This window comes from Lissotriton helveticus, unplaced genomic scaffold (assembly GCF_964261635.1).
Source record: "Lissotriton helveticus unplaced genomic scaffold, aLisHel1.1 SCAFFOLD_698, whole genome shotgun sequence".
Classification (NCBI taxonomy): domain Eukaryota; kingdom Metazoa; phylum Chordata; class Amphibia; order Caudata; family Salamandridae; genus Lissotriton; species Lissotriton helveticus.
In genome coordinates, this window is record NW_027611898.1 from 230,986 (window position 1) to 375,164 (window position 144,179).

At 46.7% G+C, this 144,179-nt stretch overlaps 1 protein-coding gene and 1 pseudogene across 1 annotated transcript; both read left to right on the top strand.

Moving 5' to 3' along the window:
• Window positions 1-36,031: 36,031 nt before the first annotated feature.
• LOC144807232 (uncharacterized) lies at window positions 36,032-113,844 on the top strand. Its single transcript, XM_078673086.1, has 3 exons — window positions 36,032-36,089; window positions 59,338-59,407; window positions 108,582-113,844. Exon 3 carries the CDS (start codon window positions 109,501-109,503, stop codon window positions 110,905-110,907), a length of 1,407 nt encoding a protein of 468 aa, XP_078529212.1. The 5' UTR covers window positions 36,032-36,089; window positions 59,338-59,407; window positions 108,582-109,500; the 3' UTR covers window positions 110,908-113,844.
• A 14,311-nt stretch (window positions 113,845-128,155) lies between these two features.
• On the top strand, window positions 128,156-128,221 carry LOC144807237 (U4 spliceosomal RNA; annotated as a pseudogene).
• The last annotated feature ends 15,958 nt before the right edge of the window (window positions 128,222-144,179 follow it).

A 144,179-nucleotide genomic window follows, 5' to 3' on the forward strand; every position in this document is an offset into this window, starting at 1 on the left:
GCTCAGCCCCAGGGGCCCCCCGGATAGAAGAGCCCAGCTCAGCCCCAGTTGCCCCCCGGATAGAAGAGCCCAGCTCAGCCCCAGGACCCCCGGATAGAAGAGCCCAGCTCAGCCCCAGGGGCCCCGGGATAGAAAAGCCTAGCTCAGCCCCAGGGGCCCCCGGATAGAAGAGCCCAGCTCAGCCCCAGGGCCCCCTGATAGAAGAGTCCAGCTCAGGCCCCGGGGCCTCCGAATAGAAGGGCCCAGATCAGCCCCAGGGGCCCCCGGATAGAAAAGCCCAGCTCAGCTCAGCCCCAGGGCCCCCAGATAGAAGAGTCCAGCTCAGCCCCAGGGGCCTCCGGATAGAAGGGCCCAGATCAGCCCCAGGGGGCCCCGGTTAGAAAAGCCCAGCTCAGCTCAGCCCCAGGGCCCCCCCGGATAGAAGAGCCCAGCTCAGCCCCCGGATAAAAGAGCCCAGCTCAGCCCCAGGGGCCCCCGGATAGAAGGGGCCCTGCTCAGCCCCAGGGGCCCCGGATAGAAGAGCCCAGCTCAGCCCCAGGAGCCCCCCAGATAGAAGAGCCCAGCTCAGCCCCAGGGCCCCCAGATAGAAGAACCGAGCTCAGCCCCAGGGGCCCACGGGTAGAAGAGTCTAGCTCAGCCCCAGGGGCCCCGAGATAGAAGAGCTCAGCTCCGCCCCAGGGCCCCAGATAAAAGAGCGCAGCTCAGCCCCAAGGCCCCCGGATAGAAGAACCCAGCTCAGCCCCAGGGGCCCCCAGATAGAAGAGCCCAGCTCAGCCCCAGGGGCCTCGGGATAGAAGAGCCAAGCTCAGCCCCAGGGGCCCCTGGATTCAAGAGCCCAGCTCAACCCCAGGGGCCCCGGATAGAAGAGCCCAGCTCCACCTCAGGGACCTGGATAGAAGAGCCCAGCTCAGCCCCAGGGGCTCCGGATAGAAGAGCCCAGCTCATCCCCAGGGCCCCGGATAGAAGAGCCTAGCTCAGCCCCAGAGGCGTCCGGATAGACGAGCCCATCTCAGCCCCAGGGGCCCCCGGATAGAAGAGCCCAGCTCAGCCCCAGGACCCCCGGATAGAAGAGCCCAGCTCAGCCCCAGGGCCCCCGGATAGAAGAGCCCAGCTCAGCCCACCAGGGCCCCTGGATAGAGGAGCCCAGCACAGCCCCAGAGGCCCCCAGATAGATAAGCCCAGCTCAACCCCAGGGGCCACGGATAGAAGAGCCCACCTCAGCCCCGGGGTCCCCAGATATAAGAGCTGAGCTCAGCCCCAGGGCCCCCAGATAGAAGAGCCCAGCTCCGCCCCTGGGGCCCCCGGATAGAAGAGCCCAGCTCAGCCCCAGGGCCCCCGGATAGAAGAGCCCAGCTCAGCCCCAGGGCCCCCCTGGATAGAAGAGCCCAGCTCAGCCCCAGGGGCCCCCGGATAGAAGAGCCCAGCTCAGCCCCAGAGGCCCCGGATAGAAAAGCCCAGCTGAGCCCCGGGGCCCTGGATAGAAGAGCCCAGCTCAGCCCAAGGGCCCCCGGATAGAAGAGCCCAGCTCAGCCCCAGGGCCCCCCTGGATAGAAGAGCCCAGCTCAGCCCCAGGGGCCCCCGGATAGAAGAGCCCAGCTCAGCCCCAGGGGCCCCCGGATAAAAGAGCCTAGCTCAGCCCCAGGGGCCCCCCGGATAGAAGAGCCCAGCTCAGCCCCAGGCCCCCGGATAGAAGAGCCCAGGTCAGCCCCAGGGGCCCCAGATAGAGGGGCCCAGCTCAGCCCCAGGGTCCCCGGATGGAAGAGCCCAGCTCAGCCCAGCTCAGCCCCCATGGCCCCCAGATAGAAGAGCCCAGCTCAGCCCCAGGGGCCCCGGATAGAAGAGCCCAGCTCAGCCCCAGGACCCCCAGATAGAAGAGTCCAACTCAGCCCGGCTCCTGCAGAGATTCCCTCCAGGATTATTCAGTCTATTTCTACAAACACAGCAGAAGGTGCTGACAATCTCCTACCTGAGCAGAGACCTGTGCAGACATGTCCAGGCTCTCTCCTCCTCCTAAATGTAAAATGTAAATGTATACTTGTAAAGCGCACTGTTACTCCATCTCGGAGTGTCCTGGCGCTGTATACCACTGGGGAACCCGTCCTGGCTTTCCCAGTGAGATGGTCCCTCCTGGGCACCTCCAAGGTGAAGCCAGGCATCCCCGGTGCTGATGGGGCCGTTGTGGAGATTAAGCAAGCTATTGCCCAGAGTTGCAGAGTGGGACCCATGGTTAGCTTAGGCACCTAGGCGAGAATTATCGAGTCCACGGACATTGACCCAAGACCCGCCGAGGCGGGGAATTGAACCCTGGTCCCGGGCTAGACCTCTGCTTCAGGGTCTGCTGCTTCTAACCAGTGAGCCACACTTCTCCACTGGGGGCCGTGGGGGGGGGGAGGGGCAGATCTGGGGTCTGAGGAGGGCAGATCTGGGGTCTGAGGGGGGATCTGCAGATGAAGGTATCTGCTCACCAGACAGGGCTCCTTCCTCCTCTGCAGCAGGCTGAACACACAAAGAGAGGTAGGAAGTGATGTCAGCATTTGCTGCTGGTGCTGTCTCTGCCGGCGCTGACCCGGAAAAGGAAACCCTTCTCCTTTCATCCCATGTGCAGCTCAGTGGATTCATCAGCGGGCCCTCTGGTGGCCGCTGACGGAACCGCCGCCTCCAGCAGGGAAACAAGCATTGGCGCCTGTAAACACACAGACATGGGTGTTATGGGAAACAAGCATTGGCTCCTGTAAAGACACAGACATGGGTGTTATGGGAAACAAGCATTGGCTCCTGTAAAGACACAGACATGGGTGTTATGGGAAACAAGCATTGGCTCCTGTAAACACACAGACATGGATGTTATGGGAAACAAGCATTGCCGCCTGTAAACACACAAACATGGGTGTTATGGGAAGCAAGCATTGGCACCTGTAAATACACAGACATGGGTGTTATGGGAAACAAGCATTGCCGCCTGTAAACACACAAACATGGGTGTTATTGGAAACAAGCATTGGCGCCGGCAAACACAAAGACATGGGTGTTATGGGAAACAAGCATTGGCTCCTATAACCACACAGACATGGGTACTATGGGAAACAAGCATTGGCGCCTGCAAAGACACAGACATGGGTGTTTGAGTCCATGACAGGGTTTCGTATGAGAAACAAGCATTGGCGCTGGCAAAGACACAGACGTGGGTGCTAAGACACTCACAGTCGGAACACTTCTACTTCCTGGTTTCTTAAGCAAACACCAAACAGGGTCCATCTTCGACTACTTTTGAGAAATGTCTCTCGAGGGGATTTAATTCAGTGTAATCTCACGCATCCTTAGCTCTTTAAAATTTTAGTTTTTGTTTCTGTTTTGTTTCTTGTGCATTGAGGTCTGTGCATGAGACTGGCTTCTCTGAGCCAAAGCAGGGACCAGAGCTGCACACCTGTGTGTGTGTGTGTCTCTGTGTGTGTGTCTGTGTATGTCTGCGTGGGTTTGTGTTACTATACTTGTGGGGACTTGGGTGTGATAACACACTCACGCTGTGGGGACTTGATTGCACTGTGGGGACCTGAACCCAGGTCCCCACAAGGCAATGCCCTTTAAGTAACAAAAAATGACTTCAGGAACATCTGTGTCAGTTTTTACAACTTTAAAAGCAATTGCCTTGTGGGGACCTGTGTTTCATGAAGTGTGTTTATTTTTTTGCTCGCTCTGCCCCTGTAGAAAGGAGAAGGTACTGCAGGCTTAAACACACTTTGCATTTAAACACACTTTCTTCACCAGGAACACATGCTAGCAGCAGAAAGCACAGACATTTGAAGGGAAAAGCTGCATAACAATATTTTTCCTGCAAAGTAACCTTTTCCCTCTTTATTAAAGTAAACCTTTATTTACATGAAGCTTTTGAATTCAGACCATTTGTGTCTAAAATTGTTAGTTGTTTTATAAACATTTCTAAAAGCAATTTGGGTCAGTTTCGAGTTAAGAACCTGTGAAAGTGCCTTGATACCGCTTCAGGATAGTCAGTGCTATATAGATTGACTTACAATATAATATGATCAACACAGAGCTGAAAATGACAAATTACGCAGTGGTAATTAATATTGTTAAATAGATAAATATGTTATGAATTCAGTGTAGCACATAATTGTAATAATTTGGACAGCTGACGTAGCAGAATAACTACTTTTATCCTGTCTGAACTTTCTTTGATTGTACACAACCAAAATTAATGATACAAGCCACTTTTGTTAGTTTGAGTAATGTTGATGACCTATTTTGGTGAAAAGCCCTTTTACAATAGTAAGTGATTCATAAATATTAAACGTAAAGACTTCACAAATACTTAATTTAATAATAACTACATCCTGTTTAAACTATCTTGAACACACTTGAGGAACTGCTGATGTCAGTTTAGACACAATTTATTATAGCAGAGTAATACAGCACATTTTGTAAGTATTAAGTGTTCACATTCGTTATTTACATACATAGTGTAAATAAACATAAGCACGTTGCCATTCTTAAGTGACTTCTGAGTGTGTAGATGCGAGAATTGTCAACTTGATTGGTTTACTGCAAAAAGGTCAAACTTTGCGCAGTGCGAGCGCACACAGGGCTCTCTTTGGGATCCTCTGCTCTGTGTCTCTTTACATTACAGAGTTTGAGAGCAGGCAGCTGAGGTGTGGCTGTGGCAGGAGGAAGCGCTGATCCATAAAAGCGGCCGCCTACACACACCTCGGAAAAAGGGTTCATTAGCATATCTATAGCAGGTGGGCAGACGTCCCATCCCCCAGAGCAGCCCCTGTGCTTTCAGCATTCTCCCCAGAAAAGCTTCAAGAACCGGTTTTCAGCCTCAGAGTTCCCAGTCGTGGGAAGTAAACGGTGGAAACACAGAGAGGACTCACAGGTGAGCAGTCACCAAGAAGTCTTAACACTGTTTAGAAATAAAATATATTTATAAAAGAACTGAAAAGTTAAGTTAAATTGCTCCTTTATTATTCTCTGCATGACAGGGTGCTTTTCGTCCTTCAGTTTCCTACTTCCTATTTTTTTAAATGGACAGAAATATTACTATGAAATGATGACTTTTATTTGGTAAGGTAGTTTACCCGACTGCATGTTAGGTTAATCAATTGTGCACTTAGCAATTCAAAGAGGGCACTGAAGGTTGTTAGTAACCCCAGCAGTAGGCAACAGTCTGACATGTGAGCACATTTTAGTTTTTTGTGATCATACACAGGCTCTTTGCATCACATCACATTACCATCAGCCTTGAGTTGAAACAGAATGATGGAACACAATTTAAGAAAATAGCTCTTAAGTGACCATCGTTCTATGGGTCGAGCCAGGATTTCACACAAATGCCCTCATTAACGACTTATTTTATAATCTTCCATAATATAAATGTACAGCAATACCCTCTCTGTGTAAACTCTATTTTTTATTTATTTTACTTCTCAGAATGATCAACAGACGCAATCCAGCTGCATGAGGTGTTTATATACTCTATAATCGCACCATCTGACACAGTAGTGTAACCTGAAAGATAGCTCCACTGTCTGTCTATATGCCCTGTATTTTACAGTTTATCTGAGCCCTGCAGTTGTAAGCCGAGGCTGTGTGATGTACGTTATCGAAGAGGAAAGTATTGCAAGTGCAGAGTGTCAGAACTGTATTTGAAGGGATAGCTCTGCTGTAATATATCTGGATTTTGCACCTTTAGGATCCTTCATGGGTCACTGATTATTGTAATCAGTAGACTAGGCTTAGACCATGGGTACTCACAAACATTTTCCCAGGGCCTGCAAAGTTTGGTCGTTTGTGTGACCGAGGGCCGCAATGATGCCAGCAGGGGGCGTAAACTCAGTGTAGGGGAAGCAAAGCATGTATATTCAGTGGCTGAACAAAACTGCTCAATGTGAAACCGGAATACCTAAGATGAATCCTGACTTCTCCACTTGACCAAATTGTGTGACCCTGGGCAATTGTTTTTTTTTATTTCCCTTCGTTTTCTTTATTATCATATAAGAGGAACTTGAAATACATGACCTAAGGATGCATGCTATTCAAAACCATCTCCTGTGCTTGGATGTAGTCACTAATGGCAATGAAATACTTCTGAATGCACTGCTATACTTTGATTTAATAAGGTGCAAAATAGTTCTACAGGTGAATTAAATACACTTTTAGAATTTTGAAAAGACTATCGTATTTTTACACATGTACTGTCTTTAAAAATGAAGGTGTTCCTAAAGTTAAGGGCCTTGTTACTGCCTTTCCCTAACTGCAGTTAACCTTTAAATGTGTTCTTGCTATATATTTAAAAATTTTCTTCATGTTAGTGCTGAGTCGAGTAAACAGCAGCCCAGTGCTGCTGCCCAAGGGCTGCATGCAAAGGTCAGGAGGGCCGGTATTGCACACCAGGCACCGGCACTTTCCAGGGAACTACATCCCCCAACAGGCCCAGCGGCAGGCACCGCCAACGCACACCAGCAGTGCCAGGAGGCACATAAAGGCAGCTCAGGGCACCTGCGGCATGGGAGCCCGTCATTGCACACCAGGCACTAGCAGTTTTCAGGGGACTACATCCCCCAACAGGCCCAGCGGCAGGCACCGCCAACGTTTCCCCACAGCGCCACGAGGCACATAAAGGCAGCTCGGGGCACCTGTGGCGCAGGAGCCCGTCATTGCACACCAGGTACCGGCACTTTCCAGGGGACTACATCCCCCAACAGGCCCAGCGGCAGGCACCACCAACGTTTCCCCACAGCACCAGGAGGCGCATAAAGGCAGCTCGGGCTCCTGTGACTCCTGCGGCACGAGATGCGCGCTGGCCAAGGGCGGGCCCATATACGCCTGTCAAAGTCCGGAGGAGGCTGGGCGGGGACACCCCTCTTACCCCAGTATTTCAGGTCGTCTGGAGCCTGCATCAAGCTGGGTATGAAAGATCCAACCCTGAATTCTTGTCTAACTATCTCTATTATTGACTCATTTTTATCCAAAGCTACTAATGCCATATCTAAAGAGATAGCCCTTACGGAGCGCAGACTCTCTCTGGGGGACGGTGCCCACGGCTCCAATGATGGGCTTACAGTACTCTTTACCAGTACATCTGCTTGGATGTATGACATTACAACGCATGCTTTTACCACGCATGCCTTTACATCGCAGTTTTTATAACGCATGCTGTTACAACGCATAGCGCTTAGAGGTGCTGGATCGTGAATAGTTTAATTTACTATTCCAACTCCAGTCCCCGTGGATAGTAGGGAAGGTGTTGGATAGTAAATTAAACCTCTTCCCTATCCTAGAGCGCCCCCCAGCGCAATGCGTTGTAATGACATGCGTTGTAATAGTTGTGTCGTAAAGGCACTGCGTGGTAAAAGTTGCGTTGTAAAGGATGTTTCCCCACCTGCTTCCTCAGAACTCAGTATAGGGCCCAAGTCACGGCTTAACATTCAGCGGGCTGCCGAACATTGTGACCTTCCATCAAATATCACTGCACCTGTTATTGACATTCCTCCCTCCCGCACTCACTAACCTCACTGTCCCCAAGCCCCCTCCCTTTCTGACTACGAACGGTTAGAGGAAGAAAGGTCCCACTAAAGAATCTCCCTCAACCCGAGCAAAGAAACTCAGGAAATCATCTCTTCAACAACCAAGATCTAAGACAGGTTCTGATGTTTATGAACTCCCACGGTCGCTGGTCCCATTGGAAGACTCTCTCTATTAATTAGCCTGATATTATCACAATTGGATAATATTGAACAAAAAATTGAGGAGTTACTAGGCCCCAGTAAAGTTCCAACACAGCCACCCCCTACACAATAACCAACTATTGCACCCTATGCACACAACAAATAATCCTGTTTGTACCCTTTGATCTCAGTCAGGATGATCATTAGTCGTGGTCAATCAAGGGTGTGTCCCGCAAGTAGGGACACTACAAAGAGGGGGCACTCAGTTATTGTCAAGGGAACCTATCAACACTCCCTTCCCACTATCTGTAACACCCACCTCTTAGAAACCTGTGATCAGATTGGTTATCTCTAACCCTCCTGAGGGCTCTGGAAAAACCATTCAAAGATATGTCAAGTAGCCATCATTTGATCTCACGCAGAAATATTCTAAACGTCAATACCTTGATCTCCCACCCACAGCTCGCCCATCTATATTAGTTTTATTGAATGTTCCTGCTCTTAATTTCTCACAAAGTGAATCTATCACCCAGCTCATGGCCGAAGCACGCCACTGATTAAACATTCACATGAGGCCAGGACCTCTGATACGGAACCATCTCTTAATGGCGTGAAGAACCTCTTGGGTGGGCCCTTCTCCAAAATCTTATGAAGGCGATTGTGTTGTTTTAAACTTTGACGGTCCCCATTTGGTAAGAGATTTACTCTCACAACCCATAGCTGATCCGAACCTATTTACTATGATCGTCTCCTCACCTCTGGATTTCTTGTATAAACTACAAACCCTGCATCTGGGAGGGGTACAGCATACAGTTTCAGATCGCCATCCACATGTGAACAGGATTCCAATGATTAATCCTGTACATTATTCCACCTCCAATAGATTTGCCCCTTTATCAGGTCTAGATTCTTCTGATTGACATACGGGTGAAAACCAGTTGTCTAACAGAATACAGCTTGAAGGGGTGAAGCAAATGGATGTTTGCCAGCTCTTACCGGAGGGAAAGGAACATCAGAGTTGTGCTGTCTCACACATATCAGCTCCCGACCAATGCACTAATTTATCTCTTATTAGGGACACACAGACCTAACATAACTCTTTTGCATCCTGGAACATAGCTGGATACAGCAGCAAGCGTAACAATGAGGAATGGCTTTCTGTTCTGTCCCAATTACCAGATTATCCTTATCCAAGAAACCTGGGAGACAGACCCAATATACATCGATGGATATAGGTATTTTCAAACTTTGGTCTTACCATCTACAGGGATTAGGCCCAGGGGTGTCTTATTAACACTGATTTCCAACGTGGTGGCACTTAAAGTCCGGACATATATAAATAATTCTCCAAATTTTCATTTTCTGGTTATTAAAGGCACTGACACCTGGGATCTATTATTGGTAAACTATTATAATAACAACTTTTTGGACCCAGTGGTGGTACCCCAATCTCTGGATAATTTGTTAGAGGATTTAGTGGAGTTTCATCTCAAACCCCTATATGTAATTTGGTTGAGAGATTTTAATTTGAAAACTTGCTCTCGAAATTCTGCAGAGCTATGCGGAATTTTGGATCACAAAAATGCCTGTATCCCCCATTTTCATCACGACACTCAGGGGAACGGCCTCAATACCATACTAGTGAAATGGTAACTTTTGATCCATAACGCTATAGATACACACACGGGGACTTTCGTTCCAACTTTTCATAGAGGTGAATATCTATCTACTCTAGATTATATCATCTAATCTGAGATCCTAAATTCAAGGCTTACAAAACCAAAAACTAACTTCACTGAATTTAGTGATCATACCACACTGTCCAGTGGTCTGTTATGGCTGGTGTCTTAGTCCCAAAATGGCCCCAAATTTCCCAAACCAATTATAAGTAGATCCAATGGCATCACTTTGAAATGGGAGAAGGTCGATGTGGTCACTCTTTTCATGACTTTTGTTTTGGCTAACCCGGAGGGCATAAAAATCTGTCAGGATCCATCACTAGACCAGATCTGTATAGCTGAGGCGTTTAACAAGTTACTTATGTATCTAAAATCATAATTGATACGCCTGCCCTCTACTAGAGATTCCATATATATCTTTGTTAAGAATTGCACGATTTCTTCCTCAAATCTGCGCTAGGCACTCCAGTCATCACCTAGGAATGCAGATCAGATACACGTGCTGAGGAAAACCTATAACCTAGCCAGGACAAACAGGCTGAGTCAGCTGAAACTAGAGCAATGGGACAATCTAAAGAAATCTTCTTCCCTTCGAGTTAGCATGGCCTTCTGATAAGTTATCAATACTCCCTTCCTGAATGACAATAATGGTCCATCCTTAGATACCAATATTGAAGAAGATTCTTGGGCAAAACGCTTTCAGGGTATTTTTCATGGGATAGAGGAATCTACAGGCGCAAATGTTAGCCTTACTATTGATTCCCCTATGCGCCTCTTATTTGACTTTGATGAAATCATACTTGCCCTGACCCAATCTCCTTCTGGCAAAGCACAGGGGCCCGGTGGGGTACCTATGCATGTTTTTCTAGCCAATATCCCTTTTTGGTCTCCTCTATTAACTGTGGCTTTTAACGCCATAGCTGAGAGTGGTCCTCCCCCCCTCCTGGAAAAAATCAGTAATCATCCCGATACACAAAAAAGGGGATGCTTCGGTCACTGCAATTATCGTCACATTTATTTTCTCGAAAGCTCAGCCAAACTAATGGGTCAGTTATCTATACTATAATAAAGGAAGAACTTTCAGCCTTTAAGGCGGGTAAACTCGGGAACCACAGCGCCAGTCCACACACCAGATACACCGTTGGAATCGTCAGGGTGTGTAGATGGTTATAGGCTATATAATTTTTTTTTTAAACGTTATTTAAAAAATTTAAAGGAAAAAAAAAGTAGTCCCTCCGAAGTAGCGCCGGCCGCAACATGCATGCTCACGTCAGGAGTGCGGGGAGGAGCGGCGTCCAGGAGCGCGACGAGGAGCGGTGGACATGGCGTGGGGGAGGAGCGGTGACGTGAGGAGCAGCGGACAGGCCAGCGGCGGTGCGAGCAGCAGACAGGCAGGAGGAGCGGCGGCTCAGGTAAGGGGACCCATGTCGGGGCAGGTGGGGGTTGGGGCAGGCGGGGGTCGGGGCAGGTGGGGGACAGGCCGGGCGGGGGCCCGGGCTGCTGCACAATGTCGGGGCGGGCGGGGGTCGGGGAAGCCTGTTGCACCCGGACAAGGTCGGGACGGGCTGCTAGATGTTAAATAAACTAGAAATATGGGCAGAGGAAAGGGACATCCTCACAGAAGTTCAGTATGGGTTTAGGCAGGGTAAGGGAACACTGGACCAATATCTCAACTTGACTCACAATTGGTAAATACACGAGAGCAAAAAATGCCCAAATTTATATGGCATTCATGGATTTATGCAAGGCCTTCGACTACTGTGTGGTTCACAGCAAGCTATGGGAAATGTTAAAGGAGATGGGAGTGGAGGAAGCTAATATTAAATTTATTAGGGGGCTATATCTGGATGCTACCGCTGTGGTACGATACAGGAAAACGGTGAATGCACCAAACCATTTAAAATTGAAAGGGGTGTCAGGCAAGGCTGTATCCTGGCCCCCTTTCTGTTTGCTCTCTATAAAAATAAACAAAATGACGTCCTGATCAAGAGTGCAAAAGATACCCAGCTAGTTTCATCTTCTGCTCTTCCTATCCTCCTCTATGCAGACGATGCTGTCCTGCTGGCAAGGACACCCATGGCATTACAAAAACTAATCACAGACTAAACAGATTTTATGCATAACCTAGATCTGCACGTTAATAAAACTAAATCCTACGTCATGGCAATAGGCAGTGACAAAAAGAAGAAAATGAGATATAAATTAAATGGGGAAATAATAAAGCAGGAACATTGTTTTAATTATTTAGGGGTTGTTTTTGATAACAAAAAAACCTTTGGAAGGAGATGATGCAAAATCAAGTTAATTTAATGATTCAAAGTATCGAAGCCTTATTTGATTTTCCAAAAAACTAGGCCATAAGCCGATACTTGAAATGTCTACTATCTGTATGGCAAAAACACTCCCAATGGCCATGTTCAGAGCAGCAATATGGGGTATCACTGACGTAATACCACTCCAAGTACAAGAAGATAAATTCATAAAAAGACTGTTGTGAATTTCACAATCAAGCAATATTGTTATAAACCATAAAGAAGCTGGTATGCCTTTTATGACAGATGCAATAATATTAGCACCACTTTTTCTCTGGCTATCAGTTTGGAAAAGGGAATCGGTGGGTTTTAACCACAAATTCTTCAAAGATGTCCTGAATTTGGACTATGCCCACAGAATCCCCTGGATATCATATGTCAGAAAAACCCTTATTTCTTTGGATCTTGGGTTTTTGTATGATACCTACATCTTTGCAAACATTTCCCCAAATCAATACTAAAGGTGATCTTTCCAAATCAAGTCACACAGGATAGGTGGAATACCCACAAAGGGAAACAAACCGTAAAGTTGTATGCATCTAAACCGCAGATATTAAATCATTCGCACTCATACCTGCGGATAGTTCAGAATAACCTGCATCGATTCATTCTGACTAGATTCAGACTGAACCATATTGCATTAATGCTTGGTTTTCCAAATAATCAATTGGTTCTTAAGAACTTACTGCCTTGTCCTTGTGACAAAAAGACAGCCCAATCGACTTTACACCTCCTCCTTGCCTGCCCATTATATCTAAAAGAGAGGAAGGTTTTTATTGTCCCGCTTTTAAGAAAACTATCAACGTGAACTGTAGCCTCAGCTCTCTTTTTATTTTAATCATTAGATGCCCCATTGCTCTGTTTTGCACTAGCCTCCTTTTTACTGGCTGCTTTAGGAACTCACAAGGCCTTTAGCACTACTCTTATAGCACCATAAAATGAATACTCTTACCATCATATTCGGCCTTTTTATATCGTGTGAATGTACTTTTAGATCTAACCTATTTTAAGTGAAGGATATTATTGTGGGCTCAGTATTGTTTTTAAATTTCGAATATATTGCATATCTAATTTTAATGTATTCTATGATGTCTTTTTATATGTGAACTTTCACGCATTTTAATGAAGTGCGAAATAAAGTTGAATGGTGAGGAGTATCACTGGCTTAGACTATAGAAACATTACTCAAAGAGCACTGTTAGTGAACTCTTCTACGGCAACAGATGTTTGAATGTTTTTCATTAAGATTTTAATACATTTTTTTTTTAAGTTTGAAAGCTTTATTGAAAATAAATAGTCAATACAGCAAGGTGACATCAGCACAATAAAGGAAGAGGAGGAGATATGAGGAGATAAACATAAGAAGGCTAATGTCACCAGTAAAGAACAAAGCATTTTAAGTTTTTGTGGAGGGGGGAAGGGAGGGGGAATAAGAAAAACCAATGTATAAGGCAAAAATGTAAAATTGCAATAATGATAAACAGCAAGCACAGTACAGTACAGTAAAAGCACCAAGAACGGCAAATACACGGTCTAAAGGCAGTAAATAACTTAAGCATAAAGCTAATAAAACAGCAGAAGTGAAATATTAAGGAATGTATGTGTGAGCAGGAGTACAAATATTCAAGGGGGTTTAAAGTTGGCAGATGAGAACGTAGAGGGTTTCTTCTTGGCAGCTTGATCCAGATGGAGAGTAAGAGGTAACCAGTATAAATCAACGTTACGAGAGGGTTTGCATGAGGTTGCAAAGGCAACGTCGAGCCTATGGGAGTGACAAAGCAAGTTCCACCAACAAATTATGGAAAGTTTGTTCAGAGACTTCCAATTAGAAGAAATGTGTTGGAGGGCAAGGGCAAGCATGAGATCTAGAAGACCTCGTGAGTGTGAAGGGAGGTCAAGGGATTCAGACAGACTCCCCAGAAATACTAAAGAGGCCGAGAAAGGGATAGAGAAATGAAAGACATGAGAAATACGAGTCCACACCTGTAACCAGAAAAGACGAACGGAAGGACAGAGAAAGAAAAGATGAAAGGAATCCGCATTGGTAGCATTGCAGGTCCAGCAATTAGCAGTAGAAGAGGAGAGAAAGCGAGACAGGGAGAGTGGAGAAAAGTAGAGTTTATGATAGAAGAAAAAGAGCGATTGAGTAAGAGAGGCATTGCGGGAAGTCTTCAGAGACTTAGCCCAGATTTTATCCCACAGACAAATCGGCCATATAGCATTTAGATCTTTTTCCCAAGAGATTTCCAGTTTGGATTTGGGGCGAGCAGGGTCAGGGGCAGAGAAATATCTATAGATAAGAGAAGCCTTAGGAACATTGGATAGAAGTGTAAGTAGAGAGGAGGATGACGAGGGTGGGACGCCCGAATCCAAAGAGTAGTATCGGTCAAGAACCATTTCCATTAGAATGAAGTATTTCTTTGCAAAGGAGGCAGGGCAACGGAAAATGGATTGAAATTGAGGAAAGGAGCGAGGAGATAGACCATCGAAAAGATGATGGACCCAGATAATACCCCTCGATCTCCAAGTAGGCCAGACAATAGGTCTGTTGCGTATGAGAATGAGGGAATTATACCATATGGGTAAGAACAGAAAGGATTCACGAGAGATAGGGGCAGTTGAAGTCAAGGGTCGTAAAAGGGAGGAAGTGTGTCTAAATAAAGGGGGGATAAGACACGGAGCTTTAGCGGTAAAGTGGAGAGCTTCCTGAAACGTATATGGAAGTAAGAGGTCACGTTCAACAGAGAGCCAAAGAGGTGAAAAAAGGGAAATGTCCTGTGACAACCAGCGAGAAGCTTGACGAAGAGAAAAGGATTTATGGTAAAGACGGAAATCCGGAAAATTAATGCCACCATTAAGTTTGGGTTTACGAAGGGAGGAGAGTGATAATCGTGCTTTTTTCTGTTTCCAGAGGAACTTGGACAAGATGGAGTCAATACGGCGAAAATAAAGAGCCGGAATACGGATCGGAAGCATGGAAAGTAAATAAATGAGAATAGGGGCAATCATCATTTTAATGGAGTCAAGACGCCCCCACCAAGAGAGGAAAAGGGGATTCCAAGAGGAAAGTAGGGCATCTATCCTAGATAGAACTGCATTCATATTAAGTCGAACCGAAGATGAAACGGAATTGGAAAAAAGAACACCAAGATATTTTATGTGTTTACTATTCCAAGTGAAACCAGTGGAAGAAAAGAAATGTGGGAGGCAGAATTTATTCAAGGGAAGAATCTCCGTCTTATCTGAATTTATTTTATATCCAGAGACCAAAGAGAAGGACTCAAATTCGGCTAGTAAGGAAGGGACGGAGGTAGTAGGGTCAGAAATAAATAAAAGTATGTCATCAGCATATGCAGATAATTTAAGTTGGTGAGGTCCATACGGAAATCCAGAAATGGAAGGATTATTACGAATGGAGGACAAAAAGGGTTCAAGAGCTAGGATGAACAAAAGAGGGGAAAGAGGACAACCCTGGCGGACACCGCGTTGAAGCGTAAAGGGGGAAATAAGTTGACCATTGACTAGAACAGATGCTTTGGGCATGGAATAGAGTAAGGAAACATAGGAAATGAATTTCGGGCCAAAACCATGCCACTTCAATGAAGCAAGCAAAAAGGACCAGTCAACTCGGTCGAAAGCCTTTTCAGCATCAACTGAAATGGCCGCTAGAGGAATAGATAGGGAGGAAGCTTTACTAAGGACATTGAGGAAAAGTCTAGAATTGTCTGAAGTGAGGCGACCTTTAACAAAGCTCTTTCCCTATGAGGTGTGGCAGAAGGGGATCAAGGCGGAGAGCGAGAAGTTTAGCAAACAGTTTATAGTCTACATTGACTAAAGATATTGGTCGGTAGTTTTTGCAAAATTTGGGGTCTCGACCGTCCTTAGGGATGAGGCATATAGTAGCGTCTTGGAAGGAACCTTGAGCTAGGCCAGCGGAATAAAAGGATTGAAAAAGAAGGAGAAGATGAGGTAAAAGAATGTCGGAAAAATGCAGATAAAATTCAACCGGGAAACCATCGGGGCCGGGGGTCTTACCTTTGGTGAGGGATAGCAACGCAGTGGATAACTCAGAGAGACTAAGGTCAGAATCTAGAGCAGAAAAATCGAGCTGGGAGGTATCAGGTGTAGGTAGACGATCAAAATAGGACTGAAGAAGATCCGGAGTAGGAGGATGCTCAGGCGTATATAAAGATTCGTAGAAAGAGTGAAATTGCTCCAAAATGTCTTTATCAGTATGTAGAAGAGAGTTAGAAGGCGAATAAATAGAGTCAATAAGAGTACGTTCTTTTCGTGATTTAAGATAGTTAGCAAGGAGTTTACCTGACTTGTTACGTCCGCCATAGTAACGAGCACTACTTCGGAGAAGATAGGAAGAGGCCGAATCCGTAGTGAGTTTGTTAAAGGCAATTTTAGAACGAAGAAGTTCAGGAGACATCTGATGTGAAGAGGAGGTATAAAATTGGTGTTCCAGTGACTTTATGTGTGTAAGGGCGACCTTGCGTTTTTGAAGAAATGTTTTCTTTTTTTTGGAGAGAAAAGTCGATGATGAAACCGCGGGCCGTGGCTTTAAAAGAATCCCAAAGGAGATGCAGAGGGGTGTCGGGGGTAGAGTTGATCTGGAAAATTCTGAGGTGAAAGAACGAAAGGAGGAAGAAAAGAGAGGGTCAGTAAGAAGAGAAGAGTTAAAACGCCAGCGAGAGGATTTAGGAGCAGAAGGAAGAAGATCAAAGACAGTAATAATAGGGGCATGATCAGAAATAACAATAGGTTCAATAGAAGAGGAAAGAAGGTTTTGAGACAAGGAGGAAGAGAGGAAGATATAATCTAGGCGGGAGAATGAAGCATGTGGAGGAGAGAAAAAGGAAAAATCCATGGTGTCGGGATGTGTGAGTCTCCAGGAGTCTATGAGATGAACTTGAGAGATGGTATCAAGGAACTGTTTGTGGGGTTTATGAGGTGTGAAACGAACAGAGGACTTACGGTCTAAAAAGGGGTCAACAATCTGGTTACAGTCTCCACCTAATAAAAAGGAATTATCTTTATATTGGATACATTTTGCTGTGATCAAGGGCCAAAAGGAAGAGTCAAAGCATGTAGGACCATAAACATTCAATAAAGTGATCGGGATAGCATTGATAAGTAACTTAACCAAAACCCAACGACCTTCTTCATCTCTCTCCTCAAGGAGTACCTTACATTTGAGACGTTTGTGAACTAGGATAGCAACACCATTCTTTTTATGAGAAGCAGGTGAAAAGAAAACATTTCCCACCCAAAGTCTTTTAAGTTTCACAGATTCAGCTTCAGAAAGGTGGGTTTCTTGGATAAGGACAATATCAGGATTGTAAGAGGAGAGGGGGAAAGTACTCTCTGCCGCTTAAAAGATTTTAATACATTAACAACTTAAACAACCAGGCAGCACTAAGTACTCTCAGTATTTCAATCATGAATTATTTGTGACAGATGCAGTGTAAAATAATATAAAAGTAATCAGATCTAAGGACTACAGGGTTGGGGGACACAAGACAAAATGATGGCAAGTAAGAGTTTACACAGACATTACTCATCAGGGTGGCTCCACCATTGGACCCACGTTTCTGTGGTGCGCCTTGGGGTTTGTAAAGCAGTTCCTCTGATTTTGCACAAAAATCCATGTCTCTGGTCCATTTACACAGTTCAGAGGCCTCTACACATCATCAGTGATGGGCCACATCTCTCTTGGTGACCTGCAGGTCAATTGCAACGAAGGCATGGATATGGTGAGGACCGCCACCTGGGCCCAGATTTCCTAACATTTAATGCAATTCAGAAAGACAACTTGCTGTGCTGCGTCAAATGGAGAGAGCAGGAATGCACCATATTTACAAAGACATGGCGCTGTCCTGCTCTCTTTCTGCGCTTGCGCACTGAGTGCTGCCTAGCTCCAACTCAGGCACTACTTGTGCCATGTTGCAAGGGTGCCTGCATTACAGGCAACATTGTTTTTGTGCAAGAAGTGACATCTTCCTGCAAAAAAAAAATTCCTCAGAGGCATTTTCTTCTTTCTCTGGGTGCTGCAAAATAAAGCATACATAGATAGAAGAAATAACGAGGATAAATAAACATATTTCTCCTTGTTACACCTCTGTTCAGATGACAGAATTTTTTTGACGCATTGCCAGGTTTACTACCCTTAGTAAATCTGGGAATACACTAAAATCCATGGGTGGATGCTTGGGAACGCCCACACTCCACCCATTGAATGCCTTCCCAACACAGCGTAATCAAGGGGACGATTTGTGCTGCCTTGAGTTACTCCGCATTTACTAAGTCACGCAAGATGGTTTTAAATGGCTTAGTAAATATCACTTCAACCCTCGCGTTGCTTGGCATCACCTTGTGTGATGCAATGGCAATGCAAGAGCTTAGTAAATTTGAAACCAGGTGTCTATCGGCCCCAATAGGATCATTTTTGGGCGAGTTATATTTTTCGCCCAATGGTGGACACAAAGTTAAAGAGTACAGTGTTCCAGTATCTGACCTCAAAAGGGCTCAACCAAACCATATGAAGCCAGCCCCTGCTTGGTAATATCTGATTTCCCCATGTGCCACAGTCTAGCAGGTGTGTAATAAAAACAATGGAGATATTTGAACTGGATTAAGTGCAGGCACGAGGACATGGCAGTCTGGGAAGTCATCCATCTCACCCAGGTCGGCTTCCCATATCCTCCTTAGTGTCATCAATGGGTCTGGGGCATTATTCACTAACACTCTATGCTGATTAGAATTAGCTTTCTGCTCTAGTACACCTTAGGTCACTTTAGCTTTGATGAAATGAAACTCTCCCGGGTTGCGACGCCTGATGAGTTAAAGCAGGTCTTACCTGAAGATAGTAAAGAATGGCACAGAAAAGTGTTTAGTAACCTTTTCATAAGATTTAATGTGATTGTTATACTATATATCTATGATGGTAGACATTCGAGTGAGGTTCTTCTTGATAAACGCAAATATGCTGCATTACCTGGGGAATCCATGAGCCATGCCAAACTGGGGTGGCTGCGGTGGAAATGGCATCCAATTTGTAAGACCTCAATGCATCATGATAATAGACTAATGGCGGTTGGGCGGTAGTAGTGGGAATCAGCCATTACAACGTGGCTGTAACCACGCAGTACCTTTACCAAACATGCATTACAGGTCATGCACTGTTACCACACATAGCCTATACCACACTTTTTTTACAGCGCATATGCCTTTACCACACATGCCCTTACAAACAAATTAACGTTGTAAAGGTATGAATGGTAATGGCATGTATTTTGCACTGGTGGTAAGGGCATATGTTGGTAATGGTGGTAAAGGCACCTGCGTGGTCAAGGCTATCGGCTTCGTTAGAGGAAATGGAGAGCCACTTCTGCTTCCTCTTGACAACCTCTGCTGCACCTCGCCTCAGAAGAACTGCCTTGTCATCCTGTGGAGGTAAAGGGGAGTGGGCCTGGGGCAGGGGGGTACGGATTAGGGATTTAGACTGGTGCTGATTTTTTTTTTATCCTGGAGGGTGTGGAGTCTGGTTTTATGGCTCAGGGCAGGGTTCGAGTAATTTAAAAAAAGGCTTAGGACCTGGGAGGGGTCATGCTGGGGTCCAGTTTTAGGGCTTAGGGCCGGAGTCTTGTAATTTAAAAAAATGGATGGGGGCCATAGGGGTCGCGTTGGGGTCAAGTTTTAGTTCTCAGGGCAGTGGTCAGATATATCTAAAAGAGTTTGGGGGTGTGTTTGGGGTATACTTTTGGGGCCCTGGGCCCAGGGATTGGGGATTTTAACAAGGGGCTGGGGGTTTGTGCTAGGGCCGGTTTGAGGGCAGGGGTCAGGAATAACCTGTACCATGCATAGGCCTTTAACATGCATGCCTTTATAACGAAATTTGTTGTAAAGGCACGTGTGGTAAAGGCATAATCATTATAAAAAAAGTGTGGTAATGGTTATGTGTGATAAAGGCATTTGCGTTGTAACACATGCACGGTAAAGGCATACGTTGCAACGGAATACATTGTTCCATCATAAATTCAGTAGTAGAAGGTAGTAGTAAAACGCATTCTGAAAAATGGTCTGTAAAAGTCTAGTTCTTTAGGTCTTCGCTTTCTTGGTCACTAAGTAGTGGTAAAAGTATTAAATAGCACAAGAAATTGTGATATTCTTCCCTGAATTTGACTGTTTTTCATTAGTTTTTCCAAATCCCTGATACATGTGAGGGCCAAAACCATATGCTTCCCACTACTCGCACAGTAGACACTTGTATGATGTCAGCATCCAAACTCAGGGCCGAACTGGCCGTAGCGGGCACCGGGCAATCCCACAGTGCGCCACACGTGTGGGGGGCCAGTTTGTGGGCTCTGGGGGCCGTTTTTGCAGCATAGCTGCAAGATCGGCCCAGTAACAAAATCGGCCAAAAACCAGCCCTGGCAAAGAGCTCGGCGGCACCTCCAACAGGAGGGGAGGGGGCAGCCGGCTGAGCACTATGCCAGGCCGTTTTTGGTTCCCAGTCCGGCCCTGTCCAAACTCGAGCAGTTCTCTTCCAGTTCAGACTGCAGCCCTGCACACTTTTACTGTTTGTTCAGGAAGCAAAATTCAATTGTAAGCATATGTATAAAAAATTGTGTAAATTAATTCCTGGGTGTGCCAGGACTAGTCTCGTTTCTTTAGTGAAAGCGAGATGTGTGATGCATAAGCCCTGCGTACAAAAAAGTAACCAGAGCTAACCGTCCTGCTCTATCTGATCCAGGATAACACAGGAGCATACAACGTGATATGTGAAAACTGGCTTAATCCCAGGTATCTGCGGTTGATTTGAGCAAATACAGGAGCACATTTTCTATGTGTTTTTTGGAATACTAGATTGAGAATCACTTAATTAACCCATCAAGCACTTTCATTTTCATAGATCAAGTTAACAATATTAGCCTCTCATCCCTTCCGGTTTTTTTCTTTGCATTTTATGGCTTGCAATCCTGCATTTGTAATAGCAAAAGAAATCTGTAATTTGCAGAATTCAAAGAAAAACACTTTTGCTACTACATGATTTAAAGAAGATATTATTCAAAGAAAACATTTACAGAGAATAAAAACATTTTACGTTTCATGCGCACTTAATAATTTTCCTAAAAGCGGATTACAATTGCTAGTTGATTTGTACTACGGGGCAGATTTATGAAGGCCTTGCGGAGCCGGTGCGTCACTTTATTTGACGCTACGGTGGCGCAAACAATGCGCCCTATTTACAACGTGACGCATCTAGGAGATGCATCACGTTGTAAAGCCCTGCGCCATAAGGAGGCGTTCCTGCGCAGGGGGGGCGTTCCGGTGTAGGAGCGCCTCCTAAAAGTGGCTGAGTGAAATATATGAGATTTCACTCAGTCACTTTCAGGACAATGCTGCGTCAAAACCCTGCGCCTGCTTGAAGCAGGCGTAGGTCTTGACGCAGCATTGTGAAGATGGGGCACCCCCGAGCCTTGCTGGAGCTGCGTCGCGCTTGCGACGCAGTGATCCAGCGGCCTATAGAAAATATATCATAGACAACGCTACCCAACTTCATAACCTATAAACAAATTCTACACTAACTTATGGACCCATTTATAAACATGACATATTTGGGCCTACTGAATCAGGTGGTCAGATCAAATCTATATACACCCTATTTACAAACTATATACAAATTTATACATTTGCGGAAGGAATATTGTCATTATAACAAATTCTAACTATTTAAACGACCACCATTGGCGATGTGATCTAGCTAATAGTAACCTACACTTCTAAATAATCAAGACCAGCTTGTTTGTCAAAAGTAAGATTTTATTTACTAAATTATGGTATTTTAAATGTAGTTTTATAAACGAAATTTTATTATCATTAAAGTAAGCATGTTTGTAAAGAATCATGAGAAAAATACAATTTAAACAAGTGAATCAAAGTTTAAGTAAGTATTTAAAAGTTTAGCATTTCTAAAACCTAAGTCCCTAGCTAAGCTAAATAAATGGAAAATAAAGTAAAGTTCTTTGAGGATTCTTACGTGCTCCACGCAAAGTCCGACAGCACTTCACCCTCATCGGAAAGTCAGAAAGCAGCAGCCAGCCCATCCTAAGGGCATGACTTTTTATACCTTTCTATGCTAGCTAATCTAAGCGAAGGAAAGTTTTCATAAATCCACGATGTCCCATTGGTTGGGAGTGACAAGTGACATGTCACCCACATTTCAAAACTTCCATTAGGTCACATTTCTTAAGGACCATTGTCTTTTCCGAATGCAACCAGGAGCTTCCTTGGTTTGCAACATTTGTAAATTAATGTTCTCGCAGCGTCCATTTCACTTCCGCGGGTGCCAAGTTAGAGCTGACAAAATTGTCCTTTATCACTTGTGTCCGACCTTGGCCACGTCCGACAAAATGATGACAGCACATCAGATTTTGCTTAGTGAATGCAGCTTTGACGAACACTTTTTCAGAATGGGCATCTCGTGACTTTTGCAGAAGTAAATTTCAGCTTTAGCAAACTCGAGCAAACTAGGCCCAAAAGCAGGCAACTTATGCTTTCTAGTAATAAACAAACACAAGAAAAGTATTAATGTAAGAAATAATGTTGATTATGTATCCACCCTAGGTTTACTAATTAATTAACCCTCCCAATTAGTCTAATGTTACCTAGCAAATGCAAACAAATAAAGCAGCATTTATATCTACCAGTCTTCATGAATCCATGAAACTTATGTGCACCTAGAATAGTAGAATTGACATCACATAGACAAGGAAAAGCAAAATAAGCACATGCTTCTTTTAGGTTTGCTGCAGTTAGTAATGACAAAAACGAAAACAACAAATTATTTTATTATTTTGCACGAACGAAAAGATGCAACACTTATGCACGTTTATGAGCGCACATGTTAGTCCCCCCATGTGTAAAGTTTAATCTAAATTATATTAGCACAACACATCACAAATCATTAATTTTATTATTCATGTTATGGAAATGTGACTTCGCGAGTTTAAACAAAACTTTGTTTTCTATCTCGCTCCATCAACTCCCTCATCTGGTGATTAACAATTCACCACACCACCACCCAAAATTTGGTAATTTAAACTTCCGAGAAAGTGATTCAAATTCATTTGTGTCAGTAATCCTAAAAACCTGTGTCTGCATAATCCTCGGAATTTGCATAACGTTCTCTATGTAACTCCTGTAACTCAATCTCCCTTTCTTCTTCTTTTCTAAGTTTATAGATCCTTTTCTTTTCTTTCAACTGCTTCTTTCTTTTATGCAACAAACAACCTATTTTGGTCAAAATAAAAATGAATACTATTATAATCAAAGGTGCCAAAATCTTGCCAAGAATTGAACTTCCAATGTCATAAAACCATTTTCTAATTGCTTGGAATCTTTTTGAAAGTTTTTCTGTAAAATCATCTTCTTCTAAAGGAATTATCTCGGAATGCATCTGTGTAATGTTCTTAATGTACATCTCAATATTCTTACTTTCATCAGGTATATATGTGCAACAATGTTGTACATGTAAAATGCCACAGACTCCTCCCTCTTTTGCTAGGAGTATGTCTAAAGCAAGGCGATCTTGAATTACCATGGATCTAATTGCAATTACTTCAACATTCACTAATTGGAATCCATCAGCTGTGTCTGTTGACAATCTATCAACAATTGTGGACAATTTTCTGATTCTCCCTGCATTTAGGGTTATACCAACAAAAGGTATTACAGCTTGAAAAATATCTCCCAGAACTTCTGTGAAAGTTTCTCTTTTGACTCTGTTTACATTATTATGAATTTTAAACAATCCTTCTGAATCTCTGTCAACATGAAACACTTTAGGAAAAACAATTCCCACATAACAAGTTCCATACCAGTGGTCTGGAAGGTTGTAGTAGGCCTTGTCACCACAAACAAAATAAATTCCAGGAAAGATTGGATCCTTTCCACCTTTGAATCCCCAACCTCCCAGAATCTGATAAGTATCTTCACAGTTACTTGCACCTACGAAATAATTATCAAAAAGTGTATTATCTCTTCTAATGCAAAGCTTCCCACTAACTGGTTTGTCTATATGAATTGCAACATTTTCAAGCATTTTGCCATTTAACTTCTCATCCTCTTTCTGCCAAAATCTTGACTTAGTCTGCTTGACTAATTCATTCCTTTTGTAAATTGCTCTCCTCTCCTCAACCATATTCAAAAATTTCTTTCCCTCAGCACTTAATTTGCAAGTTAGATTATTCTTGTAAGCATACTCATAAGTGAGTTCATTAGTAACAAGGAAAAATTCCCTCATTTGTTTAGCTTTCTTATGTTTATTTAAAGCATTCTCAATCTTTACATTTGCAAAAATCTCGTCAAAATCTGAATAATAATATTCTAAGCGTCCAGTTTGATAAAATAAGCTAGTTAACACACTACATGTTACACCATATGTAAGAGGAAGCATATTGTATGTTACTCCCTCAGAAACAGAAGCTGGTAACTTGACGCAGACGTAGCAGTCTTTTGCATCCATTACCTTAACATATTCACTCAAAAGCTTTGTGAATGTATTGCTTGAAAAATCACTAATAGATTTATCTTGATGAATGTTAGGCTGATGATCAACAACTTTTGCAGATGTACTATGTTTAGTTTGACTAACCAAAGCTTTGCTTGTCATGTTAACTTTGTGTAATTCTCTGTTCATTTCTAAAGGGATAATCACAGCTAAAACTAACCAGAGCAGAATTAAAATGAGCAGACACACCAGAGTCATCTTACAGCATCTCTTAAAAACAGAACACCTTGAAGTGCTCTCCTTAACATAAGGCATTTTTGGTTAGTTTTGCCTAAAAATTAAAACAAAAATGTTTTAAAATCTTTAAAATCTAAAATTATATTTACACACCCCTTTTAAAATATATATTTTTTTTTTTTTAAAACCCTAAACAAGATTTCTTCGACCTTATGTCATACATAAGTTTTCTTCAACTAAACAGTTTTTCTTCGACCTTGTGTCAACTAACAAAGTTTCTTCAGCCTTTTGCCAAATTAAATTTTCTGTACTTCAATCATTGTCACTAATTTCCTCTATTTCGTCTTCTTCTTCACTACTACCATAAATATCAATAACAGGTGGAATTACTAAATAAGTCCACTCAGGAGACTTGTATTTCTGGTTTGGTCTTACTATTCTTTTTCCTTTTCTCGACACCACTTAAATTTTCCTTCCAACTCCAACTTCTTTTTCAGGACTCTTTTGACTACTGATTTCTTCAACTTGCTCTTTAGGTTTCTTGATCAACCTGACTCTCAATCTTCCACCAGGCCAGTAGTCTGCTTTTCTCACGTATTTCTTTTTTGGTTCAGAAGCATTTGATTCTGACTTCCAAGTCCTTTTCTTTCTGTTTTCACTTTCACCATCCACGTCACTTTCTTCAGTTTCGTAGTCTGAAATTTCAATTGACTCAGGAACTTCTCTATTCGGCAGTTTTACTCCTTCAGGAACACCACTTTGTTTTCCAACACTGGTACTTGGTAATTCGTCTTCTTCCTCTTCTTCAATTACCTCCAACTTCCCAGATTTGGGATTTTTGTTCCTTACTCCAGAGCTTGTTTTCTGCTTTTCGATACTCTCCTGGTCTGAAACTTCTTTTTGTTCTGCTTCTCTGTCTTCAACAGAAACAACCGAATCCTCAGTTATCTTTCCTTTTAACAGATTCTCTTCACCTTCAGAATCTATTTCAATAATTTCCAAGTCATTTCTTGTCAAATTTCCATTCACGGGCACAGGTTCCAGATGTCGACTTCCTTGTCGATCTTCAGAATCTGGATTTATTTCGCCTTCTGCTTCAGAATCAGAATCATCTGTAGTATCAGCCACTTGTGCTGAACGAACTCCTTCAAGACATGATGCTTCTTCAACATCTGCAACTGTACAGACCGAATATGAGGCTTTCAAGACACCTCCTTCGGATCTTAAACATGAGCCATCTACAAAGTAGACGAAATCCGATTCAGACAAAGGTCTATCTTTGATGTCTTTTCTTGGTTTAGTGCAGAATTCCATGACATCTAAACACTCATGTTCTATTTCAATGTCATCAATGATTTCAGAATCAGGCAGTAATGTAGAAGGATTCAGATTTAAACATCTTGAAATCGAAACATTATCTGCTCCTAGTATGATTTTCTCATACTTTGTCAATCTGCTACTTGTCAAATGCTGAGTTTTACCTCTTGTCAGCAATATTTCAACTGAATGAGGCACAAAAACTTTCACAGGAAATCCCATAATGATTCCCTCACTTTGTTCAAGACTGACACTTGTAGCTGCAACTGCTTTCAAGCAACCTGGTAATGCTTTTGCAATGGGATCAAGAACTGCAGAGAAGTATGCAATAGGTTTCTTTAGATTTCCATGTCTCTGAATCAACACAGATAATGCACATCCTTCTCTCTCACTACAATACAGCTCAAAATCTTTCTCATAATTCGGCATACCCAAAGCAGGAGCTTGGCATAAGCTCTTTTTCAGGTTCTCAAAAGATTCCATCTCAGCATCATTGAGAATAATTGGATCTTTTACATCAGACTTTGTCAGTCTCTGTAGTGGTTTTGCAATTACTGAAAATCCACTTATCCATTGTCGACAGTAACCAACCATTCCCAAGAACATTCTGACCTGCCTCTGTGTCCTTGGAGGTAGCATCGCTTGAATCATTTTTATTCTCTCAACTGTCACCTGCCTTTTTCCCTTTGCAATTCTGTGACCAAGATATTTTACTTCTTGCTTGCAAAACTGTAATTTTGCTGGAGACACTTTATGTCCCTCATCTGCAAGATGATTCAACAGTATTATTGTGTCTGTCACACAATTTTCTCTTGTCTTTGCAGCTATCAACAAGTCGTCAATATACTGCACCAACGTAGACCTACCAGGTAAGTCTAGGTTTTCCAAAGATCTTTTCAACAATTCATTAAAGATTGAAGGACTCTCTGTATAGCCCTGTGGGATTCTACACCATCCGAGGGTCCTACCTTGGAATCTGAAAGCGAATATTTCATGACTATCTGGATGTAAAGGAACTGTAAAGAATGCATTGCAAAGATCAATGACAGTGTACCATTCAGCATCATGTGGAATCTGGTACAAAATTACTGCTGGATTTGGAACTACAGGACAACATGGAACGACAATTTGATTAACCTTTCTCAAATCTTGTACGATTCTAAATGTTCCATTTGACTTTTTAACTCCCATAATTGGTGAATTACAAGGACTACTCTCCATTTCTTTTAATACACCTTGTTTGATGAATTTTTCAATTATAGGCATAACACCTTCAATTGTTTCTGCTTTCATTTTATACTGTGGAATGTTAGGGAATTCTATTCCCTGTTTCAATGTAATTTTTACTGGATCTACGTTTTTCATCAGACCCATCTCATTCCCAGTAAAATCCCATATTTCAGATTTCACTGTTTCTTTAAGCTCTTCAGGCAAATCTTTCTTTTCCAATGCAGGAAACAATTTTGTTTCTTCTGCTTCCATCATCATCATTGTCATCCTGTACAAACCATCTTCCTCCATGGTTTGTAACTCAACTCCATCAGGAGAACAATATATTCTGCAATTCATTTTACATAGAATGTCTCTGCCTAATAAATTTACTGGACTACTATTACAAACCACAAATCTGTGTTTGTCTCTGTAATTTCCAATTTCAACTGGAACTGGATCAGTTAAATCAGTTTTAATTTGCTGATTACTTACTCCAACAACTTGGATGGTATCCCCAGAGAGAGGTAGGTTTTCAATTTCCACTGATCTAACAGTAGAACGGGTAGCACCAGTGTCCACTAGAAAAGTGATGTCTACATCATTTACTTTCCCGTTTACAAATGGACCAGACTGGTCAACCTCAAGAGTGGCTCCAACAACACACTCTTCCTCCTCTCCCGGGCACCGTCAGCAATAATCATCAGAATCACTGTCTTGACTTTCTGTTAACAAAAATTGTTGTGAAGCATTTTGCATTTGCACTCTTTGCTGCTTTTGCTGTTTTTGTGGTTTTATTACCTGTTCATTTCCCTGAAATCCCACGTTTGGATTATATTTTTGAACTCCCCCACAATTCGGAAAAGGTGGTTGTGGCACTTGATCCTGACGATTATTCACTTGTTGCTGCAACTGTCGCTGAATGTTTAACTCGTTTAACCCCTGTTGCATCTGTAGCTGTTGCTGCAGGTCACCAGGGGTTAAACCATTCTGCATCTGTGGATTCAATAAGGGATTCTTTACATTTTTAGGAGGTTTAGGACACTCGTCTCTCCAATGTCCAAATTCTCCACAATTAAAACAAGGTAATCTTTGTTTCATCTCCTCAATCTTTGGGCTAAATTTCCTCGGAAAAATATTACCTTTAAGCTTTCCTTGAATCTGGTTAGTATTTCCAGTTTGAACAAAATTTGTGTTCTTATTTCCCATGCTGGCAATCTGTTGCTCAGCCACTTTTACCTGAGCCCACATGGCTTTTTCTTTGAGCTTCTTTTGTCTCACTTCCAATTCATCACTGCAATATTTAACTTTTCTCAGAATATCATCTACAGAAAGTGATTGCCATCCCACAATGCTATTCCTGATCATGTCTGCAATTTCAGGTTTTAGTCCATAAACAAATCTATAGACAAAATGACTCATATCCTTTTCATCTAGCTTTTCATAGCCACTGTATTGTTTAAAAATTAACAGTAACCTCTCATAAAAAGAATGAACTGATTCTTTTGTTTCCTGATTTGTTCTTTCTATTTTAACCCAATCAACTTCTTTGGGTGGAATTTTGTTTTTCATCCAAATAATCACTTTTTCGTAAAAATCTATTACAAGAGGATTTGGAGCACCTGTTTCTTTGATTCGCTCAGGTTCTGTTTTTGGCCAACTTATTGATATTTTACATTCTGTCCAAAGATCTGATGGAACGACAATGTCGAAAAATCCATCTAAATCAATCCACAGAACTTTTGAGACTTTGATAAACCTATCCACTTGTCTATACCACTCTACTGGTTTCTCCCTCAATTTCGGGAAGTCATTTGTAAACAACAGTATGTCCTGTCTCGACCAAGGGACATGAACATATCCTCCACCTGCAATCTCTCTCATTGGAAATTGTTTTGACAATTTTTCCAATCTTTCATCTTCCTTCTTTTTCGTCCATTTCACTCTCCACTTATTGAGTTCTCCCAGCTTTTTGATGTAAACAATCAAATCTTTTATATGTAGTATTCTTCCCATTGAGTTCAAACTCTCAATGTCACTTTCTGAAAAGTCTAGTCTGTAATGCTTTGCAAAATTCTTTTGTTTACTCACATCAATTTCTAGTTCTGCTGCTAGATCCTCTAATTGATCATATTTATTCTTTGTTTTCCACTGAATACTTTTGCAAATGAATAGTAGTTCATCATCTCGATAATAATTTAAACTATCTGGACCAATTGTTCCAATTATTAATTCTTCAATATTTGCTTTTAATTTGGCCACATCAAGTTTTGGTGTGGTCACCCTGACTTCAGGACTCCCTACATCTGATATAGCACCCATTGGTGTTTTTGGAGATAAATCCTCATTAAAGGTTAAATCTGGCATTCTTGATCTTGAAGAGTTTATTTCAGATATATCTGAATAAAATTTTTCAGCAACCTTTTGAATTTCTGCATTTAAAGGAATAGTTAGTCCTGTCTTGCTTGATTCTCTTTGGTCAAATACAGGTTGAACAGGACCAATCGTTACTGGAACTGTCACAGCTTCCATGCCTTTTGTCATTCTTCTAATTAATTCTTCCTTATATCTTAAATATTCAGCAGAATCAACGGCTTCAACATTTCTTGCCTCTCTTGCATAATCTTTTGGAGCTTCCCTTGCTCTTGGAGTCATTGCAAAATGTCTACCTTCATTTCGAGCATTATCAAATTCTGGCCTTCTAGGAGTTTCAATAATTTCACAATTATTTGGATAAAGTTTAGGAGATTCATTAATTGGAGGTGCACTTGGTGAAGTTTCTGTAGAAACCACCGGAGTAGACCATGATCTAGGAGGTCTCAAAGGCTGATTCTTTCTAGCTGTAGTGTATATTTCTTCCATAACTGCATCTTCAGATTCACTTTCTATAGATTTTCCAGCAGGAGTACCCATAACCATTTCCTGAATTAAATACAATCCTTCACTCATGTTTCCCTGCCTCCACATTCGCAACCTATCTTCATGAGTATCTCTTCTCCAAGCTGGAGATTTAGAAGGTCTTTTAATTCCACTAGCTTCTCTTTGTAACTGATACATCTCATCTTCCCACTCAACTAAAGCTTCAAATTGAGTTGGTCTCGGTTTTGGAATAAGAGCATTCATTTTCTCTCTTAAATTTCTCAAGACTTTTACATTAAATGAACCATCATCAGGCCAAGTTAAAACGCCGTCGTTCTTGGTATATCGTTTCCAGCTATCAAACCATAAAACAGTATGATATCCGTATTCACCTTCCATGTACGCTGCAGGTGTTTTATACTTATGAAGTAATTTACCACCTCGCGTTTCGATTTTCTTGTCAGGCGAAAATAAATTTTTAAACTTCTGAAATAATGTTGGCTTTTTCTCAACATGTTTAAAATGATAACTCATTTTTAAGAGTTAAATCTAATTCACAAATTCGTTCGTAAAATATTTCCGGGATGTTCCGCAAAACAACCAATCCGTGCGCGAAACACACCAACAAGCCAATGACAGTTGAGCTACGTCACTTTTCTATTCAACCAATAAAATAGGAGTTTTTCTGAAGGACCAATCAGCTTATAGGTCGTTAGAGACTCAAGAGCCAATCAGAGTACAGTTTGTGACGTAAGTCACCCAATCCCAGCGCGGCTCTGTGACGTACACAGCAGCTGCGGTTTCTCGTTTCTCACTCCTGGCGCTTACCCCTCCTTCACAAAATCTTTTCACAGCGCCATTTTAAGAACACTTTTCAGTGTAAATTAATTCTTAACAATGACAATAAGGACTCATCTGTTTGTTTCACTATTTAGGATAGTTTCCATACATTCAAGTATCCACACTTCGGAATAGTCGGCGCTATTCACACTAAGGATAATTCTCAATTGTCAGTAGAGTAACTCTTACCCCACCCTTCTAACACGTAAAATTATGAACTCGTTTTCCTCTGAACGCACCGCGAAGTGACAGTTCTAAGAGTTCCACTTGAACATAAATTACAAATCAAACTCGCACTTTCACACGGAAAATTCCCTAATTTCAAACACACATGAAATCCGTACAGGACTCTCACCTGTTTATAGAAATCATGCACCGTTAGCAAAATAACGACGTTATCCGTACAGGGCTCTCACCTGTTTTTAGATATAAAACATGTACCCCTACAGGACTCTAACCTGTTTATAGATAATCATGCACCGACGCTACTCTACCCTTCACTCAAGCTCGGATATAACTAATACTCTTATCACAGTGAGTTTTATGGAAGGCGCTTTGTCCCTATTCTCATGCTGCTCTAATTTCTTAGAGAACCCTCACTATACAAGATTCACACCTAGCCCTAACACTGTGCTGCACGGCGACAACACTATGGTACACGGCGATACCACCTGTGATACTCGGCGATATCACTGCAAACAGAACAGATGACTTGCGTGACTAATTTCTCGCCACACAATCTATACCGGTATAGCTTCAGATAGCACGAAAAACAAACTTAACATGTGTTAAAACATCGATCCTATTTCCATACCATAACACCTTAGTAACCCTTAGCAACCAACATATTACCTTGGTTACCCTTAGCAACCATCAATTTCTGCTACCAGAGAATTGATCCAGCGGCCTATAGAAAATATATCATAGACAACGCTACCCAACTTCATAACCTATAAACAAATTCTACACTAACTTATGGACCCATTTATAAACATGACATATTTGGGCCTACTGAATCAGGTGGTCAGATCAAATCTATATACACCCTATTTACAAACTATATACAAATGTATACATTTGCGGAAGGAATATTGTCATTATAACAAATTCTAACTATTTAAACGACCACCATTGGCGATGTGATCTAGCTAATAGTAACCTACACTTCTAAATAATCAAGACCAGCTTGTTTGTCAAAAGTAAGATTTTATTTACTAAATTATGGTATTTTAAATGTAGTTTTATAAACGAAATTTTATTATCATTAAAGTAAGCATGTTTGTAAAGAATCATGAGAAAAATACAATTTAAACAAGTGAATCAAAGTTTAAGTAAGTATTTAAAAGTTTAGCATTTCTAAAACCTAAGTCCCTAGCTAAGCTAAATAAATGGAAAATAAAGTAAAGTTCTTTGAGGATTCTTACGTGCTCCACGCAAAGTCCGACAGCACTTCACCCTCATCGGAAAGTCAGAAAGCAGCAGCCAGCCCATCCCTAAGGGCATGAATTTTTATACCTTTCTATGCTAGCTAATCTAAGCAAAGGAAAGTTTTCATAAATCCACGATGTCCCATTGGTTGAGAGTGACAAGTGACATGTCACCCACATTTCAAAACTTCCATTAGGTCACATTTCTTAAGGACCATTGTCTTTTCCGAATGCAACCAGGAGCTTCCTTGGTTTGCAACATTTGTAAATTAATGTTCTCGCAGCGTCCATTTCACTTCCGCGGGTGCCAAGTTAGAGCTGACAAAATTGTCCTTTATCACTTGTTTCCGACCTTGGCCACGTCCGACAAAATGATGACAGCACATCAGATTTTGCTTAGTGAATGCAGCTTTGACGAACACTTTTTCAGAATGGGCATCTCGTGACTTTTGCAGAAGTAAATTTCAGCTTTAGCAAACTCGAGCAAACTAGGCCCAAAAGCAGGCAACTTATGCTTTCTAGTAATAAACAAACACAAGAAAAGTATTAATGTAAGAAATAATGTTGATTATGTATCCACCCTAGGTTTACTAATTAATTAACCCTCCCAATTAGTCTAATGTTACCTAGCAAATGCAAACAAATAAAGCAGCATTTATATCTACCAGTCTTCATGAATCCATGAAACTTATGTGCACCTAGAATAGTAGAATTGACATCACATAGACAAGGAAAAGCAAAATAAGCACATGCTTCTTTTAGGTTTGCTGCAGTTAGTAATGACAAAAACGAAAACAACAAATTATTTTATTATTTTGCACGATCGAAAAGATGCAACACTTATGCACGTTTATGAGCACACATGTTAGTCCCCCCATGTGTAAAGTTTAATCTAAATTATATTAGCACAACACATCACAAATCATTAATTTTATTATTCATGTTATGGAAATGTGACTTCGCGAGTTTAAACAAAACTTTGTTTTCTATCTCGCTCCATCAGCAGCTCCAGCAATGCGCCACCTTTACGGCACAGATGGGTCACGCATCTGTGCCGTTTTTGCCCCATTGTAAATGCGGCGCAGCATGGGTGGCGGAGCAGCGGCGCAGGATGACTGGCGCATCCCTGGGGATGCGCCAGTCATCATAAATCTGCCCCTACGTTTCCAACCCGACGCATAAAGGTGCCCAAATGCCCATTTACAAGCATTCCCTTCTCCTGTCTTTTGCTTAGCAGAGAACACTATTTAGTTCATGTACCTTTGCAAAAGCTTTTCCTTCTTAAAAAGGGAAGGCCCCTTTTAGTGCCCCATCTTCTGTACCAGCCCCCACCCCTTGCAATGGTGAGGTGAGAGTTTCTATTGTAGCGCCTGTGGCTGAAGAGCAGGTGTGAGTGGGCGCTGTCCCAGCTCTGCATAACTCTCTTCAGCTGCGGCCTACCCCAGCAACCCAGAGCCATGGCTTCATGAGGAGGGGGTGTAGCCGCCTATGCTGATCCCTGGCCCTTTCCCTCATAAGCATATTTTGTTTCATTTTGGTTTTTTTTGCAATCCCCCGAGACAGTGGTGGTAAGTAAATGTAACACCAAATGCTGTTCCTAGAAAAATAATCATTTTCAAAACTGTGTTTAGGCTGCACAAAATGTAGTATAGCCACTTCGTTTCACTTTAACTAGATAAAGCTCAGAAGCATTCCCAGAATAAATAAACAACATGATTTTTGTCCAAAGATTCGGGAGGAGGCATAGAGGCGTGAAAACGAGGTTTGGAACGCGCCACACTGACATGAAAGCGAGTCTTGGGATTCGCTACACTAACACGAAAGCGAGGCTTGGAACTCGCTCGCAGTGCGAAACACTTCTGGGTAAACCTAGGAAGCAGCTAAATGAATGCGAAATGCCGCGATAGGCAGAACTAAGGGGCACAGAGGAGGTGCACCGGAAGTTATTCAACGAAGGGCCACTGAGGGGGCAGAAGAATAGATGTAAATACAGAGGGTCAGGCTCCAGCATTGTGGCGGTTTGGAAAAGGACAGCACTCACGGTAAGGAGGGGAAGCGTCGTGGAAGGAGAGCAATATTAGTCAGATAATGCCAAGTGGAATTAAACGCCCTAACACCAGTATTTCCTCTTGTCTTCCTTCTCCTTAGAGCAACAGCACCCGGAGGGCAAGAGAGATAAATATCACTCAAAGGGCAGGGACTCCACGGCCGGCCCAGGCTTTGTGTACAGGTGAGGCATGGCTCCCCCTAGGGATTACCAACAAGTGTGGAGATGTGCAATAAACAGCAAACTGAAATGAGCCCCCTTTTTAACAGAAATAGCCTCGAGGTGGCAGTGAATCTGTCTGATAAAGGATTATCCCCGCGGTGCAAATTTAAAAGACTGAGAAGACATCACGCAAATGTGGCTTTAACCTGTTTCTTGCTTCGAACGTTCAGCGCCAGTGCCGTTGGACGCGCGCAGCACTATGGAGGTAGAGCTCCCAATGGCCGACGGCAGCACTGAAGGGGTTAACCGCTTCAGCGCGGCGTGAATTTTCACGCTGTGCTGAGCGTTCCATTGAGCCTATGGGCTCATGACGGAACGGTTCCGTCATGAGCACAGCTCAACCGACGCTCATGACGGAACCGTTCCGTCATGAGCACCGAAGGGGTTAAAGTAGGTATAGAGTTGATAACAATAGACAAAAGACACTCGGTCTATCTGGTAGTTTGTTAAGAATTAGCACCAAAACATCTATTTCTCTTTAGATGAGAGCCGGATTTTAAATGATTTTAATGGAGCGAACATATTAATAGTACTGTACTTAAAGAAGCGAATACATCAGAAACACATACACAAGGTGTCGTGAAAGCTAAGGTAATGATTTTCTGTCTGTTTAAAGAACAGCGTTTAGCCCACTTTAAAAAGGAAGGAAAGAATAATAATGAAGTATAACTTACCCTTCGGAAACCCGTAGGTCATGATCCCAAAATCCAAGACATTGTGGATATTGATGAGAGGAATGACTAACATGAGATAAGGTCACCCACATTTGTTTTACTGTAGTGCCTCCAAAGCATGTTTCCAGTATAAGTTGCAAGATTGTATCCAATGGTACAGGCAGGTCTTTTCGCCCCCATTACCAAACCCATTTTCCTGCTACCCTGGATCTAGTGAAAGAGCAGATATACGTAGAGGGGACCTTTGGGATGGAACAGCGGGTGACCAATAGATAAAAGGGATACAGCCCATTTATTAGAACGATCGAATCAAATATGGTTGTGACAATATTGTATAAATAAGGATAGGAGACAAGATCCCTTAAGAATGGTTTTCTAGCTAGTGAGGAATGTGTACCCAAGAAATGCGTAGTTGGAATATGTTCATACAACTATGTTTAACAAGCATTGGAAATGCAATAGGTCTCGCATTAGAAAAGGTGGAGCTATTGGTTTTGTAAATGACAATTTTTTTTTGGGGTTGGTCTTGAAAATAGCAAAATTAATATCTTTGTCATTTACAATGCCAATACTTTTAACTTTTTCAAATGCGACACCTATAGCATTTGTAATGCAACATGTTTTGTATGTACGTGACTTACATGTATTCATATAACAAATACAAATGGCTTTTAATTTTTTTAAATAATTAATACTTAAATAAAAGTTCTTGTAATTTATAATAGCAATAGCTTAAACTATTGTAAATAACTTTTGTGAAGAATATGTTCAGTGTATTTTATTATGACGAAAATGCAAGAACAGAGGTGAAATATTAATTGATTTTACAAATAACAATGGCTTTTAATTTTTTTTCTAATAATTAATACTTAAATGAAAGTAATTTGTAATTTATAAAGGCACTAGCTTAAAGTGAATAGGAAATGTATAGAATGGGACAATGTGAGATTGCCTTGTTTTCTAAAACAACTATTTAATTGTGTTTTTCTACAGGAATCAAACTAAAGTGGCAACCTACCAGTGCCTATCAGGGCTCGACAAATCCACACGACCGCTCGCATTTCGAGGTAAATTTTATGAGGTCGAGCTTTTTTTAGGTCCTACTAGCCTTTTCTGGCGAGTAGGAAAACATACTAGCTCTTGTTCTCCCTCTTTTAAAATGGAGCAAATGTGACAAGATAACAAGATTTAAAGGCCTTTTTATTGCTCACAAACCAAATGAGCAATAAAGATGCCTTTAAATCTTTTTATCTTGTCACGTTTGCTCTGCTTTCAGGGACGGAGGTGAAGTAGGTTACTGTTAGGTCAAGGGGACTTTTAAAGGTACTAGACCTGCAGGACTAGTACCATTGTTCAGATTTTTCGAGCCCTGCCTATAAAAAGAGAGACATATATAACTGTCTTGATAAAGATGGACTATCGTATATAAACCATCGACGCCTCATTGTACACAATCAATGGAAATAGCCTAACCTGTAGATATGAAATATTGAGCATATTTAGGAAAAGCTAGGAAGTATTGTTAACCCTGATGTGTGATTTCATGACAAAAAATAGTGTCTGTCTTTTGTCTCTCCCTGTGGTCTAGTGCCTATTAGTATTTAGCTTGGGCAATTTAGGTGTAGTATTGTTTAGGTTCAAACTTTTTTTAATGGAATAATATTTTTTGCTTGATTGATGAGATACTGTTGGATGTATATGTAATATTACTGCATATGTTTTTAATGGCAATGAATTTTTAGTACTGACTGTTATAATGTTTAGGATGTTGACTTTAACAAAAAATAAAGAAATTATAGTATTTACTTACCTTATAATCAATGGTGTTGGTATTAGGTGTAAATTCTAATACTTGGGTTGCAATCTGTGTGAAGAGCACACAGATTAGTTTAAGAAAGTTTTTGTCCACCAAGGGATTTTCCTTTTTCTACTGAGATGTAGGTAAGACACCCCTCTAGCAGGCCTTATAGTGCATGATGTTTTATGGATATCTCCTGAGAGGGCATATCTACATGAGCAGATATGCCCCAACAATATCCTTGTCGATTCCGGGATATGCCCCTACAATATCCTTGTCGATTCCTGGATATTGTAAGTGACCAGGGAAGCTCTATAGTAAGTACATTGGCTGGACACTCGTCATTACAAGTGCCACAGCTCCATGAAGGAAGCACTGAAATATGGGATATTTGGTACCAAACATCTCAGCATAATAAACCTGCACTGATGCAGTGTCCGATTTATTAAAAATTGCACACAGAGTGCACCTTAGAGGGGTCCCCTAAAATCTACCAATCCTTAGTGTGGTCACCAACTGGCCTGAGCCAGCCTGCTACCACCGGACAGTGTTCTGTCCTCATGGGGAGAGTGCCTGCGCACTTTGAGGTCGATAATGCCTTTGTTGGTTGGAGGTGTTCACACCTCCCCCTGGTCAGGAAGAGCCATCTGTGGCAGGTGGGTCAGGAGTGACAAAACTCTTTTGTGTCCTCTGACTTGTGAGGCCAATGAAAGTGAGGGACAAGCCTGTCCCAAGTCTTACTTTGGCCTATGTGTCCTGCTAAAGGGATGTCATGTGCCAGTGTCAGTAGGAAGCCCTTAAACTTCAGAGGTAGAAATGGCCAACCTCCTGGTGACACCAGGCTTGGGGTCTCTATCCTCTGAGTAAAGGAGTCCTTCATCCCAGTAGATCCTGTGGGACCCACTGGCACTCTCATCAGCCTCAGCAGCAACTTGCTGGCTGAGGGGTTCAAGAGAGGGGCAGGTTTGCTGCTCCTGGCTCAGATCTGACCTGAAGGGCCCCCTGTCCCCAAGAACTCAACCTGATCAGATATAAGTTCCTCTGAGACAGTACCTTCACAGGGACCGTGATCATCTCCCTCAGTAGACACTGGTCCTCCTTCTGAGCCTGGGGGGAAGACACAGCCTTACCCCTCCTGGTCCATTCTTCCAGGATCCAGGGTCTGTTCAGTGGATGTCTGTTTGGCCTGTGACCTAGTCGGCAGCAAACACATCTGCAGAGATGCCCAGCATTGCTGCATGAGTCCTTAGGTCTACTTCAGCCCATGCTGAAGATTCTAAATCATTGCCCAATAAGCATTCAAAAGGAAGGTCTGAACTAACCACAACTTTCTTAGGGCCTGTGAACCCTTCCCAGCTGAAATTAACAACTGGCAAGTAATGATCAGCCCTGACATTGTTAACTTTGATCACTTCCTACATCTCACCAAGTTTGATTTGATCAGGGTCCACCATAGTGACACTGGCACCTGTGTCCCTGTATGCTATGGCCTCCTTACCATTAATCAAAGGCTGCTGCCTGCATTTTCCGAAGTTACTTGGACTGACAAATAAGGTGACCATATTTATTTATATTTATTTATTTATTTATTTATTCATATATTTATAAAGCTCAACATTTATCCCAGGGTATGTCACGGCGCTAAGGGTTACGGTAGTGAGTAGGTGGGTGAGGGCCAGATATCAGTCTTTAGGGAATACGTGTGTTTTGAGTTTTCTCCTGAAGGCGTTGTACTGTTTAGTCAACTTAAGTTCGACTGGGAGCTCGTTCCAAGGCCGTGCTGCCAGATGTGAAAAGGTACGGCCTCCTGTTCTAGACTTATTTATCTTTTTTGTTTCGGCCAGAGCAAGGTGTTGCGATCTTAGTGGTCTAGTGGGAATATAAAAGTGTATTTTGTTCTGAAGGATCATGGGGCCTGTGTCATGGAGTGTCCTGTGAGCATGACCAAGGAGCTTGAAGCAGGCTCTTTGACGCATGGGCAGCCAGTGGAGTTGCTTTAGGCAGTCCTTTGCTTAACTGTGTTTGCCTTTGTTGCACACTAGTTTTTCTTCAGCATTCTGCACCACCTGTAAACGTTTAAATAGGTAGTCTGGCATGCCCACGAAAAGGACATTGCCATAGTCGAACCTGCTGACTAGCAGGGCCTGTGTGACTGTTTTCCTGCTTTCCAGGGGGATCCACAGGAATAACCTTTTTAGGAGTTTCAGGGTGGTGAAGCTTTTCCCAAATAGAGTTCGTACGTGGGCCTGCATAGATAGTGTGTCGTCAATAGTTACACATGGGTTTTTGGCACAGTGCTTGGGTGTGGGGGCGTCTCCTAAAGAGGAGGGCCATCAGGAAGAGTCCCAGATGTGTTTGGCTTCTCCGAGAAGCAGGATTTCGGTTTTGTCTGCATTTAGCTTTAGGCAGTGGTCTACCATCCAGTCAGCCATTTCGGTAAGGCAGCTAGTAAGTTTAGTTTTGGTATCTTCATGCCCCTTCCCTATGGTGATTGTAAGTTGTGTATCATCCGCATAGGAGCAAACCCCAAAGCCCAATTTTGTCCCAATTTGTGCCAGAGGTGAGACATAGGCGTTGAACAGCGTGGGGCTGAGGGATGCTCCCTGCGGGAGACCACATTTCAGTTGTTTCTGTTTAGATGAGAAGGCTCCTAGCTGGACCGTTTGGGTTCTGTTGCACAGAAAAGAACTGAGCCATTCAAGGGCTTTTCCATTTATCCCTTTTTCCAGTAGGGGTCCAGTAGGTTGTTGTATTCTAGGTATTTGGATAGCTGTCTATTAATCAGCTCCACCAACACTTTGGAGAGATACAGGAGTTGAGATATGGGTCTGTAGTTGACCGGGTTTGTCACATCTGTACCTGCTTTTTTTAGCAGCGGGGTCACAATCGCTTGTTTCCATGTTTCTGGGAGAGTTGCTGCTTCTAGGGAGTTGTTGAAAAGCTGCTTGATAGCTGGGGCGAGGGAGGGTATGATCTGTCTTAACCCTTTCTATGCTGATGACGGAACCGCTCCGTCATCAGCTGCGGTGGCGCTGTGCTGATGACGGAGCGGTTCCGTCATGGCCCGGCCGCCGCGCCTGCGCGGTGCGAATTCCGCGCCTGCGCTGGGCGTTCTATTGAGCAGGCGGGGCCATGACAGATCCGCTCCGTCATGAGCACAGCGCAACCGCGGCTGGTGACGGATTGGTTCCGTCACCAGCATGCGGTCTCCGCGCGGCCGCCCCGCCCCCTTAGCGCTGTGGCGGAATAGCTGCCGCAGCGATGCGGTTAAAATAAAATGTGGGCAGGATTCAAGGGGGGATCCAGATTTGATATCGTTCATGGTTCTGGCAACTTCTGCTTCTGAAATTGGGGTGAAGCTATTTAGTTGGGTGTGATTATTCAAGGGGGGGGTCTGATTTTCCCCTGCTAGTGGGGGCCACTGGGGTGTTTAGGTCCAATATTGAGTAGATTTTCTCTACTTTATCTGTGAAAAAATTACTCCTCATTTCACAGTTTTCTGTTGAACGGTGCAATGTTTGGGACATGCAGGCGGGTTTACACAGTTCTTTTACGGTTTTATATAGCTCTGTGGTTGAGTTGCTATTTTCGTTGATTCTTTGTGCATAGTGTGTCCTTTTTGCCTTTTTTGTATGGCATGATTGTAAGTTTTGAGAACAGTTTTGTAGATTAACTTTTCAGCATCTAGTCGGGACATTCTCCAGGTGGTGTTCCTTGACTGACTGACTGACTGACAGACTGAATTATTTTTAGAGCGCTCTTATGCCGAGGCGTCTTGGCGCTGTGGGACGGAGAGAGAGAAGTTGGAATTAGGGCAGCACAAAAAGCCAGGTCTTCAGTGCCTTTCTAAACTTAGCTATGCTCTTTTCGGAACGAAGCAAGTATGGTAAACTGTTCCAGAGCTTTGGGACTTGATGGGAGAAAGATCTGCCGCCCCAACGGACTCTCCTAGTCCTAGGAATGCACAGTAGATTTTGGGAACTGGATCTGAGTGAACGCTCAGGTATGTACGGGGAAAGGAGATTAGAGAGCTGTTTGGAGGTCTGCCCATAAAGGGATTTGTGGGCCAGGCACATGACCTTGAATTGAATTCTTCTCCTGACCGGAAGCCAATGTAGTTCACTAATTGCTTTAGAAGTGGGATGTCGTTTAGGGAGGTTAAGCAGTACTCTGGCCGCAGCATTTTGAATTGACTGGAGGCGGTTAAGTTGTTTTTCTCCGGCCCCTATGTACAGGGCGTTACAGTAATCTACCCTGGACATGATCAGAGCTGCCACCACTGTCTTCCTCAGGGGGAAAGGGATGTTGGGCAGGATTTTTCGAAGGACCTTAAGTGTAAAGAAACAGGCCGATGTGACCTGGTTTATTTGGGCTGTGCAGGAAAGGTCCTTATCCATTATGAAACCGAGGTTTCTGACCTTGTCGGCCGGAGTCGGGCAGGTGCCAGCTTCAGAGGGCCACCATAGATCGTTCCAAATGGAGGGTTTTTGGCCAAACTCGATGACCTCCGTTTTTCCAGTGTTAAGTTTGAGGAAGTGAGCGTTCATCCATAACTTAACATCCGATATACAGTTCCTGAAACTGGTGGCTGTGGCTTCTACTGTCTGCGCCAGTGAGACCACCAGTTGGGTGTCGTCGGCATAAGAGACTAAATGCAGGCCATGGGTTTTTATCAGTGCAGCTAGGGGAGTGACATAGAGATTAAAAAGGGTTGGTGACAAAGCCGAACCCTGAGGGACTCCACATGGTAGAAGGAACTCCTTAGAAAGGAGACCATCCCAGTGAATTTGATGAATGCGTGCCTCTAAAAAGGAATGAAGCAATTTTAGGGCGGTATATGTAATGCCCATCATTGTTAGTCTATTTACAAGGACGTCATGATTAACAGTGTCAAACGCCGCTGTCAGATCCAATAAGATCAGAGCGGCTCTGCCTCCCTTGTCCATGGTTTGACGAATGTCATCAGATGCTATAATCAGAGCAGTTTCCGTTGAGTGACAGGCCCTGAAACCATGTTGTGTGAGGTCTAATAGGTGGCTGTCTTCAAGGTGTTTGGTAAGTTCTTGATTCATTGCAGTTTCAAGAATTTTAGCAGGAAGGGGCAAACACGATATAGGACGGTAATGTTTAGCTTCCTTAAGATCCAGGGAATCCTTTTTAAGGATGGGCCTGATACACGCCTTCCTCCAACTGCTGGGAAATTGGCCGGAGTTAATTGCAGTGTTAAGGAGGGGAGTTAAGGCTAAGCTGATAGTTTCAGGGACCAAATGTAGGATGTGAGGGGGACATGGGTCTAGCGGTGAGCCAGATTTAGTCTGCAGGAGCAAGGTGGCAACCTGATCGTAGCTAAGCTGGGAGAATTTGGGGAATTCTGGAACTGATAGCTGTTGGTCTATTTCATGGGGGACCTCTTCACACGTGGGAAGCAAGCGAAGGTCATCATAGACTGTCTGGATTTTCTGCTGAAAGAATTTTGCTATAGTTTCCACAAAATCTCGGTGAGGCTTAAAAATGGTTTCTCTGCGGCTTTTAGCTAGGTGTGTGATGGTTTTAAATAATTCCTTTGAGGAGTTTGCGGACTCTTGGATTTTCTTTGTATAGAAAGCAGCCTTAGCTTGCTCTATAGCGAGCTTATAATCATGTAGAGTGGCCGTATACTCCTTTCTAGACTGGGAACTGTAGTCATTTCGCCACAGCCTCTCGGCCCTCCTGCATTTCAGTTTTATCAATTTAACCTCAGGGGTGTACCATTGTGAGGTTGCTGAACGAATCTTAGGTTTTTTGGATTCTTCCGGGGCTAGCTTGTCCATTGCCTGTGTGAGCCAGGTGTTAAATTTGCGGGCTCCATCGTTACTGTCCGTGCTAGCTAAAGTGGATAGATCCCTGCTGAGTGTATTTGCTAGGGATGTAGCTTCTAATTTTTTCCATGGACGGGATTTAGTCGGAAGTACAAGGTCCTTTCTCCTTGCATTTGTCAACGTAAATGCAAGGGTGAAGTTTATTACAGCGTGATCGGACCAGGGGAGAGGCGTAGTGGAGGTGATCTGGATGTGGTGGTTATTGGTAAAAATGGAATCTAGCGTATGACCAGCTGTGTGGGTTGGTCCAGCCCTTAGTTGGGTTAGTCCGTAGCTATGAAAGTTATCTATAAGGGTGGTGGTTTCATTGGAGTTATTGTCTTCGAGGTGAAAATTAAAATCTTCCAGAACAGTAAAGGTGGGATGGTCTGATGTGGACTCCAGGAAGGTTAGAAGGGCATTGGTAAATGGACCTCTGGGTCCTGGGGGTCGGTATATCAGAAGTCCGGTAAATATAAGTTGGTTGTTATATTTGACCGAAAAAGATATAGCCTCTGCTTCTAGTCCCGGCTGATGGAGAATGTGTAGTTTAAAGATAGACCGGTGAATGATGGCTACCCCTCTACCAGTGGTTCCCTGTCTGTCCACATGTGCCACAGAGTAATCTGTGGGTACTGCGATGTTCCAGTCTGGCCCAGATGAATCTGTTGCCCACGTTTCAGTCAGGAAGGCCAGATCGATCTCGTTGTTTGAGATGAGGTTTTCAATTTCATATTTGTGTTTTGGCATTGACCTGACATTTAGAAGTATGTTTTTTAAGGATTTGATATTCGGTTTAAAACGCCAGTGCGGGGGTGGAGCAGGGGGTAGAGAGAAGTTGCCCTGGGTATAGTATTGGGTTCGCTGGATGCGAGATAAGGTATTGTGTAGCCGCACAGTCCGCATTTGCGAGTGTACGGCATGCCTCTGTTAGAGGGTTTAGCCAGATGTTCAAAATCGTTGCGTCTTAGGTTAATAAGCGTTTCTTTGGAGTAGACATGTTTCATATGAGCTAGTGGGTTTTGGGCAGGGGCTAGGGCCCTGGGCGCTGGCCCGGCGCGGACGGGCGCAGACGGGCTTGCCTACTGCGCGCCTTTGGCGCGCTGCCGGCGCGCCCGCTGCACTTCCGTAAGAGCATAGGGCTAAATAGGCTCGTAGGGCTCGTGGGGCGGAAGTCGCGACAGCTAGATCGCGTCCTACTAGTCACGCCACACCTAAGATGGCAGCTAAGTGACAGATGGATTCTTGAGCAACCCTATTATCCCTCCGCTTCAAACGGGACTTCCCGCGGCGGACCAGGGATTAGGGTGTCAGGTAAGACAAACGTACAATTCTGCAATCAATTGTGCGCGTTCGGGTTACAATCAAAATAGTGACAACATGTGCGAGTTAAATTTTAAAACAATGTAAAACGTTGTAGTCACGATTTTACAATTAAAATATTCGCAGTGTTTAGAAAGGCGCTAGCCGCTCTGCTTACTCCGCCTTGATTTTGCATTTCTTTGTACGTGTTTTGATTTCTGGGGTATACCATTTTTCAGAGGTGGTTCTTTTTATGGATTTAGATTTGATTAAGGGGGCACATAAGTTCAAAGTGTGGGTGATCTCCGTGTCTAGATTCAGAGCACCTTTGTTGGTGAGGGGAGTACCTAGGTGTTCTAGGTTGGTGTTTGTTGGCCAGTGGAGTTTAAATGATTCTGGAGTTACCAGTTTCCAAGGTCTGTAAAAGTCGGGTGCAGGTAGAGAAGGTCTAGCGGATAACGCAGGCTGAGCAAATGAAAAGGAGACAAGGGAGTGGTCCGTCCATGTCACGGGTTGAATCTCCTCAATCAAGGTAGTTTCAATGTTGGAGAACAGTAGGTCCAATGTGTGGCCTGCATTATGAGTGGGACCTTGGATCCATTGTTTAAATTGGAGAATTTGCATGTCATTGTTTAGATGTGTGGCAGCTAAGCTGTCTGGTTTGTCGAAGTGAATGTTAAAATCTCCGATCCCCAGAAAGTTTTTGTATTTGAGACAGACAGGGAATAGTTGTGTGAGCAGCTTCGCGCTGAAGTCTGCATGATATCCGGGGGGATTATATATCACTGCTCCTCCTAACAGGGTGTGATTACCCTTAGCTACTTGGAATGCTAGTAATTCGTGCTCATCAAGCTGGGCTACTGTGAGTGGGAGGCAGTTGATGTTGTTCCTAAATATTATTGCAAGTCCCCCTCCTCTTTTCCCTTGCCTATCTTGACATATGATTTTATATTTCGGAGGGGGGAATGCGTTGGCTATATCAGGGCAGTTGTTCTCATCTAGCCAGGTTTCAGTTATAAACACTAAGTTGGGGTTCATTTCGTTAATAATGTCCCAGATCTCCTCGGAGTTTTTGTGGAGGGATCTGAACTATAGGCATTTGGTTCTTAGGCCGCTATTCACCGTTTTGGGTGTGGATTCTATGTGTGCTAGGCTGCACCATTTGCATTTTAAGCATGTGAATGGTCCTTTGATGTTTTCAGGAGAAGCTCTAAAGCATTCTTCGTGGTTGCTTGGGGCATGCCTGTTGAGGTCAGTGAGGAACATCTGTGGAATAGGTTTGCGAGTCTCGCAGGTCCGTGCTGCGAGTAGCAGGGGTCCTGGCCCCTGGCCCCGGTCAGGAGCGGATGGGCGCAGACGGGCTTGCCACCATCACAGACAAGTACAGCCCGTGCTGGAGTTCTGGCTAAGACAGAACCCACCTCGGAGCCCAAGGTTAACCCTACTATTGCCTTGTTCCCTGTACCACCACTTGTACCTGTGCTAGGTGGTGAAGTTACCTTAGGGGCAGTGGTAATAGGTGGAGTTGAATCCTTGGCTTTTGGACAATTGACATCTTTTGTCCAATGGGTCTTTTCTTTACATAAATAGCACCAAGGTTTATTTTTGCCTTTACCTTTGTTAGACTGTGATACCTCTCCCCCCTAGATTTAGGTTTATGGGGCCCCAATGAAGACTTCAGATCTTTACCTTTCTCCAAACCCCCATCCGGAGTCTTGGAATCTTGCTTCTTTTGGTCACCACCAGTGTTCTGGGTTTTCTGCTTCACCCTGGTTCTGACCAACTTATATGCCTTCTTTCCCAATTCTTGGGGAGAAGTCAAATCTGAGTCAACCAGGTACTGATGCAATAACGAACTTTGGCAATTATTAAGTATCTTCTCCCTCATAATTTATTATACAATCCTACAAAATCATGCTGCCAAGCAACCAGCCTTACAGAGCCTTAATAGCACTGTTCACAAAGTCCACCCAGGCCTGAGTCTGTGCCTTCTGGGTGTCTCTGAACTTAATCTTGTATTGCTCAGTGGTTAAGCCAAACCCATCAATGAGAGCACTCTTCAGAACTGAATAATTGTCAGCATCTTCTTGTCTAACAGTGAGGGGCTTATCTCTATTGTCAGCAAAGGAGAGCCGCGAGATAGCTGCCCACTGCTCTTGAGGGACCCTCTGTACTTTACATGCCCTCTCTAAAGCAGGTCTCCATTTGTGGATGTCATCCCCAACATGGTAGAGAGGGACAATCTTGCTCAGGTTCCTGTTGTCAAATTAATGTTTCTTAACTCTAGGGATAATTGTTGCTGCCACCATGGGACTCTAGTCCCAACTTTTTTTCTAGCTCTCTAGACTTCCAGGGACTTTTTGTCAAGTGCAGTTGCTCTTGCCTGGCTCTAAACCTAGCTTTCTCAAGCTCAAGTAACTGTTATTCTCTATCTAAAGAGTGATCCCTTTAGCTGGATACAGAGGTCCCTACTGAGTGCCATGAGCGATCTCATTCTGCAAATGGGGATCTAGATCTCCTTGGTAAACTCTGCTCTCTTCCGGGAGGGGTGAAGATTGGCTCCCCTGAGCCATCTCCCTGATCCTCTGGAATATCTGAATAGTCCAGGTGGGAACCTTCAGGTTCCTCCTGCCAGGGTTTGAGTCTAAGTCATAAAAGGTGTCACCTCCTGACATGTCCTCATTCCTTGACCCACCCACTCTCTCCATCTCATCTGACCCAGGGGTCTTCCTAAGGTCATTTATGAGTAACACCTCAGTCAGGCGTTGAGTGTTGGCTGCTCGCCCTGTCTTCAGCTTTCTAGAGGCACACAGGGCTTTCAATTCCTGGAATGAAAGCTCACGGTATCTAGAGGGCAGAGAGCCACTGGTTTCTCCTTTAGTAAACATACAAAGTGTGGTGTGGTGTGTGCACCTACCTAACCTAATGGGAAACTAAACTCTCTTAGGTTGGGGAAGGGTGTGCTAAACCCTTGACTACTCAACCCCAAGTTCAATAGAACTTACTTATCCAAGCTAGCATTATATGTACCTAGTACTTGCGGTTTTCCAGTTAATCAATACAAAGATGTATGTGGTAAAATAATGCAGGGGTGAATCCCAACGGCTGCACACCAATGTGAGAAGTTGGCCTGGTATATGCTGTCCACTAGTTAAAGTGGGCACCTTGCTCCAGTCCAAACAACCCTTATGGTAATTAGGTTAAAGATAACCTTGGAAAGTTTTCCAAGTGGTAGCTGTGGAGAGCACCCGTTCGGCTTAGTCTTGAAGGAATGTTAAGCAGCTTGTTTTACCAGATTGCAATCTTATAGTATTGGTTGAATGAAAGGTAAACCACACAGTAGTTATAAAAATATGTTATTAATATAACACTCTCTAGTATCCTCTATTTGAGGATATAACACACAGCATGCAATACTTTAGCAATCAAACAATCATAAGTAGCACAATACACAGTGGGCTCCAGGGGAAGACCAAACCATATACTAAAATAGTGGTATAAGAACCACGACTTGAGTCAAGGCAATGTCTAGGAGGTGTAGAATCGCACAACCCCAAGCAACCACCCAAGTTGAGTACGTAGTTACCCCACGGAGGACGCGTGCTCCGTACAACTCTATGGGAGAGTTGCGGTTGAAGTTTTAAAGATTAAGGACCCTTCCCAGTGGATTACGAAGAAGCCCTTTGGAACTTAGAATGTTGGAGAGACGTGGATACCGTAGTACCAGTGTTACCTATCCCAGGGAAGCTGGGTGCATAGGGCTGAAGTGGTGTCGGAAACCGGTGTCGTTCTCAATGGGAGACTTCAAGGAAATGCCTCTGCTGGAAGGAAGAAGAATGTCCAGTGGAATCCACAAGTGGATTCTTGATGGAAAGAACCTAAAAGCAGAGGGGACAGAGTTTGGGTCATTCAGGAGTGACCAGGGTCTCGGGAGACGAATGCCCACCGATGTCGGGTGTTTCTGGTGAGATAAGAGGGTTCTTGATTCTTCAGCTGCAGGGACCAGGAGACGTCGAGGACTACCAGGAGCCAGATGTGAGCTGGCCCAGATGTCGAGTGCTGAGGGGTCAGTGTCCGGCGTGAACACCAACAAGCCTTGGCAACGGCAACCCACGAAGAAGGTCAAGATTGGTTGGGGTCTGGCCCAACAAGGACCAGGAGACTCACCACAGCAATGAAAGTCAGGGCAAGCCTGGAGTAACCAGGGGTGCCCAAATAACGCAGTGTTGACCCTCAAGAGGACCCACATGCCGGAGGCACAGGAGTCACAAGGGGACCTCAGGCAGTTATACAAATCCTCAGTTCCCAGGGCACAGAGTGCGAGGAGGCCGAAGTCCTTGGTAGGAAATGTGCGCAGAGGTTTGGGCTGTCACCCCAATACACAAATTTGGGGAACGCCAACAAGCATATGCTCTTGCAAATGAACGCGGTGCACAGGGGTATGGGTTATGCGGGCCCCGCGAGGGATACTGGCCTCAAACTCGGTGAGAGGGCAGCTCGACCTCTGGAAACTTGGGAACCCACCTCCTGTGTTGTTGGAGCCTTCGGAGTCCACAGGAGCTCAGGGTCAGCAGACCGGTTAATTGTGTTACATGCCTGTGAATGCAGGGGAGTGACTCCTTCACTCCAAGAGAGATACTTCTGTAGTCTTTGATGCTCCACAGGGTCCTACACGGAACCTGTATGGTGCATGGGCACAGACGATGATTTGGACAGAGAGGGAGACAAAGTCAACCAATCAAGACATTTATAAAGCGCACTACTCACCCGTAGGGGTCTCAAGCCGCTGGAGGGGTGCTGCTACTGCTCGAAGAGCCAGGTCTTGAGTTGCTTCCTGAAGGAGAGGTGGTCTTGGGTCAGTCGTAGGTGGGTGGGGAGGGTGTTCCAAGTCTTAGCAGCCAGGTGGGAGAAGGATCTTCCTCCGGTGGTGGTTCTGCGAATCCGTGGGATGGTGGCGAGGGCGAGGCTGGCGGAGCGGAGTTGTCGGGTGGGTGTGTAGAACATGAGGCGGTTGTTGAGGTATTCGGGGCCAGTGTCGTGGAGAGCTTTGTGAGCGTGGGTGAGGAGCCTGAACGTGATCCTTTTGCTGACGGGGAGCCAGTGCAGGTCTCTCAAGTGGGCAGAGATGTGGCTGTGTCGGGGTATGTCCAGGATGAGTCGTGCAGAAGCGTTCTGTATGCGTTGGAGTCTTTTCTGTAGTTTGGCTGGGTTCCGGCGTAGAGGGTGTTCCCGTAGTCCAGTCGGCTGGTGACGAGGGCCTGGGTGACCGTCTTCCTGGTGTTGGTGGGGATCCACCGGACGATCTTTCGGAGCATGCGGAGGGTGTTGAAACATGGCGATGAGACGGCGTTGACTTGCTTGGTCATCGTGAGGGAGGAGTCCAGGATGAAGCCTAGGTTGCGTGCATGGTCCGTGGGCTTGGGGCGGTGCCCAGAGCAAGGGGCCACCAGGAGTCGTCCCAGGCAGAGGGGTATGGTCCCAGGACGAGGACTTCAGTTTTGTCTGAGTTCAGTTTCAGCCGGCTGAGCTTCATCCATTCTGCGACGGCTTTCATTCCTTACTGGAGGCTGGCTCTGGGGGTGGCGGGATCGTTGGTGAGGGAGAGGATCAGCTGGGTGTCGTCTGCGTAGGAGATGATGTTTAGGTTGTGTTGGCGTGCAATGGCTGCAAGGGGGGTTGAAGAGGGTGGGGCTGAGCGAGGAGCCTTGGGGTACGCCGCAGATGATATTGGTGGCCGCTGAGCGGAAGGGAGGGAGGCGTACTCGCTGAGTTCTGTCGGAGAGGAAGGAGGTGATCCATTCCTTGGATCCTGGCGTGGTGGAGGCGGCTTGTTAGGGTGCGGTGGCAGACTGTCGAATGCGGCCGATAGGTCGAGGAGGAAGAGGGCAGTAGTTTCCCCGTTGTCGAGCAGGGCCCTGATGTCGTCTGTGGCTGCGATGAGGGTGGTCTCGGTGCTGTGGTTTGCTCGGAATCCGGACTACGAAGGGTCGAGGTATCCGTTGGTCTGGAGGAAGGAGGTTAGCTGTTTGTTGATGGTCTTCTCGATGACTTTAGCGGGGAAAGGGAGGAGCGAGATGGGGCGGAAGTTCTTGAGGTCCGCGGGGTCTGCGGTGGGTTTCTTCAGGAAGGCGCTGATCTCCGCATGTTTCCAGCTCTCCGGAAAGGTGGTGGATGCGAAGGAGTTGTTAATGATGTTACGGAGTTGGGGTGCGATGATGGTGTCGGCTTTGTTGAAGATGTGGTGTGGGCAGGGGTCGGCAGGGGAGCCGGAGTGAATAGTGTTCATCACGAGGGTGGTGTCTTCAGTGCTGACAGGGGTCAAGGTGTAGAGGATGGTGGTGGGGGGCGTTGGTTCGGTGGTAGGGTGCGTGGTCTGGGTGCTGAAGCTGTTGTGTATGTTGGCGATCTTGTGGTGGAAGAACGAGGCGAGTGCGTCGCAGAGGTCTTGCGAGGGCTTGATGTCGTTGTTGCTGGCGCTGGGGTTGAAGAGCTCTTTAACGATGTTGAAGAGTTCCTTGCTGTTGTGGGTGTTGTTGTCCAGTCGTTCTCTGAATGCACTCCTTTTGGTGGTGCGGATCCGCTGGTGGTGTTTGCGGGTGGCGGCCTTGAGGGCTGTCATGTTTTCTGTTGACTGGTCGTGACGCCAGGCTTTCTCGAGGGTACCGCAGGATTGTTTGGAGTCTTTGAGGTCGCTTGTGAACCACGAGGTTTTCTTGCTGCCGGGTCTGCTGGGAGGATTCTTCAGCGGTGCAAGGGTATCGGCGCAGTTGGTGAGCCACTGTGTGAGGTTACGGGCTGCTTCGTTGGTGTTGCTCCAGCATCTTCGGGGAGCCTGTTGCGCGTGGTGGTGGGTCGTAGTTTTCCTGAAGTTGAAGTGGACGCAGCTATGGTCCGTCCAGTGTAGTCCGGTGGTGTGGCTGAAGGCGATGTGGTTGCTGGAGGAGAAGACTGGGTCAAGGATGTGGCCAGCGTAGTGGGTGGGGGTGTTCACTAGTTGCTTGAGTCCGAGGTTGTCTAGCAGGGTGGTGGTGTTGTTGTCGTTGTTGTTTTCCAGGTGGAAGTTGATGTCTCCCAGGAGGATGTAGTCTGAGGAGGTGAGGGCGTACGGGCTGATGAAGTCTGCGATGACCTCGCTGAACAGTGTGCGTGGACCCGGGGGTCTGTAGATGAGAGTGCCTCTGAGGGTGGTCTTGGGGTCGGTGTGTATCTGGAAGTGAAGGTGCTCGGCTGCGGTGAGGGTGTCGTCGGAGTTGGTCGTGATGCGGATGGTGTTTCTGTGGACGATGGCGATGCCTCCTCCGGTTTGGTTGATGCGGTCCCTCCGGGAGATCTTGTAGCCGTCCGGGATGGCTATGGCAATGTCGGGGGCTGAGGAGGCGTTCATCCAGGTTTCTGTGAGGAAGGCAACGTCTGATGATGTTGTGTCGAGGAGGTTCCAGAGTTCGACGGCGTGTCTGTGGACGGAGCGGGTGTTGAGCAGGATGCACTTGAGGTGATTGTTGCTGGTGCCTGGCCGTGCGGGTGCGTTGCAGGTCCGGAGGCAGGTGAATTTGCAGGCTTGGCAGGTGAAGGGTCCGTGTGTGCGTTTCGGGGTGGCTCGGTGGCAGGCGGGGTTCCAGCCGGTGATGAGTGTGTGGAGGGTGGCGGCGGCGTAGTTCAGACGGATGGGCTGGTGTCGTTGAGGTCCAGGGGTCCTGGCGCTGGGCGCGGACGGGCGCAGACGGGCTTGCCTTTGGCGGGCCTTCGGCGCACCCGCTGCGCGTACGCATGGACTCCGCCTTAAATGGCGAAGTGGGAGGGAGGAGCAGCTAGGAGGCGGGAGCGGGGAGGCGAATGGGAGGGGAGGGAGGTGGTACAGTAGAGAAGTGGGCGGGGCCGCAGGGGAGCAGCGGCAGGTTGCGGGGGGGTAAAGAGCGGGAAAAAATGGAGGCGAGGGGGCGAAGAAACCAAGCGAATAACGGGCAGCAATACAGGCACAGAGAAAACACACAATACTCAACTGCAGGGGCAGCTACGAGACACGGGCAGAAAACAGGCACAGGAACACAACCAGAAGCTCAGCTGCAGGGCAGCGTGGAACTCATGGCAGCAGCGGTGAAGCCTGGCACACTCACGGGGAGTCGCGCAGTGCGTAGAGCGACAGGCCCTGAAGCTGGGTCAAAGGTCACAGCTCAGCACTGCGTGGACTCCGCCATAAATGGTGAAGTGGGAGGGAGGAGCAGCTGGGAGGCGGGAGCGGGGAGGCGAATGGGAGGGGAGGGAGGGGGTACAGAAGAGAAGTGGGCAGGGCCGCAGGGGAGCAGCGGCAGGGAGTGGGGGGGTAAAGAGCAGGAAAAAACGGAGGTGAGGGGGCGAATAAACCAAGACAATAACGGGCAGCAATACAGGCACAGAGAAAACACACAATACTCAGCTGCAGAGGCAGCGACGAGACACGAGCAGAAAACAGGCACAGGAACACAACCAGAAGCTCAGCTGCAGGGCAGCAGCGAACTCGTGGCAGCAGCGGTGAAGCCTGGCACACTCACGAATAGTCGCGCACTGCGTAGAGCGACCGGCCCTGATGCAGGGTCAAAGGTCACAGCTCAGCACTGCGTGGACTCCGCCATAAATGGCCAAGTCAGAGGGAGGAGCAGCGGGGAGGCGAATGTGAGGGGAGGGAGGGGGTACAGAAGAGAAGTGGGCGGGGCCGCAGGGGATCAGCGGCGGGGAGCGGGGGGGTAAAGAGCGGGAAAAATGGAGGCGAGGGGGCGAAGAAACCAAGAGAATAACGGGCATCAATACAGGCACAGAGAAAACACACAATACTCAGCTGCAGGGGCAGCGACGAGACACGTGGCAGCAGCGGTGAAGCCTGGCACACTCACGGGGAATCGCGCAGTGCGTAGTGCGACCGGCCCTGAAGTCAGGCTCAGTCGAAGTCCAGCAAAGTCCAGGGTGTCCAGACGGTCGAAGTTCAGTGGTTTCTGGTTCAGAATCTTGTCCACTTCAAATATAGGGTCCTACAGCCAGGTAAGCCCTTTGTTACCCACGTGAGAGGGTTGGACAGATTCAGAGGACCCTCCCAGGAGAGGGTCTGGACAGTGGGGAGGATTCGCCCATGTCCTTGTCCAGTTTTGTGCCAGAGCCTGAGCCAACGACTCACAGAACTGGTTTGAACTGGACTAGGTACAGGGACACTAAATGTGCTTCTCGTGCAGACTTTCTGGCACTGAGGCAGTGCACCCACCCAGCCCCAATACAGTATCTATTGCAAATCAGAGTTGCCCAGGAGATGCACAAACAACTGGGCCCAGAAACCTTTAGGGCGGGAAGACTCAGGCAGTTCCTCTGCATATATTTAAAGTTGTATTTTACAGTAGAGTAGAGCCCGGATCCACTTTTTCCGAGTAGCAGTAGTTTTAGACCCCCCAGCATTGTGCCACCGCCCGTTTAGCAAGCAAGGTCAAGACAGCGACTAAACTATGGTTGCAGGGTTTGAGGTTCTTTACCCATCCCAGCAGGCAGACATCAGGAGTACACATCACAGATTCAGAGACAACTTTAGTAAACAGAGTTGTGACCTTGGTCCAGAATTGATAGATTCCTGTACAATGCCATGCAAGATGCAGAAACTCTGCATCCCCCTGCCCACACCGAACAAAGCAGGCATTCTCCCGCAGACCAAAGCGCTTCACTTGCAGCGGTGTATAGTACAACTGGTGCAAGTATTTAAAATGGATGATGCAGAGGTTGCAATTTGCAGTTAAGCGGTCAGGGCGCAGCAGAACCGCCACATATCTGGTGAGAATGAAGTTCCTTGTATCGCCGCCATTTATTATTTGAAGGGACCCTGCTCATGCAGGGGCGCCCTCTAACATAAAACCCAGCACCCTGCCTTCAGGATTGATAAGGCCTGAAATAGGGGGGACTGATAGGTTTTAAGTGTAGTGACTTATAGATATAGTAAACCTATATCTTTCATAAGTGGTGAAGCACCAGCTTACATAGGCTGCAATGTCAGACCTGTAGTTGCATTTTGCATGGACTCTCATGGGTGGCATAATACATGCTGCAGCCCGTGGGAGGCCTCTGGGGTACCTATGCACTGGGTACATGTGTACCATATACAAGGGACTGATAAGGGTACCCCAGTATCCAATCCGGAGTGTACCTAGTACGTGTTTTACAGTTTAGGAGGAAAAGGCAGATAGGCTGGGGTCATGATTAGCAGGATCCCAGCCAGACTAGTCAAAAACCGTGGGTGCAATTAGCAAAAAGTGGGGGTAACCATAAGAAGCAGTTCCTACTTTCCTACAGTTAGTGATGAGTGGATTGGTTAGTTGTGGAGGATAGAGTTATGTACTGTTCGCAGGTGATGGTAGAAATGCGTGGTAGCTGGGATAGAAGGGTATAAAGGTTTGGTTTAGAAGTGGTTGCTGAGAAATTGGGTTGTGCATAGGGTTAGTTTGTAGTCCATGAGTGGAGTACATTAGGTGTGTGTGTGTGTTACTCTGGTCGTGGATGGGGTTGGGTGTGTGCTGATTAATGAGGAAATGGGCAGCATTTCTGATCCTAGTCCCTACCAGCTTTAAACAGGCACTCACCCGTGTCCTCTCGGCCCTTAGCCTCGATGCACATGTGAGACACCCTAAGCTTTTTTTTTTTAGTTTTTATATAGCCCAAACTAGACCCAAAGATATTAGGTATCAGAGTGCTTTACATGAGCACCAGTTTCGTTACACAAGGACACATTCATTTTGTTAGGCAAGGGGAGATTAAGTGATTTGCCCAGAATCACAGGATGTTGTGCGTTGTTGTCGAGACTCAAACCTGGTTCTCCAGCTTCGAGGTCATCCGCTCTAGCCGTAAGGCTACATCCCCTCCTGTAGCCTTGGCCTTTTATATCCCTAGTAGTCAGGTGACCCCTTCAGCCAATGAGAACCCTAGCCCTATCCAATCGCAACACTAACCCTAACCCCTGAACCTTAGGGCCAATAGGAGGCCAGGCACTCAATCAGGCACAAAACTCTAAACCCTACGTCCAATAGAAAGCCTAACCCCAAACCCAGTCCCAACCCTGTTCCCTGTCAATCATACAGGAGACCCTAAACCCTATCTCCAATAGAAAATCTAACCCTAGGCCTATCCCTACCCTATATTAAGTAACCAATCACACAGGAAACCCTGAGCCCTATTTCCAATAGTAAGCCTAACATTAGCCCTAGTCTTAACCCTAGACTACACATCAATCGCACAGAAAACTCTAAGCCCTATGTCCAATAAAAAGCCTAGCCCCAGGAACCAATCCAAACCCCTAAACCTATCCACCAATCAGATCACTAACCCTAAGCCCTACACTAATAGAATCACTGATCCAGCAAAACCAAGGGCATCACCTCCTCCCACGACCTCTGCGACAAGCTTGAATCCTACTTCCATCTGAAAATCATTGGCCTCTACGACCACTTCAATGACCAGACACCTGACACCGGAACCACCCCCTCCCCAACAATGACAGACAGCCTACCGTCTCCTCATGGACCTCAGTGACCACCGAAGACACCACTTCGACCATGAAAGGCATCCACTCAGAAGCCCCCACGAACCCCTGCCTGCCACACATCTACAACAGAGCCGCCATCGCCCCAGAACTATGACGCACCATCAACACCGCCTTTAAGACCAGCACCTTCCCCAACAACTGGAAACGTGCAGAAGTCAGACCCCTGCTCAAGAAGCCCTCTGCGGACCCCACTGACCTCAAGAACTACCGACCCATCTCCCTCCTCCCCTTTGCGGCCAAAGTCACTTAGAAGATTGTCAATGCCCAGCTAACAAATTTCATTGAAGAAAACTCCATCCTCGCCCCCTCCCAATCCGTATTCTGCAGCAACCACAGCATCGAGACCATTCTACTCGCCGTCACAGACAACATCAGCATCCTCCTCGACCAAGGGCACACCGCGGCTCTGATCCTACTTGATCTCTCTGCTGCATTTGACACCGTCTCCCACCGCACAATAACCACCAGACTCCACAAAACTGGCATACAGGGAACCGCCCTCGACTGGATCTGCTCCTTCCTCACTGTAGAACCAAAAGAATCAGACTGACACCCTTCCTCTCCAAATCTACTGAAATTAACTGCGGAATACCTCAAGGATTGTTGCTCAGCCCTACGCTCTTCAACATCTTCATGGCCCCCCTCACCGCTATCGTCAAACAGCATGGACTCAGCATAGTATCCTATACCGACGACACCCAGCTCATCCTCTCCCTCACCGAGGACCCCGTCACCACCAGACTCCATTTCCGGGAAGGAATGATGGACGTTGCATCCTCGATGAGCAGCAGCTGGCTGAAGCTCAACTGGGAGAAGACAGAGGTCCTCGTCCTTGGACCCTCCCCCTCCACATGGGACAGTACCTGGTGGCCCACCGCCCTCGGCAGCCCTCCAACCCCCATGGACCACGCCTGAAACCTTGGAATCGTCCTCGACTCCTCCCTCTCCCTGACCCGACAGGTCAACGTCGTCACCTCTAGCTGCTTCAACACCCCCTACATCCTCCGAAAGACCTTCAAACGGATCCCCACCGAAAAAAGGAAGATGGTCACCGCCACCTGCTTACAGTGGAGAAGATAGTTACTTTCAAGAAACTCTCCCATGCCTACAAATGCCTCCACAACACTGGCCCCCAATACCTCAACGAAAGGATCTCTTTCTATGTACCCAAGAGAAACCTCCGATCTGCCGACCTCGCCGAAACCCCATGCAGCAGAAAAGCCAGAACAGGTGGAAGAGCCTTCTCATCGCGTCAAGACCTGGAACAAGCTTCCAATCGACATCAGACGTTCCCCTTCTGTGAACATCTTCAGGAAGACACTCAGGACCTGGCTCTTCGACTGAAAAGAGCTGATTTCACCCCTTCCCCCCCACCCCCCACAGCGCCTTGAGACCCTCATGGGTGAGTAGCGCGCTTACAAGTCCCCTGATTGATTGATTAGATCTAAAAGACGCCTACTTTCATATTCCAATTCATCCCGCTCATCGCAAATATCTCAGGTTTATGATAGCAGGCGAACATTACCATTACAAGGTACTTTCATTCGGCGTCACCACGGCCTCCAGAGTGTTCACCAAATGTCTCGCAGTAGCAGCTGCTCATCTCAGAACACAATGTCTTCCCTTACCTGGACGACTGGCTTATCGAAGCGAGCACTTACCAAAACTGTATACTACTCACTCAGACAACAGTACACCTACTTCACCAGTTGGGTTTTACAATAAATGCTCAAAAATCTCCCCTGTATCCGGCACAAGTGCAATCTTATCTGGGAGCTTCCATCAACACTCTCAATGCTCTAGCCACTCCCAATATAGCCAGGATTCACAATATCCAGGCCACACTATTACAATTTCAACCCCACCAATCATTACCAGCCAGAGTCTTCATGCTGCTGCTGGGAATGATGGCATCCTGCGTTGCAATCGTACCTCATGCAAGGCTTCACATGTGTCCTCTGCAGCAATGTCCAGCGAGTAAGTGCAATCAATCACAGGGTCTACTAACCGATCTAGTGTTGGTAGACAGTCGCACCCATCGCTCTCTGCAGTGGTTGAACCCTCAAAACTTAGCAAAAGGGCGGCCTTCCATAGACCTGATTCCACAGACTATACTCACAACAGACGCATCGTTAACCGGTTGGGGTAACCATTTCAATATTACACAGTACAGGGCTGTGGTAGGACAAACACAAACATCTTCACATCAACTACCTGGAACTTCTAGCAGTGTTCCTAGCACTCAAAGCTTTTCTCACCCAACTTGTAGGCAAGACTGTCTTAGTACGCACGCAGAACATCACAGCAATGTACTACCTACAGAAACAGGGAGGGACTCACTCTCTCCAGCTGTCAAGCTGTGCACAAAGCATTTGGAATTGGGTGAATCACCAAAAAAATCCATCTCCTAGCAGAACACCTCCCAGGGGTAGGCCATCAGATTGCAGCCCTGCTGAGCAGACACAGGCAGCTAGTAAACAAGTGGGAACTTCATCCCCAAGTTCTTCTTCCCTACTTTCAAAAATGGGCTTTTCTACAAATAGATCTGTTTGCAACAGTATTGAATGCAAAATTCCCAAACTTTGCATCGAGGTTCCCACAACCAGCATCCAAAGGCAATGCCCTATGGATGATTTGGTCAGTTATATTTGCTTACGCTTTTCCGCCTCTCCTGCTAATTCCATTACTTGTTCGGAAACTCAGACAAACTTCCCTCACACAGATCTTAATAGCCCCCACATAAGCTCGCAACCTTGGTACACCACCCTGTTAGAACTCTCAGTGGTTCCACATCAAAAGCTACATCTCACACATTGTCTCCTAACTCAGATCCATGGGGAAGTTAGACATCCAATTCCCAGAGAACTCAACCTAACGATTTGGCTCCTGAAGTCATAGTTTGTTATTTACAACTACAACCAGACTGTATGAATATTCTCAAGGAAGCTTGAAAGCCTACTACCAGAGCATGTTATGCAGCAAATGGAAACGTTTTGTTGCCTTTTGTAACAACAACAATATCAATCCTCTTGATGTGTTTGTGCAGAACATCATTTGTTATCTGTTGCATTTACAGCAATGTGGATTAGTTCACACATCCATTTGTTTACACCTGGGAGTCGTAGCTGCATACTTGCAAAATAGACAACACCTATCTCTCTTCAGAGTACCAGTGATTAACGCCTTCATGGAAGGATTAAAAAGGGTTATACGGCCAAGTATTCCACCTGCTCCAGAGTGGAACTTAAACATAGTCCTTACAAGGCTAGTGGGCCCGCCTTTTGAACCAATGCACAAATGTCCGTAGAGTTGATGTACTTCAGGCATTACCAATACAAGAGCCTTTCTTTCAACTTCACAACAATAGAGTGGTTCTACGTACCAATCCTAAATTCCTCCTTAAAGTAGTTTCTGCTTAGGGGTAATTTATGTGCGATATCAAATTAAAATAATATAACATTAGCATTTTCATTACTAATTGAACCATCGTAATTCTTGTATAGAATTTGTGCTGCAATGATAATAGAATCAGATAAAAGTAATTAGCAGTATAAGCACATTGAACAAAATAAATAGTTCCACCATCTTTCTAAAACAATGTACATATGCAAGCATATAAAAACTATGTAGCGTTTTCCTACTATGCTTTCCAGTGTGTGTCTATGTGTGTCTGTCTCCCATTCCCTGTAGGGAAAGTATGTAGCTCCCCGTTGTAGAAGAGTCAGTCAAGAAGGAGCACACTGCATTGAATAATTTCTTGGTGTGCACTTTTTATTAGTATTACAGGAAATCACAATGATTGATTGTCTCTTTTATATTCTTCTTTCCCACAGGGTCTTCCACTTCAGTCCCTTAGGTGAGCCTCGGCCGCCGTTGTTCCTCGGACAGAAGGAAAAGACTCAGGTAAGTGTTTTTGCTTTAGGGTTTAATCAAGGGAGGATTTGAGGGATAAATAATAGCTATGCATAAATGTTAAGGGAGGGGGTAGAGGTTGGAGCAACCAAAGGAAAAAGAGTAGCCGATGGTTTCTGCTCTTGTCTTTCTTTTCCGTCTCACTTATTTCCTTTTCCCTGGGTCCCTTTCAACCCTCAGCCTCCCCTCCCGTCCCTCTCTGACTCAGCCCCTTTCCAAAAGCCCCGTAGACGCCCACGCACCTTGAAGAGTCACGTCACTCCGGGGCCGTGGCGTGGTGACTCCACGTCTTTCAGTGAGGTCTGGTCTTCTGTTTCGGCTTTCCCTCCTCCACCAGGTTCGGGTTTTCCGCTCGCCGACAAACTGTGACCTCCCCTGGGCTCCGGTTCTCTCTCTCAGAAGGCTGTTAGGCCTTCTCTGTCTTTCTGGTCTTCCCCCGCTGGTTTCTCCACCTCGCGTTCCTGTGCTGCGTGCAGCTGGATCAACTACTGACCAACCTGACGCGCTCTCCAACCCGCCTTCTTTAAGCGTTTATCCTCTGATGTCCGTCCTCAGCTCTGGCTTAAAGGGGCCGCCTGCCGATTCCCCTCTCTCCACTTCTTGATGACAGCAAAGCAGACAACTGGTAAAAGGGGACTGTGAATATAGGAGGGGAGAAATATATGAAGGGATGGCATGGCACTCCTTATCCTCTATCCCATTGTCTACCACAAGGGCTACCTGACACACCCCACCCCCAGACGTTTCCTGTTCGGGGAAATGAGGAATGCGTGAAAGAAAGTCAGCAACTTGGTATGCAGAGTATAAGAGATGACAATGCTAAAACTAGTGCCCATCCTGGAATAACCTAAAACACCTAAAAATAGCTTATCCTAAAAACCCACCTTCCAAAAACAAGATACCAAACAACAGGAAAAACTTAGGAGCTTCAGGTGATGTCCCTAGTGTCTGATTACTGGTGTTTGTTTAGGTTTACAGGAGTCCAGAGGTTACATAGCAAACCTTGTCTATGCATGCCGTGTATTTTTCATTCATTGTTGTCATGTTTATGTAATCCACTCATCGCGTGCCAGAAGGTAGATGTACTTGGCTACAGTTGTTTATATAGCGCCAGACTCGATCAGGTCTGTGTCTCCTGCTCCACAGCTTGTACCCGCAAAAGTGCATCAATGTCTCCATCCCTTGGAAGCAAATCCACCTGTATTCCAGTTTAAGCATATTTATTCTCATAGAATCACTTTCAAAATCCACTGTTCCTCAAGTAAATTCAAATTCAGTCTGCCCAATTCATTTTGGGGGTTCTCCCTTCATCAGGGGGCGCTCGTGAGGAATCTATGTTGTATGTTGTGTGCGGAAAATAGTGACATAAGAATTAACCTGCAATGCAATCTAATCCAACATATACATAAATTAATAGTTTACTACATGTCCTGGTACAGTCTAACCGCATGTCTGCGTTTGTGTTATGCCAGGGTCTCCACCTTTTCGATAGTGAGAGCTACTTCTGATCGAGGAGAATCATCCTGATCTACTGCCTATATTACGTGGCTTAGCTACGGGTAGATGAATGCCAAGCAACCTAATTGCTGCCCTGGAGTGCCCAGTCCTGCTGCAGTGAACACATAGCATTTGTAGCACTGGGTTAGGAAAGGTTTCCCTGTAGGGCCCCTAAGCCTTTGTAGCACTGCTAGGTTTACCTGCGGGACCCCAAGCATTTATAGTACTGGTAGGAACAGTGTATCTGCGGGGTCCCCAGGGACGCGTTATGCTCATTTGATTCTTATTAACGAATCACATCTGAGAGGTGAGTGTTTCACTGAGGGTTGTGATCTCTTTGCCATGCAATACATGGGATGGCATTGTTCTCTCTGAGTGAGTGTGAAGACAGAAGACTTCTATTATCTGGTGAGTTGCCCTCCTGTTCATTGGCTCCTGTCCAGATCCTGGCCCTGCTTTAACAATTCAAGATTAATGTTCAGTAGTGGCAGTCACAGTATAAGGACTGTGAGCAAGACCTGCTGTAGAGTTTTCGATGTCCTAGGAAAAATGTCTCAATGTAGGAAAGGGCCTGTTTTGGACATGTTTAGCCTTCACTTTTTACCCGAAAAATGTTATCGTTTTTACTGGAAGTGGACAGGGTCCCTGCCAACCAGGTCCCCTGAGCCCGATCTCCTTCCCTAAAGTGTACCTGTCGTTTCCACGGTTGTCACCCCATTAGCTCACTTATAAGTCCCTTGTAAAAGATACCTCTGGTACCAAGGGCGTTGTTGTTTAAGAGGGTCTCTAAAGCTGCAGCACACATTATGCCACCCTAAGGGACCCCTCACCAAGCACATACATACATACATTCTGCCACTGCAGCTGTGTGTCTTGGTGTAGACAAAAATGAAGAGTCAACGTGGCACACATCCCTGTATGCGATGCCCATAGGGACTGTCTGAGATATAGGTAAGACACCCCTCTAGCAGGCCTTATGGTGCCCGCTGATTTAGGGATATCTCCTGTGAGGGCATATCTGCTTGTGCGTTTCCGGGATATTGTAAGTGACCAGGGAAGCTCTATAGTAAGTACATTGGCTGCACCCTTGTCGTTACGAGTTCCACAGTTCCATGAAGGTTCCACTGAAATATGGGATATTTGCTACCAAAGATATCAGCATAATAAACCTGTGCTGATTGCAGTGTCCGATTTATTAAAAATTGCACACAGAGTGCCCCTTAGAGGGGTCCCCTAAGATCTACCAATCCTTAGTGTGATCATCGACTGTCCTAAGCCAGCCTGCTACCACCAGACAGTGTTCTGTCCTCATGGGTAGAGTGCCTGTGCACTCTGAGTTCGAGAACAATGCCTTTCCTGGGTGGAGGTGTTCACTCCTCCCCTGGTCAGGAAGAGCTATCTGTGGCAGGGATTTTCAAAGGACTTGCCACTTTTGTAATGCGACCCCAGCCTCTCCTGTTAGAGGGAGCAAGCGATCTTTCTGTCCTCACCCCCTTTTTGGGCGAGGACAGGTGGAAAACCTTAGATAGAATAGGAGGTGTGCCCCCATCCCCGTCCCCTCTGCCAACTCCAACCCTCAGGTGCTGGAGGCAAGGTGAAGTACACTTTGTAGTGCCCACCATCTTGAAGATGGTGGGACTTAGCCAATCAGGGCTAGGACTATGTCCCCTTCCCACAGGAGGTGGGCATGATAAGAGGGTGTAGACAACCCTGGAAAGTGGCCCATTGGCCACTACCTTTTACTCTCTTGTAACACTCTTAAATCAAGATTTTAGGTGGCATCCTCAGACCCTGAATTTCAGTTGCTGGCGACCTATGAAGAGCCGGGCACTGCAGCCTTCTCTGCTGGTGAAGCTCTGTAGAGAACCTTAATACTAATAGGTCCACTTATAAAGCGCAATGGTTACACTTATGCCAGTGTGTTCCCGCGCTGCGGTAGAGTTAGCCAGTAATCAGATGCCCACTACCCTCACCCTACTAAACTTGGGGAAAGAGAAACATTTTTAGTTTTTTCCTGAAGCATCTCTCCTGGGCCTCCATCTGGAGCTCCATTGGGAGAGCATTCCATTGCTTGGCCGCCAATAGGCGGAAGGACCGACCTCCCATCCTGGCTTTCTTAATGGCGGGTACGCACACCAATCCTACTCCACCTGACCTCAGCTGACGTGTGGGGACATAGGGGGGTCAGGAGATCCGACAGATACGGAGGGGCCCTTCCCTGCAGGATCCGATGACAGACACAAAGTGCCTTGAAAGTGACTCTTTCTTTAATCGGGAGCCAGTGTAACACGGCCAGGGCTGCCCTAGCCGATGCCCTTCTCGGACGACTCAAAATAAGGCGGGCTGCCGCATTCTGCACTCCCTGCAGACGGAGCATACACTTGGTTGTTGCGCCTAGATAAAGGACGTTACCATAGTCCAGGCGCGACGTCACCAGGGCATGAACCAGAGTCTTCCTAGCCGCCACAGGGAGTAGGTCCAAGGTTTTACGCAGGACCTTCAGGATCCCAAAACAGGCGCCTGCCAACCGTCTTGTTTGATAGTCTTAGGAAAGACTGGGATCTAACCAAACTCCCAAGTTCTTTGCCTTCCCACAGGGCGTAGGTGACCCCCCAAGTCCTGGGGCCACCATGCCGATGACAACACAGTCTGGGCCTTACCCACCACAAGCACCTCTGTCTTGTTGCTATTCAACTTCAGGCAGTTCTTAGCCATCCATACAGCTAATTCTTGCATGCATGCCATGAAGTTGGAGGCAGCCGACTACTGTGCCTGGGTCAGGGAGACCACCAGGTGCGTTTAATCGGCATAGGATACGACCCTGATCCCGAACCCCTCAGCAGTCTCCGCTACGGGAGCTACATAGAGATTAAACGGGGTTGGGCTCAGGGTCGAGCCCTGCAGCACTCCCTGGTTCAGCATGATGACCCTGGAGTAGTGTTTGCCCTGTCTCACCTGGAAGCAGTGACCCGACAGGCAAGATTTTAGGCAATTCAGGGCATTGCCAGACACCCCACCCTTCCTCAGACATTGTACCAATGTGTGATGGGCTACAGTGTCAAAGGCGGCACTTAGATCCAACAGGATCAAGGCTGCCGTTTGACCTGCATCCGCAAATTGCCTGATGGATTCAGTGGCAAGAAGCAGCGCGGATTCTGACGAGTACCCAGCTCGAAAGCCGGACATGGTCCCAGCCCTACTGGCCTGTCTGCATCCCTGGATGATCCTGAACCAAAAGTCAACTCGTCTTGAAGCCCAGCGACCTCCAGAACCTTGGGAGGACTGCCTGCCTTCGATCAAGACCAAGGTCTTCAGAGAAAAGAAGACCTATTCACAAAGCAACCCTCTTCAAAGTAAAGACTCTGTGACCGGAAGAACTGCGCAGCCTGCCCCCCGGTTTTACCTCTGCACCCGATGCCACCAGCCCGAGTCCAAGTGGCCCACCAGTTCAGCAAGGTTCCCCTGCTCTCAAGAGCCCAACTCCACCATGAGGTGACCTCTCCTGGACACCTAGAAGTTGCCTGCAGCTTCTGCAAGGAGACCCCCTCAACCGCGACCTGCAGGGGTTAGCCATTTCTGACACCAAAAGACACCCCTTCACCCGTCCATCCTGGGCCTTGCTGAAGAGGACAAAAGGTGTTCCTACGTCCCTGTGCATCATAACTTACCTCAATGGCTGTTGGTTTCCTTCGATCGGCCTCCTGGCTGGAGCCTGCAGCCCTTTTCAGATTTGGCCTGCCTCCATTGCTTTTCATTGGGCACACGATGCTGTGTTGGCACCCTGCATCCATTCGCCCATGTGCCGCTAGTGTTGTAGTATTGGTGCTGAAAAATTAGTGGTGGATGCACAGCTTTTTGATCCTAAGTTGATCTTTTTGCGGTTCTCCGTGGGTGGCGTTACTGCCTCCTAAGACGCTGCCGAGGCAGAGGAGAGGACACACGCCCCGAGCGTGAGCACCCCGAGCCATGATTCCCTGATGAAGGGCTTGAATAACAGCCCGAAATGCATTGGATGTTATACGTTATTATGATGCCATAAATGATGATGTCATGCACAATGATGATATTCTGAATGATGAACTAATGATGATTATATGACACACAACACGTCATGATGAACTTTTTCAACAATATGAACATTGAGTAATAAATAGTAACACAAAGCAAGTGTGGAATCCTCTGTTATTAGGAGGAGACAATCGAGTTCCCTAGGGGATGGTCCCAGTGACCCACTGGCATCACATTTTGAGTAGTATTGGTGCTGCCTTAGCCCCTGCTCAGTGTTAGCCTCAGCCCCGGAGACTGTTCCTCCAGGCCGCTGCTTCTTAGCTGTAAGCAGCCACTGTCCGATTGCCCCAGTCCCCTTTAATTTGTATTCGGTGACTGACCTTGAACTTTCACCATGTACCCGCCCACCCCTTTGTCGCTTGTGGTGCACTGTTGGTGCTGAACTGAACCTTGCCCTGTACTGACCTTAACTTCCGAAGACTGGTCTTTTAAGTGAATGTTCCGTATACGTATGTTTAATGTTTTTTCCTCCCATTGCTTAACATTGCAAAGTCTGAAAATTGCAGTGTGTCCACTTTTTATATTGAAAATGTATTTCTATTGTGAAAAGTATTTACCTAAGAAAAGTTCTGCAAAATAAATCCAACCGAGTGTCATTTTTATGAATTGGTCTCAGATTTAATCATTGCGTGTGTGTCTCTTTAATTGCCACGGTGTATAGAACAAATGCTTACGACTACCCTCGGATAAGCCTAACTGCTCTTTCACACTACTACAAAAGAGAGCATTAGTATTATCTACTTGAGCCTCTGTAAAGCCTTTGGGGATCCACTGGACTCTACACACTCCACCTCTTTTTGGTATAGTATATAGAGAGCCAGCTTCCTACACTGGTGGCGCAGCGGTAGGGTACACGACTTTGCGTTTGCTGGACACCTCTGACAATAAGTGACAACAAGATTCAATCCAGAAATTGCCTTTCGTTAAATTGTAGTTTCGCAAATCGACTATTTTTCCAAATTTTGAAATATGTCAGGGCCCTGGTTCGTTCCCCTTGAGTACAGCTGTTTCAAAAGTCAAACTGTTGCTGTAGTTAGGAAACCAGTATTGGAGATTTTTCCTCTCCAACAGGTTCCCAACTTTGTAAAGACAATGATTGCTAGAAGTAGTCACCCAGAAGAGCTGATACAGGGGAAGGAAATCGACCTCACACCTTATGTCTTTAAATATAAAATAGCTCAGAGGCTTGGGTAAAACGTATAGCCTCAGGACTGGGTCAAACCCCACCAAAGCAAAGCTCCAGGATCTTTTGGCAGAATATGTCAAAGAGCATCCAGAGGATGACTCTGATCTTACAGAACAAACTACTGACAGTGGGAGTGACCGTGTGACACCCCAAGACAAAGAAGCCTCTTCAGACGAAGAGCTTGCTCTGCAAAGACGAGCCAGGAGGGCAGCTCTAGAAGCCCAACTCCTAGCTACAGAAGAGAGAGAGAAAGGAGTTTGGCCGAGGACCCATCTTTGGTGTACGTTATAAAAGGGGATTGCCCTTGGATACAACGGACCTGGGTCCTTGGATAGGTACAAAAGAGAAACTGGTCCGTGTGGAAAAAACGTTATTTGGTGTTGCTACATACCAATGTACACCACATACTGTTAGATATAATAAAGTAAAATAATATTCAAATACAAATTGCTTTTAGTCAGGCAAAGGTTTACTCATGTAAGTTTCCGACAGTACATTTGTCATAGATTATCGACATTCATTCAATGTAATTGTTCAGTCATTACATTAAAGAGTGCTCTCAGTGCGAGAAGGAGGGGAAGTGAAAAGGTTGTGAGGGACTGGGTAAAGGTGGTGTGACATTTATAACATCACAGTAAAATCAATACGCCTTTACAATCAAGGTAGTGTTAATGTTCCCAAATTACATCACACATAGGTTAGAAACATTCATTGTATTAGTTCCTATGGTGTGTTTGGTTGGCGTAGTCTACGTTTCGACCCCTATGTGTTCGTTGAAGGGTTATTGCCGCCTCATGGTGGGGTCTTCATCAGGACAAGGGTAGGGAGCCTATGGATCAATGCAAACGCTAGCATTAATGGTTTAAGTGGTGAATTGGCTTGGTAAATTGAAGATATGTAGGGGGTACCTACATGGAACTGACGGTCAGTGGCTGTGCCGTCGTTGGGTGGGCCTTTGGGGTGCTCCTACTGATTCTGGAATACATTAAAAATTAGAGAAATCCTTAATGGACCGAACTGGCTGGGGAGCCCTGTGCCAGTTACTAGTGCGGCGGGGGAGACACTTACTTGGGCAGTGGTCCTCATACGTCGCCATAAAAAGCTCATCCGGAATGTGATTATTTGTGAATGGCCGCCGAACTCATCTGGCACCGTTCTAAAAAATCAATATAGTGCACGTCGTGAACTCACAAATGGAGAAAGAATCCAAGATTACTCAAAGTTGTATAAGGATGGGAACTTGGGCTGTTAAACAGGGACAGGCTTGGAAAACTAGGAAATGAATCTTAATTCAAGGGTCGTGGGTGGGCTAGCGAGTCAGTGGCTCGAGCTAGCCCCTTTGTTTTACATGGTATTGGTCGAGGGCGGGTAGCGAGTCAGTGGTTCAAGCTGTGCCCGTAGTTCAGTGGTTAAATTGAATAAAAGACAGGCCGGGTGGCGAGTCTGTCATACAGTCGTTACATAACGTGAGGTAAATGCTGTAATCTACTCTGGGACTGTGCACAGCTAAATACCTTCTCAGCGTGAGGATGGCGCCGACCGCATCGCTGGGTTCCTCGATGATTTTGAGGATACTCGCGGTGCCGCCGCTCAGTGCTAGGTGTAGAGGGGCTCGTCACTGTTGAGCCAATCACAGGGTAGCTCTACGTTAGGCCGCGTCAGCGAGAGAATGGACCCGGAGGGAGCGTGTGTAAAGATCTCTAATGTTTGTATGGGATGGGGTGTGTTCATCAAAATCTGCTTTGCTAGCGTGTTTACTGTATATAACGAATAGATTGAAAATTGAATGTGTAGTTTAGACTGAATGCCGGATGGTCTGGCAAAATTAGACATTCATAAAATAACATTGAGGGCAGAGCACTGGGCCAAGAAATAATCATTATATTTGTACAACATGTATAAAAGGACGAATTACCAGATCTAATTGGTGGACTATGCCTTTGATCAGTAAAAAATATATACACGTGTGTGGACCAAACATAGCCCTTGCATTTTATACAAATCATATGAAATTACAGGGGACAACATCCCCGAATGGTATCGAATTGTGGAGGTCTCTTGGTATTCTTGACTGGTACTATTGATAAAGAGACATTTATACGGTAACATGTAAGGTAAAGTAGTGTACCATTATTTTCTAATTGTATTTCTACATAGAGTATAGAAAGCATGCAGTTTCAAAAATTTATTATCAGACACCTCATTGTTAATTTGTAACTGTAATCTGTAGACAGTATTGACACTTATAAAAAAGATCATATGAAATTGAAAGGAACAACAATCACACTTGGTATTGCATTGCAGAGGCCTCTTAGCCAATCTAGTCAGTGCTATATCTGATGGTAATGTTCGTGAGGTAGCAGTACATGATCTATGTGTCCGCATGATGGGTGTATTCAGGCAAGACTAAATTAACGTACAGTTACTCGGGTTCTAGACCCGCCATTTGCGCATAATTGGCATCTAGTTCATTCAGACCCCTATTTATCGTCTTGAATTTGTGCATCCATTTGCACTCCCGGATATTTAGGATGGAATTCAAATTCCCACCCCTCGGTCCCAAAGTAACCTTTTCAAGAACCACCCATTTCATCGATTCAGGGGGATGTTTTTTGTCCGTGAAGTGTTCAACAAGTGGAGCTCCTGCTGTTTGACAGCGGACTCTACTGCAGTGTTGAAAAATTCGGTTCTTGACCTTTTGTTTGGTTTGCCCAATGTACATCAGTTCGCATGGGCAGAGAATAGCATAAATTACTCCGCTGGTGTTGCAATTCGTGAAGGACTTGAGATCCATAGGCAGGTCGTTGTGAGTTACTTGCTTAGTCTCCCAACATGTTGAGCACGCCTTGCATGTCGTGCATCTGAAGTGGCCTACTACTTCTGGTAGGTTCCAAAGTCCTCGAATGGTTGGCGCCTGTGGTGTCTCTAGTAGAGAGCGAACAACGTGGTCCCTTATGCTTTTGGCCTTTGGTGGCATCACAATCATAAATAAGGAGAAAGTAGCATTGTCCCAACATTATTTGAGGGTGATGATATCACCAAGTGGTTCATTGCTTTTGAGCGGGCCTGTCTTAGCAGGCAGGTCCGCAGGAAGCCGTGGAGTGCTATCCTGTGGGAAATGTTCTCAGAAAAGTGCAGGGATAGACTCCTGACACTCGGTGAGAAAGAGGCTCAATCCTATGACCTCATGAAGGGTACCCTAAGTGAGGGCGTTGGATTCAGTACGGAGTATAGCACCAGTTTCAGGGAGCCTCAAAAAACCCAAAGCCAGGCCTGGGTAGATTTTGTCGACTATTCACTGAAATCAGTTGGAGGTTGGTTAGTAGGTAAGAATGTGCATGCCTTTGAAGGGCTTTATCATTTGATAATGAAGGAGCATCTGTTAAGTAATTGTTATCAAGGGAAGCTACATCAATTCCTGGTAGACCTTGGTCCACTTTCTCCTCAAGAGTTGGGGAAGAAGGCAGACCACTGGGTCAAAACAAGGGTGACCAAGACTCCTGCTGGTGGGGGAGACCAAAAGAAAGAGGCCAGAAAGCGACCCTAGGGAAATGGGGTAACCCTAAAAAGAAAGATTCTTCTTCAGGCCCCCAAAAACCTGTTCAAGAGAGTGGGCCCAGAGACTCTTGACAGCCAAAGGGTGGGTACCAGGGTAAGAACTGGGATCCCAAGAAGGCTTGGTGCCATGGCTGTAGGTCACTTGGGCACTGACCTTAAGACTCTGGCTGTAAAAACAAGAAATATACCTCTGGTCCACCTGCAGTACCTGCAGCTGCCAATCTCCAGATGGGATCTCAGGAGAGCAATGGCCATGCCAAGGAGCTCTCTTAGCCGACTCAAGTAGGGATGTGGCCTTAGCCACCTTAGCTGCCTGGCCCACTAACATGCACATGGGGTTAGGGTGGAGGCCTTGAGAGACTCTGGTGCCAGCATCACCATGGTGACTGAGCAGATAGTTTCCTTGGAACAGTATCTGCCTGGAAGGACCTTTCCAGTCATCAATGCTGAAAATGTGACAAAAACCCATCCCGCAGGCGAAGGTGTCTTTTGATTTAGGAGGAGTTGCTGGCAACGAAGAGGTAGCAGTGTCTTCATCCATGCTAGTTGATTGTTTTCTTAGCAATGATTTGGAACCCTTAGCCTGGGCTGAGGCAGAACTGAGGATCCATGCAGAAATGCTTGGAACCTCTCACTGGGTGTGTGTGGGAAAACCATAGCACAGAGCAGAGCCCGGGTGTAAAAGAGGTGCTGAAGTCTGGAATAATGGCCCAGTCCTCCAAGAGAAAAGGCAGGAAAACTGGAGAACCAGTTTCCAGTCAGACACCAGACCGTTCTCCTCAGGAGGAAGAAGGTTCAGCCTCAGAGACAACTGAGCCTCAGGAGCTGACGTTTTACCAGGATGAGCTTTTGGCCCTGGGGCGACCCTCTAGGGAAGATCTGTGCCAGGGACAGAAAACCTGTCCCAGTCTTGAAAACCTGTGACGGCAAGCTGCAGCACAGGAAGGAGGTGATGGCAGTGGTGTCCACAGGACATATTGGGAGGAGGAAATCCTTTACACTGAGGGCAAAGACCCCAAACCTGGTGCCACTATGAGAGTGGTAGAGCCTCGGGCGTTTGGGGGAGTTCCTGCGCCTCCATTTGTGCATTATCAGCAGCCACATATACAACTTATTCTGTCCAGACTATTTAAGATTATCAAAGGACGGACTGTTCTTCTCTGCTTTCCATGATAGAACTTCGGGTCAGAGTTGTATATGACGTATTGTTTGGCGTCTGTGCAGCCACATCTTCTTTAAGATCAGTGAAAGCAGCCACGAAGCATATCTGGATGAGAGTCTTGAAGGTAAGTAACTCTCAGAAGCTCCTGTTAAGCTATCTTCCCTTCAGTGGGGCAAACTTGTTTGTATCTTTCCTAGAGGACCTGGTTGTGGCATCCCCGTAGCTGGACACCTTGACCAGACCAGAACTAAAGGCCAGGGATGCACCTGAAGGTGAAGGAGATTTGTAACTCCTGTCCCATCTGTCAAGCCAGTGGCACGACAGGTGGGAACCCAAAGGCCCTCTTAATCCCGCTTCCAGTTGTAGGCGTTCTCTTTGAAAAGGCAATGGTTGACATTGTTGGTCCCCTTGACCCCCTACAGCATCAGGGAACAGTTCCGTTGGTAGTAGATCATGCCTCCAGGTATTCCGAGGCTATTCCCCTCTGGACTACCACTGCCTCTGCAGTGGCTAGGGCCCTCATTAGCATCTTTACCAGGGTGGGCTTCCCTAAGGAGGTGGTGTCATACAGAGGTACCAACTTCATGACTGGCTACTTGAAACACATGTCGAAGGAGTGTGGCGTGAGTTACCGGTTCACTACCCTCTACCACCCACAATGTAATGGCTTTGGTTTTTTTTTTTAGAACTGTGTTTTAATTTTAACAACATGCAACCTGGCAGTCAGAGTATACAGAGACATATAATACCAATATATTCTACGTAAGTAGGTTAATCAAGAAGCAGTCAATAATTACACATGCATTAATCTGCTTTCCGATTCTCCAGGTGATCAATAAGTGTCCCATTCCCCTAATTGGGAATGTACCTTATAATTATCATGTGGAGACACCTCCTTGCTCCTCCCCATTGTCGTAGTGTTTTGCCTCGTCAGTTTCAGAGCCAGAGTCTGTGTCTGTTGTCACTCAGGAAGCAGGAGCTAGGAATTATCTGTATGAGCACGGCAAGTGTTTAGTGTATCCTCAAATATGTCATCCTTTCTACTAAGGCGCATATGTGTCTCCTCAGCTAGGGCCCAGTCGAGCGCATCTCTATGCCAGAGCGCAATCGTTGGGGCATGCTGGGACAGCCATGTGATTGCATTTTTACGTCATGCCAGTACCATAGGCGACTGACCAAATTTATAGGTTATCTTGCGCCCTTCTGGCATCTAATGAGGCTTAATAATAAGCATTTCGGTGTCGGATCAATACTTAGTTGTGTGGCATGCACCATTTCTTCGACAGCTTGTTGCCAGAAGGAGTGTATTGCATCGCAGGGCCATCGTTAATGTAAGAAATCAGCCCCCACAGTGTTGCAGCGCAGGCATATATCTGGGCAAGACACGACCATTCGATAAAGGTCTTGTGGTGGTCTTGTGGCGTTAAGTAGGTTCTTCACAGAAATGTATAATGTATCATTCGAAAATGGGCATTACTAGAAACCATGTTTGTTAGTTCACAGGACCGCTGCCAGTCTTGATCTTCCTTTGGAATGTCAAAGTCTAAATTCCAGGCCTCTTGAGTCCGTGTGTAGTGTGAAGTGTCTACTGTACAGTTTAAAATGCAGCCCTTTGGGGGTGCGAGGGGTCGTGGCTCCTCCTCTCCCTTTCGGGGATGTTACAACCAATATCAGCAGTACCGTCCCTATCCGGGCCAACCGCGTTACTCCTCCTCCCTGCAACAGCAGTCGTTTCGACAGCTGCAGGCTGCCTCTTACAAGCAGTACAGAGGGAAATCCTCCTGCTGAGGTAGAGATTCCTCAAAAAAGCGCTGCCAACTGCCAACTGTCAACCGCTCTTCCCATCAATCCGACCAAAGTTGGAGGGCGGATCTCCCATTTCTTCTCCAATTGGTCTGTAATAACTACAGATCGATGGGTTTTGAACATAGTGTCCAGAGACTACAATCTGGAATTTGTGAAATTCCATCAAAAATCTCCCCCCAGAGGTCCTCCTCCTGCCCGTCTGATGGAACTCATATGCCAAATCCATCTCATGTTAAGGAAAGGAACGATCAAAGTGTACCGAATCTTCAAGGGGATGCAGGCTTCTATTCAAGATTCTTCCAAATCAAGGAACAATCGGGGGAGTGGCGCCCCATTCTAGACCTTCGTTCCCTCAAAAAGTTCCTCAAGAAGCAAACTTTCCGGATGTTGTCTCTCCTAGAAGTGCTTCAATTAATGCGTCAAGGGGATTACAAGCCAACACTGGACCTTCAAGATGCCTATTTTCATGTCCCTATCCTACCCAGACACAGAAACTTCCTGCGCTTTAGAGTAGCTGGCAGAGATTTCCAATTCCAAGTCCTTCCATCTGGCCTTCGCTCTGCACCTGAATGTTCACTAAAGTCTTGGCACCGGTGGCAGCATATCTTGGTCAAGCTGATGTCCAAATATTTCGCTACCTCGACGACTGCCTTATAAAGGCCTAGTCGTTCGCAGTCGCAAGCAGACACACTCAGTCATGCCTGTCTCTGTGTCTTTCCATCACTCTGGAGAAGTCTCAGTTCACCCCCTCTCAAGTGAGGACCTTCTTGGGGGCCATCATAGACACACAGCAAACAAGGGCTTTTGTCTCCAATGAAAGACAACAGCAGATTTCCAAACTGGCAACTCTCCTGTGCACATAAAAGTATGTTTTTGTTCGACAGTTCAAATCGCTTCTGGGGATGCTGTCTTCCGGTATTCCCCTAATTCCCAACTGTCGCCTCAAAATAGAACTCCGACTGGAGAACTCGACAACCAATTGCAACAAGTCTCAGGGTCCTTCGACAATGTCATCAACATCACGTCTCAGATATGAAGAGCATTGCTATGGTGGACTTGCATACCAAACATCTCTGCAGTTCGTTTGTAGTGGACACTTCAAGTTTCATCCTCACGACAGATGCCTCCCTCGAATGGTGGGAAAGTCATCTTCAAGCCCTCACAGTCAAGGGGAAATGGGACAACCACCTATGAACTTGGCACATAAACCTTTTGGAGTTACTAGCAATATTTCCGGCTCTGAAGTCCTTTTGCACCCTCATTCAAGGAGCTTCAGTGTTGATCCGAATGGACAACACAACAACCTGACCCCAGGCCACCCCCCATGCCGCACGGCTCCTCCGCTGTGACCGCGTCTTTGACCCTGGCGCCGCAGGTTCGCCCCTGACCTCGGTGTCCCCCTGCTGCTACCTTCTCCTTTCTGCTGCTGCCCTCACTTGTGAATTGTGCTTTTTTTTCAGGACTTCTGCATTTTTCTGTATTTTTCGTAGTTGCTGTTGTATCCCTGCACTCTGTGTGTGCCCCCCCGCTCCCCGCTTCCCGCCGCAGCTCCCCCGCGGCCCGCCCCTTTTCTTTTATACCCCCTGCTCATTGGCCGCCCCGCTCCCGCCTCCCAGCTGCTCCTCCCTCCCACTTCGTCTCATATGGAGGCCGCAAGGCGGCCGCGCGCAGAAGGCATGCCAAAGGCAAGCCCATCTGCGCCTGGACCACGCCCACCGCCAGGACCCCTGGCCCTCAATGATGCCTGCCCACCCGACGGACTTACGACGCCGCCACCATCCACACACTCAACGCCGGCCGGAACCCCGCCTGCTACCGAGCCATCCCGAAACGCACCCACGGACCCTTCACCTGCCAAGCCTGCAAATTCACCTGCCTCCAAACTTGAACAGCACCGGCCAAGTCAGCTACCAGCAACAATCACCTCAAGTGCATCCTGCTCAACACCCGCTCCGTCCACAGGCACACAGTCGAACTCTGGAACTCTGGAACCTCCTGGACACATCACCAGACGTTGCCTTCCTCACAGAAACCTGGATGAACGCCTTCTCAGCCCCCGACATCGCCATAGCCATCCCGGATGGCTACAAAATCACCCGGAGGGACCGCGTCAACCAAACCAGAGGAGGCATCGCCATCGTCCACAGAAACACCATCCAAATCACGACCAACTCCGACGACACCCTCACTGCCGCCGAGCACCTTCACTTCCAGATACACACCGACCCCAAGACCACCCTCAGGGGCACTCTCATCTACAGACCCCCGGGACCACGCACACAATTCAGCGAAGCCATCGCAGACTTCGTCAGCCCGCACGCCCTAACCTCCTCAGACTACATCCTCCTAGGGAACCTCAACTTCCACCTGGAGAACAACAATGATAGCAACACCGCCGCCCTGCTGGACAACCTCACCAACCTCGGACTCAAGCAACTGGTGAACACCCCCACCCACTACGCCGGCCACACGCTTGACCCCATCTTCTCCTCCAGCAAGCACATCTCCTTCAGCCATTCCACCGGACTACTCTGGACAGATCACAGCTGCGTCCACTTCAACTTCAGGAGAACCACGACCCACCACCACCCGCAATAGGTTCCTCGCAGAAGCTGGCGTAAGATCACCACTGACCAGCTCACCACCTCCCTCAGCCAGAACTCTCCCACCAACACGACGGACCCCAACGAAGCAGCCCGCAACCTCGCACAGTGGCTTACCAACTGCGCCGATGAACTCGCACTATTGAAGAACCCACCCAGCAGACCCGGCAGCAAGAAAGCCTTGTGGTTTACCAACGACCTCAAAAACTCCAAGAAAACCTTCCGCACCCTCGAGATAGCCTGGCGCCACAACCAGACAACAGAAAACATGACAGCCCTCAAGTACGCCACCCGCAAACACCACTAGCTGATCCGCACCACCAAAAGGACAACATTCAAAGAACGACTGGACAACAACACCCACAACAGCAAGGAACTCTTCAGCATCGTTAAAGAGCTATCCAACCCCAGCACCTGCAACAACAACATTAAACCATCGCAAGACCTCTGCGACTCACTCGCCTCGTTCTTTCACCGCAAGATCGCCGACATACAAAACAGCTTCGGCGCACAGACCAGGCACCCTACCACCGAACCATCGCCCCCCGCCACCACCACCCTATGCACCTGGACCTCGGTTAGCACCGAAGATACCACCCGAACGATTAACACCATCCACTCCGGCTCCCCAACCGACCCCTGGCCACACCACATCTTCAAGAAAGCCGACTCCATCTTCGCACCCCAACTCCGGGACATCATCAACAGCTCCTTCGCATCCGCCACCTTCCCGGAGAGCTGGAAACATGCCGAGCTCAGCGCCCTCCTGAAGAAACCCACCGCGGACCCCACGGACCTCAAGATCTTTCGCCCCATCTCGCTCCTCCCGTTTCCGGCCAAAGTCATCGAGAAGATCGTCAACAAACAACTCTCCGCCTTCCTCGAGACAAACGGATCCCTCGACCTCTCGCAGTCCGGTTTCCGAGCAAACCACAGCACCGAGACCGCCCTAATCGCAGCTACCGACGACATCAGGTCCTTGCTCGACAATAGGGAAACAGCTGCCCTCATCCTCCTGGACCTCTCAGCAGCCTTCGACACTGTGTGCCACCGCACCCTAATACAGCGCCTCAGCAACACCGGAATCCAAGGAAAGGCCTTGGAGTGGATCATCTCGTTCCTCGCCGGAAGAACCCAGAGAGTCCGCCTCCCCCCGTTCCGATCCGCGTCCACCGAAGTCATCTGCGGTGTACCGCAAGGATCCTCGCTCAGCCCCACCCTCTTCAACGTCTACATGAGCCCCCTCGCAGCCATCGCACATCAACACAACCTAAACATCATCTACGCTGACGACACCCAGCTGATCCTCTCCCTCACCAACGACCCCGCCACCGCCAAAGCCAGCCTCCAGGAAGGAATGAAAGACGTCGCGGAATGGATGGAGCTCAGCCGTCTGAAACTGAACTCAGACAAGACGGAAGTCTTCATCCTGGGACCATCCCCTCTGCCTGGGACGATTCCTGGTGGCCCCCTGCCCTGGGCACCGCCCCCAAGCCAAAGGACCATGCACGCAATCTGGGCTTCTTCTTGGACTCCTCCCTCAAGATGACCAAGCAAGTCAACGCCGTCTCGTCATCCTGTTGCAACACCCTGCGCATGCTTCGAAAAATCTTCCGGTGTATCCCCACCGAAACCAGGAGGACGGTCACCCAGGCCCCTGTCGTCACCAGCCGACTGGACTACGGGAACACCCTCTACGCTGGAACCACAGCCAAACTCCAGAAAAGACTCCAGCGCATACAGAACGCCTCTGCACGACTCATCCTGGACATCCCCCGTCACAGCCACATCTCTCCCCATCTGAAAGACCTGCACTGGCTCCCCGTCAACAAGAGGATCACATTTAGACTCCTCACCCACGCACACAAGGCTCTTGTTGGAAGGGGGAGTCTCTGGTTGGCGCAGTGCAACACTGGCGACAAGCAGCGACCCTCTCTTCCTCGTCAGGGCTAAGGGTTACCTTCAAGAACAACCTCTGCTTACCCTCTAGGTAGTGTGGCGCAAGCAGTCTAGGCTAATCTCTGGGGCACATAGGGTTAAACATTTGCAATATCATACCATCACCACCAACCTACCACACAATGACACCAAACTGTATTTTGTAAAAATATATTCTCTTTATATATCGTTAAAAGCAGGCTTGTAAATACAGTCTTGGATTACTTTGAAAATGCAGGTTCCAGTTATTCTTGGTAAAAAGTCACAGTTCTTAAGCAAATGCACTCTTTTGGGCCTTCTGCCCAGGTTTGGAAAGGTTCAGTGCTTTACAGCGCCTCAATGCGCTTTCCGCTGCCTCCGCTCGCTTCCTCGGAGAAAATCGGGCCCGGCCTGCCAAAGCTCACGCTTCCCGCGTGAGCCGCGAAAGGCACGACCGGGTCCACTCTGGAAATGAGTCACCCTTCGGGGCTCGACTCGAGGAGAGGGGGCCGCGGGCCACAGGGAGCGTCAGGCGGGGCCTCGGGGGCCAGGAGCAGTGTGAGCCTCTGTCTCAGGGGCGGCTCGCGCTGTGAGGCAGACAGCAGCTGCGAGGCTCCCGGGGCGCCTGAGGTCACACAGCGCGGTGCGAGCTCAGCTGGCAGGACGCTCGCACCGCGAGGGGCAAAGACACAGTACCTTAAGATTCTTGTGGAGCGGACGGCTGGAAGGGGGGGCCTGTCCCACGTCGCGTTGCTTCTCTGGGGTCGATGCGCGCTGCGGCTCTCAGCCGGGCAGGTCACGAGTCACCCGGGGCGGCGGTGCTTGGTGGCGGCAGGGTCCTTCCTTTGGAGTTCGCTCCGACCCTGAAGGCGGCGGCTGTGTGGTGGCGGCAAGTGGCAGTACGGTCCCCAAGTGCTAGACGTACCCAGCCAAAGTGCCGGTTGCAGCTGTGCGCTCACAGCTGAGCTGTCGGGCAGGATGCCGACCAGAGGGGGGTTATCACAGGGCGGCAGTCCGTCTTTGCAGAGGGGTTGACGGCGCGAGGCGCAGTCAACTCGGGCGCTTGGACCGGACGGGTCCTCCTTCACGTTGCTCTCGGGGCTCCCAGGCAGAGGCAGTCACGGTGCTCGGGCCAGCGGCGGCTGGGCCTCACGTTGCTCTTGCTGTCGCTTTGGGCCCCTGTCACGGTGCTTGGGGGGATATCGATGCCCTGGATCACGGGGAGCGTGGCAGGGATGCACAACGCTCCCAGACTCCTCAGTCAGCGCTGCAGCGATAAGCAGCACACACAGTAGCTTTCTTCAGGGGGATAGCGCCCACTGTTCCTGGGGCGCTGGTCAGGGGGCAAGTTCACAGGCAAGCCCTTGGAGATCTTTCAGCAGAGTTTGGCACAAAGTTCAATAAAGCAAAAGTCTCTTGTAGTCTTTTCTTTCCTCTCCTTCTGCAGCAAGGCACCAGACACAGGCCAGAGACAGCACTCCTCCTTGTAGTCTTCTTCCAGGTCCTTCTCTTCGGGCAGAGTTTCTTCTGTAGCACAAACAGGATCTAATTTACAAGGAGCAGGGCTCCTACTTTTATACCCAGATTCTTTTGTTCTAGCAGGCCAGGGGGGCCTCTGCATAACTGCTCCAGTCTCTGAGCACTTGTTGTGGGTACTTCTGGCTTCTGCATGCAGTGTGAGGGCAGGCACATCAGCCGCTACCCAGGGGGGCGGAGCCGGCATTGTGAGGACAGGGGCAGCCTGAGCACTTTGTTGACAAGCTTCGGTCCTTCCTGGGCCAGGTGCAGGCTGAGTCATCAGTCGCTCCCCAGGAGGGCGGAGCCAGCATTGTGGAGGCAGAGCACAGCCTGATGCATCATTCAGGGGAAACTCCCACCACCCACTAAGGTGTCATCCTGCTATTCACTACCTGTCAACTCCCAGCCCTGTCACTCACACACACCAGACAGTCAGATCCACATCCAAGCAGAGGCGGGCTGAAATGGTTAGGCCAGCAAATGCTAACTTTCTAAAAGTAGCATTTGCAAACCCAGGATATTAAAATAAACTTTACTAAAAGAAGTATTTTATTATTCTGAGTTCAGGCATACTAAACATTAATTTCTACCATGTTCCCTGAGCCTGCTGGGATTATAGAGTGTAATAATTCCAGCAGCCCATCTGGCCTAGAGGGGAACTGGTAGCCTTACAATAGTGAAAAACGAATTTGGCAGTAATTCACTATTAGAACATGCCACACACACCAGAGCATGTCCTACCTTACACTTACAATGCACCCTGCCCTCAGGCCTACCATAGGGGTGACTAATATGAAGTTAAGGGAAGGTTTAGGGGCTGGCAAGTGTGTGCACTTGCCCAGCCAGCATGACAGTACCAGACTGCACGCAGGTTCTGCAGTGGCAGACCCTAGACACATTTTAAGGCTGCTTCTGTGGGTGGCGCAACCAGCGCTGCAGGCCCACTAGCCGTATTGGCATTCACAAGCCCTGGCACTCCTGGTGCACTTTACTGGGGACTAACAGTAAATCCAATGAACCAATCATGGACATCAATCATATGTACACTTTACAGTAGGGAGAGCATATGCACTTTGGCACTGGTCAGCAGTGGCAAAGTGCCCAGAGTCATTAAACCAACAAAAACAGGTCAGAGAGAGTATTGGAGGAAGGCAAAAAGTTTAGGGATGACCCTGCCAAGAGGCCCAGGTCCAACACAACCCCCTTCCAGCCAAAACGCAGGGTAGACCAATCACCACTGTGATGGGCTTCACTGCTTAGGGCGATAGAACATGGACCTGGCCCGCAACAGCAGGGGCACACTCCAGTTCTATGCCAATCTGAACCTATTTCAAATCCTCTGTCCATACTCTCAGGGTCCACCCAGCTAATCCATGGGGCACCCTTCTCTTCCTCTGTGGACACCACCTGTGCAGCCTCTAACCTTAACTTGCTCACAGGTGTGTCCCAACAGACCGACATCAAATCACAGTGGCCACTGACAGTAGTCAGGGCTGAGACCCAGGCCTCATGCCTCTCAGGGCTCTCAAACCTCTGTGGCCTCAGAGAGCGGGGGGCGGTAGCCCCAGGTGCTTGGCACCCTTTGTCCACTCTCCCTCCTGTCAGGTCAGGTATGACATCCTGGCACTGACCCACCAGCCCCAGGCCTGTACCTGGCGGCTGGACCAAAGACTGGGGTGGGCTCTCCCACACCCGATCCTCCACCTCGGGGCTCTGTACCCTCCTACCTGGAGTGTTACCCCCTTCCTGAATTGTCAGGGCACCTGTGGCAGGTGACCTGCACAATTCGCCCACCAGTTCAGGGGTGCTATCCTGCAACTGGGGCACCAGGTCAGGGGGGACACCCTGCACCTGGCCCTTAAACCTAGGGTCTAAACCCTCAAACTGTACCGGGGTCAGAGGCAAGGACTCCCTCCCTCTGCACCCCCTTCCAGAGTACTGCCCACTCCCAACTGGAGTGGTACCCCTAGAAGAGACATGGGTCAGGACACTGATTACAGTGGTCCCACCCTCCAGGTCAGACAACACCTGAACCTGGCTCTCCAACTCAGGGACCCAACCCTGCAGTTGAACACTTGCCTGGCGCACCAGGACTTTCCGGGGGGCACGCCTGCCCCCCCTGAGGGTGGCACATAGCTCATGTGCCGTGCGACAGTCTGCCTGGCGCAGATCTCCCAACCCCTGTCCCTCTGACAGTGTGGGAAGATCCCCCAGGACAGAAGTGGTGTCCCCCTGGTCATTCACTGGGGACGCAGCCCTGCTGGCTGGCCCCTGACCCACTGGTTCTTCCACTGGGGACTCTTTCCCCCTCTCGCCCCTCTTTCTGGACTTCTGCACCCTCCCAACTGGAGGGGTACTGCCAGACACCAGAACTACTGGAGCCCTGTTTACAGAGCCTCCACGTTCTCTAGCCACTGGGGGATCCCCCTCAGCGGGTGACTCATCCGGACAGCCTAGGCTCCCCACCTGGTGTTCCCTCAGAGAACCATCCAGGCTCTGAGACTGAGGTTGGGCACTACCGGGACAAAACCTATTCTCACCCCTTCCCCTTAAGGACAGGACGTGAGGCCCTACACCCCTCTCACTACTACAGGACCTAGCTGGGCTACTCTGCGCCACTTCCACCACTCTGGGCTGGAAGATACCTGAGCCACTCCCCACAGGATCACACCCCAATGCCTCTCCAGAACCTCTGGAATCCACCACAAGGTCTGCCTCCAACGTGAGCTCCCTGGGGTCAGAGAACTCACTCTCAAACAGGTGTTGGCATAGCTCTGGAAAACTGGGACTTAAAGTATGCTCTTCCACAATTGGATTACACAGCCCCCTAGCAGGGTTAACCAAACCATCCTTCACCTCTCCATCCAGTGCCTCACACACATACTCCACACCATTCTTCTGAGACTGGCCAGACAGTAGCGAACTGTCTCTGTCACACAACCCACACTCTTCTGGGCGGTCCTTACACTCACCCACCAGGACCTCAACCATGGGGGAATCCCTCCCACCACTAGGACCATGAACTCCTACGCCAGCAACCCTATTCCCTTCAGGGACGCTGCGCACTACTGGAGCTACCTCATGCCCTTGAACCTCCTGGTGTATGTTAACCCCCTCCAAGTCAGGTGCCATACCTCTAGGTGCGCGCGCTATGCTGTCAGCACTAGATACCTTAATGTTGCTGCCACCATCTGAGCTGGACTCCACCTCCAACTCAGCAAAGCTCAATCTCTGAGCTACACACATTTCTTGTTGCTGGGCTGACGCCCTCCTGGCCTCACGCCCCTCGAGCTCCAAGTCAAGTTTCCTCATTCTTAAGTCATGCGCAAGCTCCATTTTCATTTCTTCCAGGGCTAACTTCCTAGATTCTAACTCCAGTTGGCAATTCAATTTCAGCTCCGCCAACTTCATTTCATGTATTCTGGCCTCCTTCCTGTCCGTCAACTCCTCTGGCGACAGGGCTCTACCAAAATCCATGATGCTTCCTGCTGATCCAGGCATGACTTCACAACAAATGGGGATTCTCTCAGTAAAACATAAAAAAAAAGCCTGTGGCTTAGTTACTGGACTGTCATCACTGTGCAATGGTCAATAGTAAATGTATGAACACTGCAAATGTAAATTCGCGATCCTCACCGCTGCGTCCAATGTTGGAAGGGGGAGTCTCTGGTTGGCGCAGTGCAACACTGGCGACAAGCAGCGACCCTCTCTTCCTCGTCAGGGCTAAGGGTTACCTTCAAGAACAACCTCTGCTTACCCTCTAGGTAGTGTGGCGCAAGCAGTCTAGGCTAATCTCTGGGGCACATAGGGTTAAACATTTGCAATATCATACCATCACCACCAACCCACCACACAATGACACCAAACTGTATTTTGTAAAAATATATTCTCTTTATATATCGTTAAAAGCAGGCTTGTAAATACAGTCTTGGATTACTTTGAAAATGCAGGTTCCAGTTATTCTTGGTAAAAAGTCACTGTTCTTAAGCAAATGCACTCTTTTGGGCCTTCTGCCCAGGTTTGGAAAGGTTCAGTGCTTTACAGCGCCTCAATGCGCTTTCCGCTGTCTCCGCTCGCTTCCTCGGAGAAAATCGGCCCCGGCCTGCCAAAGCTCACGCTTCCCGCGTGAGCCGCGAAAGGCACGACCGGGTCCGCTCTGGAAATGAGTCACCCTTCGGGGCTCGACTCGAGGAGAGGGGGCCGCGGGCCACAGGGAGCGTCAGGCGGGGCCTCGGGGGCCAGGAGCAGTGCGAGCCTCTGTCTCAGGGGCGGCTCGCGCTGTGAGGCAGACAGCAGCTGCGAGGCTCCCGGGGCGCCCGAGGTCACACAGCGCGGTGCGAGCTCAGCTGGCAGGACGCTCGCACCGCGAGGGGCAAAGACACAGTACCTTAAGATTCTTGTGGAGCGGACGGCTGGAAGGGGGGGCCTGTCCCACGTCGCGTTGCTTCTCTGGGGTCGTTGCGCGCTGCGGCTCTCAGCCGGGCAGGTCACGGGTCACCCGGGGCGGCAGTGCTTGGTGGCGGCAGGGTCCTTCCTTTGGAGTTTGCTCCGACCCTGAAGGCGGCGGCTGTGTGGTGGCGGCAAGTGGCAGTACGGTCCCCAAGTGCGGGACGTACCCAGCCAAAGTGCCGGTTGCAGCTGTGCGCTCACAGCTGAGCTGTCGGGCAGGATGCCGACCAGAGGGGGGTTATCACAGGGCGGCAGTCCGTCTTTGCAGAGGGGTTGACGGCGCGAGGCGCAGTCAACTCGGGCGCTTGGACCGGACGCGTCCTCCTTCACGTTGCTCTCGGGGCTCCCAGGCAGAGGCAGTCACGGTGCTCGGGCCAGCGGCGGCTGGGCCTCACGTTGCTCTTGCTGTCGCTTTGGGCCCCTGTCACGGTGCTTGGGGGGATATCGATGCCCTGGATCACGGGGAGCGTGGCAGGGATGCACAACGCTCCCAGACTCCTCAGTCAGTGCTGCAGCGATAAGCAGCACACACAATAGCTTTCTTCAGGGGGATAGCGCCCACTGTTCCTGGGGCGCTGGTCAGGGGGCAAGTTCACAGGCAAGCCCTTGGAGATCTTTCAGCAGAGTTTGGCACAAAGTTCAATAAAGCAAAAGTCTCTTGTAGTCTTTTCTTTCCTCTCCTTCTGAAGCAAGGCACCAGACACAGGCCAGAGACAGCACTCCTCCTTGAAGTCTTCTTCCAGGTCCTTCTCTTCGGGCAGAGTTTCTTCTGTAGCACAAACAGGATCTAATTTACAAGGAGCAGGGCTCCTACTTTTATACCCAGATTCTTTTGTTCTAGCAGGCCAGCGGGGCCTCTGCATAACTGCTCCAGTCTCTGAGCACTTGTTGTGGGTACTTCTGGCTTCTGCATGCAGTGTGAGGGCAGGCACATCAGCCGCTCCCCAGGGGGGCGGAGCCGGCATTGTGAGGACAGGGGCAGCCTGAGCACTTTGTTGACAAGCTTCGGTCCTTCCTGGGCCCGGTGCAGGCTGAGTCATCAGTCGCTCCCCAGGAGGGCGGAGCCAGCATTGTGGAGGCAGAGCACAGCCTGATGCATCATTCAGGGGAAACTCCCACCACCCACTAAGGTGTCATCCTGCTATTCACTACCTGTCAACTCCCAGCCCTGTCACTCACACACATCAGACAGTCAGATCCACATCCAAGCAGAGGCGGGCTGAAATGGTTAGGCCAGCAAATGCTAACTTTCTAAAAGTAGCATTTGCAAACCCAGGATATTAAAATAAACTTTACTAAAAGAAGTATTTTATTATTCTGAGTTCAGGCATACTAAACATTAATTTCTACCATGTTCCCTGAGCCTGCTGGGATTATAGAGTGTAATAATTCCAGCAGCCCATCTGGCCTAGAGGGAACTGGTAGCCTTACAATAGTGAAAAACGAATTTGGCAGTAATTCACTATTAGAACATGCCACACACATCAGGGCATGGTCTACCTTATACTTACAATGCACCCTGCCCTCAGGCCTACCATAGGGGTGACTAATATGAAGTTATGGGAAGGTTTAGGGGCTGGCAAGTGTGTGCATTTGCCCAGCCAGCATGACAGTACCAGACTGCACGCAGGTTCTGCAGTGGCAGACCCTAGACACATTTTAAGGCTGCTTCTGTGGGTGGCGCAACCAGCGCTGCAGGCCCACTAGCAGTATTGGCATTCACAAGCCCTGGCAACTAGTGCCTGGCTTGTGTTATTGCATTGTTTGCATAAGATTCTTCTGGTGCCTGGCCTATGTTATTGCATTGTTTCCCTCAGATTCTCCTAGCGCCTGGCCTGTGTTATTGCATTGTTTGCATAAGATTCTTCTGGTGCCTGGCCTGTGTTATTGCATTGTTTCCCTCAGATTCTCCTAGCGCCTGGCCTTTGTTATTGCATTGTTTGTGTCAGATTCTCCTCGTGCTTGGCCTGCGTTATTGCATTGTTTGCATCAGATTCTCCTAGTGCCTGGCTTGTGTTATTGCATTACATGCATCAGATTTTTCTGGTGCCTGGCCTGTGTTATTTCATTGTTTGCATCAGATTCTCCTAGTGCCTGGCTTGTGTTATTGCATTGTTTGCATCAGATTCTTCTAGTGCCTGGCTTGTGTTATTGCATTGCATGCATCAGATTCTTCTGGTGCCTGGCCTGTGTTATTGCATTGTTGCATCAGATTCTCCTAGTGCCTGGCCTGTGTTATTGCATTGTTTGCATTAGATTCTTCTGGTGCCTGGCCTGTGTTACTGCATTGTTTGCATCATTCCTAGTGCTTGGCCTGTGTTATTGCATTGTTTGCATCAGATTCTTCTGGTGCCTGGCCTGTGTTATTGCATTGTTTGCATCAGATTCTTCTGGTGCCTGGACTGTGTTATTGCATTGTTTGCATCAGATTCTCGTAGTGCCTGGCCTGTGTTATGGCATTGTTTGTGTCAGATTCCTCAGTACCTGGTCTCTGTTTTTGCATTGTTCGCATGAAATTCTCCCAGTGCTTGGCCTGTGTTATTGCATTGTTTGCATCAGATTCTTCTATGACACGGCCTGTCTTATTGCATTTGTAGGACCTAGTACCAATGGCGTGGGTCTCCCATCCACTTTTTGATGGATTGCCTTCTCTGTTTTTGATGTTTGCTGGTTTAGACGCTTTGGGCACCTCGCCACTGCCAATCAGTGCCGCAGTGCAAGTACTCATTGGATTAAAATGGTGTTTAATTCGAGATTCCATGATTGCCGTATTTGATTTACTGTCAGGCCTGTCAGGCCTTAGTATTGTTCACAGGGGTGCCCAGGGCTTGTAAATCAAATGCTGCTGGTGGGCTTGCAGCACCAATTGTGCCACTCGCCGGAGCAGCTCGTAAAGTATGACTTGGGCCTGCCACCGCAGAGCGCCGTATGCAGCCTGGGGCTGCTGTGTGACTCAATAAGTGCAACCACTTGCCAGTCTGTGAACCTTCCCTTTACTGCCTGTTGGTCACCCCTACAGAAGGCCCTGCGGGCAGGGTGTGTTGTATGTGGGAGGCTGATCATGCCCTGGAGTGTGAGGCATGACCTGGTACTGAATCAACCCAGAGCGCATTTTTCACTATTGTAAGGCAGCCTGTTCCCCCTTAGGCCAGAATGAGCAGTTTGGTTATAGCATCCTATAATCCTACCTGACTCAGGGAACCAGGTAGAGAGTCGAGTTTATTATGCCTGAACTCAGAATGATAAGATGCTTCTTTTAGTAAAGTTTGTTTTACCATTCTGTGTTTGGAAATACCACTTTTCGAAAGACAGTATTTTCTTGCCTGACCATCCAGCCTGCTTCTGCTAGCGTGTGTATTGTGTGTCTGAGTTTGCGAGTGACAGGGCTGGAGGGACTCCAGGAGGTTGGGCGTGACGGCACTAGGCTGATAGTCCTGAGAGTGATGGGAGGAGTAGGCACCTGGGTCTGCATAGAGATTTTCGACTTATCTCACAAGACAGCAGACGCCACGCCGATGCGGTTATCACCACGCTCAGCTTCCCACAGATATCCAAATTGCATTTTTATGCTTTTATCGGCTCGATAACATATGAGGCCTCCACTGCCTCATATCAGATTTGTTTTATTCCACGAGGCAGTAGACGCCACACCGCTACAGCAATTACAACGCTAAGCTGCCCACAGGTATCCAACCTGGGTTTTTATGGTTTTATCATCTGATTTTTCATCAATATATGAAGCACTACATATGCCATATCAGCAACTGAGGATTTCTGAAGCCCCGGCCTTCTTAATCAACAGCTATCCACTGACCTTATTCACCTGCACAGTACAGTGCCTGCCGTTTGGGAACGCAAGATCACTTCCACCAAGCCATCGAGTTTTCGTCAACTTTTTACTTTATTCGCCGCAACTCATGCTGTCATGACTTTTCGGCTGGATTTATACCTCCCTTGTTTTTTCTTTCAACATCCTAAAGCACCTTTATATGCTACAAGATGGTAGCGTCCTGAGGAAGACACTTTCCATGTGTTGAAACGCGTAGACGAAAACCATCTTCCATTCAGATCATTGGAAATATCTGTATACACAACAATTTATATATATCGAATTTCTAACGAAAGAATTTTTTACTGTTATTGTTTAGTTATCCTCATGACATCTTTTATCAATTTTATTAAACCAAATCCGTAAATGCTAATTTTGTGCCTGATTATCTCTTACTAAAAAAATGTTTTTGCTACTTGAACCGCGCCAGTATTTTGTTTTGCCTGGGTGTGTTATTTTCTCATAAAATCTGCATAGAGCTGGGCCATCTCCCACAACATCGGCTCCACTCCCTGTAGTGAGTCTGAAGACACTGGCCTACCCCGACAAAGGAAGAAAACACACACTGGTAGAATGCACCAAAAACTGGGTTTGACCAGGCAAATACCCTCTGCCTTCAGAGAACAACGGATTTATGGGTATAAATACTGGGGCCCAGACCCCAGATCTTTGGAATCACTCTGGAACGAACAAGACGTCCCTCTGCCGAGGAAGATCACCTGGAGACAGGAGGAGTTGTACTGCCCCTCTGCCAGAGCGGTGTAGTGGGTTGGCCTGTGGTGGTGTCTCTCGTGCCAAGGAGAGGTAGAAAGGACCAAGGAAGATACTTTCATCATCCTGCCGATTATTCCCCGAGGGCTAGAGTTGTGCTAGTCTCCTGTTTGAAGGCGCAGGTGTTTGAAGGCGCAGGGCTACCAACAGCTTCACCTCTTCTGTTTGAGCAAAGCTGGAAGTGCTGTTTCAGCCACTACAGAGGAACTCTGCAACTCAAGCCAGCTAACTTCGCCACCATCTGCCACGAGACCGTGAGTGCTGCTCTGACTCGCACCGTAGACCAACACCTGCCGCTGGGCTGCAACCGGCTCCGAGATCGCCATCATCGACCAGAGTGAGCAAGCACTCACTGACTCAATGACATCAGCAATGACCTGTTGCGCCAGCGCTGCCGTATCGCCACCTCCTCTCCCATAAGGACCGAAGCCACCTCCTGCCTGCATCCCCAGCTGGGGTACCGCCACATCGCTTTCCCCCAAAGCAAGGAACCGACGCAACCAACATGCCACACGACCTCACAGCTCCCTGACGCTGAGAACAGCCTTTGTTTGTTTTCTTAATGGTACTGTCCCTTGAGAGTCTAGTTGTGACTCCGGGCCCGACGCTGTGCTCCTCGCAGGCAGACTGTCCCCTGAGAACTCTTTTGTGCGTTGAAACGATAACTCCTGTTGGGATTATCTGTTGCCAGAGACACTTGAAACTAAGAACCTATTTTTGAGTAAACGCTTAACACACTGCATCTGAGATATGCCTGTCTGCTCATGCCAAGCTACCAACCGGGTGAGCAGGGGTTATCTACAGCATGTAACTCCCTTGCCCTGATGTAGACAAAGGGTCCCTACTTGACAAAGGTCCATACTGTTGCCAATTAGAGACTCCGGGTTCTAACAGCATTGTTTGCATCACAGTCTCCTAGTGCCTGACCCTTGTTATTGCACTGACCCCCCAGCCCCCGGACCCTGCCCCCAGTTCAGGGACTCCATCGCCGACTTCATCAGCACGCACCCCCTGACCTCCACCGACTACATCCTCCTTGGAGACCTGAACTTTCACCTTGAGAACAACAACGACAACAATTACACAACCCTGATCGATTACCTCACCAACCTCTGACTGAGACATCTCATCACAAAGCCCACCCACTCCGCCGGCCACACGGTCGAGCCCGTCTTCTCCTCAAGACCGCACGTCTCCGTCAGCCACACCACCGAACACCTCTGGACCGACCAAAGCTGCATCCACTTCACCTTCCAGAAACCCACCACACACCACCGTACCCAACAGATCCCCCGCCGCCGCTGGAGCAAAATCACCGAAGACCAACTACATGCAAACCTCACTCTCAGCCCACCCACCAAACCCTCCAACACCAATGCCGCTGCACACAACCTCAGACGCTGGATCGAGGACTGTGCCAACACCCTCGCCCGCTGAAGTAACCTTCCCACAGAGAAACCAGCAAGAGGGCCAGCTGGTTCACTCCAGAACTCCTAGCCTCTAAGCAAGCCTGCCGGAAACTAAAGAAGAAATGGCACAGTGAACAAACTCCAGACAGCCACTCAGCACACAAGGAAGCCGTCGGCAACCACCACCACCTCATCAGGGCTGCCAAGAAGACATCCTTCAAAGACCGCCTCAACAACAATGCACACAACAGCAAGGAGCTCTTCAATATCCTGAAGGAACTCTCCAACCCCAGCTCCAACACCAACGACATCCCGCTGTCGCAAGCCCTGTGCGAATCCCTCGCCACCTCCTTCCACCGCAAGATAGCAGACATCCACGACAGCTTCAACACCCAGACAGCCCCAACAGACACTCCGCACACCATCGAACACGTCCCCTTGCTAGCCTGGACCAGCGTGAGCGTCGATGACACCATCATGACCATGAGCACAGTCCACTCCGGCTCTCCGTCAGACCCAGTCCCGTCACGTCTTCAACAAAGCAAGCAGCTCCATCGCACCTCACCTGAGCAACGTCATCAATCTCTCCCTCGAGACCGCGACCATCCCAGAGAGCTGCAAACACGCCGAGATCAACACCCTACTCAAAAAACCCAAGGCAGACCCAAGAGACCTCAAGAACGTCCGGCCCATCTCTGTGCTCCCCTTCCCGGCCAAGGTCTTTGAGAAAATCATTTACAGACAGCTAACCCGATACCTCGAAGGAACAGAATCCTGGACCCTTCCCAATCAGGGTTCCGCAGCAACCACAGCACCAAGACCGCCCTCTTCGCCGCCACCGAAGACATCAGGACCCTGCTAAACAACGGGAAGATCGCGGCACTCATCCTCATATACCTCTCCGCCGCCTTTGACAGCGTCTGCCACCGCACACTACATGCACGCCTCCACACCGCAGGGATTCGAGACAAGGTTCTGGTATGGACCACCTCCTTCCTCTCCAGCAGAACCCAGAGCATCCGCCTCCCCACATTCTGTTCCAAAGCCTCCGAGATCATCTGCGGCGTACCCCAGGGATCCTCCCTCAGCCCGTCACTGTTCAACATTTACATGACCCCGCTCGCACACATTGACCGACAGTACGACCTCAACATAATCTCCTACGCCGACAACACTCAACTGATCCTCTCCCTCACCAAGGACCCCATCACCGCCAAAGCCAACCTCCATGAAGGAATGAAGGCCGTGGCAGACTGGATGAAGAACAGCCATCTAAAGCTGAACTCGGAAAAGACAGAGGTCCTCATCCTCGGCTCCAACCTGTCAGCCTGCGACGAGTCCTGGTGGCCAACGGTACTGGGATCACCCCAGACCCACACCGACCACACACGCAACCTGGGAATCATCCTCGACTCAATGCTCTCAATGACCAAGCAAGTCAACGCCGTCTCCTCCTCCTGCTTCAACACCCTCCGCATGCTCCGCAAGATCTACAGATGGATCCCGACAGATACAAGAAAGACAATCACCCAGGCCCTCGTCAGCAGCAGACTTGACTACGGAAACACCCTCTACGCGGGCACCCCAACCAAGCTCATCAATCGACTACAACGTATCCAAAACGCCTGCCACAACTGATCCTCGATGTACCATGACACGGCCACATCACCCCCCACCTGAGAAACCTGCACTGGTTCCCTGTCAACGAGAGGATATCCTTCAAGCTTCTCATCCACGCACACACGGCACTCAACAAGACCGGCCCAGCCCACCTCAACAGACAGCTCTTCTTCTACACTCCCAAACACCCAAACACCAGCAACGCTCCGCTGACCACCGTCCCACGCATCCGAAGAACAACCACCAGAGGGAGATCCTTCTCCCACCTCGCCGCCAAGACATGGAACACCCTCCCACTGAACCTACGACAGACCCAAGACCTGCTGATCTTCAGGAGGATACTGAAGACCTGGCTGTTCGATCAGTAACGGCCCCTCCCCCCCAGCGCCTTGAGCCCCTCCCGGGTATCTAATGTGCTTAACAAATGTCTGATTGATTGATTGCATTGTTTGCATCAGATTCTCCTACTGCATGACCTGTGTTACTGCATGGTATACATCAGATTCTCCTAGTGCCTGGCCTGTATTATTGCATTGTTTGCTTCACATTCTCCTAGTGCCTGGCCTGTGTTATTGCATTGTTTGCATCAATCCTAGTGCCTGGCCTGTGCTTTAGATTCTCCTTGTGTGTGACCTATATTATTGCATTATTTGCATCAGATTCTCCTAGTACCTGGTCTGTGTTGTTGCACTGTGTGCTCTGCATTGGTTATGTTATTATTCTAGAAGTTGCAGCTTTTCTAACAAAGTACCTTTAGTCCCAATAAAGTGTATCTTAGTGCACGCTTCCTGCAGCAGTAATCCATTAACTATTTACGTAGAAAAAGGCAGCACAACATTTCTTCCAGAGATTTCTTTAGGTCAGAAATAGTAAACAGCTAGGTAGGTATGATGTAAAACAAACTGGTGAGTGAAGTTTTAAATGAAGGACAGCAACACGTCCATGTTGAAACAACAGAAGTAAGACAATGGTACATGTTATGAAAAAATGGTTGATTAATATACAGTTCTGTGCGGTGTGTCATTATTTGTTCTTGTCTTCCAGTCTATTGTGATTTTACGAACTAACTTTGCGCGTGGAGCTTCCACGAATCTCAGAGACAGGCAGTTCCAAAGATGGTAACAGAGAATGTTGAAAGATTGGATTCTGGATGCTGGTAGATGGTTTTAAAGATTGGAGTCTGGATTGGGCTACCAAGTGCTGGTGGATCGATTGGTAGCTCCCGGAGAGTGTTTAGTTGGTCTGTGTGTTGGCACAGCTGTCCAGGAGGCCTAAGAAAATGTCAGCAATTTACAAAGGGCTTGCTGAGGACTAAGACCGCCCAGCTTCATGCAATATGGACTTGAAGGTGTGTGTTTGGGCAAGATTAATTGGATTCTGATAGCAAAATGTATGACCTTGTACAAAGAGCATTGATGTGACCAAGGATCACCATCTTCTGTTACAACAGATAGAAAAGATCAATGTACCTCGAGGTTCTTGAAAAGCTCTCTGCACTGTGCTGGTACAGTGGGTATGTTCACTAGTTGCCATTTTCAAGGGGATGTTTAGTAAGAGTAGTTGAATTCATCCTTAGAATTGTATTTCTAGCTTCAGCTCTTGGAGTCTTGCAGTATGTGGTGGATGCGGTAGAACTGTCTCAATTTTCCACGGAGCTTAGAAAATCCAGATTGTCCTTCATCTCACAGCTTGACACCTGTGACTTGACCAGTAGAATTGCAATAAAGAAGTTGACCTAGACCAGTTGTACCGCACCCGACCTTTGAACTGATCATTGAGGAAAGAAGCCCCTGCCTGGAAGGAAGATCTGCACAAGGCACAGCTAACAGAAGACCCAGCTGGCGGTGGCCTCAAAGCAGTGAGTGAACCACAAACCACACGATCCTTCAAGCCCAGCTGGCCACAGTAAGCAAAGCAACAGGAAGCTTGATCCGGGGCCCTGGAGCTGTAGTAACACGTTACCAGCAGAGCGTATCTTTGCCACAGTGGTCAGGGGCCTGGGGGACCAAGAATTGACTGATAGGATTATAACAGGCAGACAAAGTCCAAGCTAACAGAACATCACATCAGCGGAATAAGTATGTTGTCAAGTCGTTCCTGAAGCCACTATGACTTTACTGAGGGAAGGGTTGAGTCTAGGAACAAAAAGAAGAATTTCAGTTTGTGATACCTGCACTCACTGAAGGTCCTCCACCCTCATCCAGCCCTCTGGAAGCGAGGGCAGTAGGTAATGCCTCAGGTCACTGAAGGTCCTCCACCCTCATCCAACCCTCTGTAAGCGAGGGCAATATGTAATGCCTCAGTTCACTGAAGGTTTCCACCCCTATCTAGCCCTCTGGAAGTGAGGAATGTGATTTAGGACCCAGGCGATGGGTCTTAGAAGTCATGTAGGAGTAGTGTGCGGGCACTAACACGTCAGGCCAGGAGGTTGGACCACCTTTGTACTTTGTAAGACGTCTGATGAATGAGACAGAGGAGTTTGAAGCTGACCTGTTTTTCATCAACGGTGATGGATTAAACCCAGATCTTTTGACTGGGTGTGAATGTTTGATTGATTCAGATGCTCCGTCCATCACCACCCCCTTTTGTACCGCTGTTTTTCATCAAGGCGGCAGTGAAAGCACATGATGATAGTTCTGCACTCTAACTCTATCATTTTCAGCATATTCAGATCAGCATATTGTGAAAGTGTAGCTGTCTTCCCCGTGCAGCCTTCCACAAGTTGAGGTAGATAGTCCAGCCAAAAGAGAAAAATAAGCTCTTACCCCCTCAACTCTGTTAGGAGAGGTTAGTAGTTTTGTTGAATCATTCCAGTAATCCTGTTGTAAAACTCAAGAAGACCAAACGTTTTTGAATTTGAGGAAGAAATCAGACATCGCGGGCAAATGAACTTCCAATGTTTTTAACCTATTCAGGCTCAGCTTGTGTGGGACAAAGCTCTGGCTTTCCTGTTGAGAGTCCTCTAGCTATGAGAAGAACTTCAGTTTGAACGCTATTCATATTTATACATTTAGTAGTCATCAGGAAGTAAATGGCTGTCAAGCACACCCTCAGACCGCTGATGGAATTGTCAGAATCCCTGTCCAGCCTAAGGATCAGCTGTTTGTCACCATCAAAGGATAATACTTTCAGACCAAAGGAGTGGACTAACCTCTCAGTGGTGCCACATCCGGATTACGGAGAAAGGGTGAGATATCACATCCATTGGGTTCCTCCATAAACTATTGCCACCATTGCTGAGCAGACGAGCAGAAGAACAACAGTGTTGGAACGCCCACGCTGAAGAAGCAGAACGATTGTAGAGCTGCCCTTGGTGCCTCCCACCGAAGGACATTCAAAACGAGAAGTAATTGTTCAACAGTGTCTAAAGTGGCCATCGGCTCTAGAAGGTTTAGGCCGGCCTGAAGGTTATCATCTTGGCTCATTTGAAGCTCCTCCCGGAAGGGTAACAGAACTGTTCCTGTGCAGGGGCCGGGCTGGAATCCTGGGTGTTACCCAAACAAGAGCATAGTCCACTAGACTTTTATGACATGATTTAGAGTTTGGGTACTCCTTTGCAAACACAAAAGAATAAACTGCCTGGATGGCAGACCTTAAGGGTTTCAAGCTTCCTCTGACAGCCAATAGAGTAGGGATCGTCAAAGGAGGGGCATTACACTGCCCACTTTATTTAGGGTGGGTGATGTACTGTCCTTTTTAGGTCTCGCCTAGCGATGCAGCGCATTTGTTGCTCACTTGGCAAGATCTATTGTCGTCGAGGTACAGGAGATATGCATGCGCCCGGACAGGACATGTGCACGCGTATGGTGTGTCGGCATGGCGCGCCTACGTCAGCTGCTTCCATTTACCAGCTTGTGAACGGGCAGCATTCCATTTGTCGCTGCTTGTTGTAGTGTGGCGTGGTTAGGATTATAGCTCCTTCCCCACGCCGCTGCTCGTAGCTTCCAGTTTACAGCTGAAGCTACATGTTGGTATCCTGCCCTCCTGCCCACTAATGCTGGTACACAGGACATTTGCAGAACAAACAAAACCGATGCAGTTTTTTAAAAACTGATTTAGGACTGACTTAGATGCGAGGCAGCGCCTTAAAAGGGAAGAACACGGTGCAGTTAAAAACTGGTACAAAACTAATCTAATAGTGAAAGTAACACCATATTATGTGCCTACTGAGGACGCAGTAAGTGTATTGGGTGCAGATGTTTGTATTCTTTTGATTACTTCCCCTGCCCCTGGGAGAGGACTTGCTCTCATGTTCCCTGTCTCGAACCTAGGATTTCATTTGCTAAAAGAAGTGTTGTGCAGGACAGAAGGTCATAATACCAGTAAAACTTAAAACAATAAAAGCATATATAACAAGAAACCCAAACGACGCAATGTTGAACACGGAGTAAACTGTGCAACACAGATGTGTGTGTGGTACACAATGTGTGTTTAGTGCTGCAGAACAGGCACCTCACCCCCAGGTAGAAGCAGGTACACAGAAGGATGCAGACAGGCAGTCACCAGCCAGCAGTGTTCTGAACAGGAATGCCCGCTTTATCACCCTTGCCCTCCCGGTATTCTATAATAGATTAGTAGAGTGCATACATATATTCATTTGTTTAATTTTATTGTGTACATTTGAGTATATATACATGCATATACCATCTGTAGGTATGTTTAACATGTGGTGGTTAATTATGATATATGACTTGTGTGTGCCACACCTCTCATTCACTTTTTCACATTCTTTCGTAGTAGCGGCCACGCCTTCCTTTTCTGCACACCGCTTCATATTGAAGTTAGCGGCCATGTTTTTTTTTTATCCTGCCGGGCTCGCCACAAAGAGCTTTTCTCACCTACCTCCCGGTCACAAACGCTATCTTACAGGAAGAGCAGCGGTCGGTAAAGACAAAGTAACTGGCACAGGATCATCTGATAACATATTATAATATATTAACTTTGGACTTGTTCCTTATCTTACATGTGCTTAATAGTTAAATACCTTTTGATTCTATTTTCATTTAACATTTACTTTTTATTTTACCTTAAATAAGCTCAAGTTTACATGTATTATTTTTTAAAACACATAATCAAACCAAACCTCACATTTTATAGTTAGGTAAAATACTTTGCTATTTGCAATGCGCATAGCTCTAACTCTTGAAAATGCGAGACCTATTGCATTGCAAATGCTTGTTTTTGTTAGTCACCTCCAGGTAAAACCTGGTAGCGATGGACAGAAAAGAAAATAATGATCCATACTTCCCGTGAAAAAGCTCCCAGTGTGTTTTTCTGAAACAACATTTGGTGGATTGACATCAAAATTTAATGTGGGCGTCCACCACATTTTTATGCTCTGAAAAGAACCCCTGTCAATGTACAAAGGTGACGACTGAGTCAACAGTTTTCTACAAATTTAAATTTGAAGTTTCAACTGGACTAGTCAGGCCTTTTGTTCGGTGGTGAACCAAATACCAAAACTGCCTCAGCACTAAAAGAAGCGTAAGTGCTACTGGAAGCTTTCAAGACACTGGTAGCAAAGGCCCTTTGAAGTGGACTCCGTAGACGGCATTGACTCAGTTTAGGTCCATGTCCCATTGAGTACCATGACGCTATGAGACCAATTGGGGTCTTAATTAGTCTAATCTGCACTATCTCTTGATGTGATACTAAACCCTAGGCCTTGATAAACTGGACATAGAGTGAAATAGCATTTACAATGCACCATTTATCATGCATGCCTTTTCCACGCATGCCTTTACAACAAAATGCCAAGTATATATATCCGATGTGTGTGTATATATCACCTACAGGCGGTTGCCAATAGGTAGTAGAAGCAATTCTCTCTCAGCACACAAGTTTGCAAGATTTATTGGGAACCCTATCAGCGTGCAGCACGGAGACCTCAGCAAAGCTTACTGAGTGCCCAATTGGTATGACAGTGCAGAGATATTTTATAGATACAAGCCCTAGAGGATGGGCATCACAAAATACATAACACAGATCAGACTATGTCCTGCTGGACCAATCAGTGAAGGCTAATACTGGTGTGATACCTTCTAATGACCGAAATACGTCTACGATCTAGTGTTGCTGCCCACGTGTCATCGGCAAAAGCAGATTTGGGATATTTCCATAGAGGTGAAATATGTGTTTCTGATATATGTGGGAATGGCACGGGCGTGACCGGTCAGGTCACGTTGACACAGATAGGAAATGTGCTGTTTCTGCAATAGCTAGCTGGAAGCTGGCACGCGTATTTATCGGAAAGCCTTGCGTTGCTTTGCACGTTGCAGCTGGCTGACACAGAAAATGAAACGCGTGACCATTTTGTGCATTCTTGCTGGTGTCAATTTTAAGTAGATTAAAGAAAGCTACAGGCCTTAAAGCAAAAGGCATTTGGTATCATAAAATATCAGCTACATCATCGGCACATCTGATACCAAATCACATGCTAATCAGAAATCAGCTTTGTTCATCATCTCTTGTCCCTCATGCTGATGGGTGTGGTGGTATGTAATACCATCCCTGGATATGCAGCGGGCACAGGAGTTGGAAATGACTGTACAACAGGCCGGGCAGATTTTGACCAGGAGGCATAGTGTCAAAAGGACTGCTACCACTATTATAATGGCCTGTAGTATCCAAGAACCCCAGTCTGCAAACCAGTTCATCATGTCTTCCCACAGGCCCCCTGTGTGTATACCATGAGCCTCATCTCTAATTTCCTTGATCTTATCTATTGCTATATTTATATTCCCACTGTTATCTATGAATATGCAGCACTGAGAAGGTAATTGATGAATGATGTTGCAGACTCCGCCTTCTTTGGCCAGAATGATGTCTAGAGTAATCCTATTCTGGATTATTACGGTCCTCATGGAGGTGAGTTCTTCTGTTATATTCCCTAAGGCGCCAGTGGTAGAGTCCGCTAGATCCTCAATCATTCTGGATAACTGGTGTATCTTTACTGAGGTATAGGCACCGCCTACCACTGGGATCATCGCCCCAAAACCTGTTAATATGTTGTCTACCCATGCTGCCGTTCTCTCTGCCCTAACCAGTGCCAACACTTGCTTTTCTGCTGGAACTAACTTGGTGAAGTGGGTCATCTGCGGAATGATGGATGCTCGGTAGCAACTTGCATACCATCCTGGAGGCAGATAGAAGTATGCCCATGGGCCACAGACAAAGAAAAGGCCCCTGTAACCTACCAGACCTGGAGATGACTTGTCACGGCTCCTGACTCGTGTCAGTCTCATGGTGTGGTTACAGCTGCTGGTGCCCATATATATCTGTTGAACTGTCTTTGCTGGTTGTATACCTTTTATCCTGTTTATCCTGTCTTCACAGTCGAACAATCCCTGATGACCCTGAGCCAGTCGGCTGCATATTTGTGCAAGGGACCCTTTTAGGTATGAGAGGAGAGTCTGTTGCTTGCTTGCTATCGCTAGGAGGGGCCAGTACTTCAAATACAGTCACACCTACCGACACCTACACAGACATGCTGTGTTGGCTTAGTAGCATGTCGCGCATTAAGACACAGCCTACATACTTGGATACTGGCTGTACGTGGTACTTTAAACTATGTGTGGCATCTGTGGGCAGATGTGTGCAAACATAGCAATCAGATATATTTAAAATTGTTACATATGGCTTTAGCATTTCAATGTATTGATTTCCTTCATATGTTTCCCACAATCCTCCTTGATCCCCTTTATTCACATCCACCCCCATTTCAGCATTCTTTGTGGTCATAGTCAGTCATATTCAGTTCATAATCCTTTGGGGATTTCGTTGGTTCATTTCCCACTCTTCCATTAAGATGCGGTATCTCAAGATCTGCAGAATAGACTATAATCATCGTTGTCACTAGTATTGCTGGTGCCGGTAATAATATTGCAAGGACCACTGCTTTCCAGTTACATGTGTGTGGTTCAGTGGATGGCATGGCTCCAGAACAAACCTGTCCCTTCCCTATGCTTTTTAATCTTCTTGTGAAGGAGCCCTAAGTTTATTCAATGGTCCACTCGGGCTGGTGAATAGGCCCTAATTTTGTTCTTCTTCCTCTTGGCGCTATGCTAACTAACCCTTAGAGCCAGGTATTTTACCCACTGTTTTCCTGTTCTATTCAATGTCTCGGATAGGTCTAGGACCAATGTTCTCTATTGCAAAAACGGCACAATGGGGAATGTTCCAGGTCTTGGATAAGGCTAGAACCAGTGTCCTCCATAGCAAAAATGGCAGAAAGTTGAAAGTCAAAACGTACATTTGTTAATTCTTGCTCAGGTACTTGTGCCAAACGCGTTGGAGAGGAAATGTCATGAAAAATCAGTCTTATTAGTTCACTGAGCAACAGGGGATCTGGCATAAGTAATGTCAGTGTGGCAAAGAGTTACTGCCGGCCAGGAATCCTGCTGAAACTTGCCGTCACCAGCCAGGGAATGTCTGAGACCTGGGCCAGACCCTCCAGGACAAGAAAAAAATTGTACGTGAGAAAAGGCAGCGGACAGTAGGCAGCAATGACAAAGGTGAACACACGCCCGTGGCGCAGAATCGAAGAAAAGTCAATATTACAGAAAGCGAGATAAATGGCTAAACAGTATTGACTTCCTGGGCCTTGTGATGGCAGAAGCAAAAATAGACCATGAGAACCAATAACAGGAGAACGAAGAACGTGACCATAAAAGGGACCATGAAAGACATGGAGTCGGGAAAACAAGCAGTGTAAATATCCCCAGGACATAAACACACTGGCGCAGTCATAGGAAGCCAAGAACAAGAGGCAGAAACAACACAAGCGTGCTGAGAGGGAAAAGAGCAGAATCACCCCAAAGACAACAGAGAGGCAACAACGAGAGCATCCACCGGTATCGACGCTCCAGCAACCAGAGAGATCGGAGAGAGATAAATAAACAGAACGTTATCACCTCAAATCCCCTCTCTCAGAGGGTGCAGAAGAGGCCAAGCACCAGTGTCCGTCAATGGAGCCAGTCAGTTGTGATGGGACCGCATTCTTCACCAAATGTTGAAGCTGAAATAATAAAGGATAATAAAATGACACCGAAATAATTCTCTCTCAGCACACACGTTTGCAAGATTTATTTGGAACCCAATCAGAATGCAAAATAAACATGCAGCACGGAGACCTCAGCAAAGCTTACTGAGTGCCCAATTGGTATGACAGTGCAGAGACATTTTATAGATACAAGCCCTCGAGGATGGGCATCACAAAATACGTAACACCGATCAGACTAGGTCCTGCTGGACCAATCAGTGAAGGCTAATTCTGGTGTGATACCTTCTAAGGACCGAAATACGTCTATGATCTGGTGTTGCTGCCCTCGTGTCATCGGCACGTGTCATCAACAAAAGCAGATTTGGGGTATTTCCATAGAGGTGAAATATCTGTTTCTGGTATATGTGGGCATGGCACGGACGTGACCGGTCAGGTCACGTTGACACAGATAGGAAATGTGCTGTTTCTGCAATAGCTGGCTGGAAGCTGGCACACGTATTTCTCGGAAAGCCTTGTGTTGCTTTGCACGTTGCAGCTGGCTGACACAGAATATGGAACGTGTGACCTTTTATGCATTCTTGCTGGTGTCAATTTTAAGTAGATTAAAGAAAGCTACAGGCCTTAAAGCAAAAGGCTTTTGGTATCATAAAATATCAGCTACATCAGTTTTAGTTAGGATGTAGTTTACATAGGAAGAGCGTTTTTTCATTTGCCAATAACTTTGGTGTCATTTGACGAATACTCGTGAAATTTCTAAAAGTAGTTTGCAACTCACTTTAGCTGCTGTCTTTTTTCGGGGTGATCTGTCTTAGAAAAAAGGGGGGTCCCAAAACGCTTTTTCCCCATGTTAATTTCCATAGGAAATGTTGGCATGTCTACAGCCCTGACCTGCTTAACAGAATGACACCAGATTTGTCAGGAAAATGGATGTTGATTCTGGGAAGTGCCTTTTTGTGATTTCTTTAAATCTGTACAGTAGTTGCAGAGTTATTTACAGAAATACCTTGGGACACGGAGCACCCGCAACCCCTCCCAATCTCATACCTTGATCTGATTGGCTACCAACACTTCAAACGAGGAAGTGTTGGAAGCCGTCTTGTGACTCTGTTTGAATCAACTCACAGAAAAAACCATTAAAAAAAGAAAAGGGGGTTGGGTAGAAACACCCTGACCCCACTGGGTCTCTTCGGGGGAGTCCCACAAAGACCTCGCATGGCCAAAAAAAGCATAAAAAAAATAATTTCGGCAGGATTCGATGCCTGCCAACTTTTTTGTTGTTAAACCTAGCGTGGTCTCCTGTGTTGGCCCCAAGTGGGCCAGGTCCTGAGGGCATTTCTAAAAATAATAGAGTGAGGCGAACACAGGTCCCCCCCATGAAGCTGAATATTGCCCTAGGGGCCATCACCTACCCGGGGCTTCTTTAAAAATGAAAGTGGGAGAGGCTCGCACAGCAGGGCTCGAAAAATCTGAAAAGTTGTACTAGTCCTGCAGATCTAGTACCTTGGAAAATCCCCTCGACCTAACTTTAACCTACTTGACCTCCATCTCTGAAAACAGAGCAAAAGTGACAAGATAACAAGATTTAAAGTCATCTTTATTGCTCATTCCATTTGTCAGCAATAAAAATGCCTTTAAATCATGTTATCTTGGCACTTTTGCTCCGTTTTCAAAGACAGAGTACAAAAGTTAGTTTGTCTTCCTACTCGCCAGAAAGGGAGAGTGGGACCTAAAAATAGCTTGTCCTAATCAATTCTCCCTCGCAAATGCGAGCAGGCGAGTGAATTTGTCGAGCCCTGTACAGCCTCTTCCACTGCCCAGGAATCACCACCTCCCCGGTGCTTATTTAATTATAATTGGGGGGGCTCTTTGACTCCCCACGTGCCCCGGTGTCCGCCACCTCCCTGGGGCTTTCTCTTTACACAAAGCATGGGTTGCGCGGACCCCCCTTCCTCCACCCTGTGGGCTGCCACCTTCTCAGGGCTTTAATTTTAAATAATGCGGGGGCACAAAAAACCCCTGCGACCCCGGGGAATGCCAACTCCCTCGGCCTTTTGTCAATTTGGAAGGGGGGGCCTGCATGATCTTCCCGGAGACCCAGGGACCACCTCTCCAGGGGTCTAATTTTAATTGATGTGTGGGGGCCACACAGACCCCCCTGCACCCCTAGGGACTGCCACCTCTTTTTTGTTAAATGTATTGCGGGGGTCACATGGCCCCTCCGCAGCCCTGGGGAAAATATGAAGAACCTTCAGCCAATAATGGCCCTGGGCACCCCTAGGGCAGACCCCTGCTATTTCCCTGGCCACCCGTGGGACATAGCTGTTTGTTGTGGCTTGGCGGGAGCTATACCGCTCCGGCCAAGCCACAGAAAACTGTGTTCCAGTTCTAGCAAGCGAGAGCAGAAAAAAATGCTCTTGCTTGCCGAAAGCGGCGCATTCTGGGGCAAGATTCTAGAGTTTAGTGAATATTATTGTATTAGCTCTCAGCTGAGCCGGAGAGCCTACCCCTGAGGAGGGTTTTGCTATTGGATACTATAATAATCACTGCACTCTAGAATTTCGTCCCATAATGCTTTGCAGGGCCTTTGGTTGGGATTGTATTTTTGCCCATACCTGTGCTTGGGGTGGTCCTAGGAGGATGGGACCACCACCAAATCATGTCAGCATTGTGTGCTGTTTGTGTTCAAGGATTCTTCTTGGTCCTTTCCCTAGGTTAGGAAGGACCCCAGAATCATCACGTCTCTCACTGCTTGCTGTATTTTTATTTTCACTTTTGTTAGATGATTATATGCATTTTAGCATGTGATAATGTTACTTGTCGTTTTCCCAAGGGTATGTGAGGATTCTGTTTTCTTAATTGTGGTGAGATGGAATGGAGTTACGGAGCAGAATTCACAGAGTTTTTGATCAATTCCACAGAATTCGGTATAGTGGTACTTATCTGTGTGTTCATATTTTGTGTGTGTGTTTGTTATGTTATGTTATGTTAATTTCGATTTATATAGCGCCAAATCACCGACAGGTCTCTTAGCGCTTGCTTCGGGAACCCGTCCTGGCTTTCCCTGCGAGATAACCCCTACTGGGCATCCCCAAGGTGAAGACCAGGCATCCCATCGCACTGGGGCCTTAGTGGAGATTAAGCAAGCTATTGCCCAGAGTTGCAGAGTGTGAACCCATGATTCGTGTAGGCACTGAGGCGAGAATTATCGAGTCCGTGGATATTTTGAGCTCAAGACCCTGCCGCATCGGGAATTGAACCCTGGTCCCGGGTCCGACCTCTGCATCAGGGTCTGCCTCCTCTAACCAGTGAGCCACACTTCTCCACCTTTGTATGTGTATTTCTTTGTAGGTACACCCTTTTCTGCCGTAGAAGAATGAAAGCCTCTTTTAATGAGGTATTCCACAAGCCTGCCTTACAATTTAAAAAACATATTAAATGACATGAGCACACCCGCAATTTTCTATGTAATGACATTTATCCCAAACACGGATTGTTTTTCCTCCATTCCTACTTTCAAACTAGAGGCGTAGCTTCCATTTGCGCAGCAGGCGCAGTGGCACCAGGGCCCACTGAACTCCTAATTATTGCTGTATTTCACAGTTTCACATGGGTCAAAGAGGGAATGTCTTTCTTGGACTAGAGCCCCTGACACACTGGCTACTGCTGTAACCTAGCCTTGCTGGAGAACAAATGTTATTTGCGAGAGGGATGCTGTATGAAAGAGTGACGACTCGTTGGATATTGTTCTATTCGTGAAATACATCTGCTTTAGAGTTGGAAATGATTATCAGCCCGTCAGTGGCGGGAAGTTCCATCGGGGAGCATGGCAGTGCCTAACAGGGCTGAATGTAAACACAGCTAAGTACGGGAAGCTGCCCAGCGCATTACCTTTGCTTGTGTTCTAGGCCTTGTCATAAAGTTTGGCCAACTTAATTAGATATGGTGATCTCCTGTATGTGCTGCAAGCAAGTACACCATCCCACCGAGATATTAAGGTGTTAAGAGCCCTGTTCGTTGGGGAACGTTACTTGCGAACCACAGAGAATTGAAGGTGGAGCAGCCATAAAGACAAGCCCCAGGACAGTCTGGAGGTCAGCCAGCGTGTAAGCCTCATTACGTATAATCTCTTTAGTTCAAATGGGGCTGGTAAAAGCAGATATCTGCCCCACCATAAATATGAAATCTGGAAATATAGAGAATCTTTTTACTTTAACACTGAAAACTGCCAACATTTCTGTGTGACAATGTGGGCGAAATGAGGAATTAGAAGGGGAATTGGAGCAGTATATCACTAAACGTGTAATAGGTGATTAGGTGGAGACCGTAAATGTGTAGTGTTCATGTGATGTTTGTTTTAATAACACTGTGGTTGTGGTACACTGGGTTGCTCGGTTGAAGGCGTGAGCCGAAATGCGTAGGCATCATGTGTTGGGTTTTGCTGCATTATAGAATGAATAAAACAGTAGTGAGCACTTGGACAATGATTTGTCGTCTTCGTGGCACACCGAGTGAGAGTACGGCTGATCGTCCTTTGGATAAAGTCATTTTGAGGTGGTTTATGGCAGGGCCATTGTTGTAAATCATTATGCGTGGTCAAGGCATATGCATGGTAAAGACTTGCGTGGTAAAGGTGTTACGTGGTTAAGGCATATGCATGGTAAAGACTTGCGTGGTAAAGGTGTTACGTGGTAAAGGCATACGTGGTAAAGGCATTTGTTGGAATGTATGACATTATAATTAGTCTAATCCTGCACTATCTCTTGACTTGAAACTAGACCCTGAGCCTTGATAAACTGGACACAGAGAGCCCAAAAAAAGTGTAAAAGCACGTGTATTGGGAAGGTCATGCCACATTGTCATCACATGCCATTTTCCCAGTGCCTTGTACCATTTCCCCAGTTTTTCTCGCATAAATGGTGCAATGTACCGTATAGCACTACTCGCCACCACTTTTAGAGGGTGATCCATTTCTCTGCCTACCCTGGATGGAGAGTTACTGCAGCATTTTGTTGAAGTGAAACTCTAAGTGTCAGAAAGAGTCAGATTGGCGTCTGTGAATTTTCACTTACTCACAAGTTAGGGTTCATTCACAAACTGACGAGGTGAAGCATGCAGGCGCTGCATTTACTAGTGTGTGATTCTACACATGCATACTACACCTGGTGGCGATCATCTGACTAGTTTTGTTTTCAAACATTGTTGAAAGAGCTGCTTAGTCCTAAAAGCTCCAACTCTTTGAGCATAAATAAGATAAGCTGCAAAACAACTCATCTGGGGACACAGACAAGCCCACTGACACCAAGATAGAGACAGTAAAGATGGTTATTCACAGGCCCTGGAAAACCCCCTAGTCCTGCTCATCATACAGACCCATCTCCCTCCTAAACGCTCATGCTTAACTATTCACAGGCAGGGCTCGATAAATCCGAAAAAGTGTACTAGTCCTGCAGGTCTAGTACCTTGGAAAAGTCCCTTGACCCAACGGCAACCTACTTGACCTCCGTCTCTGAAAACAGGAGCAAAAGTGACAAGTTAACAAGATTTAAAGGCATCTTTATTGCTCATTTCCTTTGGGAGCAATACAAATGCCTTTAAATCTTGTTATCTTGTCACTTTTGCTCCGTTTTCAAAGACAGAGGACAAAAGTTAGTTTGTCTTCCTACTCGCCAGAAATGGCAACTAGGACCTAAAAATAGCTTGTCCTCATCAATTCTCCCTCGCAAATGCGAGCGGGCGAGTGCATTTGTCGAGCCCTGACAGGCATTCTGGCACACATCTTAGGCCATTCATAATGGCCTTATGACTGCGAGTCACAGCAGTGGTGAGATAATACTGTGCCGTTGATGCAATGCATTCTTTCCAACACTGAGAAGACACTGGACACAATGTCCGCCAAGGGCCCGATTTATATTCAGGTGGATGGTTTATTCTGTCATAAATGAGGCAGGTGTCCTGTCTACCCTATTAAAAATGCATTATATTCTGTGGCAATTGTAATAAAGCGATCATGATCTGTCATGTTTGAGGCAATAACCTGTCGGATAAACTCTAAATCAGGCCCCTTGTCTGCAGCAAGTGTTGTAAAAGGAGCAGGAGCCAGCGTTATAGGAAGAGGGTCTAGAAGCAGATATAGTCCCAGAGTCACTGAAGCACCTACCTGTTCACTTCCTCTGTTTATACCTCATTAGCACCTTCCTGTGCACCTGCTCTGTTTGTACCTCATAGGTACCTATATGTGCACCTCATCTGTTTATACCTCATAAGCACCTATATGTGTACCTCATCTGTTTATACCTCACTAGCACCCACCTGTGCACTCTCTCTGTTTATAGCTAATAGGCCCCTTCCTGTGCACCTTCTCAGTTAGGACCTCCCAGGTGAGCTTCTTAAATGAAGCTTGTGATCAGTGTACTGACAACCACGGCCTCTTCACTATCAGGCCATTATCTCCATCTGCTGTGTGCATGCTTCAAGCGTGCCCCCCTGCTACAGCTAACAAGGAACCCTGAAGAGTGAGTACACAGACCGAGGGGAGTAGGGGAGCTGAAGGACATGGAATGAGGTAAACCTGGATAAAAGAAATATGGGAATGGAGGAATGTGACTTCACCTGTGAACAATCGACATCCCCTTTCGCTCTACCAAAGCCCTGTTGAGTTCCAAAGTAGCATCCTGGCCTTCAGACAGACCACAATAAGTCAAATATCATGGAAAACAGGAACATGGAAAGCAATTATTAATATGCACACATCTGTTGGATGCTTGATATTTCAGATAATTTATTGGTTGTGATGGATTCTATATAAGGATTAAATGACTGATATCGTTGAATAATAAATGTCATGATTTAATGTTTGTTTGCCATATCTGTGTGCGCAATATAAAGACGGGCCATTAGAATTAACCCCTCATTCTGTTTCACAGAAAGCTCTGGAAGGAGCTGCTGATTGAAATACAACAGGATCTTAACTTTATCTACTTTAGGAAGAACTAAAGACTAATTTTTTAAGTTGTCTTTCAGGGCAGAATCAGTCAATAGTTCAAGGGAGATGGATATATATTACGCTGATAGAAAATCCACCTCAACTCGGGATAATGCTCCAGTCTTCCAGGTTAGAAGGATCCAGAAATGCTTGAGCCCGGAGGGCTGTAAAATGTGTTGAAGGTGACGTAGGGCTTTATTACGAGTGTGGCGGTCTTCCAATGGGACTACCACAGCGGAGGTACCAGGCAGACTGCCAAGCCCATTGAGAGCCCGCCGCCGGATTATGACCTAATCCATGGTGGGTGGGCGGTGCAGCAGCGGTCTCGCGGCGGCTGTATTAGGCTCATTTGAGAGCCTTAACAGCATACCACCACCTTAAAAGTGCCTGCAGTACGTTCCTGTACCATGTCATGCATGCCACACTGTGCAGGAACAAGGGTGCCATTCCATGGGATGGCACAGCATGTGCCCCCTGCATGCAACCCCAGGAGCAGAATCGGCCAGGGCCCTGTGAGGGCCCCCTTACCTGCATGTCCTTTATCCTTTTCATGGTAGAGTCCCCGCCATGAAAAGGGCGGTGGATATGCAGACTGTAATATGCTCGGCGATGACGGCATCGGCACTGCCAACATATTCAGGGTGTTTGCAGACCGCCTCCACAGCGGGATCCTTGATCCTGGTGGGGGGGGGGGGCGGTCTCACCACCACACTCATAATACGGCGGTCAGTCCGCCTGGATGGTGGCAGTTTGACCGCAACCGTGAGTACGGCGATCATGAGGGCAGTCGCACTCATAGAAAGACTCTTAATAAGCTGCAAGGTAAAGGCGGGAGTTGGCATTTGAACTGATCCAGTGTGAACAGGAAAGCATTGTGGAAAAAGGTATCTGGAGTTACCTTTGTCATATATACTTCCTAAAGAGCTACCTTTGTCATGTATACTTCCTGAAGAGTTACCTTTGCTATACACTTCCTGAAGAGTTACCTTTGTTATTCACTTCCTGAAGAGTTACCTTGGTTAAATACTTCCTGAAGAGTTACCTTTGTTGTACACTTCCTGAAGAGTTACCTTGATTAAATAATTCCTGAAGAGTTACCTTTGTTATACACTTCCTGAAGAGTTACCTTTGTTGTACACTTCCTGAAGAGTTACCTTGGTTAAATAATTCCTGAAGAGTTACCTTTGTCATGTATACTTCCTGAAGAGTTACCTTTGCTATACACTTCCTGAAGAGTTACCTTTGTTATACACTTCCTGAAGAGTTACCTTGGTTAAATAATTCCTGAAGAGTTACCTTTGTTATACACTTCCTGAAGAGTTACCTTGGTTAAATAATTCCTGAAGAGTTACCTTTGTCATGTATACTTCCTGAAGAGTTACCTTTGCTATACACTTCCTGAAGAGCTACCTAAGGTAGATACTTCCTGAAACTGAATTAACGGCAGCGCTTCCTGATTCCTCTCTTTTTCCACAATCTGTTCTGTTTAAATGAAATCTTGTCCATGTATATCTGCCTAAAACTCTACCTGTAGCACGAGTGCTCTGTGGCTGCCCTTTCTTTAGTAAGTTACTCAGTGAATAATGGTAAATCACTATCTTTTCAGAAGTAAATACAATGTGACATGTTCAACCACAGTTTTAATGAAATATCCATGTATGGTAAAATGTTCCTCACTAAATTTCAAATATGGTAGAGAAGAGATGTCTTATCCAGCTGGTTAAATATTGTGTATTCACATTCTATTACATTTGCATTTAGTAATATTACATTTCTTTACATCCAACAGAGAATAAGCCTTAAATGCAAGGATTGATTATGAATAATGAAGATAACACATCAAACCTGCAAAAATTATCAAAAATAAGGAGCTCCAAAAACATCAGTGCAATCAGAGGCAGAGGACAGATCCAGGAAGACGAAGTCAAAGGCAATTCAGTGAGTGTCCGAGTCTGAGATCTGCACCTCGACACCCCAAGACGAAGAAATGACCACAACAAAACCAAGACAACAAAACTGACAAACCACCTGCTGTATAAACAAGCGTCCAACACCAGCTTTGATCATGAGGCCGGTATGAGAGTTGGAGGAAGGTCTTGTGTCTATTTGGGATCCATAGCTTGGAACAAACTCCCTCCTCAGCTTTGAGCTGTTAGTATCATGATAATGTTTAAAAAAGGTTGAAATCTTGGCTTTTTGTCCATGTTTGAAACAAACTGATTTACTTTCTTTTCTGACCTGTGCTTTGCCGCGGGACACTCTTTGGAGTAGCTGTACACATTACGAGTCGCTTCACCATCATGATATGGCTAGAGCAGTGCTTCGCTATCTAAATTGGCAACAGACCACCATTCAGTGCTCTAGGTGTATTGTTAACTCTTTCTAGCCAAACCTCAGGCACCAGGGAAAAGCACAACGAAGTGGAGCCTAACCACTGAAGGCTAAAGGAAAGCGGAGTTCTCCTCTCTGAAGTACAGAGTATTGTCCCAATTTGCACCTACCGGAAGGAAGATTAGGCTTTACCCGCAAGCATGCAAAGCCATTATCCAATCTAAAGATGCAATCACCCTCAAGGAAGCCTTACTGATATTATGAATGTGGCAGGTATTTAGTGAGTCTTGTATTTTTATTTTTAAATCGGAAATCACGCGTCCAAAATATAACACGCATACAGGGAATGTGAAAATAACGCAAGTAGTTTATGAACTATGCTGACCCTTCAGGAAACACGGTCAGGAGAAAAATCGTGCAATTCCACTGAATATGTCAAGAACTTTAGCCAATTAGAAACCATAAAAGAGCATCAGCAAATACACACAGGGGAAAAACCATACCATTGCAATGAATGTGTGCAGAGCTTCAGTTGGTTATCACTCCTCCAAAGACATCAAAGAATACACACAGGGGAAAAACCATACCATTGCACTGAATGTGTAAAGAGCTTCAGTCATCTATCAGACCTCCATAGACATCAGAAAATACACACAGGGGAAAAACCATACCATTGCAAGAAATGTGTGAAGAGTTTCAGTCAATTATCAAACCTCCATAGACATCAGAAAATACACACAGGGGAAAAACCATATCATTGCAAGAAATGTGTGAAGAGTTTCAGTATGTTAGCAGAACTCCAAACACATCAGAGAATACACACAGGGGAAAAACCATACCATTGCAAGGGATGTGTGAAGAGTTTCAGTACGCTAGCAAAACTCCAAACACATCAGCGAACACACAGAGGGGAAAAACCATACCATTGCAGTGAATGTGTGAAGAGCTTCAGTCAAATTACATGTCTCCGCACACATCAGAGAATACACACAGGGGAAAAACCATACCAGTGCAGTGAATGTGTAAAGAGCTTCAGTCAATTATCAAACCTCCAGATACATCAGCGAATACACACTGGGGAAAAACCATACCATTGCAGTGAATGTGTGAAGAGCTTCATTCAATTATCAAGCCTCCATACACATCAGCGCACACACACGGGAGAAAAACCATACCATTGTAAGGAATGTGTAAAGAGCTTCAGTCAATTATCAAGCCTCCATACACATCAGCGCACACACACGGGAGAAAAACCATACCATTGTAAGGAATGTGTAAAGAGCTTCAATCAAATTTCACAGCTCCACAGACATCAGAGAATACACACAGGGGGAAAACTATACCATTGCAGTGAATGTGTGAAGAGTTTCAGTACGTTAGCAGAACTCCAATCACATCAGCGAACACACACAGGGGAAAAACCATACCAGTGCGGTGAATGTGTAAAGAGCTTCAGTCTGTTAACAGGCCTCCGGAGACATCAGCGAATACACACTGGGGAAAAACCATACCATTGCAGTGAATGTGTGCAGAGCTTCAGTCGGTTAGCACATCTCCAAACACATCAGCGAACACACACAGGGGAAAAACCATACCATTGCAGTGAATGTGTAAAGAGCTTCAGTCAGTTAACAAGCCTCCGGAGACATCTGCGAACACACACAGGGGAAAAACCATACAATTGCAGTGAATGTGGAAGTAGTTTTACTTACTCTTCAGCATTAAGAAATCATCAGCGAGCTCACAAAGGGGAAACAAATCGTTTAAATGCCATGAATGCTTGAAAAGCTGAAGTCCATTATCAATCCTAAACAGGCATCAGCGAACACACGCAGAAGAAAAGCCTTCAAGTGCAATAAATGTGTGAACAAATGTAGTCAATTGTCAAGCCTATGTAGACATCAGCTTGCACTCACTCTGTAAATACCGTACGACTGTAGTGAGTGTAGAAGTACCTTTAGTGCATCTTCCGCACTAAGGATTCATCAGTTAATGCTCACAGAGAAAAATCCATTCAGGTGCAGCGAATGTGTGAATATCTTCTGTCAGTTATTAAACCTACGGATACATCAACTAACATACACAGAGTAAAAAAGAGCATTGCAATGAATGTCAGAAGTGATTTTGTCAATTGCAAACACACCTGGGGTAAACCTTACAATTGCTCTAAAAGTGTGACGAGCTTTTGTCAATTTCTGATCCTACATAGCCTCAGCGTAAACACACCTTCATTTAACTCACTTAGAAATAATCCCAGAGATGCAGTGAATTCAAAAAGAACTTAAGAACATTAACAATAATATTGACTCATCTGAGGACATAGACAGGGGCAGAACAGTGCAGTTATTGTGAGATGAAGGAATTACAGGAACAAGTATATAATTATGTTAGTTATTCAAATACCAGATGAATGAAGACTCGACTAGAAGAAATGAAGAAAACCAAAGATTTGTAGAATATTGAAAGTGTCTGTTCCCAGTGATTGTTCACTTCGGTACACATAGAAAAAACAACGTGATATAACAGGAAATCCACTGGGAGACTAGCACAATGAGGAATAAAAGAAAAGAAACACTGGTAGTTTTTATTTGGCAATGAAGAGTTACAAAGAAAAACATCCAAGTGTTCCAGTTCATGCCACCTATGAAAGTGTAGGGATGAATATGATGTAGTGTAGTTCCTATTATCCCAATAGGCTCTGCGCATTGGAATAATACCTTCAATAGTATAGGCCTAGACCAGACGTTAACTAGGTCTACTACTGTCGATATTAGACTTAAAGTTTTGGGTTTGCCAGCTAGCTCAGAGTTCACTAGAAACTTTCTCGAATAGGCAAGGAGGAGTTGAACCTCCCTGGATAGACAAGAAGGGATTTAGTTTCTGACAACCATAGAACATGACAACTTTGCTCTCCCCTAATCAAGAGTGTATCTCTAGAGTCGTGTGAACAAAAGGCAATTTATTTTACTCAGTCAGTACGTGCATTCTTAGTCTCACCAGATTGTAGAGAAAAGGAAGAGACGGGCGTGTTCAATAAAAGATGTTATTTATTGATCAGTCTCTTTTCTCATACAAGAGAAATGGATCGATATTATTGCAATACTTATGGTTAAGTAAAGTGCATACATTAAAAGCAGAAGTATAAAATAATACTGTAAAAACATTGATATGGTTTCTGAGCCATATGAAGGTTTAAAATGAATAAAATGAATACATACACATATACATTTGACTAATCGTACTCAACTGGTGTTTCTAACTACGCCTACCCCGTGTACCTGACCTAAGCCTAATACGTGGGCGGGAATAGAAAGTTACAGTTTAAGTTAAGTTTGTTTTGCCAAGTGACTGACTAAAGAATTCTCTGCAAGGGGTTATTCAGTTCTGTACCTGGAATCTAGGATGAATGAGGGATGGTATCTCTCGTCTCTGGTCTCGATATTCCAGGCTGCCTGCGAGGGCTACCCGGAAGCGCCAGAGCTCAATCAATCAATCAATCAAGACATTTCTAGAGCGCACTACTCACCCGTAGGGTCTCAAGGAGCTGGATTTCTCGGCAGGAGAAAAGGCAGCTTCTCGTTCTCAGCGCGTCAGGAAGGCGGGGCTGCGCCAGCGGGGTCTGCTCTGCTCTGGGCTTCGGCAAGTCTGGCTGCTCCGATCTCGTCACCACCGCGTGTGTTTGCATAGGGCAATATCGGTAATATTTATACCTTTAAGGTGCCGAGATTGACGTAAGGATGGACATAGATACGTCAATAAGGATGTCATACGACCTGGTCGTTAGCACATTCTTTTGCTGAAGTTCTCGGTGAAATCAAAACAATGGCCGCAGGGTTTTTCCCAGGTCTGTCATAGGTTTGATTTGTTTTGAGAACTCCGTATTCCTTATCAGGGGCTGGAGGAATATCGCTTGTCTAATTAGATGGCAAGCGTTATGACCTAATCAGAAAACACGTTCCTGTGCCGTAGTGTGGCTTTATCAGATAACGGTTCCTGCATCATGGGGGTTTTCTGCCTCATGGGATGGCTGCTAGTTAACTTGTTAACCAGAATAGGGTCAGGAATAGGGGGATCGATACAGAACCTATAGGAATACATCACAATGATTCTGCCTGCACATATTGCTATATTAGCATAAGTGAGTTAGTTGTGAAAACGCCATTTTGCTGCTTTTGCACATGACACAACATCTCTGTTTTTATAAAGACAAACTGCTTGCTTTTCCTTCACATGAGAACGGTCTGTTTTTCATATCTCTAGACTCACACTGCGACCTCAAGTCTACACAAAGTGTTCAAGGTTAAAAAAACAATGTATGCTGTTGATGCAGGTTGATCGGCCCACGCTCTAGACACAACACAAACACAGCTGCTCATTTCTAAAACTCAGGTGCTTTTAATATTGCACTGCATGCATGAGTCTAGCACTTGGAAAAAACCTTTCAATCGACAAAGAGCTGTGCTGATCTGGGATGTGATTCACTTCACCTGACTTTGGAGGTATGGGTTTCCCGGTTTTAACCTAGAGATCTTCTATTATTATAATACCTAGCTCCTATCAAGGGGAGGGTGGTACACAAGGCGCTATAGACCATTATAATATGATTTCTCCCTTTGTATTTTATGGAATTGTAACAATGTTGATTGTATTGATTTTATGCATCTTTTTACTTATGTTAGCAAAGATACTGCATCTTAGAGCACGTAGTTGAAATAAACATTTTAAACTATACAGTGTCTCTGATTGCTCACGTTGTGGACATTTATGAGAATAAAAACAAAAGAGTGTTCTTGATTCCCACTATTCCTGAGAGGTCCCAAAGTCGCTTGTTCATTGGTAGCTTCACTTTAGTACGGAGAATGAATGAGACACTGTTGCTAGTCGGATAGGGGTTCTGGGCACTGAGGTGCATTTTTGGTACACCACAATACACTGAAGTCCTGGTTTCCTGCGCATAGTTCTGTGCATGAGCTGAATTCCCGTAACATGGCACCCAAAGTCTTGATTAGTGCTCGTATCTGTCCCCAATACCCTCAACACCTTTTCCGGTTAACAGGCATGACGGATTAACCTACCTATACGAATGTGTTATAGGTTAATTCAAGCATAAGATTTATAAAAAGGTACACATTTTGAATTACTACCCTTTGTTGTACTGCAATTTATATAAATTGTTTTTCTTCTCTATGTCCTCATGGGTGATATTGACATAGCTCAGCATAGTTGGGCAGCGCTCCGGCGTCATCAGACGCAGTTTGGAGTACCAGACGATGATATGTCTGTAATATTTGTAGTGAGTGCTGATTCGGCGTTCCCCTTTGAGCTTTTCTACTATTGGGTCACGTTTCCTGCAATAAATGTGGATGAGGATACGTTTCATACATACACTCACACTGCGATTCCTGTGAACTATACTCCATATAGGACACAAGAGATTCCAATTTCGGCATGGCAGCATCGTGTTTGGTTTAATGGCACCCTGCCCCACACAGTAACTCCGGTTCGGTTAGGTCCCTTGTCAATTCCTGGGGCCACTTGGCCAGTCTTAGCCGGGTTCACACCATATCCACGTTATCTCAATGCCCCGATTGATGACTTGTGTCAACTTTATACCTCTTTTGTTGGGGTACATAGGGCTTTAGTTCAATATGTTTCTTGCAGCGGAACAAGTTGGACCGGCCGGGATGTAGATTGGTCCAGTCATGGTTAGTACGGTTAATTTAGTAATGGGCAAGCACCCTCAAACTAAGTACGATATGCCTTATTGGCTTGCCGAGAAATTTGACCCACTGGAAGCAGTGTTTCCTAATAACACTCCTGTGGAAAAACACAGGATTCTCTCAATTAGTTTGCAGAAAGACCTATTGCCAGAGGTAATAGATTGTGAGATTTGGGGTAAAGTATTTGCAGCAGAATATGCGAAGTGTTTCTGCACGCCGTCTATAAATGTCTTGCCCTCTGTGATCAAGCATGTTCCGGATGAGCACAGTGCGGAGGCGGCTGTCGAGTTGAGAATGAGGCTCGTTGGAGTGTTTGACGTAGTTGCTGATCTCATCTTTTGTAATGTAAAGGGAGATGCGGTTAACTTTCAGGTGTCGAATGCTTTGCGCCTTGTCCAAGACGTTGACAAACCCGAGCGTTACCTTGAATTATTGCGGAGGCTTATAAGACCATTGGCCGCAATAGTTTGGGTGTTAAGCCTTTTGCTAAAACCGCAACTCAACCGCAGACTCAGATAGCAAAGTCTACTAAAGAGGATCATCCAAATTTTCCAAAACAGAATTGGAAGAATAAAATCAGGGGAAGCAGCAATAGAAACAGGGGTCGCGTCCGGCGTCGCCGATACCAGCGTCTACTGAGCGCATTTATGATTTGTGCAACCACGCAAGAATTAGGGCTCCTGATAGATTACAGGTTCCTCAGCAACGTTCTCCTTGTTCTTCACAGGAAACATCGCGCACAAGCTGGTGGAGGAGAACACGGCAGGGGTCAAGGTGCCCCACAAGGACGTGAGCAGCCCCGCCCGTCTGATGGTAAAGGCAAGCAGGAAGACTTGCCACGTTAACGCCCTCATTTTCAGAAAAAGAAAGTTGCTGCGTTAACCGTAAGGTATGCCACGGATAGTGAGAACACAGGTTTGGATCCTGACATGGGCATTAACGCTGCTCGACAGCGCAGCGGAGGTTACAATAGTGCGGCAAGCACTGCGTCCATATCTGAAGGCGACAGCAACTGACACTTTTATCACAATGGAAACTGCTGCCAGTAGGGTGGCTCCCCCTGACAGACTATATGATATAGTTCTTTTAATAGAAGGTGACATCCAACGTGTAATAAAAGGGATTTTTTGGGAACATCTGACATTCTGTTAGGTTAGTTGAGTCAGACTGGGCCCTGCTTTTCATTTTTGCCGCTCCAAGAGGGGAGGAGGTCACCCTCCCCAGCTTTCCGCACACCGTGCCCAAGGAGCAGTCCGCAGAACTTTGCAGAAGAGTGTGCTCTGGTGCTTGCACCTGTGTTGTACCATACTCAAGTCGGTGGGATAAAATTTCTCCCAGACACGAGATTCCATTGCGGTTTATGCCACAGCCACCACCCCGCTATCTCATGCGGTGATTGGCTAAAGCCCCCGTTGCGGAAATCCTTGAACAATTAGAATATCAAGGTGTGATTGAGACATGTGTGTCACCCATAAATAATCCTCATTTCACTGTTACCAAACCTGATGGGTCGTACTGCCTGGTTTTGGATTATCTTTGTGAAACAAAGGAGTTAGGTCAATGTAGAGTATGGGGTAGACTGGGTCATAATAAACTAGAAAACACAAGAATATGTCTACACCCAATTAATTTCCAAAAACTTATTTCAGATCATAGGAGAAACACAAATGTATTGAGTTTGACCCAGTATTTTCATTTATACCTGTCTATTTTGAAAAAAAAATCATTCTTCTTTTGAACGTTTCGCAAAAAAGGAGAAAACTGTACATCCAACACATTTAAATTCCAACGTCTAACTATTTACAAACAAAATATTTACAATTCATATACACAATTATCATACATTCCACAAAAAATTCACTATACAAACACAAACAATTGAAATTTTCAATGAAGTTAATCTGAATTCATATAGAATGAAGAGACAAAGTCAAAAGGAAGGAGCACGTCCTAAAATAAGGATGACTTTTACAACCAGCCAGAGCTAGTTCAAACACTTAGTGATATTGATTGCTCCCTCAGATGTGCTGACGCGTTTCTAGTCCGAGGAAACCAGTTCCCAGATAGTCATCAGGGCTTTGTCACTTTTCTGTGTAAAATGCAGAAAAACAATAAAGTTTTAATTATCTAGCTTGAAGCCTCTATTCTTTCTGGTATTGCACTAAACTATCTATAATATGTACCTGTTGGTCTCTGATGTCTTACTCATTCCGACTACAAATGTCGCTTTATTTACAAATTGCATCAAAACACGTATTAGGAACGGCCCCTTCAGTTGCTAGAAACTACGTGTCCCATAACCCCCAGCCTAATAAAAAAAGAGTTTGAAGTGCAGACGTTTCCAAGATGGCCACCGGTCAAGCGCAATAGAGAGAGCACCCGTCCTGCTCACACATTGACAAAGGTACGTTATATAGCAAACTGGTGGGTACACAAGATTATGGGTCCAATATTGTTACAATTTCTTTTATCAGAACCTGCTTTTGAAAACAGAAGCACAGGCGAACCACTTGCCGCTATTAAGACTCTGACCCTGAAACAAAGGTAGGAATGAGTAAGATTGTATCTTCTTCCTCCTCCCCGCTTCGTGTACATAAATGAGTGGAGAAACTCTGACTTTTTCCTTCTATCACAGGCAGTCAACATAAAATGTCCTGTTTCACAGCTTGAGCCACTTCCTTGAATACAAAGATTCATAAAAAGGTTTTCCCTGAGCCTGACGATACCGTGAGAGGCCAGGACATCAGAGACACACAGGTACATATTTTAGATCATTTAGTACAATACCAGAAAGAATAGAGGCTTCAAGCTAGATAATTAAAACTTTATTGTTTTTCTGCATTTTACACAGAAAAGTGACAAAGCCCTGATGACAGTCTGGGAAGTGTTTACCTTGGACTAGAAACATGTCGGCACATCTGAGGGAGCAATCAATATCACTAAGCGTTTGAACTAGCTCTGGCTGGTTGTAAAAGTCATCCTTATTTTAGGACGTGCTCCTTCCTTTTGACTTTGTCTCTTCATTCTTTATGAATTCAGATTAACTTTTTTGAAAATTTCAATTGTTTGTGTTTGTATAGTGAATTTTTTGTGGAATGTATGGTAATTGTGTATATGAATTGTAAATATTTTGTTTGTAAATAGTTAGATGTTGCAATTTAAATGTATTGAATGTTCAGTTTTTTCCTTTTTTGCGAAACTTTCAAAAGAAGAATGACTTTTTTTTCCGAAATAGACAGGTATAAATAAAAATACCGGGTCAAACTCAATAAGTTTTTGTTTCTCCTATGATCTGAAATAGGTTTTTGGAAATTAATTGGGTGTAGACATATTCTTGTGTTTTCTGGTTTTGGATTATCGACATTTAAATTCACATTGTCGTACATGTGCGGTACAGAACACCCACAGTTCAGCTCAGCTCTCATTAACAGTCTGATGCGAAAAAGATTTAAGGTCACACGAGATATTTCAAATGGCATTTTTAGTCATAACCTGTTCTCCGTTAGTAGTCAATGGACAGCGTTCACTTGTGGCGGCAAACAAAAACAATTTAAAAGATTGGCCATGGGCTATAAAAACAGCCCAGGTGTCTTTGCTGCACGTGTCGTCTCTTTCTTAGATGGCATTGATCCTGATGCGTACTCGTACATTGATGATATTTATCTAATGGACGACGAATTATGGCCACATCTTTGACCGCATTATAGTTATGTTTGCGGACTTCGGTTATACATTTATCTTTGCAAAGTCAAACATTGCGGAGTTCACAGTGTTGTTCCTGGGCTCAACAATGAAGGTAGAGGTCTTGCACCTCACTTCCTGGAGAAATGCGCATATTTATGGTCTCCTACAACTCTGAAAAAACTACAATCCTTGCTGGGATTTTTGAATTTCGGGCGTACTTATATTCCCTATTATGCCCAGCGTATCAAACCTCTTTATGCTTTGATACAACCAACTTTTACCAAGTCATGCTGGCTGCCTGAACGTTCAGCTATTCTGCAATTCTTGAATCTAAGTACTTATTGACTCATGATGACCACACTAACCTGGTAATAAGAATTGTGCCTGGTGCCGTGGGTTTCATGTACTTGACGTTTAATGAAAGAGACACAGTGCCTATCGCTTACAAGTCACACTTGTACACTTCGGCTGAAAAGCGATTTTCTTCTGTCGAGAAAGTCTTGACAGCTGTACATATGGCAATTCTACAAGAGAGAGCGCAGTCACAAGGAAAACACATGTTTGTTGTTACACCTTACACTGCATTTGAAGCAGTGATGAAAGCCAGTGTGCCAAATTCTAAAGTTTTATATCCTAATCGGATACAATGGGCAACTTCGTTGACATCTCCGGATGTCACATTTATCTTTGACCCCTCATTGCAAACTCAGGAGTTCTTACAGTATGAGTTTGTTCATACTGCTCCTCTGTTCATGCGCACGCTTGAGAATTAGCATTGTATCTATAACACTGACGGTTCGGCGCAACCGGCGATAGGATCTAAGCATTCTTATTCAGTGGTCTGCCCAATCGTGGCTGGTACCATGGTGAATGGAGAATTCAAGTCCGATGTCGTGCACACGCAGATATTAGGTGACTGTACCGCCCAGTTGGCAGAGCTACGTGCTCTAGTGCTTGGGTTAGTGAGAATGAGGGGTAAAAGGTCTGAGTCCCTTACTAGCCGTTTATTGAGCAATGGTCCCTTTTTTTTGTCAAGCTTACCCTCGGCATGGGGAAACCCCTAACCCCCTATTATAGCAAAGTTTGAGAAAGGTGTGTCAGGGCAAGCTTTGTTTTTTATAGTCTATTATGGAAAAATTCCAATCGCACGAGACGACTCGTACCAGCATTACACCAAAATCAGGGAATCTCTATTTATCCAAAGAAAAGACCGACCAGATATACTTCTTCAACCTGATTCGTAAAGCCCTGAGGAAGCCCCAGGCCGGATGGCCATGTAAGGGGTGAAACAAGTGTTGGCTGTTCTCCTACGTACTATCACGAATATAGTAACACCTTTATTAAAACCAAAAAATTAACCATCGTGTGATTGGAATTTTTCCATAATAGACTATAAAAAACAAAGCTTGCCCTGTCACACCTTTCTCAAACTAAGCTCTAGTGTTTGCATTGAAGTTTGCTGACCCTCGTGTGACTACTTTAATTGGGAGTGACTCTTATTACTGTGTTCAGTCCTTCAATGAAAATGTATTCTTTTGGACTCAGAATGACTATCGTGATTCCAAAGGTGGCACAATTAAGCACAAGATACTATGGGTTTGAGTCGCAGAAATAAAGAACGTCTGCCTCTCGTAAATGTAATTCATACCCTTGGTCACCAGCATGTAGGAGTACACGCTGTTGGCAACAGTCTTGCTGGTGAAGCAGCAAAGACCGCAGTCGCAACATATGTAGTAGCAGCAGTTACAAGGTCCAACAGTAAGAATGATGATGACATCTTGGCAGCTATAGCTGCTACAGAGATCGGTGATAATTACCCTAAGGGTTTCCCTTCTAAATACTTTTATCATTTAAGTCCTGATAAAGTTCCCTATGTGAGAATTAACAACGTTGGTGACAGGCTGATTTCCGACTCGGACCGCAGGCTACCCTTGATAACAGTCGCTCACTAAGGCATAGCCTCGGTTCATGCTGACGTTTCAGCGTATGTCTCGATCTTACAGCAGCGTTACTGGCGGCGTGGATTGTGTAAATAAACTTGTGAATATGTCTTGTTATGTATGTCAGCAGATTAAACCTTCAACTGCTGCACGGCCGCCACAAACTCAGCTGTACATATCTAATAGACCACTTGGTTGTGTTTATTTAGATCACTGCTGACCTTTTTCTGCTGATACTGCGTATAAATATATCTTAGTTGCAGTGGATTCATGCACACGTTTTCTCTGCGTTTGGCCACAAAGGAGTGCTGATGCTCGAACTGTCATCACAGATTTGCATGTCTTTGTGGGAATTTTTGTATGTGGCACCTTCCATTCTGATCAGGTCCAGCGTTCACCTCTAAGGTGTACAAGAAAGCCATGGGGTCTTTGGGGGTGCAGGTAAAATTTTTGTCTCCATACCAGCCTGAGGGCAATTCTGTTGTGGAGTGAATGAACCGTGACTTAAAGCGATCTTTGACAGCTAGGGTTTTAGGTACTACGTGCACTAAATAAGCTTCCTAGAAGATCTCTGGGTGGGCAGACCCCTTACGAAATGCTCTTTGGCATAAAAATGTTTGTCCTGGACCTTGATGGTCTAGACATGGTGGCGACAGCCGTACCCTATGACTTAGATAATCATTCTGCTGTGTTACAGAACCTACAAGAGACTCGAGACAGTCTTGCAAAGGAACACTTGCCCTCCACATATGGAGCTGAAGCTGCTCTACAGATTCCGGTAGATTCCTGTAGTTAGCTGGCTACCCCGAGTCAGTGACCTGGTCTGTGAGAAGGTGGAGAACAAGAAGGAGTTCAGCCGCTCGTATCATGCACCCATTCCAGTGCTTGGCATGCAGGGCACAAGAACAGTCATTTTACCACCACTTCCGATTCGCAAGGGAAACAGGTACGACTCCATTGACAATGTCAAACTACAACGAGCGGCCGATTCTTCTTAGTATGACTCCTGCTGTCTCTTGTCCAGTACTGCTGAGAAATTCTGTTTTGGCCTCTGCTGACACCAACATCCCTGACCTTGCTATAGAGATGACCACAGTCACTAATCCATTATTAAATTCGCCAGCTGGCGATCCACATGAAGTTACTGAGTATACATATCCCACGGATGTGTCATTGCCTGATGTGTAAACAAGTCTAGCTGACCAGTCACATTTTTCCTTTGACTCTGACTCTATAACATCGAGTGTACCATTGAAGTTTTCTATTTTTGTTACTTGGTTTAAAATACATTTTTTGGTTCCCCCTTGGACTTACATCTGGTTGGTTCTCATCTCCATTTTTTTGTTCATGTCGATTGGATTTGTGATGGTATTTTTTCGTCTGGTAAATGGACACTATATAACTGAACGATCAAAAATCTGATTCATTGATGGAACTTTGGCCCCACACTCCTCATCACACATCATGAAAAGAGACCAGACTTTTGTCAACATCACAGCCTAGCCCGTGCTAGATGTTATTGTATGAGATGCTGTAAAATTTCAAACTCATGGACCCACAGAGGTGATTAATGTTCCTAATGTACTTTGTGTTTCAATGGGAGATGTTGTGAAACAAAACATACAATCTGATGATTGGGATGTCCAAGCCATTGAATCTCTCTTTTCTGATTTGAAATATTATGCTACCTTTCATGCTGAGGATTTATATTTAGATTCAGCAAACTACGCTGACTTGTTCTGTTACCAACACTATGGCTATCACTTTCTGCATAATGCTAATACATTTAGAAATGTGGTTAATTACACCCAATGGGAGGGGCGTGGCCGAGAGCCGAGCATGGCGGACGCTTGCTGAATTAGCTCCGTCCTCTGCCCGGTAATACAAGCTTAATATCCTGCTACCCTGATGGCCCCGACGACCCGCCCGGGTCTGCATGAGACGGAGGTGTCGGTGGGCAGCCTGGTCGGGGTCCAGCACCCGGCACAACAACTTACAAGGCGCCGAAGCACCCGAGGCGGAAGAGGCCTGCTACCAGCCCAGAAGCCGCGGCCTCGAGTGAACTGTGGGGCCGCAGAGTGAGCGACCTGCCGGAAACACTGAGCGGACGATAGGCGGAGCTGTCGGGACATCGGCGGCAGAGGTGGGGTGGTGACACTGCTTTTACCCCGGACCCTGTCAGGACACTTGGAGTGCACTCCCTGCGCAATCAGCCGGAGAGACACTTGCAGAGCGCGGAGCCGCCCTGCCGGGCAGAGCCTGGTGGAGACGGGGAGGCGACGGCCTTGACTGCTGTGCGACGGATTGGGAAGTGCCTAGTCGGAGACGGCGAGCGGAGGAGCATCGGAGCATAGCGGAGGCCACGACTTCTGGGACCCGCTCTTTTCACAGCTCCCCGACGGCTCACGGCGGTTCAGGAGGTGAGGACTGCGGGCCGATGCGGGGGTGCGCACTAACGCCGGTGAACCATGATGGCGGACTACAGGAGCTGCCGGGGCAAGCAGAACAGGACGTTCCTAGACGCACATAAGGGGCAGGTCTGCCATAGAGGATAAGACACTACGACGTTGGAGGAGGGCCCGGTTCTTGCGGAGGTGAGGGGCGGAGAGGCGGCCGTGCTGTTCACTGCCTGGAGACCGGCTTTGAGACATAGCGTCTGGGAGAACACCCCCCCGCCACCTGGTTGATACTAGCGGTACCGGAGGCCGAGCGGCTGCGACCGCTGACATACATTGGGACTGGTGGAGTAGAGGAGGCTTTCATCGCACCTGCGGAGCACTGCAGGGTCTGTGGGAGGAGAGGACACGCCACCACGGGATCCCCCGGGGAGCCGGACGGAGGGACATTGGCTTTCCTGCTTGTGAGGGGTGGACCCCATTGAAGTGCAGTGGTCACACACGATTACGTGCATTGAGGTGCCGGTGGGGAGGCGCGTGGCCGGCCGATTTTGCCCCGGACGGCGCCAGGACAAGGGATCAGTACTTGTGTGCCACTCTCGCCTGGCCGCGGTGCGACCAACCACCACTGGGACGCAGGCCAGGCCTATTGTTATAGGCTTAATACCACCGTAGGCGCGCCACGTGAGCGACTTGTCGATACCACACCACTCCGCCAGCACACGGAACACTGGCGGTAGAAGAGTCGGGAACGGCGCAGGTGGGACGCCTGAGGCACGACCTGCTGTCCGCTGGAACGCTGCCCCCCGGGGGCGCACACGCCGCCATCCAGTTGCTGAGAAACATGGTCAGGAACAGGGCCAAGATGCCTGAGAGGGGCGCTGATCTAACGCAACAGTCTACTGGCTCAGAAGATCCACTGGCCTCGTCTAATGTAGAGATGGTGCCTCCAACGGGCCAGACATCGCAGGAGGCCAAACTGGACCTTATCCTGTCAGAGATACGGGCTTCCAGGGAAGCGATGGAAACGCGCATGGACCAAATGGCGACTGGCATGTCCCTACTACGCGCTGATCACAACAAGCTGGCGGAGAGGGTCACGGAACATAAACTGGCCCTGGACGATCTGATCCCGCAACAGACGGAGCATTCCACGAAAATGGAAAACATGGAGAAGCAGCTGAAACTAATATGGGCGAGGATGGACGATGCGGAAGGGCGGGCGCGCCGCAACAATGTGCGAATACTAGGAATTCCGGAGCGGAGTGAGGGGAGGAACCCGACGCAGTTCGTAGAGGATTGGTTGAGGAACCTTGCAGGGCCGCAGGTGCTTACGCCCCTATACAGCGTGGAGAGGGCGCATAGGATACCAGGTAAACCGCCAAGGCCGGGTGCGGCACCTCGTACTTTAATAGCTCTCCTGCTCAACTACAAGGATAGGGATATAGTCCTGCGAGTGGCAAGAGAGAAGGCGCCTATACGCTTTGAGGACAAGACTATCTCGATTTACCCAGACTTCACCCCCAGGTGCAAAGGGCCAGGTCTACGTTCCTGCATGTGAAGAGACGCTTGCGGGACAAGAACCTGAAATATGCCTTACTGTTCCCAGCCCGCCTGAAAATAATTCACAACAACAAATCACTTTTCTTTGACACGGCTGAGGAGGCGGCGGAGTGGATGGAGGTGACGCTGACGCCGCCCAGCTCGCAAGACCCTCTTGCGGAGGGACAGCTGAGGGACGACCCGCCGCGCGGGAGGGAGGAGAGGCCTGAAGAGGGTGCAGCACACGAGGAGGTGGAGATAACGAGCGGACCAGACGGCCTGACGGGACTGAGGGGGACACAGGAGAGGGCTCGGCTGACGGAGGCCGCACTGGCTGCACACAACGTGGGCGACGCGGTGGTCCTAGATAGCGCCTCTGATGCCAGGACGGAGGTATCTGGTTCTGCGGACAGCCTGCAACTTTTTCCGAAAATAACTGCACAAGAGGCGAATGAACTTTAACGGGACTTCGGAAGACACCGCTTGGTAATGTATAGCCTGCATGAAAGACCTTGGGCGGGCTAACCGGGGTCGGGGGTACGGACACTCGCTGGGGCACGCCGTAAGGACTCCGGCGAGGCCCAGGCGAGGGAGAGCGGGACCACACCCCCAGGGCGCAGCAATGGTACTGTTTGCTTGTCACCCCAGTTGGGTGCTAGTGTTTGGACCTCATAGTTCTTTGAATGGGGACCTTGATGTTTTGGGGTTGTTAGTAACTGGGGCACACACGGCAGCAATTACTGGGAAGTTGGTAACATGGTTGGATACACTGAACCTAATTGTCGCAAACGGCCATGGGGTCACTTAGCGAATACAAAATGTGCACCTGGAATGTGAGAGGTATGAGCTCAATCCATAAAAGGTATAGGGTGCTTGCGCAACTGAATAGGAGACGTATTGCAGTGGCATACTTACAGGAAACACATCTGAATAGGGATGAAGGTGCGAAACTGCTCAAGAAGTGGAAGGGGCAACTATTTGCTACTACTTATTCTGTGTTCTCCCGGGGAGCGGCGATATGGATTAGGAACTCAGTCCCCTTCAAGGTGATGGAGGAGAGGTTAGACCCCGAGGGCCGGTATGTGCTTGTCAGGGGATTGTTGGATGGCTCCCCTGTTGTGCTTGGCTGTGTGTATGCACCGAATGTGGGACAGGGGGGTTTCTTGACCTCGCTTAACAGAGTGATAGCTGACTGGTCGGAGAATGTGTGGATTATTGGAGGGGACTTTAATGCAGTCCTGGACATATCGCTGGACAGGTCCCACCCGCCACTGCAGGCTACTGAAAGCAGGCGACAGGCGGAAGCGCTTTCTCAGTGGGCGGCGGGTTGGGGGCTAGCAGATATTTGGAGATGCATGCATTTGACGGACAGAGAGTATACCTTCTTTCCCCCCCCCCCCATGGCCTACACACGAGAATAGACCACATGTTTTGCAACATGACATTACTGGGGGAGATGGTAGGCTCAGAACACATGGGTAAGACCTTCTCGGACCACAATCCAGTCGAGGTCACGCTGAGATGGGGCAAGATACCCACGCCGATACCGACGTGGCGTATGTCCCCGGACCTGCTCGAGGACACCGTTTTTAAAGCTACCATGGCGGAACACATCGCACAACATTTACACATAAATGATGGCTCGGCTAGTACACGCCAAATAGAGTGGGATGCCTTCAAGGTGTATATAAGAGGGGAGGCATTGAACACACGAACAGGTATGAGGCGTATGGTCATGGAGAAGCTTAGTGATGTGGAGGGCCGTCTGGCCATGCTGGAGAGGGAGGCTGCGGGCACGAACTTGCCTTTTACGCCATTGCAGGAGGCACACATTCAACACGCCGAGCTGTTGGAGGAACTGCGTGTCCTGGATTACAGGGAATATACATGTAGACAACATGCCCACGCAGACAAATCCGGACCTCTATTGGCCCGGATATTGCGAGATGCCCCGGACCCTACTCCTGTGTTGGAGGTTATGGATCAATCTGGGAGGCTGGTGGCAAAACAGTTCGGTGTAAACGTTGCCTTTCGTGAATATTATGAGTCGTTGTACGGCCCACATCGAAGTATGTCTGATGAGGCATTTGAAGAGTTCATGTCGGGAATCGAGCTGCCGCGCCTAGGTAGGACCCAGAGTGACGACTTGGCACGACCTATATCGGTCGCGGAAATACGACAGGCAATAAAAGCACTCCCAAGGAACAAGACCCCGGGAACCGATGGCCTCCCGGCTGAGTTTTATGGGGCGTATGTAGATTTGCTGGCCCCGCGACTACACGAGGTGTTCAACGAAGCGAAGAAAGCGGGTGGGTTACCGCAGTCTACGCTGCAGGCCCTGATTGTTTCATTGCCTAAGCCGGGTAGGGACAGTTTACGTTTAGCTAACTATAGACCGTTGTCCTTGTTGAACACCGATCACAAGGTACTGAGCAAGGTGTTGGCGACAAGACTGGCGCAATATGTCCCGGGCCTGATCCACCCGGACCAATGTGGTTTCGTGCCTGGCAGAAGCACGGCGATGAACCTGCGGAGGCTTAGCCAACTCATGCTTCACGAGCATTCACCCGTGACAACTGAGGGCTGTATATCGTTGGACCTGCGGCAGGCATTTGATTCCCTTCGTTGGGATTATATGTTTGCGGCGTTGGAACGGTTCGGGGTCCCGGCTGACTTCATTGCTTGGATCCGATTACTATACACCCGCCCCACTGCTAGGGTCCGCACGAACAGATGTATCTCACCTCAATTGGCTATAGCGAGGGGCACGAGGCAAGGTTGCCCACTATCCCGCTGTTGTTTATTATGGCACTGGAACCGCTCCTGTGTAAACTCCGGCTTCAAGCACGGTACAGAGGTATCAAGAGGGGAGGTGTAACACATGTGGTGTCGGCATACGCCAATGACATCATCCTTTACTTGAGGGACTTAAAGGGGGGACTGGATCCCATCCCCGAGCTTTTTGAAGACTTTAGTGCACTCTCGGGCCTTACGATCAGCGAGTCTAAATCCCATGGATACTGTTTTGCTGCTCTGGAGGCAAGTGATCCCTTGTTTTTCCCACCTCACAGCTTCCAAATGGCGGAGACTACTTTCCGCTATCTGGGGATACAGATTTACAGAGGGGCGACAAATATGCTTGAGGGCAATCTGGGTCGGGCTGTGGACCGCACTACCATTGTCAGTGGCGGGCAGGGTGGCCGTCTCTAAGATGGTAGTCCTCCCGAGGCTCCTTTACTACTTTACGAACTTGCCCTTTATGGTCCCAGCTGCGGTATTTCGAACCTTGAATACCATACTAACGGAGCTGGTCTGGGGACGGGGCACACGCCGCATAAGTTTGGCGAAGCTACAGCTACCCACGGCGGCTGGAGGGATGGGAGTTCCTGACTTACTGGCGTATTACTATGCGTGCCAATTACAGTGGCTGGCTATTGGCTAGCGGGACGCAACCTGCACGAAATAGGCATGTCTGAAGAAGACAGGAGAAGGGGTGCCGTCCACACACTGTTGCTGCCCAACGCGGCGATCTGTGGGCAAGCTCCTCCCTTACTCAAGATGGCCATCTCCTGCTGGAGGAGAGCTGTGCGATACACGTCCCCCACCTCCTCCTACGCTCCCACAATACCATTACTGGGGATCCCATTGGGGACGGGAATTTTGTCTACACGGGCGCTCACCACATGGACGGATGCCGGGGTGTCGCAAGTGGGCGATTTTTTCAATGATGGACACATGATGACATTCGATAGCTTTGCGCAGTGGCAGTATCATAGCCAATGAGGTCTAACCGAGGCGCGATTATTGCTTATTGATGATGACATTCAATGACTTTTGCACAGCACACCACACGCCTGGGGGAATGTTCTTACTCCACGGAGGGGTGCGCGGCTACATCACACGGAATTGGGCACCGGCAGGCGACGAACCACTTGTCAACCCATTACACACGATGCTATACCTGATGGGTTCAGGGAGCCATTTAACGAAATGGATTGCGAGTGGTATTCGTGCGGGGAGGGCGATTTCGCTGCAGCCGCTGCGTGAAGTGTGGGGGAGGGATGCAGGCCGAGCGTTTCAAGATAAGGAATGGGAGCATGTTCTTAAATTCCCCAAGAGAGTCTCGAGAAACCCGAATTTAAATTTATACAACTTATGATCTTACACCGCGCGTACCTCACGCCTCACCGCCTGCATTTAATGTTTCCCACCGCGCCAGATTCCTGCCCTCGGTGTGGACTGGCGGATGCAAGGTTAATACACATGCTATGGGATTGCCCGAAATTGGGATATTTTTGGGCTACAATACACACTGCACTACACAGAGTGTCCCCCACCAGACAGTACAACACTATATCCTTTAGCTTGCTGGGACTAGGGACCGCTGAACGTAAAAGAAGTGTGGTCACGAGGTTCATTGACCTCGCACTACTAATGGCCAAGCGTGCTATTACCATGAGGTGGAAATCGAGCAGGCCACCTGATCCAGACGTATGGAAAGCAGAAGTAGTGAGGTGGGGTAAGGCTGAGGGTATGGCATTACAGACCGAAGAGCGCAAAGGCTTGAGAAGGGTTCCTATATCTCTTGAGTGGAATGCTGTGATGATATCCTTTGAAACGGCTGAAGTGGACTCTACCACCGGGAGTGCGTCTGTGGATGACTGAAATGGGTAGAATGCCATGGGAATATCGTTTCCTTGGACTCACGTGCGCTTCTGGATGGCAAGGGACAGTAGCTCATACACAGACACAGGTGCACGAAAGAAGAAAAGAGTAGACATTTGGCCATGGCTGCGTTGTGGCTTATGGGACACAGAGGGCATTGCGACAAACCTTTGGAGAAACTAAGAGACGGATTCGGATTGTACCACCATGGATAGTTGACACAATATGCTTACTTTGATGTGCCTGGGGAGGGATGCTGGGTGGGGGGAGTTGGGCGGGAAAAGTTGGGGTTGGGTGGAAATTTGAAAAGAAGAAAAGGTGATTGGAGCTAATACAGTATACCTGGAATGTGTGCCTTCTTGAGCTGAACTGTACTGTGATGTTTTTGCAATGATATCCTGCAAATAAAAAGAATTTAAAAAAAAAATGACACCCAATGGGAACATTGTCCTATTCCCATAAAAGGCAGCTCAAATACCCTTTTGAATAAATTCACATATTTTACTGACTTTGATCGGTCTAACCCGAGCTCATTTTATTTTAAATTAAATTACAAATCGAATTAGAAAGTGAGACTTACTCAATCAAAAGGGATGGCTAAGAGGTTTACTTAAAAGGGGAGGAGTGCACTTCCACACCTGATCATTCACTCGTATGCAAGAATGCTTAATTGCACGACACGTATAATGTGGAGGCTCCGAATTTAGCTTGCATTATGAATGGAATTCCTGTGCCAGCTATCGTACCAACATTCACACTAATAGCTAACGGTAGCTATTTGCTTTTAAATAATGAAGCTTGCTGCGGGATGTTGGCTGGAATTCCGTACATTGTCACTGTTTCACAGCGAGTAGGGAGGCTTGATATCTCGATTTGGCCTTTCATTCCGCCCCTGAAAGCAGAGTTCAACAAGTTGATCAGAATAAGAGCTTTATTGTCTCAAAAAGAAGTCGCTCTCACTTCTTCTCATGAAACATTTGTTCTTCATGTTACTAAAACGCGTACAGAAGTACACTTGCTTTTAAATATGGATCTCCCACTTCATTTTGGTGCTTTAATCCACACTATCTTTAATGCCTCAACCACTACAGGCCTGGCCCACTTTTTAAAAACTGTTAGCTCCAGCCTTGTGACCTCATTCCAAACTATATTTGGTGTGATACCGGCATTTTTTCATACTATTTTTTCCAGCGTCTTTGGCGGCTTCCCTCTAATTCTCACCTTGGCTGACAGTGTGCTGCTATTGATTTGCTTGCTCCAAAATGGCTGCACTGTCTGTGTCAAGAGACAGCCGACCCAAGCTCACGCAGCTTCATAATCGAAAGCTTGAACACTATGGAGTACTGCCATTGGGCATATTGGGCGTGGTATATGGATTATCATTTCGCTTTTCATACTTTACTTGTGCTGAAAATGCCAGAATGCTGGCTTTGCGCTGCCTTTGTCTTGGTCAGCTTCGTACAGCCCTGTGCCGTGAATGCTTCAGCACTGGCAGCAGGCTCCTGCTCACCTCTCCCATCCTACACTGGCACCACCAGCCTCTATTTCCTGTGAAGAGGTGGTGACTAAGAATAGTACAAAACAAATAAGCACATTTTCCAAAATGCTTTATTATCACTAAAATCAAATTTAATGTTGCCAGGTAGCACCCAAACAAACTGTTTTCTTGTGGAAAATGGCTTTGTTTAGCTTATATAACACTGTTATTTATCGCTGAAACATCAAGTTACCGTTTGATGAGATTAGGAACAGGAATGACTGCCTTGCACGGAGGAAACATCTGGACCATAACAATAAACTAAATAAGTAGAAACGGGTGCCCTGCTGAAACATGAAGCGCTGGGCCCGTGTGGAGAAAAGTAATACGGTGTGGATATAAAAGCAGTAGTCCCCAAAGGAGCATATATACAACTACAGCGTAACCAAACTGTAGTTGGCCGGTCCTCCTGAGAGAAAACCGCAAGTGATGTTACAGGAGTGCCAACCAATCAGAAGCCATCAAAGAAGAATGATGGAGGAGTAAACCAATGGCAAGAAGCCAGGTGGGCTCACACTCCTTGTAAAGATTACAGCAGGTCTTGCAGACAGTGCATGTGCTGATGCTCAACCTATAAAATATTTAAGGGACAGAGTGGGCACACCCAAAAGGAACTCCCCTATACAGGCTGGCCACAACATGGACACCATGCCGTGGCAGCCGTTACAGGACTCTTGGACATGGAGCCAATTGAAATGAAAAGATGATAACAGTTCCTTATGACAAAACTATGGCACACCTGAAGCCATCTTGATTGAATCAAACTGATAAACCTAAAAATATTTCATTTAAAAAGGAACAAAAAGAGGCAGTCCATTTTGTAATAGACATTATGGTTAGTGCCGTAGAAAGCAAAATTAGAAAACCTTTTAAATGAGTTCTCAAATATCTTCTTCTATTTCATTAAAACGTTTTGGCATGCAGACTGAAACATGCACTTTCAACGCCAGCAGCAGATTGCCAGTTAACTCCCTGGTGATCAGCAGCTGTACCACAGTGTTCTAATGAGCAACTAGAGTACTAACTTTCTGAAATTATTCCAAAAGTGTGGCACAGCTGAAATTCACCTTGATGGAATTGAAGTGGAAAACTGAAAGTACTTTCTACTGAGGATACCTCAGTAAGTTATACATTTGCTAGCTAAAGAAAAGCAAAGTTTCGATTCTATTAAGGACAAAGAGGCAACAAATATTCATATTTTTAATCACTTTATTAATCCAGCAGCATTCAAAGAACATCTTAATGAAAAACAGCATTTACTACATTTTCCATTAACCATAAGCGAATCCAAGAAATGCATCGAGCTGCGCAGAGGAAGCAGGGTATCCTAGGAGCAGCATTGAGCAGCGCAGAGGGAGTGGGAAATCCAAGGACTGTAATCAAGCAGCGCAGAGGGGTGAAGGAATTTACCCGTTTAGCACCTCAAGCCTTGAACACAAAATGAAGAGTCGGTCAGACATTAGAGAATACAAACCAATAACTGTTTATTCAAAGTACACTCAGAGCGGAGCCTGGTCTGCCCAGTCGCTAGGAGTGCTGCAGAAGGACTGACATCATCCAGCATAAAGATACATTATGTACATTTCAGAACCAATGAAGGCACGCCCATCATTGAATTTTCCAAGCAGATGTAGCTAAACAGTGAAATACAAGAAGTAAGTTTCAATTCTGAGAGCGGGCACACATTATCTGCTATTCAAGGTCGTTCTGCCCGTCCCTGCCACTAGACAAGTGGGAGAAGGCCTCTATATGGTGTGAAAGGTATGCGCTAATAAGAGCAGCTCCTCATCCATGCACACAAAGCCCTCCACGACACCGGCCCTGCGCACCTCAACAGACGACTCAGCTTCTACACCCCCACCCGCAAGCACCGCTCTGCCGACCTCGCCCACGCCACGGTCTCCCGCATCTGAAGAATGACAGCGGAGGCAGATCCTTCTCCCACCTCGCAGCCAAGACCTGGAACACCCTCCCCACCAACCTCCGGCAGACCCAAGACCCACTGGCCTTCAGAAGACTACTCAAGACGTGGTTATTTAATCAGTAGCAACTCCCCCCCCCAGCGCCTTGAGACCCTCACGGGTATGAAGTGCGCTTCACAAGTGTCCTGATTGATTGATTGATTAGTGAAGCAAAACTCAACCCTGGAGCAATGCAACTCAGAAAAGGACATTTCTCAGAAATAGCAAAGAATTAGTTTCAATCATGATTCTTCAAAATGGTGCCCAAGTAGAAAATGGCCACAAATGCTAACTTACATATAATAATACATAAACAAAATCATTTCTATTGTAACAGGGGGTTGGGTATCCAAGGAGGGGCATGGAGTAGTGCAGAGGGAGTAGGGAATCCAAAGAGCTGCTCGAGTAGAAAATCCAAGGAGTGGCATCGAGCAGGGCAGAGGGTGTAGGGGATCCAATGAGCTGCATCGAGCAGCGCAGAGGGAGTAGGAATTCCATTAGTTATTGTTGGGGTGCACCTCGCTTGCAGCACTCCACACTGTTCACACTTTACTATTGCACGTTGTACCAAATTCTGTCTCATGGCTGGTGGCTTTGACTGTGCCTTGCCATACAACAATAATAGTAATGAACAATAAGAAAATAAAATTCCCACTGTGCAACTTTAGTTAGATATTATAGCTCTCCTGCGTCTCAACGATATCTTCATGTATACTGCAACAAATAGACAAAAGATAGTGATTAAAATCAAATATGTATCTACATATTTCAAATAAAAAAGATGTCCACCTAATAACTATTTCAATCCTTCTGTCAGTAATGATTAACCAAGATGTACCGCTAGTTCTTCATCAAGGTTAAGGCCTGTCGGATGAAGGGTGTTGTACCTGATAATCAATTTTGATTCTAATCTTCTTAGTTCTAATATTCTGTTGCCGCCCCATCCTCGAATTGGAACACTATCAAGCACACTGGATTTCAGCAGGTTACAAATCTGGTTAGGGAAGTTTTTCAAATGTCTGGCAATGGGGTATTGTTGATCTTCATTGTGAATAGCTTGCATATGTTCTAATACTCTTTTTTGGCCTCATGGACAGTACTCCTGATATAGAATTAATTGCACGGACATTTGAGAGCATATATTGCAAATTCTGTATTGCAAGTAAAATGTTTTAGGATTTTGTGTGCTGCTAGTTTTTCGGATAGTTTAATGGTCTTGCAATTATCACTAAACTTATATGCCTTGCATTTTCTACAACTGAAAAATCCTTTGATGTCAGTCTTATCCCTTTCCAGATTAAGTAAACAGTGACTCAACATGTCTTTTAGGAATCTCACTTTTTTGAAAGTGATGGCTGGCTTGTCTCCAACAGGTTTTACTAAATCTGGGTCTGTTTTTAAAACTTCCCAGTATTTTCTTAAACTATGTTTCACCTGCCAGGCGTGGTTGTTAAAAGATGGAATGAATCTATTTTGCTTGTCCTTATCCTCATCTGTCTTTTTCTTTGGTACTAGCAATTCATTATGTTTGAGTTTTTCAACCTTCTTACTGGCTTGTCTAATGGTTTTCTTAGCATACCCTCTCTCAGCAAATCTTTGCATCATATGCACCTTTTCTTTCTGAAATCCCTAGTCAGTGCTACAGTTTTTTTTCGAATGTAATAGCTCTCCGTAAGGGATGCTTTGGATTAGAAAGATAGGGCGGCAGCTGTCCGTGTGCAGTAGACTATTGCCTGCTGTTTCTTTTCCTACCTCCTCCAATTTCAGAACTAGAAACTCAATGGTAGTTTTGTTGATGTTGCTACTAAATGATAGGTTTAGGGACTTATCATTGAGTATGTTGACAAATTCGTAAGCTTGATTCTGGGTACCCTTCCAGATAAAAAAGATGTCATCTATGTATCTGACCCAGAGGACGACGTGGTCTTCAAAGTGTCTGATGTTACTGACAACTTGCTTCTCCCATCAGCCCAGGTACAACCCAGCAAAGCTGAGGGCAAAGCAAGTTCCCATCACCGTTCCCTGGGTTTGTCTGTACAGTATTTTATTGAAAATGAAGAAATTGTTTATTAGTCAAATGTGTATCATATCTAAAATCATCTCAGTATGCAGCAGATATGAGAACGATCTTCCCTCAAGGAAGTATCGACAAGGCTCGGGCTGAGCAAATTGGAAAAGATGGTATACAATATAGATGTATCTAAACCTTGGTCCTGAACAAGGTGGAGATGTAAATTGAAAATGTCCGTCAAAACGTGGATTGACGTTTTTTAAATTGTCCATTGTTGCCTGACTTCACAGGACAAATGTAAACAATGTATAATGTCTTGTACTCAAAGAAGAGTTTTTGTCTTTTTGTGTGAGATTTAATTTTGAAGCTCCTTTTTGAGTGCTGTGATAGATATCTATGTACACAGATGTACAACCTTAATTGAAAATGTGGATTGTTTTGAGATTGATTAAAGAAAAACCTTTTTGCAGTCTCAGAGGTGACAAGTGTGGTATTGATTATTTACACATCGTGCAATATGATTGTACTAATGTGGAACAGAAACAGCATTCATGTTCATTCTTACCTATATATAAGGTGTTGAGTTTTTGTGTATTTTTTGAGTATTCATTGGCACTCTGTTACCTAACCTTTCTCACTCCCTCTTTGGTTAACTTCAAGCAAACCCTTGGACTGTCCTCTGTCACACTTAGTAAAGAGTCTGTCCTCCTTGGGTCTCCGAAGTCATGCCCTGAGTGCAGTTTGTCTTGTCCCTGACATACTTCATGTAGAGCCCGGCCTCTTCTTTCTACACCGGTCTCAGAGCCTGGCATCTCTCATGTGCCACTGGGCGTGTGCTGTCCGTCTTGTCCCTTACATACTTCATGTAGAGCCCGGCCTCTTCTTTCTACACCGGTCTCAGAGCCTGGCATCTCTCATGTGCAACTGGGCGTGTGCAGCCGCTGTCACATGTAGAGCCCGGCCTCTTCTTTCCACACAGGGCTCAGAGCCTGGCATCTCTCATGTGCCACTGGGCGTATGCAGCCGCTGTCACATTTGGAGCCCGGCCTCTTCTTTCCCCACAGGGCTCAGGGCCTGGCATCTCTCATGTGCCACTGGGTGTGTGCAGCCGCTGTCACATTTGGAGCCCGGCCTCTTCTTTCCACACAGGGCTCAGAGCCTGGCATCTCTCATGTGCCACTGGGCGTGTGCAGCCGCTGTCACATTTGGAGCCCGGCCTCTTCTTTCCACACAGGGCTCAGAGCCTGGCATCTCTCATGTGCCACTGGGCGTATGCAGCCGCTGTCACATTTGGAGCCCGGCCTCTTCTTTCCCCACAGGGCTCAGGGCCTGGCATCTCTCATGTGCCACTGGGTGTGTGCAGCCGCTGTCACATTTGGAGCCCGGCCTCTTCTTTCCACACAGGGCTCAGAGCCTGGCATCTCTCATGTGCCACTGGGCGTATGCAGCCGCTGTCACATTTGAAGCCCGGCCTCTTCTTTCCACACAGGGCTCGGAGCCTGGCGTCTCTCATGTGCCACTGGGCATGTGCAGCAGCTGTCACATTTGGAGCCCGGCCTCTTCTTTCCACACAGGGCTCGGAGCCTGGCATCTCTCATGTGCCACTGGGCGTGTGCAGTCTGTCTCGTCCCTGACATACTTCATGTAGAGCCCGCCTCTTCTTTCCACACAGGGCTCAGAGCCTGGCATCTCTCATGTGCCACCGGGCGTGTGCAGTTTGTCTTGTCCCAGACATGCTTCATGTAGAGCCTGGCCTCTTCTTTCCACACAGGGCTCGGAGCCTGGCATCTCTCATGTGCCACTGGGTGTGTGCAGCAGCTGTCGCATTTGGTGCAGGGCCTGTTCTCTCTCACAGGGCTCAGAGCCTGGCATCTCTCATGTGCCACTGGGTGTGTGCAGCAGCTGTCGCATTTGGTGCAGGGCCTGTTCTCTCTCACAGGCTTGTTTATGAGAGCCCTGCGTCACTTTTGCACCACGTAACGGGGTACATGCATGACGCAGTGCTCTCAATCGACTTAAGAAGCCACACAAAGCCTCCCTGCGTAGTTTTAAGTGACCTCAGAAATCATGAGTAACGCAATGCAGTGCAGATCACTATGCCGCCTTAATCTGTGCCCGAGAGGCTTTTTTTGGTTGTTGCGGTGGGTTTTCCCACGTAACACGCACAGAATTTGACGCTGCCCCAGATTAACAAAATCATGTAAACCTGGGGAGCTGCCAAGTGTGTACGCCTCCTAAGGTGAGGCGTACTGAAAAGACATTCTGCAGGAGACATACAAAGAGAAAAACACCTCTTAGCATTGTTTGTGTTCAGGAAAGTGCCCCTGCACAAAAACAACCTTGCGTGCAGCGGAGGTACCCTTGCGTTGGGGCTGGGCTGCCAAAACGGCGCCAGTGCAGGAAGAAAAGACATGAATGCACCGTATTGCCTTGCTGCACTGCCCTATGCCAAAATCCCATAAATGAGCCCCTGGTTGTCGGACCTGTCACACTGAGTTCAAATCCTCACTTCTCTGGGTTCCCTGTCACACTTAATGACGTCTCCTGGCTTCCACTTCTGTTTGCGTTGATCTGTTTCCATAACCATGCTTGTCCCTCATTAACAAGGACTGTATTCCACTCACAGCAGTAACCTCCCTGGAATTCTTACACGTGCAATCCTGAGTGGCTCCGTATCTTGAATTACTAGCCCCGCAAAATCTTGACCCACTAATTACGGGTCTGAAAACCCCAGACGTGAGTCCCGTGCTCTCCATGCCACTGGAATCAAGCTATCCTGGCTGAAGAGGGGGGAAACCCGAAACCGGTTCTAGGATGCCTGTTTCCAGTCTAGGGAGGATCTGGCTTGGCAGTTCGCGCTGGACTGTTCCCATTGGGTGAAGGGTCAAGACTGATTTGCATATGGCTGGGTCCAAACTGGAATGGCATGGTGACCAAAAAAACAAAGGATTTAGGACCCAGATCTCTGTACTGGGGTGAATGTATGACATTGTTCTGCATTCTGCCCATCAATAGTTCTTTTTGCAGGTACAGCTGGAGCAGAGGAAGCGGAGCTGGAGTACACAGAGCAGGGACCCCCAATATTGGGTTTGAGCCCCACCACTATTCAGGAGGGTCGTGGCCTCCTCCCGCAGGTTAAACAAACATAGAAAAGAGTCAGCTAGGGTTGAGCTTAGGAGAAGCCACCTGAAAAAGTTTATGAGCAATGGGTGGAGGGTTCAAGGTGCAATAAAGAAGCAAATGAGGGGAAACATAGCGAAATATAAAGTATGTTCTTGTAAAGGACCGATCTGGGAGCATGAATAATTCTTAGCTATCCTGCGAGATCGACGAATGGAGACAACACTACTGCGGCATTTACGCCCGCCATTTAGAGCACCCGAAAGGACCCTAATGATCCAGACAATCTACTTTCCCAATACCCTATAATATGCCCTGATGAAGCCCCAGGCTGGATGGCCGTGTAAGGGGTGAACGACGTGTTGGCTGTCAGTTTTGCTCTCTAACTCACTCTCACGGATAGAGTGACAACACTCATGGCATCAGCCGAGAAGAATTTAAGAGAGCTTCTTCGAATGGTGCACTTGCCTTTGTTAAGTGTCCGCTTGGCACCTTGCAAAGCTTGGCAGACTTTAAGAAGGGGGCAGCATCAAGATCTTGAGAGGTGAAAAGAACTGCTACATAGTACCAGAACACAGCTTTTACCTGTCTGCAGCAAGGCACAAAGGTCTGCACTAAGCCCCTGCGTAGGTCCTCCTCCTGCAGGCAGTGATGGGAGTACAACTGAATACACCTGGTATGCTGATCTCCTGTCAAGTGCCATACTGGCTGCAGCACACTCCCTCTAACACCTCACAACATGCACATGCCACTTAACGCACCCGTACATCTCTAGACGCATGGGTGCGCAAAGCTCATGGCATGAGAAGGACATTCTTGCATCTCTGAATCAGATGACAAGAGGTAAAATTAATCACTCGCAGTAAAGGAAGCCAATGGCTGGAGTGGGCTGACCCACTGCCCGATGCTGAAGCAAAATGTGAATGACACAACAACAGACCAATGGATGAAACCCCTTGAATAGTATAAGGAAGGCAGCTTTTTGTATGGTCACCCCCAGGATTTTTTGACCGATGGTTTTTAGACTCTAAGAGAGAACTGAGGCCTGCTAGCCAGACCTCCGCGTCAGTGCCGTGACCTCAAAACTTGTACGTTACATTGGCTTTACCCACTTGGTATCGGCTACCTTACCCATCAGTCCCTTGTATGTGGTACACTGGTAACAGGGCATGTAAGTTAGAAGGTCACCCCAAGTACTGCAGCACTGGTTGCACCACCCTGGGTGTGATAAATGTCAAAGGAGTCTCCCAGCTACTCACTGCAGACTGGAAGAGCAGTTTCAAACTGCTTGCCCGATGTTCCCATTTAAAGCCATGGCAAAGTCAAGTGTGCCCTTGAAACATGCGTAAGTTACCCCTATAGCAGGTCTATCGAGCCCTAAGGCAGGGCGCAGCATATTTTACATGTTCTTCAAGGAAAAATCTGCAACTGTTGTTTTTATTGTGGAAAGACTTGGCCGCCCCATTGGCGAGTACAGGGTTACATGCTGACACCTCAGCTGTGCTAAATCCTGAATGGTGTAACCAAAGTTGATACAACAAAGTATCAAACAACTCTTGCATTAAGCCCCACTTGATTCTGAAGCTTAAATAAATGTAATAATTTACAGTGTACAACAAGTCTAAAGTTGCCACTTTGTAACCTTCTGTCTGCTATGCCTTTAGCAGTTAGCTTGCGTCTGAGACAGTTTTCTGCCCTCCCGGGGAGCCATGTTAACGACTTCCAAGAAAGGAGACAATAGGGTCCTGCACTGGAGAGAGGTGTTACCTCCCTCCTACAGGAAGCCATGCGGGATTTGACCCAAAATGTGACCTTCAAAGCTGAAGCTGCCTTTGAAGAGCAAAGGGGAACACTTGGCAGAGGGGCAGCTCGATTGTTTAGGCAGAATAGCTGACACCCGGAAGGAGAGGGGAAAACGGTTGTAATTTTTCAGGACATGTAGCCCCCTCATTAGCCACTCCTCTGGGTTTGGGGCTAGAGAGCTTTGGAGACTGAGAGAGGGGGTTCTGCTATCTTTGGAGCATGCGGAATCCTGGGATGCCCACATGCCACACTTCCCAATAAGTGGTTATCAGGAAAGAGGGTACCTGGTAGCCCAATGGCTACAAGCTGCACCATACCCTGAGGGCACTTTTCTGTACATAAATAGAGCCCACCTGGCACCCAGATCTCATCTGGACTGAAGGAAGGACCGAAGAAGGACTGCCGTGCTGCACCGTGGAAACGACAAAGAGAGACTGCACTAAAATGGGGTGCACATACTGAACCTGGTGGCAGGCGAAGGAAAGGGACTGTACCTGCTGTTTCCAGAGGCCAGCCAAAACCAAGAGACTCCAAGGGGCAGGTAGCTGTCCTCCTGTTCACAGAGCAGGGCTACAGCAACTGAGAAGCCTGCTAGGGGAATCCATATTTAAGGGTCTTTGGACCCGAAGTAAAAGGAGCAAGGAAAACAGCCTTAGATCTGTCCTCAAGATATGATTTAAGCCAGGACAGAGCTTTCCCTTGAGTTCTAATCTTCAACAGCTGTAGGCTAGAATACGAGACCGTGTCAAACGCTGATGACAAATCCAATTCTACAACCGTAGCCGATGCACCCTGAACCAGATTAGACTTGATAATTTCAGAGATCTCCAGTAAGGCCAACTCTGTACTGTACCCTGTACACTGCGTTTCATGGAAAAGGGAGTTTGATTCCATAAAAAGGGAAAGCTGTCTATTAGCCACCTTTTCCAGCATTTTGGCTACTGTGGGAAGAATTGAAATAGGTCTGAATTTGCTAAGAGTTTTGGGGTCAGCATTAGTTTTGTTAACAGTGGTACCTGGAGGGACTGTTTTCACCCCTTCAGAACAAACAGCAGACTTCTGTGAGGCGTTCAGCAGTTTGTTCAAAATGTGGTTAACAAACAGCAAAGCTGATTTCAGGATTTCAGGGAGGATTTCATGGAGGCAACTGTCTCGGGGCAAGCCAAACTTGCAGATGGAAGAACATATAGGTCTAGATTTTTCATATATTACTTAATCAGGTTGTCACCCTATTTAGGGACTCACATTTCTGACAGAAGAGTGACACAGGGCCCGATTCACAGAACGAACTTAATTCTGGGAGTTTTTAAGGACCAGTTAAAGGTGAATTGCTAAATTACCTTTCTTGCTGATTATGGACCACACACGTGTCCTAACCACATCTGTTAGATTGATCCAAATGTTTTAAGAGAGGAAAGCGCTTTAATCCTGTGGGCTCGATTCACAGAACTAACTTAAGACAAAATCCTAAACTTACTACTTTTGGTATTCACAGAACGTACTTACTACTTTTGGTGGGATAGAGCCATGTCTTCAACTTCTTCCTGAGCTGCAGCAAGTTCTCCATCTGCCTGAGTTCAGTTGGGAGTTTATTCCAGGCCAGTGCCGCTGCAATACTAAAGGCCCTTCCTCCTGATTTAGCTCTTTTAAATCTAGACACTCTTACCAGCTTAGCTGATGAGGAGCGGAAGATGCGCTAGGCAGCGTACTTTAAAACGGCTGCTTAGAAACATGTTGTGTTTGGTGTCAAACACCTTGGAATCCTACCTCCCGCGGGAAGGCATGATTCCTCCCTTCTAGAGGGACTTATGTGAAACACCGGTACACCCGATACCCGCTTTTTCGACCTGGGCATCACAAAATAGATGATGCCAGGCACAGACACAAGTCTGCCCTCCTGCTGCTGAGCCAAGCCTGACAATAGGTTTCCTGTCACGGGCGGTGTGACCACCTCCCAGAGAGACCTTAGTGTATTGGGGCTGAGTGGATGCACTCTTAGAGTGCCAGAAAGTCTGCACTGGGGGCACATTTGGTGTCCCTGTGCATAGTCCAGCTCAAACCGGTTGCAGGAGCCATTTGCTCCTGCACTGGTGTGAAACTGGACAAAGGACATGGGTGTAGCCACCCCTCTGTCCTTACCCTCCCCTAGGAGGGTCCCTAGAGTTAGTTCAATGCCTTCCCTGGGTATAAAGTGGGAAACCTGACTACAGGACTTTGGATTTTACCTGGACTAAACTCTGCAAGCAGAAACCAAGTACTTCAATGGTCTACACTTCGCTGGAAGATAGAAGAAACTCCCTTGGAGTAAAGGAGTTACCCCCCTGCATCAGCAGGCACCTAAAAGCATCTGACTGGTTTGCATCTCCCGAGCTCCTGAGCACTCCGCAGATTTCTGCAACACAGGAGGTGGGTTCCCGAGCATCTCTGAGGTCGATCTGCTCTCAAAAACAAATGGAACAAGGCCCAAAATCCATTATATAGTACAATTAGCATAAAAGCCAATGTACCATGTCAAAAGTCTTCTATACATATAGCAAAAGTAGGGCAGTTGGGCTGTGGAAATCGTGCATATGTGAGAGTATAATGTGGAGGTTCCGGAGACAATTATGAGCGCTCTTATTAGGCTTAAAGCCATTTTGATCATCATGCAGTAGTGTTCGGACGACATTATGTAATCTCAAGGCTATTACGTTTGTACAGGCTTTAGTTTCGATATTATTAATTACTGAAATTGAATTATAGAAGGCACCGAGTTGTGGGCACTTATGCGGCTTCAGAGTAACTGAAATAACCACCCCTCACAAGAAGTCAGAAAGCATGCAATTCACAAAGACTCTTTGAAACATCAACTTTAAATGCAGAAGAACCAGAAAGGCACATTTCTTGAAAAATTTAATAGTACACCCCTTGGGACCTGGGTCCTCCCTTGACAGTGCCCACACTGAAAGATCTCTTATGATGGGATTTTGAAGTTTAGCAGGAGGGGGATGTTAAAAAAATATAATATTTCGTAGTAATGGGTGAATGCCTCTGTAATATCTGTACTTGACCCTCAGTGGATACAATCAAAGGGACAATTCTTGACATATGGCCTTTGTTTGGAAGCCAGTACAAAAATTCCCAGCCTGGTCACCCACTTCATACTATGTGAATATAACTAACCTGTCCATCCAGTAATATCAATCTTCTGCTTTAGTGTGGTTCTCGGATGTTAAAGGAGTTGAGCTGCTTTGGTATGGTTTGGATTCACCTCCCTCTTTTCTACCTGAATAATTTGGTCTTTTGGGTCAGTATTCTCCCTCTTCCAATTTTCGAGCTTACGCGTAAACTGAGCCATGGTATTTCCTCTAGTCACTACCTTGAATGCTTCCCAAGCTGCAACTGCTGAGGAGACTGAACCCGCAATAATGCAAAAATAATCTATGATCTTATCCCGCAGATGTTTCACAAGAGTATCATCTAACATTCAAACACCATTTACCCTGCAACTCCCATTGTCAATGTCAGGAGGTTTATAGGACCGGTGAATGATCGGAGAACCCACTGGAGAGAATGACATGTTTACCTTTGTCGTCTACATGAACTATCTGTACTGAAAATGGGAAGGACCTACAGAGGCAAATGGAGAATGGCAACCACTCTGAACCACTGAGTACATACTGCATGATAGACATAGGTGTCTGTGTACTACCCAAGAACACGCACTGTGTACCTAGTAAATGAGTCTCTTGAAGTTATGTTATGTTATGTTATAATTTTGTTGAGCGCGCAGCTGCCCCAGCTAAGGGGCGTCCCGGCGCTGTCCGTCTAATTGTACAAAGTAGCTGAAACAGAACAAGAAAGCAGAGTCCCTAAGTCAGTGGAAAAAGGAAGGTCTTAATGGCTTTTCGAAAAATCAGTATGTCCTCTATACCACGAATGAAAACTGGCAAAGAATTCCACAATTTAGCCGCCAAGAGCCGAAATGAACGGCCCCCGGTAGGGCAAAGTTTAGTCCTTGGTATAGCTACCAGATGTTGACCCGAGGAACGCAAACTATGTTGGGGGATGTATGGGGTTAGAAGAGGGCAAAGTAGCTCAGGGCTGGTACCTTTTAAAATTTTAAATGCCATACAAAGAGTCTTAAACTGGATTCTTACCTCAATCGGTAGCCAGTGTAAGGCTCTAATAGTGGCTCTGGCTGAACATCTACGTGGGAGTCCCACTAGTGCACGGGCTGCCGAGTTTTGGACTCGTTGGAGCCGTAAAATCTCGGCTTTATTTGTACCTAAAAGTAGAACACTCGCATAGTCCAGGCGCGATAAAATCGTAGCCTGGACAATGAGCTGCCGGACTGGCGCATTAAAGAACTTCAGGATAGGGTGGAGACCTCTCAACAAGCCCACACAAGTCGCTGCCACCTTCTTCGTGTGGGTCTGAAAGTTGAGACCCGCATCCAACCAAACTCCCAAGTTCTTAACCACTGGCTTAGATGTTGGCATGGAGCCTAGCGAGGCAGGCCACCAATGCTCATTCCAGAGGGAGATGTTTACAGTAACAGGATATCCGGGGTGTGATGATCAACAAACAACATAACTGCCCCGTTCCAATTTTAGTTTTCAAACCATTATCAGTCCATGACTTTATACAATATCCCATCTCACTGTCTGACAACAATTCGTTAGTCATTAGAATCAA

Bases quoted from the DNA above. Each gene is read 5' to 3' on its own strand.
- LOC144807232 (XM_078673086.1), top strand. From the start codon at position 109,501: ATGCTGACCCTTCAGGAAACACGGTCAGGAGAAAAATCGTGCAATTCC.